Source organism: Oryx dammah, unplaced genomic scaffold, assembly GCF_014754425.2.
Source record: "Oryx dammah isolate SB20612 unplaced genomic scaffold, SCBI_Odam_1.1 HiC_scaffold_17, whole genome shotgun sequence".
NCBI lineage: Eukaryota > Metazoa > Chordata > Mammalia > Artiodactyla > Bovidae > Oryx > Oryx dammah.
In genome coordinates this window covers 62016634-62160812 of record NW_024070201.1, presented here as the reverse complement: position 1 = coordinate 62160812, position 144179 = coordinate 62016634, and the positions used below count along the sequence as shown (strand labels likewise).

At 43.4% G+C, this 144179-nt stretch overlaps 3 protein-coding genes across 4 annotated transcripts; all 3 read left to right on the top strand.

The window, feature by feature from the left end:
• The first annotated feature begins 54159 nt into the window (after positions 1-54159).
• FBXO3 (F-box protein 3) lies at positions 54160-87760 on the top strand. The gene is made up of 11 exons (XM_040258984.1): positions 54160-54307; positions 58523-58612; positions 60867-61030; positions 71366-71480; positions 72964-73168; positions 74309-74354; positions 77529-77613; positions 78426-78548; positions 80018-80133; positions 81361-81551; positions 86568-87760. Exons 1-11 carry the CDS (start codon positions 54204-54206, stop codon positions 86736-86738), a joined length of 1410 nt encoding a protein of 469 aa, XP_040114918.1. The 5' UTR covers positions 54160-54203; the 3' UTR covers positions 86739-87760.
• Positions 87761-92913: 5153 nt separating this feature from the next.
• CD59 (CD59 molecule (CD59 blood group)) lies at positions 92914-121387 on the top strand. Its single transcript, XM_040258988.1, has 4 exons — positions 92914-93021; positions 106932-107016; positions 110500-110598; positions 119857-121387. The coding sequence occupies exons 2-4, from the start codon at positions 106950-106952 to the stop codon at positions 120057-120059; spliced, it is 369 nt and encodes a 122-aa protein (XP_040114922.1). The 5' UTR covers positions 92914-93021; positions 106932-106949; the 3' UTR covers positions 120060-121387.
• A 13062-nt stretch (positions 121388-134449) lies between these two features.
• CUNH11orf91 (chromosome unknown C11orf91 homolog) lies at positions 134450-136873 on the top strand. 2 transcript variants are annotated; one of them, XR_005724227.1, is made up of 2 exons: positions 134450-134624; positions 136622-136873. XR_005724227.1 is itself a non-coding variant. In XM_040258987.1 (2 exons), exons 1-2 carry the CDS (start codon positions 134886-134888, stop codon positions 136705-136707), a joined length of 582 nt encoding a protein of 193 aa, XP_040114921.1. In that variant the 3' UTR covers positions 136708-136835. The 2 variants fall into 2 exon arrangements, 1 of the variants encoding a protein (XP_040114921.1); XM_040258987.1 differs by lacking the exon at positions 134450-134624 and adding an exon at positions 134886-135381 and having other exon boundaries at positions 136622-136835.
• Positions 136874-144179: the final 7306 nt, after the last annotated feature.

Here is a 144179-nt window from a genome sequence, read left to right as displayed (position 1 = left end):
ATTCATTCCAGAGGGGCATGAAAGAACTTAGGCCTGACACAAGATTCAATCGGCAGCTCAGGGACACTTTCTAAGCCTCTAGTCTGACTCATTCAATAGCCTTCACAACAGCCTTCTGTTCTGGTTTGGCTTCCCTGGTAGTTTTCCGACAGGGAGAGTTAGTCCTAGATAATTTAATTTGGGAATGTTATAACTGCATTCTCGGTTACAGTTTAATCTTGTGTGAGTTGCGTTCTCATCTGCCACCACCTCTGGGATACTGATGATATCACGTATCTAGATCTGAGAGGCTGAGGGCCTGCTTCCCTGGTGTGAAGGAAGCAGGCCCAAATGAGTGGCCTCCCCTGGCACCATTTCTGGGCCATCATGCTCCAGCAGTAACTCAAGATGGTGGCCATAGATGCCAGAGGGAAGCTCACCTGTCCCGAGACTTCCAGTCTTTAGAAATATTTTTGGATACAAGTAGTATAGTTTACTGTGCTGAAGAGAGAGGTTGGGGTGGGTTGGGTGGGAGGGGCCGGTGGGGGGGTGGGGGGGCGGGCCACTAATGAAATACGACTTCATTTTCACGGAATACGCATTATTTTGTGTGACTATTCTGGTTTACACACGATATTCTCTTCTTTTGTTCCACAAGGAATTCCTGACTTTCAATTGAAATGGACATTTTGGTGAAATTCTCTTTCCCAGTAAGAGCAAGCAAAAAAAAAAAAAGAAAAATTTTCTTCTAATGCTTCCTAATATTTCCATATCTTGGCACATATAGAATAGAGTACTGCAGTAATGGAAGGAAGCTGCTTGTGGCCAACAGAGTGTTGATAATGTAGACCCAACTGTAAGCCTTCTCGGTTCCCCAGTACATCAGTAGCTCTGATCCTGGAGCCACGGCTGCAGATGAAGTGCCTGTGAACTAGGAAGGAATAATGGTCTAAACGCTGGCCAGCTGCAAGACTAATTCCATAGCAAGAGACCTGTAGATCAATCATAACTCCTCAGGGCACACCCGTGACCACATTCCTAGACAGTTTTCATGAAGGTGAACTGATATCACTGCTGAATTTATCTTTGTTCCTTGGATATTGGCTTCATGTTTTAAGGTTTGATCCTAAATTCATAAATCCAGCAGAAGGCTGAATCTGCTTGCTTCCCTGGTGGCTCAGATGGTAAAGAATCTGCCTGCAATGTGGGAGACTCAGATCTTCCCTGGGTCAGGAAGATCCCCTGGAGAAGGGAATGGCAGCCCAGTCCAGTATTCTTGCCTGGAGAATTCCATGGACGGAGGGGCCTGGCCGGCTATAGTCCATGTGGTCACAGAGAGTCCGACACAGACTAAGTGACTAACACAGTCACAGTTGGGGGACATATTATAGATAAATTTTCATCCATTCATTACCTCTTCTTGACTGTCTGTCCAAAGTACTTCTGTAGCAGAAACCAGATATGGCAAATTACTTCTTACAATTTTAAAGCTGGAATAATAATTCCTACCTACCTACTTCATGGGATTGTGAAAACAGAGCGTTAAACCAGTACTGGTCACAGAGTAAATGGTCTTTAAATGGTTCCAATTATTATGTACATGTTCACATTCTCGGAACTAATCAATAGGTTAATAAAGAGTAAAAATGTTAATTTTCCCAATTCATATTAAATAAATATATATATATTTTGCTGCACTGCAAAACTTGTGGGATTTTAGTTCCCTGATCAGGGATCAAATCTGTGTCCCTTGTCGTGGAAGCACAGTCTTAACCACTGGACCACCATCAGGATTGTCTAGAAATGTGACTTTTGTAGGAAATATGGAGTCAAGGTACCTGGGAATTTTGTCAATGCTACTACTAGCAATAAATTGTCAAATGAGTTAATAGAATCAGGGAATTGGGGACGTGGGGGAAAAGGCCAACACTTTCCATTTTTATTTTTATTTATTTATTTTTTTAAATTTATTTATTTATTTATTTTTAATTTTTACTTTACAATTCTGTATTGGTTTTGGCATAGATTGACATGAATCCACCACAGGTGTACATGCGTTCCCAAATATGAACCCCCCTCCCACCCCCCTCCCCACAACATCTCTCTGGGTCATCCCCGCGCGTCAGCCCCAAGCGTGTCATATCCTTCATCAGACATAGACTGGCATTTCGATTCTTACATGATATTATACATGTTTCAATGCCATTCTCCCAAATCATCACACCCTCTCCCTCTCCCTCTGAGTCCAAAAGTCTGCTATACACATCTGTGTCTTTTTTGCTGTCCTGCATACATTTTTAGATGGAGAAAAGGAGATATACAGAAAGTCACAGTGGCAAGCCTGTGACCAACAGCTCACAGCCCACGGTTCTTCTCCAGAGTGCTACACCATGGATAAAAAGCCTTCTTAAAAGAAGTGCTTCAGAAAAGCTAAACACTCTACAAATAAGAGGGAGCATGAGCAATATATTTGGGCAAATAAAATCTGGATCTGATTATCGGCTCCCCTAATAGAAGCAACAACCAGCACAAGCAAAATCCCTGTGATTCGAGAGATAACAAGCTCACCAGATCTCCTGTTATTACTGACAGAACCCTCCCAGCTATTACACCTTGGAAAAATATTAACGTGTTCAGTCAACAAAGACAAATTTAAAAGAAGAAGCAAGTGATGTTACACGTTGCAATGCTACCTGATATTCAAATGCACTCTTCTGAACTGTGTCTAATGTCAGTATCATTTTTTTAAAGAGACATATCAGTTTCAGTCAAGGCTTTTATTTCACCTTCCCCATTCTTCACTGCCTGGACTAGAGGAAAAAATAAAGAATTACCAGTGATGTTACTTTTTAATTTAATGCCCTTGAATAAGGGCAACTGGAAGGAGACAGGATAGAAATTTCGGAAGGACAGCGGATGGAGAACAGTTGTTAGTGCCACGTCTTCCATGAATATTGGTTGTAGCAGCTGTCTCTGCCATCATTCTCTCAAGGTAATGCCTTGCTTCCCATTGTCATGGTATCTCAGAATCAAATTATTTGAATTCCAGACACATCGACAACACACTGAAGGGCCCCTGCCAATTTCTGCAGCTCGCTTGGAAAAGAGCATCATGAAGCATTACTCATTTATACGACTCCCAGGTTCCTGTTGTAAATTCAGCATGCAGGACGGCCTCCAGGTGCAGCCCTTCAGCTTAGCTCTCTAATCCTGTAACCCTTTACCACCAACTTCTTTCCAGAAATATGTGCAGAAAATCCCCAGGCCAGGTCTTCCACCTCTTTGAGCTTCCACGGGTACAGATGGAGGTTGAGCTGCCAAAGCTGATCTGGAGGCACAAGTCAGAGATATTTTGCCTCAGTCTGGCCTAGAGATGAAAGCCCCAAAGCATGACACACTGAATTGTCCCCACAGCCACCCCTCCAACATTTTCATACAGATTAAGTCCGCTTAAAAATTAACATCTGTTCTGCAATAGTGAAGCAGCTGATAATGGCCCATCTCTTGAAGTATAAGGGAACCGTTAGCAAGGGTGTCTTGGAAGACTTTTTTTAATGACCTAGGAAAAACTCTCACAATATAAATGAAAAAAAAAGTGTAATCTCAAATTTTATAAAGGTTTTATATATGCATGTAGGTATACTTACATATGGGCTTCCCAGGTGGTGCCGTAGTAAAGAACCCCCCTGAGAATGCAGGAGACTTAAGAGATGCGGATTCCGTACTGAGTCCAGGACATCCCTTGGAGTAGGAAATGGCAACCCACTCCAGTATTCTTGCCTGGGGAACCCCATGGACAGAGGAGCCTGGCAAGGTACAGTCCATAGAGTCGCACAGAGTCAGACTTAGCACATATGCACACACTTACATATACATATCTAACTAGAAAAAAATACATCATAATTAAGTGATTGTTTTATTTTTTCTTTATCTTTTATTATATTTTCTAAAATAGGTGTGCATCACTATTATATTCAGGGAAATAGATCCCCTCTATAAAAAAATTTTTTTTCCATCAAGGTATTTTTAAAACAACAGGACTGTTTTCAAAAGGTTCACTACACAGGCAGCCCACATATCCCCATTCTGAAAGCAAGGGGTTCCTATGCACTGGCCTCTGCTTAGAAGGACTGCCACGTTGGGGTCCTCTTAGCACCCCCTTAGCAAGGGGGTTCTAGTTAAGGAGTTTTGTCCAGCAGGACTGAAAGTGACTGCGTTAGTCCAATCAGATTCTCTCTCTTGAATTGACCCACATAGAGACAGTAGCAAAGGCAGAAGGGAACAAGGAAGGAGGCGGGGCAAGAATGAGTCACGCTTGTGTGGCTGGAGTGTGGACTGCTGAGGACAGAAGAAAGGGACTTTTTAGCTTGAGCTGCCTTACACCCTGGACTAGTTTCTGATTCCAGGATTCTGTGCCATGCAGGACCACAGTGCCTTTTTCCCGAGAGGTCTTGGTGGTTGGTGTTTTTTGGTATCTGGCAGATGGACCTAGAGTCAAGAATGCTATTCTCCTTAGTGCCATGAATATCCTTCTAACAATCTATTTGGAGGCCAGATTATACTGTGTGACTCTTTTAATCACATGACAGGAATTTCAAGGTACCAAAACCCTGAGACCAGGTAAATGGATTTCATAGGTCACTTTATTCCTTATTATGTACACTTCCCCAAACCTTATTTATTTCTTATTATGTACATTACAGGGCTTCCCTGGTGGCTTAGAGGGTAAAGCGTTCGCCTGCAGTACAGGAGACCTGGGTTCAATCCCTGAGTCGGGAAGATCCCCTGGAGAAGGGCATGGCACCCCACTCCAGTATTCTTGCCTGGAGAATCCCATGGACAGAGCAGCCTGGTGGGCTACAGTCCCTGGGGTCACAAAGAGTCAGTCACGACTTAGTGACTGACACCACTGCTACTATTGCTACCCCGACCAGGGCTACCACCAGACCATGTGGCGTTTTATACAAATTTGAAAAAGCCACCCCTTCCTCAAATTAAAAAGTTAATTATTTCTCAATAACAGTTGCTAAAGAAAAACAGTAATTTTATATGAGTTGCACAGCTAAGTGATCTAACATAAAATGAGAGAAAATTCAAATGTTTAGTGATATTAGAAATTTAATATGGATCTAATAATTTGTTATAAAATTGATAGATATCATGCCCAGGAAGAAATAATTCTTTTTGATGGTAAGCACAAAAAAGTAAGTTTTTGTGCTTACTTTTTAATATAGTTCATATTTTATAGAAATGTTCACCAGATTGGCAGTCTTTCTTATGACACTGTAGACTTAACATTGTTTTTAGCGTATTTAATTTTGAGATGACACATTCTTCACTGATACTGATATTGACAAAATTAGTCATAACTTGAAAGTTTCAAAATTATTTGGAAATGAAGCTGGTAAATTATTGTCATAAAAACATAATATTTTGGTGGGAGAATATTTGATTATAAAAAGACAAATTTGGATTTTTAGTTCTTTGTACATTGATGAATGATGCATAAAACTCAATATGCTCATCAGTCAATTTCAGTCGTACATTTCCACCCAGTTTGGTACTTCACATTGATAGTAGTTCTTCAAATAACACAAGATATCTAGAACTCACCTACTTCAATTGCGCAGAATCAGGGCATCACCAGGAGCTTGTTAGAAATATAGAATCTCAGGTACCATCCCAGAATTACCAAATCAGAATTTGCATTTTCATAAGATCCCAGGCAGGGATAGTTGGATAGCATCACTGACTCTATGGAATGAACTTGGGCGAACTCCAGAAGATAGTGAGGGACAAGGAGGCCTGGCATGTTGCGGTCCATTGGGTAGCAAATAGTTGGACATTACGTAGTGACTGAACAAAGATCCCAGGCATTCTGTATACACATGAAAATTTGAGAAGTAGTGATCTAGGCTACTGTAAAGGCTATTATATTATTTCAGCAATATAAACTTTAAAAAATTTTTATTTTTAATTGAAGGATAATTGCTTTAGAGAATTTTGTTGTTTTCTATAATTGCTTTACAGAATTTTGCTGTCTTCTGTCAATCCTCAACATGAATCAACCATAGGTATACATACGTGACCCCCCCTTTCGAACCTCCTTCCCATCTCCATCCTCATCCCTCCTTTCTAGGTTGATACAACGCCCCTGGTTCGAGTTCCCTGAGACAGACAGCAAATTCCCATTGGCATCTATTTTACATATGTAAACCTTTTTTTAAAAAGAAATATTGTTACCATTACAGAAAAAACAGAAATCAGTTTGAATCAGAGGTAGATATTGATTGTGGAAATAATATTTGAAATGAATCTCCCCCCCCCCCCCGATGTTTCTATATTAAATAAGTTGGAGTCAATGTCAAGAAGTTGCAACTTGTTCTGTTCTGTTCGGTTCAGTTGCTCAGTCGTGTCCGACTCTTTGCAACCCCATGAATCTCAGCACACCAGGCCTCCCTGTCCATTGCCAACTCCCAGAGTTCACTCAGACTCACGTCCATTGAGTCAGTGATGCCATCCAGCCATCTCATCCTCTGTCGTCCCCTTCTCCTCCTGCCCCCAATCCCTCCCAGCATCAGAGTCTTTTCCAATGAGTCAACTCTTCGCATGAGGTGGCCAAAGTACTGGAGTTTTGCAACTTGTTAAACAGCATTATTTTGTAATTATCATAAATTCATTTTTCTTGAAAGATTTTCTTAGCCCATTATATGCTTTTGAGGGCATAATAGATGTTGACTTTCAGTTCCCATCTAATTTTGTTTACAACATTAATTTTTCCTTCATTTCAGTTAATACTGAGCAATGCTTTTTAAAGAGAATGTTTTCAAAAGTGTACTTTGACTTGTATTTGAGAATCTGTTTTTATCTGAAACATCAATAAGCACTGCATACCCCCTCTAATTAAGTTTTAGTAGCAAGATGGCATTTACTCAATTTTCCCATCTCCTATTCAACAATGATTTAAAATTTTATGTCCCACAAACGCATGTTCAATATACTTCAACATTTGATTGAAGCAAAAAGAGCAGTTATACAATTTCTTGGATGATATAAAAAATTCAGTTCTGTCAGAATATCTTTTTGCCACATCATTCAATGCCAAATATAAAGAATATGCAAAACAAAAAATACAGAATGCCCTAGGGTTTTTTTTGTTGTTGTTGTTGTTTGAGAATCTTCTGTAGCAATTCATTACATTCTCTACACATACTTGTGGCATTGCTGAATCCAATATTTCTTTAGATTCAGTTTTTGTAAGTTGCCTTGGAAAAATGTATATGCTTTCTTTTGTCTTGTCATCTACTGGTCAACCTCCTCTGTTAGACATTCACAAATGAAATGCTTGCTGGTTGGAAATCCACAAATCTAACATGACATGTTCTAAAAGGTTTATACCAGAGGTTGTTTCCAAAACAATCCAATAATAATTTCATTTCTTACCTTTTTCAAAATTCATTAATTCATTGCATCTGCTATAATTTTAACCACTGGACTGCCAGGGAAGTCCCCTACATCTACTACAATTTTAATTATCTGGTTTGATATTTTTTGTCTTTAAAAATGTATAACATTATTTATTAATCAATGTGCCATTATGTTATGGAATTTTTAGTTCCTGCCAAAGAAAGGCCATTTTCATCTCTGTACTTGAGGCCTCCTGGGTAATCTCCGTAGATGCGGCCTGGCCAAAAGTTGAATTAGGCTATGTGCTCCCAGTTTTGTTTCTCATTTTCAAGGTCTCTGTGTCTGCATCTCTCTCAATTCGTAGTATTCAAATACATATTTCAACTTTAAGTTCTTAACACTGTCATAGCATTTATCAGCTTGTTAGTAGTGTGTGATGCATACTGCCAGTCCTTCCTTATGTTTTCTCATTTCAGTTGATAATTTTCCTCTATCCCCAAAGAATTTTTAATATAATAAAGCACAGAAATCCTAGAGGTAGCATACTGTGGGGTTTTGGTCATTAGTAAGAATTTATGAATATACAACTTCTGAAAACTTCTCACCTGCCCTGATGATAGTTAAATTTGATAAACTTTGATGAAAATAAACTTAATAAAAAGTTACATAATTTCTTATGTAAGATAGACAAATTTCAGCTGGAGTGTTGTTAATATTCAAATTGTTAAATATTCAGATTACATAGCTGGATACCTAGATAGGCAGAATATACATATACCTATATGTGGATAGATAGATCTCCAGTTCAATGTTTTCTCTTCTATATCCTTCCTAATCCAGTAGACTGACCCCTCATTCCATTTTCTCCAAAATGTATTTAATGATCTAAAATTTTCTTTTTCATTTTCTCTGTTTTCTGATTCTGAAATCAATTTTTAAAATGCTTTCATAGAATCTGATTAAAAATCAATTCGTATTTTATCTTAGAATCCTACATGCATGTACCATACAAAATATATACTCAACAAGATGATAAATATTGTCAAGTGTTAATACTCTCACTAACAGAATATCCATAACAAGTAATTGCTATTATGGAATTTCTAGGTCATTAAATGGTGATCTCTAATTTATGTGCATATAATTTATTTTATAGACCATTTGAGCATATGTAGTTTGATGGTGACTCAGAGAATAATGAAACTTCTTGTAGATTTATGTTGGGAAGTCAGCAATACCTTTTGAATACAGCAAATAAACAGGAGATGATGTGATACAACATGAAACATTAAATTAGCTGTACACTAACAATGATGACTTCTTTTAATTTTTGAAATACTCACCTATCAGTATATCAATAGAGAAACAGTTTTTTGTTCAGAAGCAAAAATATTTTAGATGACGTTAGACCAGTTATTGGTTTTGATCATTGACTCATTTTTCCTTTGTGCGTGGAAGCAGAACAAAATATACTAAACCTCTTAAAACAAGACACTTTACTGCCATCTGCCAGGAAGTCATAATAAATATACAAACCACATATCTTTGTGATAAACAATAATAATAAACACACAAACATTTTCAGGATAATAAAGGTGTCTATGAAGTTAAGGGTGCCCTTTTAGATGAGGAGTAGCATGCAGTGCTTAACTGAAAAAACCCTAAGTGGCAGCTCCAATCCCAACTGCATCTAAATTTTATATTGTTGCTTTCAATCTTCTGCCAAAGGAGAAAAATTCCCATTGTAAAGACATTCTTGGGGTCCAGTCTGATGTTCATTTCTATTTTGGGTAGAAAAACAGGGGAGTGGGGTACAACTGACAATTTAGCTTCCAAAGAAAGGTTACTCTAGCAGAGAAGGTTGGTTGTTCAGGACTTTCATCACCAGGCCCAGGACATTGGGCTGAGCTGTCCTGTCTCCTCTGGGATAAAGCCATTGACCCTGCAGGAAGTGGGAGCTGAGGAGGCAGATGGTCCAGGCTAAATCATCAAAGGAAAAACACATCTGCCTAAAACTATAGGTGAGCCAGCAGGATCCCTGAACAAAAGAACTTTGAGTGGGAGTGAGAGGGGGTAGGGAGATGCAAACTCACAAGTATCTTACTAGAAAGGGATAACATAACCTTTGGCATACTCGGCTTAGAAACTATTGTCATAAATCCAATACTATTTTCTATTCTCAGAAGAAGACAAATTGTTAGACGGCAAGGTAATAAGAAATTCCCATTAGTATGAGTCCAGTTTTGTAAAACAAAAATAAATCCTGTAAAATATTTTAAAAAAAGAAATTCCAATGACTTAATACTGGTGTATTTGAGGTAAAATATTGAGCTAGTCTGTTCCTTGCATTCAAATCGCAAAAGTTAGTATTAACAACACCTGGACTTCCCTGGTGGTCCAGTGGTTAAGAGTTCACCTGCCAATGCAGGGGACATGGGTTCAATCCCCAGTCTAGGAAGATCCCACATGCCATGGAACAACGAAGCTCATGCACCACAGCGACTAAGCCTGTGCTCTAGAACACGAAAGCTGAAACAAGAGAAACCACTGCCAGAAGCCTGTGCACCTCAAAGAAGAGTGATTCCTACTCGCCACAACTAGAGAAAGCCTTTGCACAGCAACGCAGACCCAGTGCAGCCAAAATAAATACAAGTATTACCAATAACTAATACAGGGCAGAAAGTACCACATTCCTGACCCATCGCAAGTGTTGAATGAATGAGAAGAGTTCTATTCCAGAGCAACCCCGAAAGTACCAATTGAGCATAGAGAACATAGAATTGGGAGAACTAGGAAGGCCTCCAGGAGGTGGTGTTCTTTGAGTTCAGTGCCATAAAGCAGAGCCTTGATAGGCAGAGATGGAGAGAAAAGGAATCCCAGGAAGAGTCAATGGTAGCAACAAGACCTGAGAAATTGGAGGAGAAGGTGGAGCATCAGTCAGTCAATCTGGGACAAAAAAGCAGGCCAGGAGAGCTTAGTGACAGCGTCTAGTGAGGAAGAAGGGTCTAGCAAGGGTCACTGTGGCTGGTGACCTTTGAAGGTGGGTGTGGCAGCCAGATTGCTGGGAAGGATAATGATTGAGTGAGAGAGGAAGGAAGGGGGAGTAGAAAAGAGAGTTAGGCTGCTCTCTTTTTTGGTGAACTTTTTAATGAAGTAGCATATGATCATATGTTCGGGCTTCTCAGGTGGTGCAGTGGTAAAGAATCTGCCTGCCAAGGCAGGAGACTCAAGAGAGGCAGTTTGATCCCTAGGTAGGGAAGGTCCCCTTGAGGAGGAAATGGCAACCCACTCTGGTATTCTTGCCTGGAGACTCCCATGGACAGAGAAGCCTGGGAGGCTAAAGTACATGGGGTCACAAAGAGTTGGATGCGATTGAGCACACACGCATGTTTATTATTAAACATTATTAAAATAGAATTTACATATATTCATTGAATTAATATATAAAACACATACTCAAATTACGTTCTTTTATGCATATATGTATTTATATTAAAACATTTTCCTGATACATATATAGCATGTGTATTCATATATAGCAAAATGTACATAGTCCACAGCTCAACAAATAATTTTCCTGACTCCTAACAGCATAGATTAGTTTTTAGAGCTACTTTTTGTTTTTTAAAGAAGTAAAAGGAGATGGTAAAAAGAGAGAAATAGGATGGTAGCTTGAGTGGCGGGATCAATGGAAAGGGATTTTCAGACCAAAAAACCTTTTTATGCCAAGGGGAGCCAATTAAGAGGGAGAGATTGGATACGTAAGAGGAAGCGGGAACAACTGATGGCAGGACTAATGGACACAAAGGGAACAGACTCAGGGTAATGGCTGTGGTTGATATTGAAAATAGGAAACGTCGCCGTTGGGCAGCCAAGCAGAGAGATCAGTGTCGGGCAGGGGACCTAACGGTCCTGGCCCCACCTCAGCTCTGCCACCCACGTGGACCATTAGCAGCTACTCCGCCCCTTTTCTAAACATGAATCATCATGATGACAAAGGCAACAGCAACAAAAAAAGCAAGGGCTTCTACTGGAGTCCAGTAGCCCTGAGATCACCTTGAAATGGGACCTGCTTTTAAGTTGGACTCATCTAAGCCCACAAGACTTCTATCCTGACCCTATCCGTGCCCTGTAACCTTGCCAGAGGAGAGCCCACTTCAGGTTAGCCCTAAGTGCCACAGGAAGCATTGTGCCAGCCTCCGAAATTCCAAAAGATATTTCAAGCCAAATCAGTCTGATGGTCCGGGGGTGGAAGTTGGAAAGCCCAACATTTGGGGGGACTCTGGCCTCCAGAGCCTCCCTGCCACTTATGATCTCTAGTGGGTGGTGCTGAGGGGAGATGATGGCAGAACTCAGCTGTCCAAGGACAGACCCTCTTCCTCTTGCAGAGACAGCCAGAGCAGAGCAGGACCAGCCAACACATTGTCAAACTTCCTTTCTGAGGCTTATTCTCAGGGTCCATGTCTCCCACGCAGGAAGGGTTGAGTAAGAACCTCTTTGAGTTCAGCAAATAGGCCCTGATCTCGCCTGAGAACCTGTCTCCCTGAAGGAACTGTTGATCTGGGGCTACAACAGACTCACCGGTGAGGCTCCAGTCCTCAAGAAGTTGGCAAGTGCTGGATAGGAAGTAATGACAAAGAGCCCTCTTCTGAAATGAAATTGACACGAGACTCTGCGGTGGGAACTGAAGGACAAGCATGCAGAGGGAAGGCCAGAGCTGGTGGCCTCCCACTCGACTGTTCTTCGGGCGACCCTGCTTTTCCTGCCACCAACTTTCTGGCTGCACAGGGACATGCTCACCCTTGCTACTCTCTTCATTCCTTGTAAGTTGTCTGAGACAAGACTAGAAAGTTCAAATGGGACTTTAGCAAATGCTGAAGTGAAATACAAACTCAAAGCAACATGGGTTATAAATAGGCCCACGGAGCTATAGAGATCATGGGATCCAGAGAAGTGAAACTTGCTCCAAGATTATGTGTAGAACTCTGTATGACGTTTCCGCTGCCTCAGTCAAGCCCCAAAATGGAAAAGAAACCCAGCAGAGGAGCAGCAGGTTGTCGCGGTTAAGGGGCCAAACCCAGGAGTCAGATGACCTGGGTTTATGTCCCAGTTCTAAATAGTTCCATAGTCTCTGGCAAAGATTTAGTCTCTAGCAGCCTTGGTTTCCCCATCTTAAAAACAAGGGTGAAACTAGGGCCTGCAGCATAGGTTCTTATAGGAATTAAGTCAGTTAACATGTATAAAGCACTCACAGCAGTCTTTGGCTCACAGATGTTAAGTAAACTTGGAATTTTATCATTATTAAGGACATGCTCAATGGGACTAAAGGGAGAGAAGAGATGGAGGCCACCTGGGAGATAGGCAAGGAGGCAGGAATGAGATAGACAGGAATGGGTCCCCCAAAATGGAGGCCACTGAGAAGGATGGAGGAATGAAAAAAAAATAACATCTAGGGACTAGGGTAGGGCAGAGGAGACACCCAGGTAAGTGAGACAGATGGGAAGAGGCACTGCCACCTTTAAATCAGAGCAAGAGGTCCACTGATGCTGAAGCGCCAATACTTTGGCCACCTGATGCAGAGAGTTGACTCATTGGAAAAAGACCCTGATGCTGGGAAAGATTGAGGGCAGGAGAAGAAGGGGGTGACAGAGGATGAGATGGTTGGATGGCATCACTGACTCAATGGACATGAGTTTGAGCAAACTCCAGGAGATAATGAAGGATAGGGAAGCCTGGTGCCATGCAGTCTGAGGGGTTGCAAAGAGTAGAGTCGGATACCACTTAGCAAGTGAGCAACCGCAAAAGACCCACACGTCAGAGAGCCTGGCTGTGTTATGGTTCTTCTCTAGACTCGCCACTCTCCCAACCAGGTAAGAAATCCTGGGGGCTATGGGATGTGTCTCCTTGGCAACCCCCTTTTGGCAGCTGAGGACTCTGAAATTCCCTGCACCCAGGAATTCCTACCCCCAGGAACCCCAGGTGCTGTCCTCCCCTGGTCATGATGTCTGGAGGCTACAGATGGGCACTGGGAGCACACCCCTGGGGTCAGAGGGGGCCAAGGGACCACAATTTGCAAGCATATGGACAGACTGGGGGCTGAAGTGTCCCTGTGTGCACTTTGGGGCCCCCTCCAGGTGCAGGATGGAACTGGGGGTGAAGGTGGGGTGTCCCTGTAAAAGGGGTAGGTGTTCCCAGTGGGGGGAGGACGGTTCCTAGCTTTCCCTTGAGGTCTTTCCAATAACCTTCACCCTGACCACGAGGTAGTGTCCTTCCCTGTCAACATTCCTATAGGACCCAAGTCCTGAATCTCCCCCAGTTAACCCAGTGGCGCTGCTGGAAAGGCCTGGCGTCTCTTGGTGGACCTCTGGGAAACGATGCCAAAATGAAAGGAGGAGAAAACCAGGTGATCTTCCATGGGCGCAGTTCCCTCAATGGGGCTGGGTTTCCACCCAGGTGTCCGAGGGGCCGGGTGTTGGGGTCACCCCGGGTGGGAGGGCCATGGACCTCGCTCCAGGACCAAGCAGGCAAGGCTGCCCTCCCCCACCCTGTAGACGCCTTGTTTCTGGGTTTCCCTCTGAGCCACCCCCCATTCAGAGACAAGATGGAAGATAACCTCACCAGCATTTTAAGTGCAGGGTCCCCAGGTGCGCAGCGTGGGAAGGGGAGCCCACGGGTTACCAACACCCACCAACAGTGGCGACGCTGGGCAGGCAGAACCAGGCCGAGATGATGCCCAGGTCTCCGAGCGTGGCCAGCTCCATCTTTGGGATGTCACTGGTCACTTTTTCCTGGGGAAGGGGAGGAATGAGACAGGGACGGGAAGGCTCAGGGGTGGCAGCGGTAAGGAAGTGGATCGGGAAGAGGGATGGTGATTTAGATGATGCTGGGGAGTGGCACCCAAACCTAGGCACGACTCCCCCTCCCACCTCTCCCTCCTGCCCAGATGTCTCTCCAGCACCTCAGTGGGTCCCAAGGGTCAGTTTTTGCCCTGTGACTACTCTGGGATCCTTCAACTCAAAGGGGACAGTGTAGGATCCAGCGAGCCCCTGAAGTGTGTGTTAGTCATTCAGTCGTGTCCAACCGTTTGTGGACCTCATGGACTCTAGCCTGCCCACTTATCTGTCCATGGGCTTCTCCAGGCAAGATTACTGGAGTGGGTAGCCATTCCCTTCTCCAGGGGATCTTCCCAACCCAGGGATCGAATCTACAGTCTCCTGCATTAGCAGATGGATTCTTTACACTCTGAGCCACCAGGGAAGCCCTTTCCGCAATGCTTCCGGGAAGTTGTATTTCCAGGTGGAACTTAGAGGGACTTGTTCTCTGCAAGATGCAGCATGAGGACGCGGCAACCTGACGCTAGCCCTGGAGGATTTGGAGAAAGGCTTTCGGGGCTCTGGGGGCTGCAGCGTGCCCAGGAGCCTTGGAGTGTAGGCTCCAAGTAGGGGCGCACTCCCTGCTCTGTGCGGTAGTTCACACCCTTACCCTGCAGGATTCAGGCTTCAGCCTTGAGGTTGAGGGCCCTGTATTGTCCTGCTCTGTGCCCCCAAGGTGGGAAGAGAAGGCCCTGTCCTGCCAGCTAACTGGATTTTGCCCTTGTTATCCAGCTACCAATCCATCTTTTGAGAAAAGAGCTTTACTAGGGGGAGATCCACCCACAAGGGAACAGGAGGCAAAGCTCTCAAACCTGTCTCCTTAATCCAGGCTTCAGGGCAAAATTTAAGGGGTTAGGGGAATTTCAAACTTGGAAGCTGATTGGCTGCTCTTGGAGGACTCCCTATAAGCTACTCCTGTTGCTAGAAGCCAGATTTTCCTTACTGAAGAACGTCTTGCTTTTTAAAGGGCTCTGGTGGCATCCCATCTATTCTTTGAGCACTGTAGACTGAAGATGCTTGGTTCCAGGGTCATCCTGAAGACAGGCGTCCCATCTTGCCTTGGGCACAGTGCTGTTTCTTTAAAACAGAATCAAGGTTTCATTAATCAATCAACCTATTTAAGGAGGCAAAACCAGTTTCAGCTGATGATTTTTCCGTGCTGTTTCACCCTGATGCATCCATCAGTGACTGTAACCATCAGGGGGGTCTGATGGGCTAGTTCTCCCAGCTGATCTTCCTCTCCATCCCCAGATGGTGACACTGACCTGGCATTGGGACGAAGAGTGTCTGAGCCAGAGCACAGCAAGAGTCAGGGACCATCCTGCCCTGGGGGACCAGCAGAGCCCACCCCCCAATGGGCAGAAGTGGACCAACCTGCTACAGGGAACCTCTATGGCTTCCTGTGATGTTCTGTGAGGAAGCAGGGGTATCCTGAAGTGGGCTCTCCCCTGGTAGGATTAGGGGCAGGGAGGGTCTCAGAATAGGAGTCTGTGGGTTCAGGTGGAATTAGCACAACGTCAAGTCCCATTTCAGAGTGACCCTAAGAGCAATACTGTCAGTGTTGCTGCAAATGTTGCTGCTGGTTTGCCTGATGATTTGAGTTGAGATGATCAAAAGACAAATGCAGAAGGTACAGGTGGGGAGCAGACCAGCCTGGGAGACTTTAAAGAGACCTGATATTTTTAGCCCCTTACTTGGACTAAAGAGTGCCAAACAGTCTTTGAAACAATAAGAACAAAGTTAGTCTCAGCCCCGGCTTTGGGACTACCAGGTTTAAAGAAACTTTTCAGATTATACGTCCATGAGAGACAAAGCATAAGTCTACAAGCATTAATTCAAACTCTGGGGAATATCCCTCCACCTGTTGCCTACTTCACAGAACAACTTGAACAGACTGTTAAGGGATGGTCATCTTGCCTTCGAGCTGTAGTAGCTACTTGTGACAGACTTCAGGAAGCTAAGAAGTGTACCCTGGGCCAACCTACCACTGTGTTTTTCCCTTATTGTGTCCTTTCTTTTTTTTTTTTTTTTTAAAAAAAGACTTATTTTTAACTGAAGGATAATTGCTTTACAATATTGCTTTGATTTCTGCCATACACCAACATGAATTAGCCATAGGTTATATATATGTCCCTTCCCTCTTACTTCCCACCCTTTCCCACCCCTCTAGGTTGTAACAGAACCCCAGTTTGAGTTCCCCGAGTCATACAGAAAATTGGTATGGATTCTCCAGGCAAGAGTACTGGAGTGGGGTGCCATTGCCTTCTCCATATACTACCATACAGCATATGGTAATATATATGCTTCCGTGCTGCTGCTGCTAAGTCGCTTCAGTCATGTCCGACTCTGTGCGACCCCATAGACGGCAGCCCACCAGGCTCCTCTGTCCCTGGCATTCTCCAGGCAAGAATACTGGAGTGGGTTGCCATTTCCTTCTCCAGTGCATGAAAGTGAAAAGTGAAAGTGAAGTCACTCAGTCGTGTCTGACTCTTCGCAACCCCATGGACTGCAGCCTACCAGGCTCCTCCATCCATGGGATTTTCCAGGCAAGAGTACTGGAGTGGGGTGCCATTGCCTTCTCCAATGCTTCCGTGCTACTCTCTCCATTTTTCTCACTCTCTCCTTTCTCCCCACTACCTGTGTCTGTAAGTCTGTTCTCTATGTCTTCATCTCCATTTTAGTGAGGTTAATGAACTATGTCCTTTCTTTACCAGAACAAAACAGAGACCGTTTACTGACTTCTGGGAGAATGGGAAAGTACTAAGCCATCCTCTTATACCCTCCCAATGTAAGATTTCAGGTCTGCTGCTGCTAAGTCGCTTCAGTCATGTCTGACTCTGCAATCCCATAGACAGAAGTCTACCAGGCTCCCCCCGTCCCTGGGATTCTTCAGGCTAGAATACTGGAGTGGGTTGCCATTTCCTTCTCCAGTGCATGCTAAGTTGCTTCAGTCATCTCTGTGCGACCCTATGGACAGCAGTCCACCAGGCTCCTCTGTCCACGGGATTCTCTAGTCAAGAATACTGGAGTGGGTTGCCATTTCCTTCTCCCAGATTTCAGATCACTTAGCCCTAAATCCAGCCATATTGTTCCCAGTTGATTCAGTACCATCCCCAGAGCACTGCTGACTACACGTCATGGAGCTGGTGTACTCTAGCAGACTGGACTTAACTGGCCAACACGTGACTGAGCCAGGTATGGAACTGTTTACCAATGGAAACAGCTTCATGGGCCAAGGTAGGTAGGTAATGCATTGGATATACTGTGGTAACTCTTAAAAGGATTGTTGAAGCCCTGCCCCCAGGGAGCTCAGCCCAGAGGGCAGAAATCATTGCTCTGACAAGAGCCCTACTACTCACTGAAGGGAAGGGAGTAAATATATATACTAATTCTCGCTATGCGGTCTCTATGCTGCATGCTCACAGGAAAATCTGGAAAGAAAGGGAACACCTCATTTGCAACAATACAGACATAAAACACGCTTCTGAAATCCCATCTCTATTAGAAGCAGTCCATAAGTCCTCACAGGTGGCCACAGTGCACTACCCAGCCCACTAGAAGACCAAAACTCTTAATAATAAAGGGCAACCAGTTGGCCGACCAAGCTGCAAAGAAGGCAGCAAAGGAAGGAGATTGTTGAGCCAGTCAACTCCCACAGACTGACCTGTTGAAACATCAGCTGGGGATTCACTCTTAACCACACCTCACCTGGCTGGAAATGTCATGCACAAGCAATTGTTTTGATTCCTGAGACCTTCCTGGACACTGTGCTGCAGACAATTCATAATAGTATCCATTATGGGAGAGAGGCCATCTTACAAAGGATTTAAAAATATATAATGGGATGTAACCTACAAAGGACCATCTTCAGCAAGTCACTGAAAATTATGTGATTTATGCTAAAAATAACCCAAAGACTGCTGTCAGACCTCCCCAGATGGTGACCCAATACAGAGGAACCTGCTCCCACCCCCAACAACTGGCAAATAGACTTGCCTCAAGCGCCTCAGGACACAGGAAATTTCAGATACCTTCTACTCTGTGAGGACGCTCTTTCACGATGGGTGGAGGCATATACCACCTGAACAGAAAAAGCCTCCAAAGTGGTTAAAAGTCCTTAAAGATATTATCCCCCAATTTGGACTGCCCACCTCTCTTCAAAGTGATAATGGGCCTACTTTTGTCTCTAGTATAATCCAACAGGAGTCCAAAGCACTGTGAATTAATTGGAAGCTACATACATCCTAGAGACCACAGTCAGCAGGAAAAACCAAGTAAATGAATGTAACATTAAAAAGGAGCATTGCTAAAATATGTCCATTTAACTTGGAATAAGGCCCTAATACAGATCAGAGAGGCTCCCAGAAGCAGGCTTAAATTAAGCCCCTTTGAAGGCCTTTCCTGGTGTTTGCCTGGGTGGGCGAATCTATAAATGCTCTGAAAGACCCATCAGTCACCAATTATGTTTAAACTGTGTGTGCCATGTTAACCTCTGTTCATGAGTTTACCTCCAGCAGGTGTGCATATCCAACAACTGAAGTAGCCTTACGTCCTTTCTGACCTGGGGCTTGAGTCCTCCTTAAAACCTGGAGAGAGCAAGGGCCTGAGCACCAGACAGCTACATGATGGACAGGACCACACGTGCTATTACCTACCACATGGTCATCTGTTAAGTGAGCTTCAGGAAAGCCATGGATTCATCCCACTTGAGTTAAGGGAGCCCCACTGTCATTAGAACATGACCCAACTCCTGAGAGGCCTAGAGAGCCATGGGTTTGTGAACCCTCAGAAGATTTAAGGTTGCTCTTCAAAAAAGATAAGCATTGAGATTAAAATCTCATTGTAGAAGAGATTTCAATAGGTTCAAATAGTTGTAGACAAAGAATTGTATTACTTACTAAAAATTTTAAAGAATATTCTTGGCCCAAGGCTGATCGATTCCATTCCATGATCACCCTCTTGTGGCCTCTGTTCAGCTGAAAGTGGCCACAGTGATCATCACCTCCTTTTTCCACAAGACTGTGGAATGGACATTGACAGTGTGGAAGTGTATTAAGGGTGAGGCAGCCATTGGCTGTCCTTCTCCACCAATGGGCAGCCTCGCAGTGGTCCCCGCAGTCACCAAGGTTACGATAACCAGTCACACCCTGTACCCGCTCCTGCTTCTTGTATAAAAGAAGCCCAAATTTGGGCTGGGGGGAAGTTGGCTCTTTTTTTGAGACACTAATCTGCCATCTTCTCAGTCTGATGGCTTTCTGAATAAAGTCATTATTCCTTGCCCCAACAGCTTATCTCCTGATTTGTTCATGTGTCGTGCAGAACAAGCTTGGACTTGGTATCAGAGACAGTTAGGAGGTTAGTCTAGCAATTCATGCCTGATGGGAGGTAGTCTGTGCTGGGAATGAGCAATGAAATGGTAAGAAGTGGGTGGATGCTCAGCCATTCATACCTGCTGTTCCCTTTGCCTTGAGTGCTCTTCCCTATGTATCTGCTTGCTCATCTTCTTCAGGTCTCTGCTGAAATAGCACTTTAATTAGGGAGGATTCTGTTGAACAATTGGTATAAAATAGCAACATCATGCCTATATGTGCCCTACATTTCATCCTCATACTAATTTTTCTCCGCAGCACTTAGCACCATCTGACATCGCTCTTTCCTTTAGGGCTTCCCCGATGGCGCAGTTGGTAAAGAATCTGCCTGCAATGCAGGAGACCTGGGTTTGATCCCTGGGTTGTGAAGATCCCCTAGAGAAGGGAAAGGCTACTGACTCCAGTATTTTGGCCTGGAGAATTCCATGGACTGAATTCCATAGACAGTCCAAGGGGTGGCAAAGAGTGGGACACGACTGAGCAACTTTCACTTTCTTTCCTTTAATTATGTCACTCCCCTGACTAGAGTAAAAACTCTGATAGTAAAGATTTTGGCTAATTTTTTTTTTTCACTGCTATACACCCAGTACCCAGGATAGTTGACCCATAGTAGCAGATCAAAAGTGCCAGGGTCCAGCCCTGGTGGATCCAGGGAGTTCGAAGTGGGGACAGAGTCGGCGAGGAAAAACTTATTTATTTAGAAATATAAAGAGAGATTAGGAAAGAATAGTGTAGTAGGAAAATTAGTGGAGAAAAGATGCTGAATAACTTGGTTTACGTGGAAAACCAATAAAGTTCCAAGACAAGGAACTTGCACCGTCCACGTAGGCCACCGGTGCCCTCTTGAATAGCGGAGGGTGCCCTGCCTTGGGCTCCCTCTCGCGTGGGTCTTAGAAGCCAGGGCAAGTAAGTAGATAAGGTGATCCTCCATGTTCCAAGGGATCAGCCTGAAAAGGAGAGGGAGGGAGAGGGAGAAAGAGAGAGAGAGAGTCAACACCGGGGAGGCCAAGCTTGTGCAAAAACCCCATAAATTTATTTTTAAAAGGTGTTTATATACCCTAAGTTTTACATAATGGAAGATACAGAGTCATGCAGGGGCAGCAGTCCTGACCCTTTCTGTGCATCTTTTTGTATACAAAAGGTCTCAGGTGATTTATATTATCTTCTGGCCAAGAGGCCTGTTAACACTTTATGGCTCTTTTCCTTAATGAATGTTAATCTCATTTCCCCTGAAGTGTTTTTCTTTAATCTGCATCACCCTCAAAGCACTAAAGTTACATCCCTATATAATAAAGGTGCAGTGGGTTATAACAAAGAAGGTACTTAACTCAAAGATTTATGTTGCTACTTGTTTTTTTTCTATATACCAACTATATCAACAAGTAAAATATATGAAATTTGACAGCAAGTATTGGCTCAACAATGAAGCCCTTAATCAGTCCTATTCTAATGATTTTTACTCCTCGGGAGCCCCTACATTCCTAGGATGTTTTGAGCTTCCTGTGCCTCTCGAGGTCAGGAGGCCGCAAACAATCACATGCGCAGCTGTAAGAGTCCTGCAGGCAGGCTAGAAAGCCATCAGAGGGGTTTTTGGATTGAAACACTCTTATTATGCCCAGGAGACTTATTATCTAAAAGCTCTAAATTAACTTTTTCCAGAAAAAGGTGGTGGGGGGACAGCCCCCTGTTAATGTCAGAAGAGTAGGCGAGAAGCACAATGCAGTAAGGCAGGCAGACTCTGGTTTGGGGGCAGATGCACGAGCAGATTCAGCGAGGCTCCCTTAAGGCCGGACTCGCCTTTGCCTGTCGGACCCCTTAACCTCATGACCTTTGCCACGAGCGGGACTCCTCGTGCTGGCTCCTGGCACAAAAGAAATGTATGAAATGATGACGTGAACGAGTGGATCCCATTCTCTGTGGCTTATCTATTGTGCAACATGCGTGCATGCTCAGTCCCTGCAGTCGTGCTCTGACTCTTTGCAACCCCGTGGACTGTAGCCCCCCAGGCTCCTCAGTCCATGGGATTCTCCAGCAAGAATACTGGAGTGGGTTGCCATGCCCTCCTCCAGGGGATCTCCCCAACCCAGGGAGTGAACCCAAGTCTCCTGAATCTCCTGCACTGCAGGTGGCTTCTTTACTACTGAGCCACTGAAGACGCGCCCTATTGTGTAACACATTACCCCCCAATTTAGTAGCTTGAAGTAACAGATATTCATTATCTCACATAGTTTCTATGCACAAGAATCTGAGGGCAGCCTTCTAGCTCAGAGTCTCTCGTGAGGTCCAGTCAAGCTGTCAGTCAGGGCTGCAGTCATCGGAAGGCTTGAGGGGGCTGAGGATCTGCTTCTAAGGCAGCTCACTCATGTGACGTGGCTTTTGGTAGAAGGCCCGGGATCCTTGCCTCATGGGCTGCCTCGAGTGTCCTGCATCCCTCAGAGCAAGCTAACACACAGAGAGATAGAGAGCTGTCCCAAGGACTTGTATAACCTCACCTCAAAGATGACGTGCCATCACCTCTGCCATATTCTCCAATCATACAGCCCAACCTTGAGACAAAGTGGAAGGAAGCTACACAAGGGCACAAAACCCGGAAAGCAGTGATCCTGGACTGGGGACCATTCTGGAGCCTGAGGTCTTGATAAAAGCTCTTTCATCAAGGCCTTTCTCCTTACGCAGGGGTGGGGAATGGCATTCCCTGGCAGTCCAGTGGTTAGGACTCCAAGCTCTCACTGCCAAGGGCATGGTTTCAGTCCCCGGTCAGGGAACTAAGATCCTACAAACCACAACACAGCCAAAACAAAACAAAACAAAACAAAACAAAACAAAAAAGACCTTTCTCCTCCCAGCTCCAGCTATTCACCTGTAAATCACAGGCAGTAAACTGTTGACCCACAGCTATATTCAGGGTAACTGGTTTTTTTTTCTTTAACATTACCATGTTTTAGGTTATTAGACTCAACATTTATACATAAGGGGAAGGGCCGGGAAGCCATTGGGATGGCCAGGTGTTGAGGGTCTGGTGGGATGACAGTTGGGCAGTTGGAATGAGGCAGCCGTGAGGAATCTGAGAGACTGTTGGAAGGCAGCCCTGACCTGGGTGGTGGGATGTGGGTGACAGAGGCAAGGGGTGAGGCAGGAGCAACATTTCAGAAGCAGGAAGAAAGGATAAGTAACAGATCCCTGAGCAGAAAGAGGGAAATTGGGAGTGGATCTGATCTGAGAGTTGAATCAGCCTCTGGGGTATGTGAGGCAGAGAGAGGCCTTCAGGGGACCGAGTTCGGCTTTTCAGCAGCTCACAACCCGTACAAGAGACAGGCAAGCTCGCTGGAAGCTAGTCTGCAAGGCTGAATGAAAGAAAATCACTGGTCTGCTGCAAGATCACATTGTTCAATGCCAGAGAAAGGGATCTGAAGTAAGTATGGGGTTCTCTGATCCTGAGATGACCGCAGGCCACCAGGAGGAGGTGTCCGGCAAGCCCAGAGGAGGGAGGTGGCCTGGGAACTGAGATGTGAGAATAAATACACAAAGCTCTGAGGGCAAATGAAGCAGGGAAAGGGAGAGTTGCTTTGAGGAGGAGCGAGGAGTCCCAGCCCCAGCCCGGAGCACTCAGAACCGCAGCAGAATGGACTCCTGCTGAAAAGCAAGGAGCTTATAGCCAGACAGGTGGCCTGGAGATGAGCACTGGTCCTGCCCCCGTTGGCTGTATTTTCTTGGGTCGTTATTAACTTCTCTGTGCCTTAATACCTCCATCTGTTAAATGGGTTCTATTGTAGTATCTACATGAAGGCTACACATACTGAGAAAGTGAGATGTGGGGAACATGGCTTGGAACACAAGATTCAATTGATACTAGCCAGCTTCATGTGCATTAGGAGGGAAAAGGAGTATCAGGCTGAAAGCAGAACTAAGGGCTGAAATATCACTGGAGTTCTGGGGAGGAGGCGGTTTTGAGGAGAATGGGGTCAGGATGACAAGAGGGAACAAAAGTTGAGCTTGTGAGTGAGTTATTTCATTAAGAGCTGTGATCAGCTCAAGTTTACAGATTAGGAAACTGAGGCTCACAGGTAGGAATTGAGTGGCACCAGGTTGCACAGCTGAACAGATGTGTGGAGATGGAATTTTGATCCATGTCTATCCAGTCCTATGGCCCAGGTGCCCATACTGCCCTGGAGGAGCCTCCCGAGAAGGCAGGGGTGCTCCAGAGTGGGAGGGGAAGGAGCGGGGCGTCCAGTGCAGCGTGAGGCTGCAGCCGGGTGTCTGGATCAGAGCTGGAGAGAGGAGACAGAGATGGTGGATGTAGGTCCCTCATTGGAGAACTTTGGCCAAGAATGAAGTGAGGAAGGAGGCAACAGCTGGAGGGTGGAGAGGGTCCCTTGAGAGTTTATTCAGAGCAGGGACACAGGACTGGTTATCAAGTCAAGAGGAAATGAAGATGGAGGTGCTGGAGAGGCTGGAGGTGTCCTTGAAGGAGAAAGGCCCTTTGGGTGTGGGAAAGACTGGAATCGGGGCCACTGCTGCGGGAGCTTAGTTTTGAACAAGGAAGAAAAGGGAGGTACTACTCTACCAAAAGAGTCAAAGTGGCACCTCTGTTGGCTCTGCGTGGGGACAAGCTGAACTCCACCTTGAGACAGAGACACAGGCGTGGGAGGCCGGTAAGGACACACCTGGCTGGAAACCTCAGCATTGAAGTGAGGGCTTAGGCATGGAGTGGGCTTAGGAGACAGAGAGCCAACTGGGTCCCGGCTGGGGGCCAGACCAACCTGCACTCTGTCCATCCATACCCCCATCCCGCCAGGCTCTCCACGAACTGTTGAGCACCGGAGATTTAACAAATTAGAGGTTCTATCTTCATAGGCTTAGTCCCTGAGGGTAGACCGCTGTGATTGGTGAAGCGCGTGATGCTGGGGTCACCCAAGAGGTCACGGCACAGAAATGAGGTCTAAGTCAAGAGTGGGAGGGAGGGGTCAGGAAGGAAGAGTTTGTGGGCAGCTTCCACCTGTGGCAGGAGAAGAGAGAAACGGGGCAGGGAAACCTGGGGAGGCTTAGCCAAGCAGTGCAGTGGGCTGGGAGATGGTCACTCCGGGCGGGCAGAAGAACATAATCTTTGACTGTTTTTGTCCACAGGACTCGCAGCTCGGGTGCAGGGGAGGAAATTGACAGGAGGCTGAGGCTTGGCCGAGCACAGATAAAGGAAAGGCTGTGGCAAGCACCCTGTGTTTCAAGGGCGTGAGCTGAGGTATACGGGAGAGATGGCGGGACAGCCCAGACAGGCGTCTTGCCCACTTGGTTTGAGCTGTCCTTTCGTGGGAGTGTAAGGAGCTGCTGGGGAGAGACGTCCACCCGAGGGGCCTCGAGTCCAGTTCTGATCACAGCCCTAGAGATGAGAAAGGTAGGGGAGTGCCTGGAGCGTCCCACAGGCTAGCAGCCAGGTTCAGTAAGAGACGGCCTGTTTATGGGAGCCTCTGACACATTCACGGGAGCCCCAAGGGAAGAGCGGGTGTCTGCCCGTGGCTCTGCAGGAGGAGATGGGCTGGGGGAAGCAGGGTGACCACCGGTGCTTGGCTCAGCTTCACACTGGCAGGTGCTTCCCGGGGACGCTCGGTCCACATTTGTGCACATAGACCATCTGTAATGCAACGCTTGCACCCACTGTGTCCAGGGCCCCTGATCGGCCAGAATGTGTGTCCCCCAAAGTCATCCTTCAGTGCTCACAGCCTCATGGAAACGGGCCCTTGGATGCCCATTTTGTAAAAGAGGAAAGAGCAGGTGGAGAGGTTAAGTGATTTTTTCCCCTAAGGTCACACAGCTTGGGTGTGGTTAAATCCAGTCTCGGTTCATCCTCATCTCCTTTCCTCTCCAGCTGACATGTTGCAGTTGTTACAAGCAGCCTCGGGCACACGCCACAGCTCCCCTCCTTGAGCTCCCCCAGCAAGAGGCAACCCCTGGTCAAGATCAGCTCTTAGCCTGCTGCCCTCTCCAGGAGCATAGCTGGAGGTGGCTGGAGAAACCACTCCTCCACTCCCCATGACCAAATTCATGACCTTTAGCCTCAGGCAGGCCCAGGGGGTCTGGTCCGTACACTTTCCCACTCTCCCACTCTCTAGTTCATACCCCCTGCTTTTCAAGCCGCAATCTCCGGGGAGCACTGAGTCCCGGCATGCTCTGTGGTTTATGGTGGGAAAGACCCATCTCTGACCAAAAGGAGACAGAGGTCTGGACAGAGGTCGGAACCGATGACTGGGCTGGGCTCCAGACTGTGACTCCCCCATCCTGCGTGATGGAGGGCCGGGCCTGATACCTGTGCTGACCGCTGCCCTGCCCAGGCCGTAGGGGTCGACTCTGCAGCTCCCCTGACACTAATTCACAGATCTAATACTCTCTGTGGGAGTGAAAGTATTTTGAGAAGAGGTTCCGCTGAAGCCGAGTCTTTCTCTGAACGTGGGGGTGGCTGGAGAAACCTGGCACTAAGGAGAAGAATGATGTCATTAGAGCCAGATTAGCCCTCAGGTATCAGTGCCCGGCTCTGCCCAGGGTCACAGAGCAGAGAAGTAGGATTAGGCTCCAGTCTCTCCCGACCCCAGGGCCACCGTCCTCTGCTTACAAAGATATTAGCCAAAATCATTTAAGAGCATTCAATTTCTAATAGCAGTCTAGCTCCATAACGATTCCTAACTCAGCAGCTGCTGGAAACAGGCACTTCCTCCCTAGGCTCCAAGTCCAGGTGACCTTCCTTAGTGGTCAAGGTCATTTTTTAAAACCACAAATTTCAGAGTTGACTCCTGTAGGTTGAGTGTCCACACATAGGCATGCACGTGATGTGCCTCCTGCCTCTTCAGGGTTAGACACAACAGGAATCAAGGTGAAGAAGTGACAGATGTTCACAATGTCCCCTCCGTGGAGGAGCCGGTCCAGATGGACAGGGCTGGAGTTGGTGTCCTTCTGGCAGGGAGACCAGGCTGGGTACTTTGCTGGGAGTGGCACCGTCGGATTCCCCGGCTGCCTGCACGCTCGGCAGCCCTGGGAAAACCCAAGTCTGCAGACCAAGATCTTTCTGTTAAGTCTCGGGTCTCTGGCAGCTTGCTGTTCTGTCTGTCCCTGTGCCTGCCGGGCCAGTTCCCCACCCTTAGCCCTTAGTCATTGTTGCAATACCTCCCCCATCGCCACCCTCCTCACTCCACAGCTGGATGCCTTTTCTGTGAGCTTCCCAAGCACCCTGCTCCCCGAAAGCCCCACTGTATCCCCAAGACCCCAGAGCCCTGGAAGTCGCAGGGGCCTGGGAAGCAAAGCAGAAGTCTTCGGAGGATGGCGGCCCAGCTGAGTGCCCTCAGGCCACGGGGCCTGGAGTTTCCATAATGATGGTAACAAGCCTAAGATTCTAAACTGAACTGGCAGCCTCTTCAAACTGCTCAAATGAGACAGTGATGGGGAGAAGAGGAATCTGGGGGAAAGGAGCTCCGAGGTGAGGTGAACGGGGTGGGGTGGAGTTGGGGAGGGCGCAGATCTGAGGTCCATTTTTTGTCTCCCACTCTCTGAAATGACTTTCACACCTTCCCAGCACACCCTCCAAAACTCCCAGACCCTCTCTCCTCTCTCAGCTGCTATGTTGCTGCCTGTTGAACCAAGAAAAAAATAAACGGTCCCTATTTTATCCACAGCCTGTAGACCCCACCCCACTTCCTAGTCAAGGACATCTCTCCTGCAATTGACCTCTATCCACCTGCATCACGAGGTGTTTCCCTCCCTAGGGGGCCGTTGTTGAGCAAATAAAATAACGCCGGGAGAGTGAGTTTTTAAAAATCTGATGGGTTATGATGTGGATGTAAAAGGCACCCACCCATTGTAAGTATAAAGTTAAGAATTTTGGCAATGGTATAACCCCATGGAATCGCCGCCACCACTGTCAACTCAGCGAATATTTCGCGAACTTTTCCCTTCAACCCCACGAGGCTTCCCACTGCTGAGAAGTGTTCCCTTGCACGGACGCAGCACAGTGTGTTCATGTCTCGCCTGTTGATTTACAACTGGGCTATTTCTACTTATGGGCTATTATGAATTTAAAAAGTGCAGTGACTATGCATGCATAAGTATCTGTATCTGATAAGTAATCATTTCTCTTGAGTAAATATCTACGAGTGAAACAGCTGGGCCATATGATAATCTGTTTAGTTTTATTAGAAAGTCCCAAACTTGTGCTCCAAAGTGCTTATATGATTTTACGTTTCCATGGTGGTCCTTGAACGTTCCTCTGGTCTGGCATGTGGCCCTCACCATCCATGGTGGGCACTGCAATCCAGTCCTCTCCTCCTGCCTCGCCTCCAGGAAGCCTTCCTTGGCTGCATCCACCCTCTCTCCCTCTCCTCTGCCTCTGGTTTCCTAGAGCAGGTGGGCTCTGAACCTCAGCACTCATGTGGTGATTTCTGTAGATCAGTCCTGAATTTTTCAATCAGGAGGAGCCTCTTGAGCCAGGGACCACACAGCCCTGAGGTCAGAGGGGAGGGAAGAGCGGCTCTCTGCTGGCCCCTGGTGCCCAGGCTGGTGTAAACATGGGGAGAGCCTATGCCACGGAGGATGGATTGCAGGCTGAGCATCAGGGTCCTGGGCCCTTTTCTGCCAGTGATCCTTGGGCCTATTGTTTCTATCTCTGAGCCTCAGGTCCTGAAGCTGCGAAATGGGAACAGATGAGCTGGGCTAGGTGATTCCTAAAAGCCCTCTCCAGTTTTCAGGATTCAGTCTGCTCCATTAAGTGTTTCTTAACCCTTTGCAGATAGAATCACCAAAGAAACTTAAAAGGCTAGCAACGCCTGCGCCCCATTCCCATGGATTTAAGATGCAATTGGCTTGTGATGGAGCCCTGGTGTTCGTGATTTTATAAAAGTTCATGGAATCAGCAAGGCAGGGTTCGGAACCTGACATCCTCACGTTTGGTGGGGAAGCCGCTCATTGGAAGGGCCTGGGTAATGTTCAGGCAGAGCCGTGGCCTCATGCTGCCCTCTGGTGGTCAGATTGTTCACTACAGGCAGATTTCCACATCCAAGTGTTTCACCCTGGGTGGGGGGGTGGAAAATGTGTAATAATTGAGCAGACGGGGAAAAGGAATTGAGGAAGAGGAAGGAGGAGAAAGAGAAGGCCTGGCTTCTCCATGACCCATGGGTACACAGGCATTTCCCTTCCCACTTCTCTCCTACAACAAATAATGTGCCCCCAGGACAAGCTCTCTGGGTCCCCGCTCCCCACTCCGTGGATGTAAGGGGAATTTAGAAGGACAGAAGTTTAGATGAATTGCTTTAGGTCAGTATTCCCCCAGCGGAGGGAAACTTTGATGCAGGGATTCCAGAACCCAGCACAGGACCTGGCCCATCAGAGAGGCTCAATACATTGTTGAGCAAATGAATCCCACCAGGAAAATACTCTCTTTCCTCATTGTACCATATTTATTTGTCATCCCCAATTTTTTACTACCATTAAGTAGCTCATTTCAATTCGGTTGGCACAGCTCCTTTTTAACTATGTAAAAAAGAAATCATTGACTTTTTAGACTAAATTGAGAACAGATTATCCACACATTAGGAATGGCAACAACATTAAGATCTTAGCATATTAATCTTCACCTTCTTTCAAAAACACTTTATCCTAACATCCTTCCCCTTGCTGCCCACGTGCCTGATGGCCTCTCAGCTTTGTTTCTAAGTGCACACACCCCACCACTTGAATTGTAACGCACTCGCTGTACTGGCCAAGGGTCATCTTTAGCTCCATAAAATTCTGGGCCTGGCCAGAAGCTCATGAGTAAGAACTATTCTCATTTCCCTTCCACAAGCTGGGGTAACTCTAGCAGGATGGTGCTACTCAAATACGGTTCAGAGACAACACAGGCATCACCTTGGAGCTTGTTGGAAATGCAGAATCTCAGTCCTCACCCCAACCAAAGAATCGGAATATGTGTCTTAATAAGCTACACTGGTGATACACACGCACACAAAAATTCAAGAACGGCTCTTCTGGGTTGTGCGATCACCAAGCTGTTTGAAGCTCAGGGAATCAATGCAGAAAGTTGAATACTTATTGATCTGGGTCTGGAAAACTTTCTCCAACAACTTTTCATGAAACTAAACCTTAACTAAATCTGCAAGGGCTAAAAAAATGTTGGTCAAAAATTTTCCAAGTCATTTTGATTAATACCATTTTCAAAATCTGTGTTGGCCTCCTCTCTCTGGTGAATGCTCCACACTCCCCTCTCTCTTATCTACTTCATGTTTACACATTGGTTTGGCAAGGGGGTGTTGGGTCGGTCAATATCAATGAGCTCTGGCCATGTTTAGAGGCTCACTCTTAGAAAAATCAATCAACTTTCAATTAACAATTAACTTTCACAGCAAAAAGTATTTTTAAACCTAGACCTGTCTGGCTCACACATCACATGAGGCCATGGAAAATCAGATAAAGAGTAAGGATAGTTAAGCACTAATGGACTCTACAGATGTAGGGTTTGTGAAAATGAAAGATGACTCAGCTCTTTGAGGTGGACCAGCTCACAAGAGCTTTTCATGCGACAGCTGGCAGCTGGAATCAGCCTACTTTTGAAGCTCTGATTCCTCACTAGGCAACAAATCATGCACATGTTGTGGTTGTTGTCAATGGTTTTCCTTCCTTGAAAAAAAAGATAAACAGCTAAAGTGGGTTTCTTATCATTATCAAAATCATATGAGTTTAGGTATCCAAACGATGTTTCCGATAATCTGACAAAGAAGATGAAAAAAGACTTTGTAGACCAAATTTGGCAGCTTAGACTTTACAAGCAAAACATAAAAGCTACCCTTTCGTAACCAGTCAACCTAATCGTAATTCCAACATTGGATAGTACAACTCTAAACGAAATAAAGACCTGTTACAGTTAGTAGAGCTCTTAAAGATGTAAAAACCCAGTTTAATCATCTTATTGGTTCAGGTGATACTAAGACATTAAATGACTAGCCCATGATCACACTGCTTGTTTCTATCGAAGCAAAAGCTAGCATCCGGGTCCTCTGATATGGAATTAGGTGTTATTATCATCTATATTAGGCTTCCCTGGTGGCTCAGACAGTAAAGTGTCTGTCTGCAATGCAGGAGACCTGGGTTTGATCCCTAGGTTGGGAAGATCCCCTGGAGAAGGAAATGGCAACCCACTCCAGTATTCTTGCCTGGAAAATTCCATGGACGGAGGAGGCTGGTAGGCTACAGTCCATGGGGTCGCAAAGAGCTGGACGTGACTGAGCCACTTCACTCACTTATTATCTATAACACTGTGCATGTGAAACATAATGCCCCTCCTTGCGAAGAATAACAAGAACGACAAAACAGAATAAAGCACAGAAGGGTAGAGACCACATCTGTTTATCGCTTTATCTGGTATAGCCTAAAATCACAGGCACAGCACTCAACACATATTTGCTGAATAGACTTGCAACAGATCACAATTCAAGAAATGTTTGCTGAGTGTTTCTGAGTTTCTAAAACCATTGGTTAGGCAGTATATGAGGCATATTTACATCACTACCTTCATTTTATACAACTCTATTCCCACCACCATTATTGTGATTATCAGAGTTGCACACAGTTACTACATAAGGTATAGATAGAGGTCATCATTTCCTCTGATTTAGGAGAGAAGAAAAGAAAGACCGACAGGAAAGGGTAGATAGGATATCTTGGAACTTACAGACAGGCTCACCTTAGACATAATTTGAAATTTTCTGCAATTTATAAGCAATTGTCTTTTTTCATGAAGTATATTTTCAGAGTATAAACGGTGATCCTTAAATTTTGCCCAGCTGATGCAATCCCCAGAGGACTGTCACTCTTAAAGGTAAGAAGGGAAGGGAGATGGTCCATGGGTATTTCAATGGTTATAGGTTTTCAGACTTCCCTACAAATTGGTGCTTATCAGATCCTTTTCCTCTCTCTGTTTGCACGAAATAATCTAGAGGTATGTTAACAAAAGAAAAATGACTTAGAACACATAAAGGCAGTTAAGCCTAAGACTCTGCCAAAGCTGTTTGAGCAGATCCTTCAAAAATAGCCTCTCCAGGGGAGCACAGTCTTTCACTGTGGCTCGGGGAAGAAACGCAGGCAAAACTCCATCGTACAGCTCTGTTGGGTTAGCACTCTTTTATTTTTACTCTTGAAGCCTTCTATCTACTAAAACCTTAAATGAAAGAGAATACACGATAGATCAAGACAGAACTCAGTTACAACTCAAACCCTGCTCCTGACTGCTGCTTAGAGTGGACCCTGGTGCACAGTGACTGCTGGATAAATGCTAGCAATGGCCATCACCTCCATATTGCCATCGTGGTGGCTGCTCCAAGCCTCCTGCTCCAGCGCTGGCGATCTTCCCTCAATCCGCATGGATCCCTATGGATCTACAACTCCATTGCTTCACCCGAGGAGACAAGTCATTTCTGGACTTCTGCACTTCAGCACGGAATGCCTTATCTAGATTAAAAAGTACCAGCTCCTGTCTAGTCAAATTACCAAGAACCATTTTTAGGTTTTTCTTCTAAGATGAAGGTAAATTTTTTTTTTAATCTACAATATGTGACACCTATTACTAATAAATCTACTATTAACAACATAGTACTAATAAATCAACATTTATGTCAGAAGTAAGGGCAAGAGACAGACATAGACAGAATGAATACAGCTGTGTAGGACACCAAATAAAGTTCCATTGGTCCTGACCCCAGTAGGAACCTAAAAAATAAACTCAAAATGGATTAAAGACATAAATGTGAGACTGGACACCATAAAATCTTAGAGGAAAACATAGGCAGAACACTCTCTGACATATATCACAGCAGTGTCTTTTTTGATCTCTCTCAGATTAATGGAAACAAAAACAAAAGCAAATGGAACCTAATTAAACTCAAAACCTTTAGCATAGCAAAGGAAATCACAAACAAGATGAAAAGACAACCCACAGAATGAGAGAAAATATTTGCAAATGATGACAAGGGATTATTCACCAAAATTTACAAACAGCTCATGTCGCTCAGTATCATCAAAACAAACAATCCAATCAAAAAATGGGCAGAAAACCTAAACAGACATTTCACATGTTCCAACAGACAAATGAAAAGATGTTCACCATTGCTAAGTATTAGAGATATGCAAATCAAAATCACAATATCACCTCACACCAGTCAGAATGGCTATCATATAAAAAAAAAATCCACAAACAAATGCTGGAGAGGGTGTGGAGAGAAGGGGACCCTCCTACACTGTTGATGGGAATGTAAATTGGTGCAGCCACTACGGAGAGCAGTACGGAGGTTCCTTTAAAAAACTAAAAATAGAGCTACCGTACGACCCTGCAATCCCATTCCTGGGCATATACCTGGAGTAGAAAGGATACATGCACCCCAATGTTCATAGAAGGGCCATTTACAATAGCCAAGACATGGAAGCAACCTAAATGCCCATGGATAGAAGAATATATAAAAAGGTGGTATATATATACAATGGAATAGTTACAAGAATGAAATAATGCCATTTGCAATAATGGATGCACCTAGAGATTGTCACCATGAGTGAAGGAAGTAGACAGAGAAAGACAAATATTACACGATATCACTTACTTGCGGAATCTAAAAAGAAACGAACAAGTGAACTTATTTACAAAACAGAAACAGACTTTTTCTCTTGGGAACTGGCACATTTAAAATGGATAGCTAACAAGGACCTACTTGGCATAGCACATGAAACTCTGCTCAATATTCTGTAACAACCTAACTGGGAAAAGAATTTGAAAAAGAAAAATTATATATATATGAAATAAGAACAGCAAAGTCATCCTTTAGTGAGGAATATTCCCTCAGTTACTGAGTCTAAGCCTTTCAACCATTTTAAGGTCATCTTTGAAAGTTATCGACCCTCTCTACGGAGAAACATTGACACACACACTAAATATTGAATAAATATTACTGGCTGATTCTTGAGAGTTACTTGATTCCCTGAAGCCCATTTTAAGAAAAGCTTGGCTAAGATTAGCCCCGTACCTTTAAAAATGAGACAAAAGTCAACATTCAGCCTCAAAGGAGAGAAGAGAAAGACAGGGGATTCCTGGGCTACCAAGGACAACTCAAACTCTGCCCTGAGGTAGGGACAGGTGGAATGGAAGCCCCATTGCCCCAGGGAAGTTATACTGCCACTAAGAGAACACAGAGCCGCCAAGCGCTGCAGAACCTCCCTAATGCAGGATTCCTACAAATAGAGAGGGTTCTTTTTTTTTTCCTTTTCTTGGCAAGAGGGGAAAATTTGATGATTCTATCTAGTGGGGTTTTAGGAGTACAGGTCATTCTTGGCAGTGCCCTTGGCCCACTGTTTATAGAAGTCACCAACAGGGGTCGCTATGAATGTATCTACTCTACCTTCAAGGCCCCAAGGCCGTGCAAAACAATTTTGTCTTGACAAACAAAAGAACGGTCTACTACTACCCCACCGTGCGAGCTCTGGTTTCTTGCAGATTCAGGAAATATGGAGCCTTGTCTTGCGAGAGAGGGAGGGGTTAGGGACCGAGTCCCAGCCCTCGTCCTGGTTCCCACCGGTCCACTGTCTGTAATTGTCCTGGAGCATTCCTGGTTTTCCCATTGGGCCCTAAACCTCATAGGGGTTTTGCCCTCCAGGAGTTGGCAAATCTGCGCCGGGTTTTCCTATGCGCTCACCTGCCTGGCTGCGAGTCTGGCAGCGGCTGCAGCCTGTCTTCGGTACCTACTCCCGCCTCTCCATCCCCTTTGCTTCGGCCACCCGCCTCTCTTTGGCAGCCTCGCTACCAGGTTTTTCCTTTTGCAGCGAACGTACCTCTTTTTTTTTTCAAACGGCGCCTTCGCTGTGGGGCTCCAGGGCCTGGCAGAGCCCTTGCTACCCCTTTGCTCCCCTCCCAGATCTCAGAGCCCACCCCCAGCAGCTGAGTTCCGGAACTCAAGAGGCCGCCTCCTGGGCTAGTTGACGCCTGAGACCCTCACCCAGGCTCCAGCGCTTCCTGAGACCGGACAGGACCCTTAAGAAGAAACGTTGCCATCGACTCTTTGCGACCCCATGGACTGTAGCCCTCCAGGCATGAATGCTGGCGGGGGTTGCCATTTCCTTCTCCAGGGGATCTTCCCCATCCAGGGATCAAACCTGGGTCTCCTGCATTGCAGGCAGATTCTTTACCATCTGAGCCACCAGGGAGGCTTCAAATGACCACCTCCAAAAACTGGAGACAAGGTGGATGTGTGCCTTTGTGGTGGCAACGCTCACGTGGGAAAATAAGGGTCCGCACCCCTGAGGTGGCACCCAGGTACAGACAGAGTTCGTGGGACACCTAGGAGCAGGGGAGGGAGAGCCTCCTTGCCACCCTCAGCTCCGTACACACGTGTGGCTGCTCCGGCAGAGCTGGCCTGGGCACTGCAGTAAGGTCTTGGCCAAGTGATGCTCTTACTCCAAGGGGGAAGGGACACGGGTGTCTACAAAACAGCGTGTCTTCCTGATTGACGACATGGCTTTGCTGGAAAGCAGGTGCCTCTGCAGTCCAGCCTGCCTTTCTTCTGCACTCACTCAGACCTGCTGAACTAACACCGTGAGAACAACCAAAAGGCAGGGCCAACCTGCCTGGGTCCCTCCTTAATCAAGTACTGCCTTTCTTCCCCGCTAAGGAATACCAGACCACCTGACCTGCCTCTTGAGAAATCTATATGCAGGTCAGGAAGCAACAGTTAGAACTGGACATGGAACAACAGACTGGTTCCAAATAGGAAAAGGAGTACGTCAAGGCTGTATGTTGTCACCCTGCTTATTTAACTTCTATGCAGAGTACATCATGAGAAACGCTGGGCTGGAAGAATCACCAGCTGAAATCAAGATTGCCAGGAGAAATATCAATAACCTCAGATATGCAGATGACACCACCCTTATGGCAGAAAGTGAAGAGGAACTAAAAAGCCTCTTGATGAAAGTGAAAGAGGAGAGTGAAAAAGTTGGCTTAAAGCTCCACATTCAGAAAACAAAGATCATGGCATCTGGTCCCATCACTTCATGGGAAATAGATGGGGAAACAGTGGAAACAGTGTCAGACTTTATTTTTGGGGGCTTGAAAATCAGTGCAGATGGCAACTGCAGCCATGAAATTAAAAGAGGCTTACTCCTTGGAAGGAAAGTTATGACCAACCTAGACAGCATGTTGAAAAGCAGAGACATTACTTTGCCAACAAAGGTCTGTCTAGTCAAGGCTATGGTTTTTCCAGTGGTCATGTATGGATATGAAAGTTGGACTGTGAAGAAAGCTGAGTGTCGAAGAATTGATGCTTCTGAACTGTGGTGTTGGAGAGGACTCTTGAGAGTCCCTTGGACTGCAAGGAGATCCAAGCAGTCCATTCTGAAGGAGATCAGCCCTGGGATTTCTTTGGAAGGAATGATGCTGAAGCTGAAACTCCAGTACTTTGGCCACCTCATGCAAAGAGTTGACTCATTGGAAAAGACTCTGATGTTGGGAGGGATTGGGGGCAGGAGGAGAAGGGGACGACAGAGGATGGCATCACTGACTTGATGGCCATGAGTCTGAGTGAACTCCGAGAGTTGGTGATGGACAGGGAGGCCTGGCGTGCTGCGATTCATGGGGTCGCAAAGAGTCAGACACGACTGAGCGACTGAACTGAACTGAACTGAGGGTCTTAAGAGCACAAACAACATCACATTCATCTCTGTAACCCCCCTCAATATTGAGGAAGGGAAAACCAGCCCTGCCATTCATCAGGTTGAGATAACAGACACAGATTTTTAAAAAGACAGCTGCAAAGTTATCAGTAAACAGTATTTCTTCCAAGGAAATGCTGAAAAGTACCATGTGATCCCTCTTTGGAATGACTACTGCTGTCTTACTCACCTGAAAACCTGTCCCTTAAAGACAGACTATCAGAAACTTGGCTGTTTGAAATTATTTCAGTAAGAATGAAACCCCTTCAGTCTTGTCTGGAGTAACTAAGACACTCTGACACAGAAAAGCTAACTTGATTTTAAGCCCAGGTGCAGACATTCAAATAAAGGTGTCTGGACACAGGAGTACACATTTAACCTAACTTAGTGGTTTCCAAGGAAATATGACCCTGGGTCCATTTTGGTTTAGACCTGTTGTGACCCTTTTTTGCATTGCTTTAAATGCATTAAAACACTATTTCATCTGAATGTTATCCAGATTCTATCCTTCCACCAAATTCTACAATAACTCTACTTTTCCCTTTGTTGAGAAGCTCCATAATGCCTCTACTGCGTGGTTCTCCTTCTTGCAATGAGACAATAAACCTGACTTTGTCAAACTGCAGGTTTGTCCCTAGTGATCTTAGGCTGATTGGGCTCTAACAGTAACAGGCACAGAGACTCACTTGTAATGGAAGGGAATTCTGGTGGGTTTGTTGAACAGTCAACATGGACCATGAAACAGATGAAGATACGGCATAAGTAGAAGTGAGTAGTTTTCATTTCACTAAGTGAGTAGAATCATTTCCTCAGCACTATCCAACTGTTTTCCCAAGAACAGGTAGAAATGAGAAAATGATCAACCTGTTTGTAAAGTGTACAGTTCAGTGGTTTTTCAATACAGTCACAGAATTATGCATTCATACCCACTGTCTAAATTCATATATTTTTATCATCCCCAAAGAAACTATCTCTGTACCAACCACTCCCCAACCCCTCTGCACATCCTCTGGCAACCACTAATCTACCTTCTGTCTCCTTGGATTTGCCTATTACTGGACATTTCCATGAATGTAATCATACAATATGTGGTCTTTTGTGATTGCATAGTCCTCCATTTTGTTTCATTTCTCTCTTGTTTTTTTACCTAATAATATTTTATTGTGTGGATTCTCCATATTTCATTTATCTGTTCAGTTGATGGACATAAGGGTTATTTCCATGTTGGGGCCACTATGAATAATACTATGAATATTCATGTATATGTTTTTATGGGAACAAATTCTTTTAGTTCTTTTGGGTTTATACTTAAGAGTGAGATTGCCAGACTATAAGATAACTCCATATTTAACTTTTGAGAAACTGCCAAACTGAGAGGTCTTACGCTAGCACTAGGACCCATTTTTTAAGGAACTCTTACTGTTATATATAAGCCAGTCATTATCTGCTTGGTCCTTAATACAATTTTAATTTGGACAGATTTATACTAGTCATGTCATAAGTATCAACATGTAAACTTATTTTGAATTTATCAAAAAATGTGACTGAACAATTTTACATTCCCACCAGCAATATGTGGGGTTTCCAATTTCTGCACACCCTCATCAACACTTGTTATTGTCTGTCTCTTTTATTATAGCTGTCGTGGTGTGTGTTTTTGATTTGCATTTTGCTGATGACTAACGATGTTGAATATCTTTCCATATGCTTATTCGCCATTTATCTATCTTCTTTGGAGAAATGTCTTTTCAAATACTTTACCCAGTTTTTAATTGGGTTATTTGTCTTTTTATTGTTGAGTTTAGGATATCCTTTACATATATTGTATATAAATAGTATGCAATATAAATATATATAGTATTACAAGTCCCTTATCAGATATATATACTTGCAAACATTTTCTTCTTGTCTTCTCATGTTCTTGATAGGGTCTATTATAAGACAAAAGTTTTCAGTTTTGATGAAGTTCAGTTTCTCTCTTTCTTTTCTTTTGTTCATGTTTTGGTGTGATATCTAAGAATCCACTGCCAAGGTCATTAAGATTTACTTGCATGCTATCTTATAAGAGTGTTATAGTTTTAGGTCTAATTTAGGTCATTGACCCATTTGGAGTTAATTTTTGTATAAGGATTCAATCTCATTCTTTTTTTGTGACTATCCAGTTGTTCCAGCCCTTGTCTATTGAAAATATGATTCTCTCTTCACTGTTGTCTTAATATCCTCATTGAAAGTCAATTGACAAATGTACAGGTTTGTTTTTAGACTCAATTTTATTCTATTGATCTATATGATTCTCCTTATTCTATATTCTCATGATTGCTGTAGCTTTCCAGTAAGTTTTGAAATCAGGATATTTGAGTCCTCCAAACTTATTTTCTTTCTCAAGATTATATTGGTATTCTGAGTTGCTTGCATTTTCATATGAATTTTACGATCAGCTTATCAATGTCTCCAAAGAAACCATCTAGGATTTTGATAGAGATTGAACTGACCCTACAGATCAATTTGGAAAAAATTGCCATCTTAACAATAAGTTTCCACTTATTAAGGTCTTCTCTAATATCTTTTGATGTTTTAGAATTTTTAGTATGCAAGTCTTGTACTTTTGTTAAATTTATTCCTATGTATTTTATTATTTTTGATGCTCTTATAAATTAGATTGTTTTATCTTTCATTTTGGATTGTCCATTGCTAATACCTAGGGATGCAGTGAATTTTTGTGTATTGACCATGTATCCTGCCACTTTGTTGAAACTGTTTATTAGCTACAGCATTTGTCTGTGTGTCTATTCCTTAGGATTTTCTACAAACAAAATCACATCAAATGCAAATACAGTTTTACTTCTTTCTTTCCAACCTAGATGCCTTTTATTCCTATTCTTGTTTAATTGCCCTGACTGGAATCCTCAGTAAATATTAAATAGAAGTGATGAGAGCAGACATTTTGTCTTATTCCTGATACTACAGGTAAAAGCTTTCAGTCTTTCCCTGTTAAATGTGACACTGCTGCTGCTGCTGCTAAGTCGCTTCAGTCGTGTCTGACTCTGTGCGACCCCATAGATGGCAGCCCACCAGACTTCCCCACCGCTGGGATTCTCCAGGCAAGAGCACTGGAGTGGGTTGCCATTTCCTTCTCCAATGCATGAAAGTGAAAAGTGAAAGTGAAGTCGCTCAGTTGTGCCTGACTCTTAGCGACCCCATGGACTGCAGCCCACCAGGCTCCTCTGTCCATGGATTTTCCAGGCAAGAGTACTGGAGTGGGGTGCCATTGCCTTTAGCTGTGGGGATTTCATAGATGTCTCAGTCTACTAATTCAGATGCTAATCTCATCCAGAAATACCCTCACAGACACATCAAGAATAATGTTGGACCAAATGTCTGGGCACTTGCATTGTATTAATAACAAGACAATACAAATGTATAAAACAAAATAAAATAATAATCTCCCTTCATTCCCTCTCATTTTCCTTACTCACACCATCCTTGTATCTATCTCCAGGAAAGCAGTATTAACAGTCACTTAATTTATCATGTCTGAGTTTTGAAAATACTCATAACAACAAGGACAATAAAAAGTATATCTTCCTGGGAAAAGAAGTTTTACATAGCTTATTTTTCCTGTTGCATACTTAGCGTACAAAATACTAGAACTTAGTCATGGGATACCCTGGAGTAAATGCCTAAAAATTTTAAATTAATGAAAAGATTTCCATATGATTTAACAGACACTCTATTCCCTGACCACACTTAAATCCTTGAAATATATCCTTTTCATCAAGTAAAGTAGGTTTTGAATATAGCTCTGCATGCTAACATCATCAGCTAAGTACAGATAAGAAGTAAAGACATTTAATCTCTATGAAGTTCATTTTCTGCCATAATTACTAGTAATATAAAGGAGACTCTAAAAATAGATTACCTGAATCAAAAGAATCACAGCTTTAAAAGAAAGCATATCATTAAAAATGATAAGGCTGCATAGTTAGTAATTCCATGAATGTCTCAGACTGATTAGGTAGGCATGGAAAAATTTCAGGCACCTTGAAAACATTTTCACACCCTGGCTCCATTTTCCCTCTGCAAGCATTTTACTTGGCAAAATCCGACCCATCCCACGATGTTCAGCTCAGCTGTCACATTCTGGGGGACACTTTTCTTCACTGACCTGCCCACCACTAGAGTAGTCACTTCCACATCTGTGCCTTCATGATGTTCTGCTGACACTGCCATCATCCCAGTTAATCCCACTGCAAGTGTCAGCTAGGGCGAGGTTTCTCTTATCTTCTGAACTGTCAGCAAAATGTGGTAAAGTTTTATGGTGTCCTTGCTCCTCTGAGCACATGTGAATACACACACACACAGAAATGCACCAACAGACTCTCCGACATACATCACAGCAGGATCCTCTATGACCCACCTCCCAGATTATTGGAAATAAAAGCAAAAATAAACAAATGGGACCTAGTTAAACTTAAAAGCTTCTGCACAACAAAGGAAACTATAAGCAAGGTGAAAAGACAGCCTTCAGAATGGGAGAAAGTAATAGCAAATGAAGCAACTGACAAACAACTAATCTCAAAAATATACAAGCAACTCCTGCAGCTCAATTCCAGAAAAATAAACGACCCAATAAAAAAATGGGCCAAAGAACTAAATAGACATTTCTCCAAAGAAGACATACAGATGGCTAACAAACACATGAAAAGATGCTCAACATCACTCATTATCAGATGAGTACCATTTCACCACAATGAGGTACCATTTCATGCCAGTCAGAATGGCTGAGATCCAAAATTCTACAAGCAATAAATGCTGGAGAAGGTGTGGAGAAAAGGGAACCCTCTTACACTGTTGGTGGGAATGCAAACTAGTACAGCCACTATGGAGAACAGTGTGGAGGTTCCTTAAAAAACTGGAAATAGAACTGCCTTATGACCCAGCAATCCCACTGCTGGGCATACACACTGAGGAAACCAGAATTGAAAGAGACACGTGTACCTCAATGTTCATCACAGCACTGTTTATAATAGCCAGGACATGGAAGCAACCTAGATGTCCATCAGGAGATGACTGGATAAGAAAGCTGTGGTACATATACACAATGGAGTATTACTCAGCCATTAAAAAGAATACATTTGAATCAGTTCTAATGAGGTGGATGAAACTGGAGCCTATTATACAGAGTGAAGTAAGCCAGAAAGAAAAACACCAATATAGTATACTAACGCATATATACGGAGAAGGCAATGGCACCCCACTCCAGTGTTCTTGCCTGGAGAATCCCAGGGACAGGGAAGCCTGGTGGGCTGCCGTCTATGGGGTTGCACAGAGTCGGACAAGACTGAAGTGACTTAGCAGCAGCAGCAGCAGCAGCAGCAATGCATATATATGGAATTTAGAAAGATGGTAATGATAACCCTGTATGCGAGACAGCAAAAGAGACACAGATGTATAGAACACTCTTTTGGACTCTGCGGGAGAGGCGAGACTGGGATGATTTGGGAGAATGGCATTGAAATATGTATAATATCATATATGAAATGAATCGCCAGTCCAGGTTCAATGCATGATACTGGATGCTTGGGGCTGGTGCACTGGGACAACCCAGAGGGATGGTATGTGGAGGGAGGGGGGAGGGGGGTTCAGGATGGGGAACACGTGTATACCTGTGGCGGATTCATGTTGATGTATGGCAAAACCAATACAATATTGTAAAGTAATTAACCTCCAATTAAAATAAATAAATTTAAATTATTAAAAAAAAAGAAATGCACCAACAGTTACATACACATAGAGTGAGATATGGAACCTAAATGTCAATTCCACTATTTTCTGTTCCTAAGAACTGTGGTGTTGGAGAAGACTCATGAGAGTCCCTTGGACTGCAAGGAGATCCAACCAGTCCATCCTAAAGGAAATCAGTCCTGAATATTCATTGGAAGGACTGATGCTGAAGCTGAAACTCCAATACTTTGGCCACCTCATGAGAAGAGCTGACTCATTTGAAAGGACCCTGATGATGGGAAAGATTGAGGGCAGGAGGAGAAGGGGACGACAGAGGATGAGATGGCTGGATGGCATCATTGACTCAATGGACATGGGTTTGGGTGAACTCCAGGAGTTGGTGATGGACAGGGAGGCCTGGTGTGCTGCGGTTCACGGGGTCGCAAAGAGTCAGACACGACTGAGTGACTGAACTGAACTGAACTGAACTGAATTCCTTCCATTAGACTTTTCCTTAGTTTATACATATCTGGCTTCCCTAAATGTATTTGTTCTTCTACAACTTGAGTGGAATGATTTGTATATCTATTTTCCTTCCTTGTCTAGTACAGAAAATATTTAAGGTTTTTAGTTTGCTTCTAGGTAAGGTTTTGGCAGAAAATTTTTTTTTAATTATTATATGCCCTTCTGGTGGTCATTATCATCAAATAATTCCATAACGTCTGCTTTAATTTCTTTGACTGATAAGGTTTTTAAAGGATGTTTTTATTTATTTGCTTTTTGAGGCCAACTAGTGGGGCTTTGAGAATATAATTTATTATTCATTTCTGATTTTACTATATTTGGGTCAGAGAATATGGGTCTGTACTGCTTCTATATCTAGAACTCAAGGTTTTGTCTGTAACCTATTTTGAGAGCCCTTTAGAAATATATGACAAACTATTAAAAAGTTTGCAAATTTGACCCAGCAATTCCAAACCTAAGATTTATGCTATGAGCATAATTGAAACAATTCACAAAAATGAATATACAATAATATTTATCAAAATGCCATTTATTATAACAAATGTTGGAGATTTTCTAAATTTCTCATAATAGGAGACTAAAGTAAAATATGATACATTCATATTTTATTATATTTGTATTTTCATTTCTATTGTCTTTCCTATTTTATTTTTTCAGCTTTTTGAGGTATGAGTGACAAAACTGTAGTTATTTTAAGTGTACGACACAAAGATTTGATACACTCATACACTGTGGAAGGAGTCCCACAATCAAGTTAATTAACTTTGTTTTTTTCCCACTGAACATTCACAAGATAATTTGTGTTCTTCAAATCAACCAATCGGTGACAGCCTTGCTGCAACACCCCGCACTTCAGAAAGTCAGCAAATCACAGAGCACCTCTAAGCTGCTGAAACTGAGCCAATTGGTGACAGCCAGTACGTGTCAGCACACCAGCTCACAAAGTAATTGTCGAGTGCGTTTTGTCAGTAGTGGATGTTCAGTGGACAAAAGAGCAAACTAAGCTGGATGTGACCCCTGTAGAAACCATCTTACAGTGTAAATGAAACACAGATTCATTGTAAATGAAAGGAAACACAGAACTTAACACAAGTGAAACACAATGTAAATGAAACAGAGGACTTACACGAGCAACTAACAAATGGCCCAAGACAGCTGAACTGGTCAGGCTTGCAGAGACCACCAGCCATCACTGGACAGACAGGCAGAGTGGGCAAAGAACACAAGGTTTTTTTCAGTAGCAGTAGCTTCTATTTTTGTCAAAAGAATTTCCAGTTGGGTATCCCCATCCTTTTGGTGGTTTCATTAGTGTCATGGGTTAGAGCATACACTCAGTGAGCTGATATAGATAGACATGAGGCCCATATATGCTTCATCAGTCTTTTTAAGTAGGTTATTTCCCTCTACATTTTGTTGCTCTTCCACAGAGGATGCCTGTGGACAGTGTGCTTGACAGCCAAAAATGGCGCGTGAAGTTTAACCCACTGTTTAGCATGCCTAGTGCTATGGGCCTCTGTGATTTATGGCTGTGGCATTCCATGGGATTTGCCCATCTCAGAAGCAAGCTATTTCATCAGTGAACCATGCTTTTCCATTATATGCTAGTCTTATCAAAAAGACGCCAGTGAGCTAACTGCTTAGGCTGAACAGTAAGTTGGTCTCTCTGAGTATAATGGGTGGGCAGCCGCCTGTTTCTGAATTTGGCTAAGGCATCAGGAACCAGGCCTGGGCCCTGGTTAGAGGGACCATCTTCATATCATTGCAGAACTTGCTGGATATTCTAGTTCAGATGGTTCAGGACCCAGTGCAAGGTAAGAATGTCAGGTGGCAGAGTCATTTTCCTTTCAGTGACCATCCCGTTTTTCCAGAATGGGCTAGTTTCAGGCTGGACAACAGAAGGAAGTCCTTGTAGACTTGGCTGATGAGAAAGTAGAGCCCCATTTCCACAGTCTCCAACCTGCTGTGAGATTGAACCATGACACCTGTGAGTCCATGGGTCTGAAGGAGGTAGGAGGAGGCCTCCAGCACAAGATTTGCTTCCCTGATGCCCGGATCACTTTCCAGGGCTTCTTGCCCCAGGTCCCCTCCCCAAGTGTTGTTGCTTATCTGGTATATAAGGCTGTAGTGAAATTCCTATGTGTAGAGAGCGTTGTTTCCAAAATAGGCCAATCAGAAGTTGGGCCTCCATTCCTATGGCTGCTAGCCACACAGGAAGCCCCCGGGAAGGTCTCATGCCCATTTCTTCTTTTCTTTTTTCCCCTCTTATATAGCTCTATTGATGTTTAGTTGATATATACCAAAAGTTTCACATATTTACTATATACATTTTGATGAGTTTGGGCATATACAGAAAAACACAATTATAGTCGAAACTCCAGCTGAGGGAGACTAAATATCCTAGTTCCTCCTTTCTCCCCCTTTCCCCAGTTGCTGACCAGAAGCCAGATGACAGGGGAACCCAAATGAAGGAGTCCATAGAGGTCAGCCTCTCAGGGCACAGAGATGAGCAGAGATCAGAGGCTGAATTTTCCCTTCTTCCTGGAGAGTATCCCCTACCCCCTAAAAAAAAAGTATCGGACCATCCAAGCCTGCATACCAAGCATCCCACTGGTTCAGCCACTCTTATGATATCTTTCAGGCACTACAGGAAAACAGCCCACAAGCTGACCTGCATAAGCCTCAAAAGGACACAGAAGGACTCCAAACACCATGTCTCCCTCAGCCTACAGACTACTGAGTTGGTGGATGGCGTTATCTGGCACCCTGAACTGTGTAACATCTTGTATGAGGACACTGCATTTTCTCTGACCCTGGGAGAAGTCATTGTTTCCAAGATGCAATCTTGGGAAACTCTAGGATTACAGACCATCCACCCTTAGTATTCACTGTTTTAGAAGCCACCAGTAGGGGACACCACTTCAAATGTGTTCAATAGGCAGGTCCATTCACTGTGCATCCAGAAAGTTCACACTAATTACAAAGGCTGCAAGAAAATGAGAAGTGTGTTCCAGACAAAACAACACACATATGCTTTAGCAAATTCAGGAATATTGAAAGTCTTGCCCATGAGAGGAGCAGGGGACCAAATCCCAGAACCTCATTCATATGACTGCTGGAACCGTACGTTTAAATCCAGGTTTATTAGCCATGGGTTTTCCTGTGTTTGTACCACAGAAACAGATAAATCCATTCCAGATTTTTGCATCAGCTCATCAGGCTGGATGCCTTTCTGAGCAGCAGTGGCAGCCCCTAATCTCCCTACCATCCTGTAATTATATTCCTTTCCCTGTTTCAGCCATGAAGCATGAGCGTGCTCTTGAATTTTCCTGAGCTCCACAGAGGCAGGCCTCCTTTTCACCAGTCACCGGCAGCCTTTCACCCGACTTTGTTTGTTTTTTGTTTTTTCTGGATGACGCACTTGTTTGGGGGAGCTGGTGAGTGGTAGTTCCATCCTGGTCTTCCCACCCCCTCATCTCCTGGGCTCCCAATGCCAGGCCTGCCTCACCACCGCTAGAAGAGCTGACAACAAGGCTTGCACGGTTCAGTCCCAAGCCTTCCCTACAACCTGACGGGACCCCTGAGAGCATCTCTGAGAGGCCCAATTGGTCAGGGCCATTTCCACAAACACTTAGCATGAGACGAAGCAGTGTGTGACCTCCAGGTTACCTCTAGCAGCTACTGTTCATAGGCCCAGGACACACACCACCCAGGCCATGCAGTATAAATACAGAAAGTTGGTATGGGTCTACAAGCAGAGAAAAGGAGGAAAATACACAAAAACACCCTACTTCCAGGCCCACTCCCATCTTCCTCCCCATCTCAGTTCACAGCTTTCACTGTCCCACTGGGAGGTGCATCTAGGCTGGGCAGAAGACGGGACACATCCCAGAGAGTGGTCAGTACAGAGGGACCCTAAACTATCACGCTTTACATATGGTGGGTGGGGGGCAGGGCGTGGGGCATGCGAGGCCACCATTTACAGCATTTAGCAAGAGCCTCTAAAACTCAGTATCTGGCGACTGCCTGTTCTGCCTTCCAGCAAACTCAGATCTGCTGATGCAGCTAGTTGCTAAACCCTGAAAATGAGGGAGAAAATGAGACTCCAGGGCCATGTGGATTTGTTTCTCCCCAAGGAAACAGGAAGTATATCTCTCACCTTCTAAAGAGTGATTGCATCCAAGTAGGAACAGCACCCTGTCTTGATCACTGCAGTCCTGAGCCTAGGTCCTGGCAAGTAATAAGGAATGAATGAATGTCTGGAGGACTTACTGAAACAGCCGATGGGAACCTTGAAGCCAGTGAAGCTAGTAAAAGAAAGTATTAGTTGTTCAGTTGTGTCAGACTCTTTGCAAACCTATAGACTGTAGCCTGTCAGGCTCCTCTGTCCATTGAATTCTCCCGGCAAGAATCCTAGAGTGGGTAGCCATTCCCTTCTCCAGGGTATCCTCCCAACCCAGGGACTGAACCCATGTTTCCCATATTACAGGCAGTTTCTTTACTGTCTGAGCCACCAGGGAGTGTGAAACTAAAGTGTAACTATGTGTAAGGAGGTAGGGTGTTGGGCACTAAGGACTACTTGCCGCTAACCAAGGTGACACTGGGCTTTTAAAGAGAACATGTGAGTGTATTTATTTCTCAAGCATTATCTTATCTATCTCTGTTTCTGAGAGAATAAACAAATCTCTTCTTTTTTAATGCCATGTATGCACTCTTCTTTCAGAATCTTGTGCATTCTGATGTACCACAAGAATGTTAACAGCAAATAGGGACTTCCCTGCTGGTCTTCCCAGTGGTTAACACTTCGCCTTCCAATGCAGAGGGTGCAGGTTTGATCCCTGGTCGGGGAGCTAAGATCCCATATGCCCTATGGCCAAGAAACCAGGACATAAACAACATAAGCAATATTGTAACAAATTCAATAAAGACTTAATTTTTAAAAAAGAATATTAATGGCAAACAAATGATATTTTGGTGAAATCCTTCCATGCCCTTTAGAGACTAGCTTCCAAAAGCATTAGCAGACTTGGACTGTCTCTCCCACCCAGGCACAAAGGTTATGGAGCCCTCACCCTTGACCTTAATCCAGGGGACCCAGATAGCCAAGTCCCAGCTCCTTCTTCCTACATCTTTCCAGCCAAGACTGGGGGTATCGGGGAGGCGGTGGGTGACAGGAAGCCACAGCCCAGAAAAGGGCTCTCCTGGGGACTGCTCACCTGCATTGCTCCCCACAACCTCCTCTACCTGCTTCCTACCATGTTGGGGAGAAAAATGGAGTCTGGGCTGAGGTCACTTCCTGGGGAGATATGGTCTATCATAGAAGGGGCCAGCAACCTGATGGTACCCTCCCAACCCAAGAATGGCAGGAGCTCTGAGCCTTGCTACATAGGGGAAGCAAGTCCTCTACCTGAACACTCCCTTCTGGCCTTCTAGGAAAAAACAATAACTATTTGAAAAGTCATAAAAACATATATTTAAGAGCACATTTGTTTTTTTCCCTTTTGGCTTAGGGTCCAATATGGCTTGCACAGCATTGTGGGATACCATTTTTGTCTAAGATTTTGTTATTTTTTTCATCATCGGGGTTTTGCATTAAAAAAAATTGCATTAAAATATTCTTCATCTTGATTACTGAGGGTTGTTTTTTTTTTTTCACACTCCCTTGAATTTTGTGTCCCAGGTGAGTACGTCTCTTACCTCACCTTAATCCTAGCTATGACAGAGTAACTTCACACTTTTGGTCTTCTCTTTAGGTCATAACTGGACCAAGTCCAAACAGGAGGGAAATGCAATAGGATAGCAGAAGAAAATACAGTCTACTTGAAACTCCAACTAGGCTTCCCGGGAGGCTCAGTGGTAAAGAATCTGCCTGCCAATGCAGGAGACATAGGTTCCATCCCTGGGTCGGAAGGATCCCCTGGAGGAAGAAATTGCAACCTCCTCCAGTATTCTTCCCCAGAAAATCCCGTGGACAGAGGAGCCTGGTAGGCTATAGTCCATAGGGTTGTGAACAGTCGGACATGACTGAAGTGGCTGGGCATGCATGAAACACCTACCAGCTTTTAGATTTAAAACAAGTAGCCCATTTGAGGGAGAACTAGAGACAAACATGAATTAGGATCAAATGCCTTTATGAACTTTACCTGTATCAACAGGTACGGTTCTCTTGTAAATAGAAATGAGAATTGTCTTTATCCATTCAACCTGAATTTAAACTTTCTACTTATTGAATGTCATACTAGACCCTGTGTAATAAGGATGTAAAAGACAGAGTTTACAGCCTGGTATGTAGCAACTGACTCTAGCATTCTTGCCTGGAGAATGTCCAAGGACAGAAGAGCCTGGCAGGCTACAGTTCATGGGGTCACAAAGAGTCAGACACGACTGAGCGATTAAGAATGAGAGAGACAGACGGGATAATTGACCTGAATCCAATTCAGTAAATGCTCTAAATATGTGCACAAATAGTTTGGAAGTATAGACATGTAAGCACAAGGGTTTTTCTTGTTTGTCTGTTTGCTTCAGTTTTGGTTTTTGCTGGGTGGGTCTGTCATTCGTACAGTGGGATTTCAGTTTATGGAGGTGACTGAGTGACACCATGACAAGGTCAATGCCATGGAAAGAAGTTTTTCTTTTTTTTAAATTACATTTTCCTAGAGAAAGGGGCACACCATGCCATGAAGGGTCCCCATGGAAGCATCAGGTTTGGGTCAGGAGGCAGAAGCAGGAGCAAGAGGCAAATTTAGGCCAGAGACTTTATCTGAGTTTGCATTGGGCAGGGCAGAGTAAACAGCTTGAAAGGTAAAGTGAAACTGTTAGTTGCTCAGTCACGTCTGACTCTTTGTGACTCCATGGACTATAGCCTGCCAGGCTCCTTTGTCCGTGGAATTTTCCAGGCGAGAATACTGGAGAGTAGCCATTTCCTTCTCCAGGGGATCTTCCTGGCCCAGGACAAACAGCTTGGGACTGGCTGATCCGAAAAATAAATGGGGGTCTTCGGACTATTGGGGTGTTCTCTCATTGCCTGGTACCTGACCCTGAGATGACACAGGGCAGGGGAAGTAGTGGCTCTGTGTGTGAGACTTAGATAAAGGGGGTGGTTGGCTTGCATATGAGAGGTGTGTCCAAGCTGTTTGTTATCTTTAGAAACTAGCTAGCCCTGGGAGGTCAGTCTGTCTCTAGTCAGCAAGATTTTTAGGATGTCAAAACATCATAAGATATAGAAAATAAAAAACACAATTAATACAGTGGGAGTAGGGGAGGAAAGGGGTTATAAATATTAGACAAAACCATAATTATAAGGCATTAATGGTATGGTTGCCAACATTCATTGGATCATAGACAAAGCAAGAGAATTCCAGAAAAACATCTATTTCTACGTCATTGATTACGCTAAAGCCTTTGACTGTGTGGATCACAACAAACTGTGGAAAATTCTTAGAGGTGGGAATACCAGACCACCTGACCTGCCTCCTGCAAAACCTGTGTGCAGGTAAAGAAGTAACAGTTAGAACTGGACATGGAACAATGGGCTGGTTCCAAATTGGGAAAGGAGTACGTCGAGGCTGTATATTGTCACCCTGCTTATTTAACTTATATGCAGAATACATCATGCGAAATGCAGGCTGGATGAAGCACAAGCTGGAATCAAGATTGCCATGAGAAATATCCATAACCTCAGATATGCAGATGACACCACCCTTATGGCAAAAAGCAAAGAACTAAAGAGCCTCCTGATGAAGGTGAAAGAGGAGAGGGAGAAAGCTGGTTTAAAACTCAACATTCAAAAAATGAAGACCATGGCATCCTGTCCATCACTTCATGGCAAACAGATAGGAAAACAATGGAAATAGTGAGAGATTTGATTTACTTGGGCTCCAAAATCACTGCAGATGGTGACAGCAGTCATGAAATTAAAAGACACTTGCTCCTTGGAAGAAAAGCTATGACAAACCTAGACAGCATATTAAAAAGTAGAGACATTACTTTGCCAACAAAGGTCTGTATAGAGAAAAAGGCTATGATTTTTCCAGTAGTCATGTATTGATGTGAATGTCAGACAATACAGAAAACTGAGCGCTGAAGAATTGATGCTTTTGAACTGTGGTGCTGGAGAAGACTCTTGAGAGTCCCTTGGACTGCAAGGAGATCCAACCAGTCCATCCTAAAAGAAATCAACCCTGAATATTCATTGGAAGGACTGATGCTGAAGCTGAAGCTCCAATACTTTGGCCACCTGATGCAAAGAACTGACTCATTAGAAAAGGTCTTGATGCGGGGAAAGAGAGAAGGCAGGAGAAGGGGACGACAGAGGATGAGATGGCTAGATGGCCTCACTGACTTGATGGACATGAGTTTGAGCAAGCTCCGGGAGTTGGTGATAGGGAAGCCTGGCATGCTGCATAGCATGGGGTTGCAAAGAGGTGGACATGACTGAGGAACTGAAATGACTGAATGGTATGGTGAATTGAGGAAATGGAGTATTTTGTTGTTGGAGGTGGGTGGGATGGGAAGGGTAGAATCATTTCCTCTTTTCCAAACAGTAGGAAACTTTCTCCAGAATGTGGCAAAGTTTGTAAAACTTGGTGATGGATGTATGTACAGGCTTGTACAGGTTGTTAAAAAATTAACATTTTTTAAATATCTAGCCAGTCATTTACACAAATCTTTATGGGCATCCATAAACCACTTTAGTGGACAGATGGTTTTAGAGCTGAGTAAACAGTTACATGGGCTTTCCTAGTGACTCGGCGGTAAAGAATCTGCCTGCAGGAGATGCAAGAGAGCTGGGTTTGATCCCTGGTCAGGAAGATTCCCCCCATGGCAATCCGCTCAATTATTCTTGCCTGGAGAATCCCATGGGCAGAGGAGTGAGGCTGGCTGCAGTCCATAGGGTCGCAAAAAGTTGGACACGACTGAAGCCACTGAGCATGCATGCATGAAAACAGGATCATAGAATTTAGGCTTAATTAACTAGCTCACCATTCCACTTCTAGTAAACAACAGATGTATGAAGTCCAGGTCTGACTGGACTCCCTCAAGCACACAGAAGAACTGTACAAAAAAGATCTTCACGACCCAGATAATCACGATGGTGTGATCACTCACCTAGAGCCAGACATCCTGGAATGTGAAGTCAGTGGGCCTTAGAAAGCATCACTATGAACAAAGCTAGAGGAGGTGATGGAATTCCAGTTGAGCTATTTCAAATCCTGAAAGATGACGCTGTGAAAGTGCTGCACTCAATATGCCAGCAAATTTGGAAAACTCAGCAGTGGCCACAGGACTGGAAAAGGTCAGTTTTCATTCCAGTTCCAAAGAAAGGCAATGCCAAACAATGCTCTAACTATCGCACAATTGCACTCATCTCACACGATAGTAAAGTAATGCTCAAAATTCTCCAAGCCAGGCTTCAGCAATACATGAACCGTCAACTTCCAGATGTTCAAGCTGAATTTAGAAAAGGCAAAGGAACCAGAGATCAAATTGCCAACATCTGTTGGATCATCGAAAAAGCAAGAGAGTTCCAGAAAAATATCTATTTCTGCTTTATTGTCTATGCCAAAGCCTTTGACCGTGTGGATCACAATAAATTGTGGAAAATTATGAAAGAGATGGGAATATCAGACCACCTGACCTGCCTCTTGAGAAACCTACATACAGGTCAGGAAGCAATAATTAGAACTGGACATGGAACAACAGACTGGTTCCAAATAGGAAAAGGAGTATGTCAAGGCTGTATACTATCACCCTGCTTATTTAACTTATATGCAGAGTACATCATGAAAAACGCTGGGCTGAATGAAGCACAAGCTGGAATCAAGATTGCCATGAGAAATATCCATAACCTCAGATATGCAGATGACACCACCCTTATGGCAGAAAGTGAAGAAGAACTAAAGAGCCTCTTGATGAAAGTGAAAGAGGACAGTAGAAAAGTCGGCTTAAAGCTCAACATTCAGAAAACTAAGATCATGGAATCCAACCCATCACTTCATGGCAAATAAATCGGGACATAGTGGAAACAGTGGCTGACTTTATTTTTCTGGGCTCCAAAATCACTGCAGATGGTGATTGCAGCCATGAAATTAAGACGCTTACTCCTTGGAAGGAAAGTTATGACTAACCTAGACAGCATATTAAAAAGCAAAGACATTATTTTGCCAACAAAGGTCTGTCTAGTCAAGGCTATCGTTTTTCCTGTGGTCATGTATGGATGTGAGAGCTGGACTATAAAGAAAGCTGAGCACCGAAGAATTGATGCTTTTGAACTGTGGTGTTGGAGAAGACTCTTGAGAGTCCCTTGGACTGCAAAGAGATCCAACCAGTGCATCCTAAAGGAGATCAGTCCTGGGTGTTCATTGGTAGGACTGATGCTGAAGCTGAAACTCCAATACTTTGGCCACCTGATGCGAAGAGCTGACTCATTTGAAAAGACCCTGATGCTGGGAAAGGTTGAAGGCAGGAGGAGAGGGGGATGACAGAGGATGAGATGGTTGGATGGCATCACCGACTCAATGGACATGAGTTTGGGTGGATTCCAGGAGTTGGTGATGGACAGGGAGGCCTGGCGAGCTGCGATTCATGGGGTCGCAAAGAGTCGGACACAACTGAGCGACTGAACCGAACTGATGAAGTCCAGGTCTCACTTGACTCCCTCAAGCTCTTTACAACACATTGCATTGGAAAAGAAATAGAAAAGAAATCTGCTAAGTGATCTATTCCTTAGCTCACAGTCCAGGACATGTCTCCCATCTCGACTTTAATACCTTCTTGTCTAAGCTAAAGAGTGACCATCAGTGCCTCAATCAAGCCCATTGAGGCCTCAACCCCCCTTCACATCTGAAGTACTTAACCCTCTGAAAGTAAATCTTGGCAAAAAAAAAAAAATTTATTATACACTTGCATTGCCCTAAAATGATGAAAAACAACCGTGACGACCAAATTGAGAGCACCAAATAGATTCAGACCCTATGCACCTTTTACTTGGGAAGGGGTTAAAATTATGCCCTCGATAACCATCTCCTTAGTTTGGAAGAAGAGCCTTCCACCAGCGCCTCTAGTTGATTCCCAACTCTGCCCCCTACAGAGTGGACAAGGATCCTGCTGTGTGTAAGCGACACGCCGGGCCAGGGAGGCTAAAAAGAGAAACGAGGGATTTCTAGGTCGGAAAACGAAAACAATGGGTTTGGGGGCCAAAGGCAGAGAGAGAACTTGAAGCCACACTTCAAGGATAGCGGATGTAAAATTTCTCGTGAGGGGCGAGAGTGACCCAATCAAATTTAGTAATAAACTCTCAAAGAGGTCCGGACTGGGCAAGGGATCGGAATGGGAGGAGGGAGCCCGGGGGAATCTAAGGGAGAGCACAGGGGGACTCAGCAGAGCTAGAGTAGCTTGGGTGAGCCAGATCCCGAGGCACGCGCGCTCGGCCTGCAAGGCAGAAGGCGGAGCCTTCCGGGGAACCGCCTATCGGGCCGCTCTGTGGGCGGGGCTATCCTGCTCTCCTGTCGATTACATAACAAACCTGTGCCGGTGGCGGGGGAGCGGCGCGGGCTCTGGCGGCGGGGGCGTGGCCGGGGCGTGGCCGGGGCGTGGCCAGGCCTGCACCGGGCCAGGCAAGATGGCGGCCGTGGATACGGAGTCGGCGCCCCTGACCCTAGAATCGCTGCCCACCGACCCCCTGCTCCTCATCTTATCCTTCTTGGACTACCGGGACCTAATCAAGTAATGGGACGAGGCACATGGCAGGGGTGGGGTTCGCGGGTAAGGGAGGAGGTGTAAGGCAGGAAGGACGGAGGCCCGGCTCGCCGACCGAACCTGGACTCGAGTGTCAGCTAGAAGGTGACGCCAGGGCCACCCTGATCCTGCAGCGTCCTTCGGGGGTCCGGGGTGAGACCGCGGCGGAAGGGGCCCCGCCTTGAGGTCTTCCTCGCGTCCGGGGCCCAGGCCTGAGGAGCGACAAGAGCCCTCTCTCCCGGGCCTCAGCGAGGCCCAGTTGGAAGCGGGGAGATTATACTCCCCACTGCCGGCCCGCGGACCCCCGCGGCCCGCACCTCCGGACCCCCGGCGTCTCTGCCCGATCCCGGAAGCCTTGGCCGCTTTGAAAAAGTCTCCGTCCCGGCGGCAGAGCACTCTTCTCTCTCTGCCTGGGCCGGAGGCCTTCGGAGTCGGGCGCCAAAGTGGGCCGGTGGGACGCGGGAGAGGAGCCGGGCGACCCCCTCACCTCTGGGTGCGACTTCTGTGGCAACGTTATATCTGGCAGGCTCACTTTCAATCTTCTCTGCTGGATAATTGTTTGGTTTTCAGCCTTCCTCCTCACGGTTGCATGTTGGATATTGTTTTGGTACTGACTTCCGGTGTTGCGATACAGGTGACCATCTTCCCTCCTGTATGCTTTGGGTTTCCCAAGTTGCCCGCATCTGTTCCAAAAATAAACACCGGTTGCTGGTAGGAGTGGTTAAATGCCAGGTTCCTTCAGCGCTTGGGACTGCCTGGAGTGGTGGAAGAAATGGCGCTGTTTACACCCTTGACAGCTGGTGGCATGCCTCTTTCTTGGGCCACCATATATATTTGCAGAGGAGGCAAAGTCGCCCTCTTAAGGATAGGTAGGAGAGATTAGTTTTGTTTTGTTTGATTAACCATTGGATTCTAGCAGTTTGGTGACTGTACCGTGTTGTCAGGGATCCTTGTAGACATGCAGCTCTCTTGAAGTTGGTGGCAGCTGTTGGTTGTCTAAGTGGTGACAGAGAGATAGCAGTTTCTGGATGCTATCTATACTAATACCTGTAACATTTTTATTTTTCTAGAAAACAAATTTTTCTCTACTCACACTTGTAATACAGTTTGTCTTTTCTTTGGAAAAGTCTGTTCCAGCTGCAAACTCTCATCTGAAATATTGTGTTGGTAGGGCCTTTTAGGGGCTTCCCTTGTAGCTCAGTCGGTAAAGAATCTGCTTGCAGTGCAGGAGACCCGGTTCGATCCCTGGGCTGGGAAGATCCCCTGGAGAAGGAAATGGTGACCCACTCCAGTATCCCTGCCTGAAAAAATCTCATGGACAGAGGAGCCTGGTGGCTGCAGTCCATGGGGTCGCAAAGAGTCGGGCACGACTGAGCAACTAACACTTACTTATAGCCTTTTAGAAATCTAACAGTACACTCACTCTTGATCTAATGGGCTACCTTGCTCTGAGAATGATCTTTCTAAGACAGATCCTAAAAATCCTGTAATGCTACTCGTTATTTACAGATTATAACCTAAACTTCAGGGAGGATTTAAGGCCCTTATTATTTGACATAGTCCACTCTATCCAAATTGACCTCAGCCAGCATACCACACTTGTGCTGTTTTTGTTCTGTGGCTTGAACTCTTGACCTTGCCTGGAATGCCGTGCTCCCCTCTTCTCATCCTAGCAAGATGAATTCCTTTAAGACCCCCTGTCCTGAGTCCGATCTCTACCTTTCTTCCTCCCTCTGCAGAGTTCATTTACCATACCAGATAGATTGTGCATTTCTTAAATATAAAGACTGTGTTGTTTGGCTTTGTAGTCACTGTTTATTCAACAGGGTTGTTTTTTTTTTTTTTTTTGAGTGTTTCTGTGTGCCAGCCTATTAAATGCTGGGGAAACAATAGTGAACAAGACACATAAGGACCCTCTTATAAGCTCTTACAGTCTAATGGGCAAGATGGAGAACAAGTGCATAATTACAAGAGCTGCTGTGTGCTATGAAGGAAATGAATCAGTGACTCTGTTAAGGAGCTGATTCAGACTGGAAGGAGCTGCCGTATATGATAGACAGCATAGAGCAGTCCTGGCAGAAGGACCCGTGTTTTCAGGAGCTGATTGGAGGATAGCAGAGCCTGTTGGAAGAGCTAGAAGACTGGTGTTGTAGGAAGTAGGGAGTGACTCACAGGCAGAGAGGCTGAGCAGAGACTGGTGAGATCATGAAGGACCTTGTGAGGAGTTCAAATTTATTATAAATGCTTTAGGTCATAATCAAAAGTTTTAAACAAAAGTGACATGATCCCTCTATAAATGTTTGTAGAAGTAAACTGAGTTGAATACTGTATTAGTCAGGGTTCTTGAAAGAAGCAGAACCAATATGTGTGTGTATGTGTGGCTTATTTTAAGGTATTTGCTCATGAATTGTGGAGGCTCTTTCCTGTAGTCTGCCATGTGCAAGCTGGAGCCCCAAGAAACCTGGTGGTATAGTTTGAAGGGTAGGGAGCTGGAGAAGTGATTCCAGTCTGGCTCTAAAAGCCTGAGAACCAGGAGTGCCAAAGGCAGGATAAGATCAGTGTCCCAAATTAGTGGTCAGGCAGAGAGCAAATTCAACCTTCCTCTGCCTTTTCGTTCTATTCAGACCCTCAATGGATTGGATGATGCCCACCCGTATTGGGGAGGGCCGTTTGGCTAACTTAGTCCGCCAGTTCGAAGGCTCATTTTTTCCAGCAACATCTGACAGACACATCAGGAAATAGTGTTTAACCAGCTATCTGGGCATCCCTTAGCCCAAACAAGTTGATGCAAATGCCATCGAATTTTATCCACAGAAAAGTTTCCAATGTACTGTGACTTTCCTGTAGTATGTAGCTCAGATTTTTCAAGTGTCTCTCCCATTGCTAACCTTCTGAAGGTTTTGGTACATATTTGCTGAACTGATTTCGATTGGATTGATTAGTCTATTGGTATCATTGTGTAATGTAAACTGCACAGTTTGAGTCTCACTGCATATCAGAATTATATGTGGCACTTTAAAAATATACATATCATGCCCGAGATACAGACTTCACCCCATGCCAACTGAGTCAGAATCTCTAGGACAGTAGTTTTCATCCTTAATGTCCATCAAAAATCACTTCTGGTACACATTCCAGAGATTCTTTTCTGTTGTTTAACTCTTGGGATATTGAGAGAGAAGGACCTAAAAAAGAGATAGGGGACTTTTGAGTTCACAAAATTGGAGGGATTCCTAGTTTTGCAAATGTTAGTTTGGGCGTCTCCTGAGAGAGGCTGAAAAGGATGAGAATGATGTTTGTGTAAAATCTGAAAAGTGAACAAAGCCTATTCTGTTTAGCATCAGTTGTTTTTTAACATGCCCCACTCATGGCCTTGACAAATCCTATGTTATTTAAGATTCCCTTAATTGATCAGTTATTGCCCAAGTAAAATCTTTTAATACCTACCTACTTTCTCTAACTTGTGATTTCTCTTCTGAAAGGATAGAAATCCATTTTTTAAAATCTCAAGTTCATTCTTTTTTGAATTAATTACATAGGGAAGGATTTACAGGAATCAAGCACTATTGTGTTAGAAATCTCTATATAATAAGAAAATTATTTCTAATATTTCATATTTTTGAGCAGTTGACCCTAAGTTGAATTGCTTCAGTTGGATACTGAATCAGAACTGTTGTGAATCTAACATCTTTTATAAGTGGGTTTTCCAATAGTTCCTATAATTGAAAAGTGTTTTTGGCTACATATTCCTGTTAAGAAAAAAAAATTAGAACAGAAGGCCTATGTATTTAATATCAAATGTCTCACAGATCTTAAAAAGAAAAAACACTTTGTTTACCTCTGCATAACATTTCTATTTGTAGAAATGATTACTGCCCAATAATGAGTATAGGAAGACTCTTTGATTTGAAATAACTCCAATGGTTTATATGTTTCATAGACTTTTGTATGAAAATTAAAATTGTAGACATTTTGCAGTGTGTTTGTGAACTCAAATAGTTAAGATTTCACTACTCACAAGGTAATTATACTAGCTAACACATTAAACAGGTTTTAGAAAATACTGTTGTATGGTTAGAAGGGAAGGTAGTGGAAGAAAAGCAAAAGGAACAAAACAGAACTTAACATTGAATATTTTCATCTTCATTTCTAAATTGCTTTCTTGTTTTCTTTTATACTAACCATGAATCTGGTTACTGCCAGCTGTTGCTATGTCAGTCGAAGACTCAGCCAGCTATCAAGTCATGATCCGCTGTGGAGAAGACATTGCAAAAAATACTGGCTGATATCCGAGTGAGTATTTGGGAAACATGTATTCTTGAAATTGGGCCCTTGGCTTTCATTAGTGCTAGTCTATCCTGATTTTCCTCTCTGAGCCTTGTCTCTTTAAGACCTTTGATGGCTCTTCTTGTGCCTGCCAGTAAACTCAGGTGTTCTCCAACCTTCTGTCCATGGCTGACTGCTCTTCTCCCTCTGTGAAGTCTCCCGCGTGCGCTGCTGCAATTTGTAGAGATGACTTGTATACTTCTAATTCCCAAACCTGAGTGTCCACCCCAGACTTTGCCATTGAACCCCAGATTTGTTTGCATAAACTGTCTGCTGGACCTTTCCCCTGGATGATCCACAGGGTTCACTGAATTCAGTAATTTTAATTAATCTGATAGAATAAAAGTGTAGATGACAGAAGGTGGGAGTTGGAAAAGGTGAAAGAACGGGTAGGATTGCTAATATCTTTTTCTTAGGTTGAGGGGAGTCAGGTGGTAACTGAAGTTGGTAAAGCAAGAAACAGATTTAAAGATATTATTTAAAGCTAAGCTATTGAGTAGAACTAAAAATAACAGAGCCTCTAAACATTGGAAGGAGAAAGAATGAGGAAGAAGGAATTTTACATTTTGCTTCATCCTGACCTTTTATTGATTCTTTGGGGTATCAGTAGATAGATAAAAAATTGATAAATCAAGAACTAGAGGAATAGGGACTTCCCTGGTGGTCCAGTGGTTAAGAATCTGCCAGCCAGCATAGGGGACGTGGGTTCAATCCCTGGTCCAAGAAGATCCCACATGCTGTGGAGCAGCTAAGCCCATGTGCCACAACTTCCGAGCCTGTGTGCTGCAACTCCTCAGGCCACTTGCCACGACTGCTGAAGCCCACGTGCTCGAGAGCCTGTGCCCTGCAGCAAGAGAAGGCACTGCAATGGGAAGTTGGCACACCACAGCTAGAGAGTAGCCCCAGCTCACCTCAACCGTAGAAAGCCCAGACGCAGCAGCAAAGACTTAGTGCAGCCACAAATTTAAAAAATTAAAAAATATAGCTGGAGGAACAAGCATTTAGAATTATAGAGATACCTTCCAGAAGTAACTAAAGTTTCCTTTGAAGAGTTGGACGAAGAACAGGAGACTGCCTAGCTTTTCATTATAAGTTCTTTGGTACTTTTTGGTTTTAATAATATGTGTATTACTTCGATGAATAAAAGGTTACTTCCTTCCTTCCACTCCCCTCACCCCAAAATACACACACACACGTACATACGACACCCTGAATTGTTCTCCCCATCCCTAAACCAGGTCCTCCTGTATTCCTGCCGTCATAGCGGTACCATCCATCCTGGCATCCAAGCGAGAGAGGGGAAGCATCCCAAGACTCTTCTGTCCTTCTCTCCCTATCTCATTCAGTGACCAAGCCTTTCTGAGTTTAGCCCCTGTATGTTTCTTGAATCTTTCTTCTCATTTCATTTAGCCACCACAGCTTTAGTTCAGTTCATCGGCCCTTACCAACTGCTGCAGAACCTTTCCAACCGGTCTCTCTGACTCTAGTATACACCCCTCCCAAACCACAACCACAGGTCCGCTCTTTTCACTCCCCTGTTACAACTCTTCAGTGACTCTATTTCCTAGAGGATAAGGTCCAAGCTACTAGTGTGTTATTCTGGCTGCCTTATCCTGTACCGCTTCTGACTCTTAAATTTATATTTCATTCTTTCTCCCTGATTAGATTACATTCTTTGAAGGCAAAAAATGTACCTTAGTTTCAGTGTCCTCAGTGGCTAAATAGACAGTAAATGTTTGTGGAATTGTACCAGACAGAAATGTTGAATTTTGACTTCTTTGCTGTGCTGTATTGATTCTCTGGTTAATCCTGTGTAGATAGATTAATATAGCCTGTCAGTCATTAGTTTCGAAATGTTCTCTAAAATGGAAAAGCTAAATATATATTTTAAAATTTTATAATTGGTATGTTTTTAGGAGTAAGTTGAAATTCATATCCCATATGTTATTCATATTATATCTTATTAAGGATTAGAAAACTTACAAAAATAATAAATAGAAAGTAAAAAAATAAGTGACTCATAATCCCACTATTCCAGGAATAACTTGTTAAATTTTTTGATGTATGTGTTACTGTTTATTATCTAGTCTTCATTTATAGCTAAAATAAAAGGAAGACAAAAGTAGCCACAAACTCCCAATAAAGTATGTTGGTAAGTGTCTAAAATATATGCTAACTTCATTGTAAAAGATTTTTAATTTTATTTTTTAAATCTATTTAGGGAAGAGAAAACACAGAAGAACCAGTGTTGGAAATCCCTCTTCATTGATACTTACTCTGATGTAGGAAGATATATTGACCATTATGCTGCTATTAAAAAGGCCTGGGATGATCTCAAGAAATACTTGGAACCCAGATGTCCTCGGATGGTTTTATCTCTGAAAGGTACTGGGAATACAGGGTGTCCCTTCTTCATTTTAGTGACTCTAGTATAAATAGGTTAAATAACTTTAGGTTTCTATCTCCTACGCTGATCTGTGCTAATCCAACATTGTCTGTAATGCATCATTCACTTTTGGTCAGGGAAATGGGAAGCCTCGTTTGCTAAGGGGATACTGGCCCTGGTTTGCCCACCTCCGCACTCGTGTTATTCTTTATTGGAAGGGAAGGCTGAACTCATCTGATCTTTACATTTGTTTTACATAAAGAAACTAGTAATGCTAGAATTGCTTGAGGATACCTATTGTAATTTCTTTTAAACGACTTTTTTTTTTTTTAATTGAAGAATTGCCTGCTGTATCAACCTCTTCCCTGTTTTCAGTACAAATAAGTGTTTATTTGACAGCCTGGTATTAGGAAAGACCAAATATTGACAGAGACCGGGTTTTTACGCATCTGAGAAGAGCAGCATAATAGAACAGGGAAAACTGTCATCCCTACTTTGACATTTACAGAATAATGAAACTAGGATTTGAAGTGAGGTTTATTTGACCCCAGAATCTGTACTCTGTCTACCATACTACTATTGTCCAATTTTGGCAAAAAATATTAAGCTATTTTCTATTACTTTGATTTTTAAATTTATGCCCAAGAAATACATAAATGGATTGGAGATGCTACTTATCTGCTTTAGCCTCCAATTTTTTTCAGGTTTCTCCACTAAAAGGAATTTTATATGTGTTTTGGTTTTGCTAAGCTGAAATTGGAATTAGTTCTTCTCAAATGTATTCCTTTTGAACTGAGGTCTCTTTTGAAAAGGCATTCCTTTTACATTTCATATTTCTGCTGTACTTTTCCATGCAAATATGAATTTCATACAATCATGATTGCATGACCAGTTACTTAAAACTGAATTGCAAGGAAGTAGAAGAAAGAATAATTTGGTAGAGAGAGTAGAGCTTTGAAGGAAAGGACCCTTGATTAATATTTTTATTATTTTTTTTTCTTGAAAGAAAAGAAAAATATCATCTATTTCATATGTGGGGTTGAAAAATTTCAAGAGGAAAATAATTCCGAAAATAGGTAATTTGGTGGTGATATGTAAAATATGTAAGGGTTAGTGGGCTTCCTGGGTGGCGCTAGTGGTAAAGAACTTGCCTGCTAATGCAGGAAATGTAAGAGATGCAGGTTCGATCCCTGAGTTGGGAAGATCCCCTGGAGGAGGAAATGGCAACCCACTCCAGTGTTCTTGCCTAGAGAATCCCATGGACAGAGGAGCTTGGCAGGCTACAGTCCATAGGGTCTCAAAGAGTCCTACACGACTGAAGTGATTTAGCATGAAGCAAGCATGCAGTAGCCAATGTTTGTTAAACACAAAGCTAGGCGCTAAGCTAAGTACTATGTATTATTCCATTTAAATTGCCAAAATCCAATGATGCAGGCAATTACTGTTCTCATCTTATAGGTGAGCTACCTGAGGCAAAAAAATCTAAGGAAGTTGTTTGCCATCACAAAGCAAAGGCTGAGCCAGGATTTGAATACAGGACTGATTCCAGAGCTGCGGTCTTAACAGCTGTTGAAGGAAGAGAGGACCTGTTCTGCTTAGGTTATCTTAGGACTCTTAGAGAGCTAGTCTAATATTAGGATATTTGGAATATGAGAATATATTCATTGTTCTCCTTTGAGGCAGGGAGCTACCAGGAAAGGAAGAAACTAAGGGTACATAGCAGCCTCTTCCTTTTTTCTTTTATAGTTTTTTAGGGAGCACTCAGTTGGTATTCCCAGGCTCCCTGCTCACAGTTGTGTACCTCGTGGTTGGAGGTGCGTGCGGTTGTCAGAGGATTCCTTCACAGCCCCTGTTTCACTGCTAGGTGCCAGTTCTCTGGGGTCTTTGCTCTGAGTTGGAATAGGACAGATGCTCTGAAATCTAGAAAATCGGGGGTTCTATTCATGTAGTCCTGTGAGTTTTAGGGCTGAGTCAGGAACTTAGCTATTCATCTCAGGGGCCATAATCCCTTACTCAATTTCAAGAGTATGGAGATTACAGATAGGACACTTGGAAAGCAGATAGGCATTGGGCTTGGGAAAATTTTTATTAACTATCTTGAAATTACAGTGTACTGGCCTGTTGTCGTTCAGTCAGTCAGTCATGTCCGACTCTTTGTGACCCCGTGACTGCAGCATACCAGGCTTCCCTGTCCTTCACCATCTCCCAGAGTTTGCTCAAACTCATGTCCATTGAGTCAATGATGCCATCCAACCGTCTCATCCTCTGTCATCCCCTTCTCCTCCTGCCCTCAATCTTTCCCAGCAACAGGGTCTTTTCCAGTGAGTCGGCTCTTCACATCAGGTGGCCAAAGTATTGGAGTTTCAGCTTCAGCATCAGTCCTTCCAATGAATATTCAGGGTTGATTCCTTTTAGGATTGACTGGTTGGATCTCCTTGCAGTCCAAGGGACTCAAGAGTCTTCTCCAGCACCACAGTTCCAAGGCGTCATTTCTTCCCCACTTGGCCATTTTTATTGTCCAGCTCTCACATCTATACATGGCCACTGGAAAAACCATAGCTTTGACTAGATGGACCTTTGTAGGCAAAGTTATGTCTCTACTTTTTAATATGCTCTCTAGGTTTGTCATAGCTTTTCTTCCAAGGAGTAAGCATCTTTTAATTTCATGGCTGCAGTCACCATCTAAAGTGATTTTGGAGCCCTAGAAAATAAAGTCTGTCACTGGTTCCATTGTTTCCCCATCTATTTGCCATGAAGTGATAACCAGATGTCGTGGTGTTTGTTTTTTGAATGTTGAGTTTTAAAGCAGCTTTCTCACTCTCCTCTTTGACCTTCAAGAGGCTCTTTAGTTCCTCTTTGCTTACTGCCATAAGGGTGGTGTCATCTGCATATCTGAGGTGATTGATATTTCTCCTGGCAATCTTGATTCCAGCTTCTGCTTCATCCAGCCTGCATTTTGCATGATGTACTCTGCATATAAGTTAAATAAGCAGGATGACAACATACAGCCTTGTTGTACTCCTTTCCCAATTTGAAACCAGTCGGTTCTTCCATGTCCAGTTCTAACTGTTGCTTCTTGACTTGCACACAGGTTTCGCAGGAGGCAGGTCAGGTGGTCTGGTATTCCCATCTCTTGAAGAATTTTCCACAGTTTGTTGTGATTCACACAGTCAAAGGCTTTAGCGTAGTCAATGAAGCAGAAGTAGATGTTTTTCTGGATTTCTCTTTGCTTTTTCAATGATCAAAAGATGTTGGCAATTTGATCTCTGGTTCCTCTGCCTTTTCTAAATCCAACTTGCACATCTGGAAGTTCCAGGTTGTAATCTGTCTAATGGTATATATCACATGTCTTTGAAGTTCATATTAACCTTAAGTGTTAGCTTAACATTTTTAGAGTCAAGGGACTTTTTAGAGGTCATTTTGACCAAGGATTAGCAAACTTTTTCTTTAAATGACCAGCTAGTAAGTATTTTAGGCTTTGATAGGCAGATTGTGACAGCTGTTCAGCTCTGCTGTTGTGGGAGAGCAGCCGTAGACAATTCAACAACAAATGGGTGTGGCAGTGTTCCAAGAAAACTTCGTTTAGGGAAGTAGGTGGCATTTGGCCTGCGGGCTGTAGTTTGTGGATCCCTGATTTATAACAGCCCTTTTCTTTTCAAAGGTGAAGGAACAGTCTCAGAGAGTTTAGGTGACTTATGCAGGGTCCTGTAGCTGGTGAGGAACAGAGATGAACTCTAGAACTCTAGGCCTCTTGGCTCCTAGTGATCTTTTCAGCTCTTCCTCATACAAATAGGCTGGGGGCCAGGAAAGCACTTTATTAAGCACATGAAAGGTGCTTAATCCTCTCTGTAATTCTCTGTAGGTGGTTACCATCATCTATTTTGCAGAGGAGGAAACTGGATTAAAGAGGTGAAATAACTTGCCAGAGATCACAGTCAGTCTAGTCATACCTTGGTATCCACAACAGATTGGTTCCAGGGCTCACTGAGGATATCAAAATCCAAAGATGCGCAAGTCCCATTGTTGACCCTTTATATCCTTGTGTTCCACAACCGTGGATACAGAGGGCCAGCTGTAATTGGTGGAGCTGAGATTTGACCCTGGTCTGTCTGGCTTCCAAATTCTGTTAGAGTAGGATGCCCCTCTAAAACATATTTCCTTGTATTTGTCTTTCACCATGTTTCCTTGTTGTCATTTAACTTTTTTTTTTTCTGTCTTGCTATCTGTTTTCAAGAAATGCTTGGTTTCTTAATGTTACATGTTAAATGTCCAACATGTAGCACTAACCATATAAATAGTAATTTTTTTCTCACTCAACTTCTGGTTCAGATAGCTATTCAGCTTGTTTACTTTCATACTGAACTTTTTAAAAAATAAACTTTTTTTTTTATTTTAGTAATTTACATTACAAGACAGTTGCAAAGATGGCACAGAGGGTTCCTGTGTACCCCTCAGCCAGCTTCAGTTTCCCCTAACATACCACCCCATGGGACATTTGTCAAACTAAAGTCTTCCCTGGCACATTACTGCTCACTGAACTCTGGACTTTATTTGTGATCCCCCAGATTTTCCATCAGTGAGATCCTTTTTCATTTCCTGCACGCAGTCAAGAATACCCCATGGCATTTAGTTGCCATGTGTCTCCTCACTGTCCTCTGTCCACTGTCCTCTGGAAATTTTCCAGCCTTTCCTTATCTTTCACAGCCTTGACAGTTTGAAGCAGTACTGGTCAGGTGTTTTGCAGGATGTCCCTCAGACTGACTTTGTCTAAAGTATTACTCCCGATTAGACTGGACTATGGGGTTTTCAGGTTACTACCGAGGTGAAATGTTTCTGGAGGTATGTGATATCCACAGGCTATCACTAGTGATGTTAACCAACCTAGAGAAATGTGCACAGATCAAAAATAAAAAATAAAGAAATGTGCACAGATCATAAGTATACAACTCAGTAAACTGTTGCAATGTGAACTTGCCCATTGTAACACCCTCCAGGACATAAAGTAGAATAATTATGTGTACCTCGAACCCTCTGTCTTTCTCAGGGGTAACCACTATCCTGATTGCTAATGCCATGGAGTAGTTTTCTCTCTTTTTGAACTTTATATAATTTGCATGATTAACTTGTGTATTTTATGTAAAGTATTTGTTTCATTTGTGAGATTCAGTTGTGTGTAACAGTATTTTGTTCATTTTTTGTTATGGTATAAACATTCCATTATATGATTAGATCACAGTTTATATTTATTCTACTGTTGATGGATAGTTTATTTCTAGTCTTTGACTATTACAAATAATATTGTAAATCATTTTTAAAGTAATTTTTATTAGGGCATAGTTGATTTAAAATGTTGTGTTAGTTTCTGCTGTATGGCAAAGTGAGTCAGTTGTACATATACATATATCCACTCTTTTTCAGATTCTTTTCCCATGTACATCATTACAAGTGTTGAATGGAGTTCCCTGTTCCATGAGTAGGTCCTTATTAGTTATCTATTTTATGTACAGTAGTGTTGTATATGTCAAACCCAGTCTCCCAATTTATCCCTCCCCCCCAATCCTAAGTCTGTTTTCTATGTCTGTGACTCTATTTCTATTTGTAAATCATTTTTGATGTATATATGAGCATATTTCTATCAGGCAAATATCTGGGATTGCATTTGTTGGGTGGTATAGTATGCTTACATTAAACTTCAAAAAATAGTTAATTTTCCAAAATGGTTTTACCACTTTACATTCCTACTAGCACTTTAATGTTGTCATTGTTTTTATTTTAGCCTTTCTAATGGGTGTGTATGGTGATTTTAATTTGCATATCCTTGAAGAGGTAGAATGACAGTTTTATTTCTAGCTTTCCAATCCCTATATGTCATTTCTTTGTTTTTCTTGCTTTATTGAACTGGCTGGGGCCTTCAGTACAGTATTGGGTAGAAATGATAATAGTGAGTATCCTTATCTTTCCGACTGCAGAGGGAGAGCTTTCAACAAGATGATGTTTGCTGTAGGTTTTTAGTAAATACTCTTTAGCTTATCGAAGGAAGTCCCTTAAGATCCTAGTTTGGGGAAAGGGTTTTTTGGTTTTGTGTTTTAAATGAAGAATTGAATTTTATCAAATCCCTTTCTACTTCATTCTGTTAATGTTCTGAATTATATTGATTGATTTTTCTGAATGTTAAACCAGTTTTGCATTCTTGGAGTAAACTTACTTTGGTTAGAATGTATTATCCTTTTCTTTTTAATATGTTGTTGGATTTGATTTGCTAGTATTTGGGGTTTTACATCTATGCTCATGAGAGAGTTTGGCCTGTAATTTTCCTTTCTTGCAATGTTCTTGTCAGGTTTTGGTATCAAGATGATGCTGGCCTTGTAAAACGAGTCGGGAAGTGTTGCCTCTTTTTCTGTTCCCTGGAAGAGTTTATGTAAGCTTGGTCTTATTTCTTGTTTAAATGATTAGTAGAATATTACCAGTGAAGCTATTCAATCTTGGAGTTTTCACTGTGGGAAGGTTTTAAATTAAGTTTCAATTTCTTTATCAGATTTAGGACTACTCAGATTTTCTACTTAGTCTCATGTCAGTTTTGGTAAGTTGTGTTTTTCTAGGAAATTGTGCACTTCATGTACATTTTCCAATTTATTGCTATATAATTTTTCATAATATCCTCTTATCTTTGTAATGCTCGTTGGATCGGTAGTGATTTCACCTTTCCATTTCTGATATTATTTGATATTATTATTTCTCTCTGTTATTCTTGATCAGTTTTGCTAGGTAGGGACTAATCAATTTTATTAATGTTTTCAAAGAACTGACTTTTGTCTTTGTCAATCCTCTGTATATTAATATCTTATTTCTTATTTCATTAATTTTGCTGACTTTGTCTCTTTGAGTTTATATTGTCACTTTTTCCTGACTTGAGGTGATTACTTAGACAATAAATTTTTCAGCCTTTCTTATTTTCTTAAAATCCCTTTAGGTGTATAAATTTCCTGTTAAACATAGCTTTAAGTTCATCCAACAAGTTTGAATATGTTGTGTTTTCATTAACATGCAGTTCAAAATATTTTGTGATTTCTTCTTTGACCCATGGATTGTATAGAAATGTATTCCTTCATTTCCAAACATTGGGGACTTTTTAGTAATCTTTTTAATGTAATTTATATTTTAATTCCACTATGATCAGAGAATATACTTTATACGAGTTCAGTCATTTGAACTTCATTGTGATTTGTTGTGGGTCCAGCATATAATTTATCTTGGGAAATATTCCATGTATACTTTAAAAGAATATGTATCTCTCCTATATATTTTTTGCCATTGTTGCCATTTAGTACTATATATATAATTAGGCAAAAACTGTTAATCTTATTCAAATCATCTATACTCTTATGAAGTTTTTGGTCTCCTTATTTTGTTAGTTACTGAGAGAGATATGTTAAAATTCCTTACTGTGGTAGGCAGAGTTCTGAGAAAGTTTCCAAGATTCCCATCCTTGTGGTATATGCCTGATAAAATGATAGCCTCCCCTTAAATATGAGTGGTACTATGGATATAGTTTGGAGAAGGCAATGGCACCCTACTCCAGTACTCTTGCCTTTTAGTCCTGTGATAGGTCATATCATACGACAAAGGGTGAAGGGGTTTTACAAATGTAATGAAAGTCAAAAATTAGTTGTTTTTGAATTAATTATTAATCAAAAGGGAAATTATCCTGAGCAGGCCTGACCCAGAAAGAACTTAAAAGGAACTGGGCCCTTCCAGAAGTCAGAGAGATTCAAAGCATGAGTATCTCTCCTATTGGCCATGAGCAAGCAAATTGGCATGTTGTGGAGAGGGCCAGCGCATAGGGAATGGCAGATGGCTTCTCAGAGAAGAGAGCTTCAGTCCTACAACTGCAAAGAACTGTGTTCTGCCAACAACCAGTGAGTTTGGAATAGAACCCCAAGCAAAGGATGTATAAAATGAGCTAGCAGCCCCAGTTAACACCATGACTTTAGCCTTGTGGGACCTGAGTGGGAGATCCAATTAAGTCATGCCCAGAATTCTGACCTGCAGAAACTGTAAAATAGTAAATGAGTGTTGTTTGACATTTCTAATATTGTGGCAGTAGAAAACTAATATTCCCATTATAATTATAGACAATGTTTTTTTCCATTTTAATTCTGTCATTTAAAAAATATATTTTGAAGCTGTGTTATTAGATGTACAAAACTAAAGTTATAATGCCTGTGTAGTGAATTGAACCTTTTTTCCTTTACGGAAAGTCCTCCATTACCTCAAACAATGCTATGTGCCTTCAAGTCTGTTTTGTATGATTTTAGTAGAGCTATTTTAGTTTTCTGTTTACATCTTTAAGATGTGCCTCTTGTATATAATTGTGTTTTGTTTTTCATCTGGCCTGTCAGTCTGTTTTTTAATTAGATTATTTAGTCTGTTTATATTTAATATAATTACTAATACATTTGAATGTAAATATACCATGTTGCTGGGAAGCCCAGGTGGTTCCGTGGTAAAGAATCCGCCTACCAGTGCAGGAGACGCAGTTTGATCCCCCGGTCAGGGAGGTCCCCTGGAGGAGGAAATGGCAACCCACTCCAGTACTCTTGCCTGGAGAATCCCATGGAACAGAGCAGCCTGGTGGGCTGCAGTCCATGGGGCTGCAAAGAGTTGGACAGGACTGAGCGGCTGAGCAGGCATGTGTGCATACCTTGTTTCTACTTTTTATTGGTGCTGCCTCAGCAGCTGCTCCTTTTTTTGCATTCTTCTTAATTATCTTTTATTCCATACCCCCTTGCCTTTCTTAGTTAACGTCTTCTTTTAGTGATTAGTCTAGAAATTCAAATACGTATGTCTGACATAGTGAAAGTCTATTGTAAAATTAGTATTTTTACCACTTCCTGAACAATGAGAGATCCTTAAAATACTTTAATTTCAATTACCTCCCTCTAATCTTTTGTATTGTAGTTTTATGATTTTAGTTTTCAATATATTTTATACTTTGAAAACATTATTTCTATTTTATATGTTCAATATTATTTTAGATTTACCTCCATATTTACCTCTTCTATTGCACTTTATTTCTTCCTGTATCTTCATGCTTCCATCTGGGGTAATTGTTCTTCTGCCTGCAGAATTCCTATTAGTATTTTTTTTTTTTAAATGAGGGACTGCAACTGCTGAATTATTTTCAGATTTTTTTTTTGGTTGAAAAATGTATTTATTTCATCTTCACTTTTGAAGTATAAATTCACTGAGTATAGAATTCTAGTCAGCAGTTGTTTTTTTTTCCCCAGCACTTGGAGATACTGTTCTAGCTTCTGTGGTTCTGTTGGTAATTTAGCTATCAGTCTTACTGTCATTCCTCTGAAAGTGACTGTGGCTTTTTCCCCTTCTCTGGTTGCTTTTAAGATTTCTCTTTGTCTTTGATTTTCAGCAGTTTTCCAGTAATGTGTCTAGGTAACGATTTTCTTTGTAATTATAGTGCTTCTTGAATCGTTTTCATCAATTTTGGAGAACTCTCAACCCTATGATAATGCTGAAAGCTTTGCTCAGTTTCTCAACTTTGTGTTTGCTTTCAGAATTGGTAGTTGCCTCAAAGACAAGGTAGCTCCAGTGGCTAAACTCTCAGTTTCCCTGTTCTGGACCAACCTCCCCCGGCCCAGACCGTGCTGGTTCTCACCACCTTTGAGGTTCTCCAGAAACGTTGAAACCAATATTCTGTTCAGTTTTTCTACTTCTAATTAGAAGGTTTGGCCCAGCAGCCTGGTGTGCCATTGCTGGGAGTGACTCTCTTCCTTGCTATTTGTAATGATACTTTTTGAAGCTAGTTTATATGGCAGGCTTACAAACATGAAAATCAAATGCTAGGTAATATCCTCCTAGAATGAACCTACACCTAAGTCCTGTATTCCCCATTGAGAAGCTTGGTTAAGACTCTTGAACAACATCTGTTTAGAGGACTTCTGGAGAGTTTTTTTAAATAGAGAAGTTTATTAGATTAAGAAAAATGAGCTATGCTGTTAAGTTTGCAGTGTAATGTGAAAAATTATTGTGGATTTCACTGGTGCCTGCCATTCCATATTTTACTTAATGCCAGTGCTTTCCGCCTGGAGAGGAAACTGGGGAATTTGCTTGCTCAGGTGCTTCAAATGTCACAGCCAATCTAAAGTGATGTAATGGTTCTCTGAATATTCAGTTCATTTCCCTATATTTCAGCAAGTACCTTTTAGGCAGAATTCAGTTGGTCTAAAATTGTTTCATTGGCTAGCAGATACATTGGAATTCCTTCTTAGATTTAAGGCTATCATTGTTTCATAATTTGCTTTTTTGTGTCTCTGTAGAGGGTGCTCGAGAGGAAGACCTAGATGCTGTAGAAGCTCAGATCGGCTGCAAGCTTCCTGATGATTATCGGTGTTCCTATCGTATCCACAATGGGCAGAAGTTAGTTGTTCCTGGGTAAGACGTTCACTGTTTGGGTTATTTTTTATGATACAAAGTATTTTCTAGAATGTAAACAAATTGTATTTGTAGTTATTCTTAACAGATTAAAGGAGTATGAGAATTTCCTCGTTTGTTGTAGCAATCCATAAGACGAAATATAAAGCTTGAATTTGATTTTGCCAAAATAGATTATGTCTCAAAAGCATCATTTCTGTTAATACATCTTTATAGTTTAAATGAAGTCTGGTTGGAGGTGGGGGTATGGGACATGAGATAGGGGTGTGTGTGTATATATATATATATAATTTAACTAGAACTGTTCTGAATCCTTGAAATGTTTACCCTGTTACAGGCCAGGTAAATCGTTTGGGAGAACTTGTTGTAAATTCTGTGTATCATACATCTAAAAAGTAATTTGCTCAGAGCTATATATACTTAACCAAAGAAAATATAGTTTTGTCCTATTCAAGGATAGCCTATTTTAAACTTACTTCCAAAAGATATGAAGTATTTGGTAAAAGCAGAGCATACAGTAGCTGTCAAATTCACTCCTAGTTTTAAAAGGTCTATTCTTTGAATGATTCTACTCCTTTTGTTCCTTTATGAAATTAAGCTAATTCAGAGACTTTGCATTTGTGACATGCTAATAGGAATTTAGGGAGAATTTTGCATTGTTCTTGTTAGAATTTGATATCTCTATGTGTGTGAAAAATCATATGAGGCTCTTTTACCATTTTAGATCAGAGTTGAGTGAGGACAGGGAATCTAGAAGGTGATCGATCATATTGAGGTTACTGAGGTTCAGATATCAAATACTGGGCAGTTAGAACTAGATCAGCCTAAATCACTGATTTTTTTTTTTTTTTCTACTCTTGTTTTCCTGTCACGCTGCAACTTGTCAAAAAGGAAAAATTGTCATATTTCAAGAACAAACAGGAGAGAACTTTACTAAAGGAGTTGCTCAGACTTGACATGACAAACAGGTCATGAGTTCAACCCAGGGATTTTTATCTGTCCACAGCTCAGTGAGACAGGATGAGACTCTTGCAAAGACTGAAACCTGTGTTGTTCTCATTTGTCTACCATGAGATGAGTTTAGACACCAGACATGCCAAGTTTTTGAAAATTTGAACAAGGTTTAAGCTGATCTCCATTTATTCTGCCTGGTAGGATAGAGTAAGCTAAATGTTGTATCAAGATAAAACTATCAGAGAGAATATACTCCTTTAAACATAAAATTAGTCATACATACATACATATATAGCAAAATGCTGGCAAATTATGGCAAGATAGGTTTACATTTAGATCTTTAGGCTTTTAATTTAAATCAGAATCTTTCCACTCAGGAGTTTGAATTTAAGATATATAGAAATTGTAGTGTTTCATGTATTCCTGCTTTAGAATTGACATGGTAATCAGTTTTCATAAGGTTGTCAATGTGAAATTAGTACTCATCAAAAGGTTGCAGCTGACTAAATTTTTGAGTCTGTGTTCTCAGGTTGTTGGGAAGCATGGCACTGTCTAATCACTACCGTTCTGAGGATTTGTTAGATGTCGACACGGCTGCTGGAGGCTTCCAGCAGAGACAGGGACTGAAATACTGTCTCCCTTTAACTTTTTGCATACACACTGGTTTGAGTCAGTACATAGCAGTGGAAGCTGCGGAGGGCCGAAACAAAAATGAAGTCTTCTACCAATGTCCAGTAAGTAGGAAGTGTGTTGAAAGGTGGCTTTCAGATATGTTCTGATAAAATGCACATTAGGAATTTTCAAGATTGTGGAATGAGTATAGAGCGTTATGTAATTTGATTATAGACCTATGTAACTAGAGGGCTAATATTCTGATTTAATGACAAAGTACTAAAAGAAAATTTCACCAATGGACCAACAATGCAAACAATTGTACGTACAGAGGGGAAGCTGTGATTTTTAAGGCATTTTAAGCTTGAGAAAAACTAATGAGCTTCTTTCTGAGGTGATTAATTGTAATATCAGTTTCTAACTTTAAAAATCTAACATTTGCACATCATTTGATTCAAGTTCTGAGTGCAGTGGAAACTTTCTAAACTCTTTCTTCAGCATGTATTTGGGTTATTGAAAAATATAGATTCTTTTCAGGAGGTTTTTGTTAAGATTTTCATGTACGCACAGAATATCATGTTATTTGGTCTCATTCTTATTTCCTCAGTTCTCAGTCATTCCTCAGTTACAGACCTGCTGCTTTTGTTTTTGTCTGGATGTGAACTTTTAACTTAAAAGAGGAATTTAAAATAGAAAATATTTTTCTTAGTTATCTGAGACATGTGACCCTATATAACATTTATATTATTTAAAGAACTTTCATTGCTTTAAATTTTTTTCAAAGCATTTGCATTTCTTTATCTCATTTTTGACTTGATAGTTCTGTAAGGTTGTAGGACAGTGACTTGGCCTCTCATTTCCTGAGAGAAACGATTAATCTAGAATTGTTCAGGTCCATTGACTGAATCCAAAGCCCTGTCTTTCAGGTCCATAGGTCATATATCATCTCATGGTTTTAAAGTCCTAATTGTTCTCTTAAAGGATCATATTTTTTAGTTCATTTGAACACTGAGAGCAGTGTATAAGCATTTTAACTGTTTTTGAGAGCTGCTTGACGTTCTTCCAAGGGCTTGATAGGAAGAGCCTAAATACAGAAATCATAAAAACAGAAACTGAACAGTATGTGGAATGTCTAAGTATTGTTTAGAGCACTTCAGTTATTGCTGTCTGTTTTGCCTTGTCCCCAGGGAAGGATACAGGGAATAACAAGAAATTAAGTAAAATGTACCATGTTCAATTATAATATTCTTTTTCTCACCTAGGACCAAATGGCTCGGAATCCAGCTGCTATTGACATGTTTATCATAGGTAAAACAAGAGTCTTCTTTTCTCCCTTTTTCCTTCTGGCCCAGACACATTAAGTTAGTAAAAACTTGTCTGTTACTTGATCAGCTAGCAATTTTATATTTGTATTTCTTAGAGCATGTTGGTTCATAAAGTACTATAACTATTTTCTTTAGAATAGCCCTTATACTTCATTTGACTTGGGTTTCTACTTGGAAAAAAGCCATGCCCGATACAACCTTGTTCTCTCAGGATTCTTCTGTAGAACAGTGAAATATATGGAATAGCTAGAAATGTGTATATAGTTCCCTTATACACACATGCATTTTCGGTCGATCATATTAATGCATAATTAGATACATGAAATAATGATACTTGTTCTCTTCTAGTGCCAGTGCTGTAGGAAAATACTGATAAGTCACACCAGAGACCTCAAACCAGCAGCCTTCAGAGACCAGTATAAACAGGGCCTTATAAACTGCTTGGCACACCTGATTTTTCTTGGTCTTAAAAGGGTATTTCTCATAGGATTTTTTAAAAACTTTTTATTAAAACCAATTAACAATGTTATGATAGTTACAGGTGAACAGTGAAGGGACTCAGCAATACATACACATCTCACAGGATTTTGAGAACAATTCAGTCTGTGTACAAGAGCATCTCAACCCTTTGTTGTTCATTCATTCTTGTTTTGCTTAGATTTTGCTCAAGTAAGACAAGTGTCCTAACTATATGTTCTGCTTTTTAGAGGTATTTCTGGCACATATTAAACATCCTCATGTATTAATAGTGAAGGGGCCTTCCAGACTAAGTCATCTATAATTGTATCTCCTAATGGAATCTTGAACAGAGTATACGTTTCTGTGAGTTCAGAAACTTATGGCATATTCTAGGTTTGTATGTTCAAGTTATTGCATATTCTAGATTTAATAAATAAACTGGTACAGCCACTATGGAGAACAGTGTGGAGATGCCTTAAAAAACTGGGAATTGAACTGCCATACCACCCAGTAATCCCAGTGCTGGGCATACACCCCAAGGAAACCAGAATTGAAAGAGACGTGTACTCCAGTGTTCATTGCAGGACTATTTACGATAGCTAGGACATGGAAGCAACCTAGATGTCCATCAGCAGATGAATGGGTAAGGAAGTTGTGGTACATAAACACAATGGAATATTGCTCAGCAATATTCCTTTTCCCCCTGCCCATAGGGGAGGGTAAGGAAGGCAGGGGTTGGGTGCGGCCTCTGGCCCTGACCTTCGGTCTCCTGTCCCCCGCCTCAGGGTGTCATTGGGGGCCGTTGGTCTTCTGAGCAATATTCCATTGCTCAGAAGGAATGGATTTGAGTCAATTCTGATGAGGTGGATGAACCTGGAGCCTATTATAGAAAGTGAAGTAAGTCAGAAAGAGAAAGACAAGTACGGTATATTAATGCATATATATGGAGTTTAGAAAGTCAGTACCAACAATCCTATATGCAGGGCAGCAAAGGAGACACAGATGTAAAGAACAGACTTTTGGACTCAATGCGAGAGGGCAAGGGTAGATGATTTGAGAGAATAGCACTGAAACATGTACATTACCATGTGTAAAATAGATGACCAGTGCAAGTTTGATGCATGAAGCAGGGCGCCCAAAGCTGGTGCTCTGGGACAACCCAGAGGGATGAGGTGGGGAGGGAGGTGGGAGAGAGGTTCAGGATCGGGGGGACACACGTATGCCTGTGGCCAATTCGTGTTGATGTATGACAAAAGCCATCACAATACTGTAAAATAATTATTCTCCAATTAAAATAAATTAATTTTTTTTAGCAAAAGAGAAACAAAGGGCCAGAGCGAGCCATTAATAGACATTTAGAAAAGAGAAAACTGGGTTGGATGGCATCACTGAGTCAGTGGACATGAGTTTGAGCAAACTCTGGGAGATGGTGAAGGACAGGGAAGCCTGGCGTGCTGCAGTCCATGGGGTCGCAGAGTTGTACACGACTTAGGGACTGAACAACAACAATTGCAGTTTACCTGCTCTCAACTGATACCTTTAAATTTTTAAAGCTGTATACTATCAGACTCAGCTTAAATTGTATCTTCAGTCATTCCCTAAATAGAATTGTAAGTAAATACAGACTGTAAATTCAGCATTGGACTTTCAGTGTGGAAGAGTGCAGAAACTAGGTTAATAGAAACCATATTATGAAGAAATTCACTGAACACTATTGATTAAGGGACTAATTAATATATTCTAGGCACTGAGATGTATTAAGAGTAAATGGTAGGGGTCTGAGATTATGTTGTATTACCTAGATGAGGCAACATAATTCACACAAATACTTGCTATTGATCTAATCACTAGGTCACAGATATATGGTCTGGACTAGATTATCCCAGTCCTGAGTCTCTGCTTCGAGTTGGTCACTGAGAGTATGGAGGACATTCGAATCTATAGTAGCACAGCTGGGCTGTGTATGTTAGTCGCTCAGTCGTGTCTGACTCTTTGTGACCCCATGGACTGTAGCCCACCAGGCTCCTCTGTCCATGGAATTTTGCAGGCAAGAATACTGGAGTGGGTGGCCATTCCCTTCTCCAGCGGATCTTACCAACCCAGGGATCGAATCCAGGTCTCCTACGTTGCAGGCGGATTCTTTACCGTCTGAGCCACCAGAGAAACTGCTTTGGGGTTATCCTGATGCCCAGAACTCCACAGTGCTATACCCCTATTAAATGTCCAGACTGAGCCTGGCCTCTACCAGAATTTTGTGCTTGAATCAGAATTTGCCTAGTAGACCAGGGATATACCTTATTCATCTGAGGATAGCTGCTGATATCTTTTTCTGTAGTTCTTCCTACATGTGGCTATATCTCCTTTGTTCTGTATATTCTAGGAATTATAGACAGAAGGCTTTTCATTCTTGTACCAGAACCAATTAAAATTTAAAAGTTAATTGTTTTAAGTGTGAAAAAGTAGTTTGAAGGAAGTTGGAGGATTCTCTAGCAAGGTAGTTAGGGAATACAATTGCTAGAATCGAGGATAGAAATTTACCTAGGATTTGTAGATGATATCTATAAATATTTCCAGTTTTGATATCACTGGATACCACTATTAAGCATAGAGAAATTACAATTTTTTTCCTTGTTTCCTGTGTAGATTTTTAAAACCTATTTGTCCTTTTCTCTTTTCTTCCTCCCTTCCTTGTTTATAGGTGCTACTTTTACTGACTGGTTTACTTCTTATGTCAACAGTGTTGTATCAGGTGGCTTCCCTATCATCAGAGACCAAATTTTCAGGTATTTCACTCAGACCTTCTTGGTTTGGAATGATTATAAATCAGAAAAAAACATTAGTTACACATCATGAGATGAAGTTTCCCAGGAATGTTAATAACAGAACCTCTCATCTTGAATCTTACTGTTTTATTCTCATTTTAAAGCCAAAACATCCAAACAGTTGAATGACCAGTATTTTTTTCATCTTGAAGAATCAAGAGAAAAATTGATTTTGCTTTAGGAGCTATGGCTTTATAGTAGTTATATAATTGGGGGGTGGGGTGAGCAGGGGAGCTATTACCAAGTAATGAATATATTGTGACTAGCAAGGCAGTAACTGTTTACTCCTGGAAAATGTTATTTATTATCTCTGAAACATTCACGTATTATAGATGGTATTAGAGGTAATCTTGGTTCACAGTGGGCTGGTTGGCAGAAATGATAGATTAATTATACATTAGAGGCCTCTAGAATAACATACTAACACACTTTTATTGTCAGAGTCACCATTTAAAGGGCATAGCTGGGTTTTCAGATGTTCCAAGTTTCCTTAGCTCTGAAAACTGAAATAAGGTGTTTTTAGTTTCCAGGTTAGTTACTAATCCATTATTTGAACCACTGATCATTGAATTTGACTGCTGTCATTATTGATGCAGAGTCTTCAAAATTTTCTAATGTGTTTGTTTTTTAAGTTTAATAAGGTCCCAAATATGATTTAAATTTTTTATCCTAAGGTAAAATATAAACTATTTTGCACTGTATCTTTAAAACTTATATCTTGCAGAATTGAGGTTTGTTGATTTAAAAATGTTTAATTTTTTAAAATTACCTAGATATGTTCATGATCCAGAGTGTGTAGCAACGACTGGGGATATTACAGTTTCAGTTTCCACATCATTTCTGCCAGAACTTAGCTCTGTACATCCACCCCATTATTTCTTCACATACCGAATCAGGTGAGAATTTTAAATGGGGGTGTTTTTTTAAATTGTGGGATATAGCTCATGGATGTGTTATCGCCCTATTTGATATGATATAAAAAACACATTTTGAAAAGCAGCTTCCTGCTAAAGTGTGGGGGTAAGTGGATAGCAAAAAAATTTTCTACAATGTAGTGTTTATAAAGTACCTCAAGTTTATATCAACCTAACTTTAAGTTGTTTCTTCAGTATAAGTATTGTGCCCGGTACTTTGAGAGGTGGACCACTAAGTTGGAATCACCATGAAAGTTCAGTATTAGAGTTAGGATGCATTCTAAAAGCTATGAATAACTTCCCTGGTGGTCCAGTGATTAAGACTCTGTGCTCTCAAAGCAATGGGTACAGGTTTGATCCCTGGTCGGGGAACTAAGATCCCACGTGCTGCACAGTGTGGCCAAAAAAAAAGCTATGAAATTGCTCAAGATAAAACTATGCATTTAAGTTTTAACTTGCTTGTCTATATTTAGTTAAAAGTGTAATAAGTATTATTTGAATACAGCCTCTATAATTAGACATAGTGCTGAGCAAGCCCTGGATTTGTTTGAATAAAAAGCATATTAAATTAATTTCACTTTAATTAGTACTCTGTACTATGAGGTAAAGATAACATTTACCTTAAGATATTAAGATGTATTTTTTTAGATGTATTTTAAAATACTTTATGATGTATAGATTTTTACAATGCCTATATATACACATATGTATACATACTGGAAATAATGGTAACGTATACTTAACCAGGAAGCATTCTAGGATTTTGGTATTGTATCCAGCTTTGATGTCTAGTTACATATATTCAGATGAATTTGTTTTAATTGTTTAATTTACATCCTGCCTAGGATTGAGATATGCTTAAAATAATAACACCTGTACATGCTTATAGGGTATTCTAAATGAAAATGAGTCAGCAGATTCTCAGAAAAAGGAGGGAAATAATAGTGTTGGAAAACAGAGTCAAGGGACGATCCTGGTAACTGAACAGTAAATGCCTGAAATAGTGACATTTTGCTCTGAGCTTTCTAGAAGCTAATGGAGAAAAGGGAAATGGGCTGCATAGCCTTGTAGTGAAAAAAAGACTCCATTTTTTTTTACAGCAGTTTTTCATAGCACTATATTCTAGAATGTGTTTCCCACATTGGTCATTTGAACATAAGATTGTTGGCACCACTGTGTGTGTAAGTTTTTGTATTGCCCTTTCTATTGTTAATGCTGACTGACAGTCAAGTGTATAAACGGAATGAAACAAGTGTGTAAACTGAATGAAAGCATTTCTGTGGGTGGAGTCCAGCCAGTATCTCTGAGAGCTTATAGGAGTAGATGATTTACACAGACTTTGGGTTGGGTTTCTTAATTTACTTTGGAAATCCCTTTCACCATCTTAGCTCAAATACTATAGCTCTTAAACAGAAGAAACCAATGTGTCTCTACCACCCCTTTTTCTCCAGGATTGAAATGTCAAAAGATGCCCTTCCTGAAAAGGCTTGTCAGTTAGACAGTCGTTACTGGAGAATAACAAATGCTAAAGGAGATGTGGAAGAAGTTCAGGGACCTGGAGTAGTTGGTATGTAACCCAAGACTTGAGTTTAAACATCAGTTGCTTCTGAGACATTTTGGAGAGTATATGTGTGATACATATACTTGCTTGGTAAATACATGATGTGCTAGTGGATAAGATGGCATCTTCTTAATAGCTGTGTTTCAGTGTGAAAGATACCATAGATTCTGGATTCTTCTCCTAACTATAATACAATGAGTATAATGTATAAAGGTCATTATTTTATCAGTTTAGTACCTTAAACATGACCTTTTCTAAAAGGATAGCAAAGTCAGTTAGTCAGGGGTTGAATTTCCATTCTGTGCGTCACATGGGTTTCTTGCTTTGCCTTCTTAACTTCTGATTTGTTTTAGCTGGAAAATTATTCATTGTCATATTCTATAGGGTTACAAGGTATAGGACCGAAAAACAAAATAAATTTCATACTGGTCATCTTTTTGAATTTCAGGGGAAATGTTAAAATTAATAGCACAGGTTTTATTGTCAATCATCTCTAGCCTCTGATTACAACTGACATTTGGCTTTTTAAAAAATTATGAGTATCATAAGTTTCTGAGCCCTCAGATTCTTCAGTCTTTTGTTGCATTCAGGAAAATATTATTACTTAAGCAATGCAGTTCAGTTACTGGTCCTAAGCATATGTAGGATTCAGTTTAAATTTGTTTTAATTAATTGCCACAAGTAGAGTCACAGTCTACATCTCTTTTTAAGGAATTATTGAGGGTCTGGTGCTAAAGAACTTTACTAAAGTTGTAATTCTTTTTCAGTCATTTTGTCTGTTGGGGTAAGACCTCTCTTCCTTGTGACTGCACTCTGGGCTAAATGCTGAAGACACATCTTCAGAGTTTATGTTTTAGTCTCTTGCTACTTTTGAACATTTAAATTATCCTTATCTCTGTTTGAAATAGAGTCTGTGATAGTTTTTATTACCCATGTCTTAAAGAGTGTATCTTCAATGACTCTCCTTTTTTGGTTTTTATTCTGATACTAGATATTATTACCCACCGCCCCACCCCCACCCCCCATGCATATACACTGTAAGGAATTCAGAGAGTACAAAAAAATGCCAAAATCCTCACAATCCCATCACTGTTACCATTTTGTTACATTTCCTTTAAAAATTGTTTCTAATTATGCATTTACTTTAGTACAATTTAAAGAGGACATGTTTTATTTGCTATAATGAAGAATTAAATTTTATACTTTGATTTATTGTTGCTATTTTCTCTGCAGGTGAATTTCCAATCATCAGCCCAGGCCGGGTATATGAATATACAAGTTGTACCACATTCTCTACAACATCAGGCTATATGGAAGGATATTATACCTTCCATTTTCTTTACTTTAAAGACAAGATCTTTAATGTCGCCATTCCCCGATTCCATATGGCATGTCCGACATTCAGGGTGTCTATAGCTCGATTGGTAGGTTAAAATTTCCTCTGGTGCTGATTTACATGATTTTGTAGAATGAACTCCACAGAAGGTCTTACGAATAGTTTGTAAATGGTATTTCAGAGAACCTTAGTGATTTTGAGGGAGATATCTTTGAGGGACTGGGGAGATATGTGAATACATTGGGTGGGAGTGGACAGTAAGTAAACTAGGCTCCATATTCTTTAATCAGAGTAACTCTGTTATCTTTTTGTTGTTTTTGTTTGTTTTAAAGAAGCTATTTTTAGAGTAGTTTCAGATTCACAGCAAAACTGAGCAGAGGGTACAGAGATTTCCCATGCTTCAGCACATGCATAGACACGCCCATTATCAATATCTTCTGCCAGAATGGTACCTTTGTTACAACTGACGAACCTACCTTGACACACCATGATCACCCAAAGTACATAGTTTACATGAGGGTTCACTCTTGGTGTTGCATATTCTGTGAGTTTGAATGAATGACCTGTATCCTCCATATAAAATAGTTATTGGTTTTAAAGTTTCAATGTCTTTTCCAGTTTCCAAAAACAGTTTTGTTGCCTAATGAGAATCACTACACTGGACCAGTTATAGTTGCCTTTATTTCATGAAGAGTAGGGAAACAATTTCTTACTATGTTTTTGCTAAAATTCCCAATTTTAAAAAATAATACAAATATCCTATAAAATTACAAATAAGATTTAATGGGTAGACTTGTACTTTTAGTAGTCTCTCTTTGGGATAATTTCCTAACTCAACTAGTCCTATTTTTAAAATCTCATTTCTAGGGTTATGACAGGTATAGTAGTAACCCCAGTCTTACCAGCTATAAAATGATTAAAGAAATTTATCATGCTCCAGTAATATAATAGGAATACCATATGAATTGCATATCCAGAATGTAATCAAATCATAGATGTCAGGTATTAAAAAAAACCTCTCTAGCTCCTGGGGTGACCCTGATGGGTGGGTCCAAAATAAGTCTGGGAAGATAGACATGATGTTAACATGACTTAGATACATTCCCAACTCCAGTTTGGAAAGAAAAGGATGGTGATGAGACTCCGCCACTAATACTTGTGGTATTTCTGGTGAAAAGAATCTATAGTCTTAGCTTTGGAAGTGAAGTTTAGCTTCCCTCCCAATGTGTGTTTCCAACACTGTGAATTTGCTACTTCCTGTAACAGTCTTCCGTTTTTGAGTAGCTCCATTTCTGTATGAGATTGATATCATCCTTAAATGTTTGATACAGTTTATCACTGAAGTCATCTAGGGCTAGAGTTCTCTTTGTGGGAACATTTTGAAATATGAATTTTATTTCTTTAATCATATTTTCTGTTCCTTATTTCACTTTTGGTAATTTGTGTCTTTCAAGGAATTTGTCCATTTGGTCTAAATACTGAATTTATTTCTATAAAGTTATTTGCAATATTCCCTTGATATCCTAAAGAGCTACAGTTATACATAGTGTTCTGTTCTTGGTATTGGTAATCTTCTCTTTTGTTCATCACCTTAGCTAGGGGGTTATCACTTTTATTGATGATTTAAAGGAACAGTTTTTGGTTTCACTGTTTTTCTCTAATTGCTCATTTTCTATTTCATTGATTTTTGGAGTTATCTTTATTTCTCTCCCACTTTAGGGTTTAATTTGCCTTTTTTTTTTTTAAATTTCTTAAAGTAGAAGTTTAGATGATTGATTTTAGACCTTCTACGCACTGTTTTAGCTGCATTTCACAAATTTTGATGTTTTTTTTCATTAACATTTAATTCAAAATATTTTCAGATTTCCTTTGTAATTTAATTTTGATCTCTGTATTTTCCTAGAAATGTATTGATTTCCAAACATTTGGAGCTTTTCTAGTTACCTTTTGGTTATTGATTTCTAGTTTTGTTATGGTTAGAAAACTTGCTGTGTATAATTTCAATTTTTTAAAATGTTTTGTGGCCTAGCATTATGATCTGTCTTGGTAAATGATCCTTGTGTATTTGAAAAGAATGTGTATTCTGATATTTGGGAAATATTATTCTATAAATGGCAAGACAAATTGATTGTTTTCAAGTCTTCTTTATATTTACTGATCTTTTTTGTGTATGTGTTTGTTCTCTGAGAGATGATTGTTGTAATCTCCAACTGTAATTACAGTTTTGTCTATTTTTTTAATTCTGAATTTTTATTCTTTTAAATTTGTTTCATGTATTTTAATTATATGCACATATGTGTAGGATTGTTATGTGTTTTTAATGAAGTGCTTTTTTTTATTGTTATAAAACCTCTATCTGTGACAATATTCCTTGCCCTAAATTTGCTATATATTCCTGACCTAAAGTGTAAAGAGTGTTGACGTTTGCTTGTGCAGGCAGTTTGCGCAGTTAAGTTACTATTGAGTCAGTTGATCCTGGTGAGGCTTGTTTTTGTGTTTGTTAGGGTGGGGATAGAGTAGTCTTTACCTAAGTACAGTAGTTCTCAGACTTTCCAGTCTCATGATCCCCCTAAGCTCTTCTTACAAGTTATTGAGGACTCCAAAGAACTCTTGCTTACCTGGGTTATACAACATTTACCATGTTAGAAATTAAAACTGAGAAATTTTATAATATTTACTTACTCCTTTTTTACAGTTTAAAATTTCTTAATTTATAATTTCCAATTACGGTAATAAACTCATAACATGTTCAACCTTCTCTTAACTATGTTCTTACTTATTTAGAGTTTTAGTTTCCTCCCGAGCACAAAGAAACATGTAAAATCTTGATCTCCCTTGCGGAAAATGTTTTCTCTTTCTCCAGGATGAGAACTCAATAAAATTAAATGAGAATTCTGCACTTATTTCTAATCAACATGAAAGAGGCAGTGGAGATTGTATTTCTATTGTGTTGTATTTGTATTGTACTTTTCCTATTTAAAAATTAGTTTTCTTAATATAGAAGTTGAGTTGTCCTCATTTGTCCCCTAACCGTGTATTATCATTCTTAATACTGCTTTTTGTTCTATACTTTAATACTGCTTTAAAGATTTTTTTGGTTGGTCTTAAGTCTCTTCTTGGTCTAGGCAGTTTGCTTTTGGACACTTTAGAGGCCTCTAAAGACATTCTTGTCTGTGTGTTCCCTTTTCCATCTACTGTTTTTGTATATACACTTTTGTCTGAGATTATCAGCAATCTTCTTCTTTAGCTGCATTATTTTTTAAAAATAGTTTTTCTGTTCTTTTCTTAAGATAATTAATAATCATACTACCTGGATTTAATGTTTCAGAATTTCCTAAGTTTTAATCTTCTCCCCCTTTTGGAGCTTCTGCTGAATTTTAAAGTCTTTATTTCCCAGAATAAGAAAAATCAAAAGATAAAAGTAATGAAATATGTTATATTTATGTGTATTTTCTCTGATTGTTGTTGTTAGTGTTATAATAAATCCTGAGTGACAATTACTTTGACAAATTCTAAAGGACATTTCCTTTCTCCCACATTCATTACCTTGCTTGCTCAACAGATACTTATTGAGTACCTACTAGGTGCTGGGGAAAATGCAGTGAACAACACAATGAAAATCTCTGCCTTTAGGGGTGTAATGTACAGCATGATGATTATGGTTAATAATACTGTATTGCATATTTTGGAAGTTGCTAAGAGAGTAAATTTTAGAAGTTCTCATCACACGAAAAAAGCTCTGTAACTATGTATGGTGATGGATGTTAACTAGATTTATTGTGGTGATCACTTTGTAATGTATACAGATACTGAATCGTTATGTTGTACATCTGAAACTAATATAATGTTGTTTGTCAATTATGCTTCAATAAAAATAAAAAATAAAAAAGAAGTAAGATGAGGAGATTAAAAAGAAATCTCTGGCTTGGAATTTACATTGTAGTTGGAAGAGACAAAGTGTAGTAAATATACATTCCTCACTTATGTCAATAAGTAGTCATAGTGCGCTGGAGAAAAATCAGAGTAAGGATGCTAAGAAGTATACTGTTGGGTTGTTCTGATACAAAGATGTGTGATGGAAGGCCTTGGTGACAGTTGAGTTCATGCTTAAAAGAAGTAGAGGGAAATGGGTGGATGTGTAGCCTAAGGGTGTTCCAAGCAGAACAGCAAGTACAGAGGTGCTGAAGCACTCCTGTGCTTGGTGTGTCTGAAGACGTGCACGGAGGCCAGTGTGGCTGGAGGACAGTGGATAGGGGAGAGTGGTTGGAGACGCCACATGGGGCTGTGGGGTGCTGCATTTGCCATGCCATAAAGGCCATGGGGGAAGGACTTTTACTGCCATCCCAGCCCAAGTTTCCCAGTACTTCCCACAGTAACAACTGGGTCCTCCTTGCTGTTCAGAATTCTGTCCAATTACAGTAGCTCCTCTCTTGAGTCTTCAAAAATGTATGAGACAGAAAACCAACAGCAGAGTAAGTCAAGACTCGACTAGAGACGTTGCTTAAAAGGAATGGAAGTGTCTAAGAGACGTTCAGATACTGGGTGTTCAACGTCACTGCTGCCTTATTCTGATAAGTCTTCAACAAGTTAATTTAAAAGTAGAGGCTACTGAAGGTGGTTGTCTTACTAGACCTCTTGTTGGCAGTACATAAAAGTTACCAGCAGAGGTCGTAACTTAGTTATATTTTTATATCCTTGTTTCTGTAAGCATGCAGGTTAATAAAGAATTGTTCCACAGTACATTAATAAATTCAGTAAAATTTTATCTTGGGTTGTTAGAAGTGGTCTGTTTGCTACCTTCTGTGAATTACTAACCACCATGTAAAAAATAACTATTGATGAAGTATATTTACTGTGCAAACCACATTGAGCATTATCTTGTCATAGCATATATACTCTAGAATCTTAACGTTAGCATGTGTATCATGAACATGTATAAGTCTGTAAGATTCTATAAAAAAGTATAAAATTCAATGAGAAGTCTATAGAAATTCATACTTGGCGTGCCCCAGTTGTTTAGATTCTAGGTAAATGAGAATTTGTATTAAATTAAAAAAAAAAAACTGATGGAAGTTCTTATCAAAAGATTGTCTTTTCTTTCAAGGAAATGGGTCCTGATGAATATGAAGAAATGGAAGAGGAAGAAGAGGAGGAGGAGGAAGACGACGACGACGATTCGGCAGACATGGATGAATCTGATGATGATGAGGAAGAGAGACAGAGGAGAGTCTTTGATGTTCCCATTCGAAGACGCCGCTGCTCTCGCCTGTTTTAGCAAGCCTCTGCTGAGGAAGCCCTGGGACGAATCTAGCCTTTTAAATAGGTGTCTCAGTAATGTCAGTAACTAAACTGTTCTCAGCTTATATTAATAGCAGGAAGACTAGCATGAAATACTGTGCCAGGCCCTGGGTTCCGTGAGATGCTACTTTAGGAATTGGATTGTTTGGGTTTGCTTTGTGTTTTTGAGGTAGAGGAAGAAATGGGACTCTTTTTTTTTCTCTTCTAGGAGTTAATGGGAGAATAGTTACCTGGCTAAGGAACAGACATTTCTTTATTTAAAAATATTTTATACTTATAAAAATATGGAAGTGGAAAGGAATTGGTTTGAAAGGGGATTTAAAATGAATCAGAAATACCTACACAAGGATAGAGAGAAACTATGTGACTGAATGGTTCTGTGAAAAGACTTATAAGTTATTTAGAAATGAACAGAATTTGTAATTAGGCTAATCCATTTAGTGATTCCTATATATTTTGTACGAACAGGGAACTAACTGACTAAATAGCTTGACTGCCAGTTGTTTGTCCTTTCTTAGACAATCTATCCTTGAATTTAGAGTTTTCGTCACAACCTTGAATTTAAAGCTATTGGTATGGCCTTGACCATCAATCTAGTCTTCAGCTCTATCAACTTTGAATTTAATTTAAGGTTTTCAACACTATGACCTTTACCACACTGTTCACGGATGCTTCATTTTTGAAATGTAGTGTGTAAAAGTATGTATTGTGTTTATTAACAAGGTTCTTCACAGTGTCTCATATAGTCTAAATTTGTAAATACTGCTTCTGTTTTGTTACTTGACTGTCTTAACTTTGTGATAAGTAACATGAATTTTATCTTAAGATCAAGTATGTTTTCCTGAAACATAGATTTTTTTTTTTGTAATTATATATAATTGAGAGTTTGGAAATGAAATCCTCCAAATGTCAAAACCTCACATTTTGAAAACAAATTTTGGTTCCAATCCTGTATTTGGTGTAATTGACTATTTCCCATAAATATATATATTAATAAGCCTTTGCTCTTAAAATGAAGATGAAATCAAAACTCTTTGGCCTATTGCCAGAGGCCCATTCAAAGTCATTTTCTGGCTCTAACTAAACTCTTGTCATGTAATCTACCTTGCCTTTCCCCCAGAAACAGTTCTTTTGTAGGGAAAACTGTAGAAAGAGGGAAGTATATACAGGATTAAGAAGTTGCCATCAAGAAACTTAAAGGCAAATTTAGCCTTTCATATTGGCTAACATGAAACATGTCAGAATGTTCTGAAGTGGAGTAAATAGTTTTTCCTGCCCCCCCCCCCTTTTTTTAATAGAGTATTATCAGGGTGCCAAATCCTTCTATTATGCCTATCCTTAAAAAAAAACACAACCCATTGGTTTTTTGAAAAATAAACTTTCCCAATAGAGTAGTAACTAAAAGTAGTTAATATTGGAAGTTAAAGCTGGTTCCAGGATCCCTCACCATTCTTTGCCTCTTTCACTTTTCAGAATTGGCCTCTCCTTTCTGTCAGTTCCCAGAGAACTCATGATGCCCCACGTCTCCCTGTCACCCCGTCCAACCCTTGTTCCTCAGAATGCTTCAGGCTCACTTATCCTTGGTTAGAATTCACATTCTTTTAGTGTGTTGACTGAGTTCTTCCTAAGTTGTGATTAATTAGTTGATAACCTCAACTTTTATTTCATTGGCAGAATGTGTATTCACACACAAAAAGGGATCTAACAGTTGGTCTGACTGGACTTTTGGTGTAGTGAACCCCATTTCTGGCTCTGAGGTCCCTTCAGAACATCACTTATTTATCTGAAGCTTGATGTATCAGAATGAGGCAGATAGGTAAACAGTAACCAAATAGCTCAGAGTTTTTTCCTCTTGTGAAAAGTCAGAGGTAACTAGCTGATGCCTGATAAGGTGGCCCAATCTTTTCAACATTCCAGGTTGCTTCCATCTTCCTGTTCTGCCATTTGTAGCAGACTTTAAGGTCACTCATGGCTTCAGTGTCGCAACTGCAGTCATACTGTATTCCAGGAAGGGTGATGAGAAAAGGGGGAGATTAAATGGAAAGTAAAAAGTTAAACAAGCTTGGAGAAGTAAACCAGCCAGGTCTCTTCAGGAAGGTAAGTAGAGATGGGGCAAGAGATGCAGGTGTTAACATGGGCAGCATGGAACCCTAGTATGAAGAAATTGTAATGGCCCAAGTAAGACATTCTAAATCTAGATGTACAAGCTGGATTTAGAAAAGGCAGAGGAACCAGAGATCAAGTTGCCAAGCATCCTTTGGATCGTAGAAAAAGCAAGAGAATTCCAGAAAAACATCTGCTTCATTGACTATGCTAAAGCCTTGGACTGTGTGGATCACAACAAACTAGAAAATTCTTCAAGAGATGGGAATACCAGACCACCCGACCTGCCTCCTATGAAATTTATATGCAGGTCAAGAAGCAACAGTTAGAACCGACATGGAACAACAAACTGGTTCCAAACTGGGAAAGGAGTATGAAAAGGCTGTATATTATCACCCTGTTTATTTAACTGATATGCAGAGGACATCATACGAAATGCCAGGCTGGATGAAACACAAGCTGGAATCAAGATTGCCGGGAGAAATATCAATAACCTCATTTGCAGATGACACTACCCTATGGCAGAAAGCAAAGAAGAACTAAAGAGCCTTTTGATGAAGGTCAAAGAAGAGAGTGAAAAAGCTGGCTTAAAACTCAACATTCAAAAAACTAATCATGGCATCCGGTCCCATCACTTCATGGCAAATAGAAGGGGAAACAATGGAAACAGTGACAGATTTTTATTTTCTTGGGCTCCAAAATCACTGTAGACAGTGACTGCAGCTATGAAATTAAAAGGTGCTTGCTCCTTGGAAGAAAAGCTATGACCAACCTAGATAGCATATTAAAAAGCAGAGAAATTACTTTGTTGACAAAGGTCCGTCTAGTCAAAGCTATGATTTTTCCAGTGTGTGGATGTGAGAACTGGACAATAAAAAAGGCTGAATGCCAAAGAAGTGATGCTTTTGAACTGTGGTGCTGGAGAAGACTCTTGAGTGTCCCTTGGACAGCAAGGAGATCAAACCAACCAATCTTAAAGGAAATCAACCTTGAATATTCATTGGAAGGACTGATACTACTTTGACCACCTGATGCAAAGAGCAGACTCATTGGAAAAGACTCTGATGCTGGGAAAGATTGAAGGCAAGAGGAGAAGGGGATGACAGAGGATGAGATGGCTGGATGGCATCACCGACTCAATGGACATGAGTTTGAGCAAACTCTGGGAGATGGTTAAGGACAGGGAAGCCTGACATGCTGTAGTCCATGGGGTCGCAAAGAGTCAGACACAACGACTGAACAAAATAAGATATTCTACAGGCTTGAATCAGGGCAGTGGGAGTGGAGTGGAGAGGATGAAATTGAAGTATCTAAATGATAAAATACGCAGGAGTTGGTGACTGCATGTGTGGGAGTAGAAGAAACTGAAGTTGTTTCCAGGTATAGGACTTCATGAAAAAAAAAATTACAGGAAAAGCAGTGGAACATTGGAGAGGAGTTAAGATTTGAACACATTTTGGGTTCAGATGTCTGTGGGACATATAGATGGAGATGTCCAGTAATTAGATATGAAGATTCAAGGAGTGATAGAGAAAAAAGATTTGCAAGTTGACTTGTAAACATATATACAGTCAGCCCTCGGTATCTGCAAGAGATTGGTTCCAGAACCTCCACAGATACCAAAATCAGTGGATGCTCAGTTCAGTTCAGTCGCTCAGTCATGTCCGACTCTGCGACCCCATGAATCACAGCACGCCAGGCCTCCCTGTCCATCACCAACTCCCGGAGTTCACTCAGACTCACGGCCATCAAGTCAGTGATGCCATCCAGCCATCTCATCCTCTGTCGTCCCCTTCTCCTCCTGCCCCCAATCCGCTTTACCATCTGAGCCACCGGGTAAATCTCCCCAGCATCAGTCTTTTCCAATGAGTCAACTCTTTGCATGAGGTGGCCAAAGTACTGGAGTTTCAGCTTTAGTATTCCTTCCAAAGAAATCCCAGGGTTGATCTTCAGAATGGATTGGTTGGATCTCCTTGCAGTCCAAGGGACTCTCAAGAGTCCTCTCCAACACCACAGTTCAAAAGCATCAATTCTTCGGCACTCAGCTTTCTTCACAGTCCAACTCTCACATCCATACATGACCACAGGAAAAACCATAGCCTTGACTAGACGGACCTTAGTCAGCAAAGTAATGTCTCTGCTTTTGAATATGCTATCTAGTTTGGTCATAACTTTTCTTCCAAGGAGTAAGCGTCTTAATTTCATGGCTGCAATCACCATCTGCAGTGATTTTGGAGCACCCCCAAATAAAGGCTGATACTGTTTGCAGTTTCCCCTTCCCCATCTGTTTTCCATGAAGTGATGGGTCGGATGCCATGACCTTAGTTTTCTGAATGTTGAGCTTTAAGCCAACTTTTTCACTCTCCACTTTCACTTTCATCAAGAGGGTTTTTAGTTCTCTTCACTTTCTGCCATAAGGGTGGTGTCATCTGCATATCTGAGGTTCTTGATGTTTCTCCTGGCAATCTTGATTCCAGCTTGTGCTTCTTCCAGCCCAGCGTTTCTCACGATGTACTCTACATATAGTGGATGCTCAAGTCCCTTATAAAAAGTGAAAGTGAAGTCGCTCAGTTTTGTCCAACTCTTCGACCCCTTCCTTAGCCTACCAGGGTCCTCCGTCCATGGGATTTTCCAGGAAAGAGTACTGGAGTGGGTTGCCATTTCCTTCTCTCCCTTACAAAAAACGATGTATTTATAATACAGTCATCCCTTGACAACTGCAGTTTTGGTAGCTGAATCCACTGATGCCAAAACTATGGATATGCAGGGCCAATTGTATTCTCAAGTTAAAACAGAGGGTGCACTCTAGTCTCCCAGGGAACATACAGCCATGGTTCTTAGGCCAACACTGGCCACACCACATTATGAGCAGGTAATGGGAGAGAGCTTATAGGATGCACAGAAAATGCATGTGGAAGAGCTCTGTGAACAATCATAGGAAATACACATATTAGCTGATTTCAGCGCACCGTAATATCAGGGCTTCCCTGGTAGCTAAGTCGGTAAAGAATCTGCCTGCAGTGCAGAAACCCAGGTTTGATCCCTGGGTCAGGAAGATCCCCTGGAGAAGGAAATGGCAACCCACTCCAGTGTTCTTGCCTGGAGAATCCCCATGGACAGAGGAATCTAGTGGGGTCGCAGTCCATGGGGTCGCGAGAGTCAGACACGACTTAGCGGCTACACCACCACCACCACCGTAATATCAAAGCAAATCCTGATTTGAGACTCCAGTTTGTATAGAGAAAAACCAAGATTAAGGCACCACCATATGAAATTCATTCCATGACACCCCAAAGCCATCAGAGGATCATGGTAGAAGGTACATGTCATGATGAGTTATCATACAATTTCCCCTCCTTGAACTTCATCTCAGCAGAGGTCAATCTCTTGGAAAAATGTACTTCTGGCCTGCTTTCCCAGCTCTCCTTTGCAGGGCTCTCATTAAGCCGGTTCCGGAGCAGATGCTGACAAAGTGATAAATGGAAACTTCAGATTATTATCTTCACATAAAAATAACATTCTAAATGGTGATACTGGCCCCAGACTGGCTAATATACGCTTTTAAGATCACAAAAGGGAATCCCCCTGCGAGCCAGTGGTTAGGACTCCATGCTCTCACTGCCAGGAGTCCAGTTCCAGCTCGCTTCCAAACAAGACACAAGGCACCAGATGTGGCTATGGCTGAAGGGTCTTTGTGGGCCACCAGAGCCCGAGAGTCGAGAGAAGCCTGGCCAATGGGAGTTTGGCATGGGCACGCAACCATTTTGAAAAACATTTTTATATTTTTTCGTAAACAAAAGAAAATTCCTAAGTCCTGGAATTTTTTTTTTTAATAACAAATCCAAAGGAGGAAGGGCATCATAAACTTTATGTTTTCAGCTTTTTAACATAGAGAACTTCACCTAATCCTGGTCACGAGTCTTTTTCTGCACCGTGGCCTGAACCGCTTGCTTGCCCACAGCCGTGTGACCTTGGACTGGCCACTGCGGCGCGCAGAGCTCGGCGGCGGGCGGAGCTCGGAGGGGAGGGGAGGGGAGGGGGCGGGGCGGGCGGGCGGGCGGGGCGGGGCTCGCCTCCCTCCCAGCCCAGGCGATAAAGAGGGGCTGGGCTGTTGTCGCAGGTTCTGCGGCGCTGAAGCGGAGGCGTGTGGCCTTTAGGTAAGGTTGGAGGGTCGGGAGGCTAGTGGAGCCGCGCTCCGAGCCCGGCGCTGAGACACTTGACCCGCTGCTCTAGCAGCTGGGCCGCGGGACTGAGGGGTTTGGAGGGTCCGAGCTGGCGCGCTTACCCCGCGCCGGCCTCCGCGCTGGGGGACGGCGAGCTCCGGCGCCCTTCCCTCCGCCCGCGTCCCGCAGCATCCCGGCGCCGGACCTCCCGGCGCGCCTTTAAGCTTCCCGGCTTCTTTTGTATACAGCGAGAAGGGAGCTGACTCATTCCGCGTTCCGCGCGCCCCCGCCACCCACCCACCCACCCTGTATTCCGCCGCTCCACCCGCACTCCTCCCCCGACCCCGTCCCCCGTCCCCGGGAATACCTTCCGAACCTCGATTCTGAAAAGAAGCTCTTGCAATTTAGGGAAAACAGATCGCACCTTGAAAGGTTATAACCCCATCCCTGAGTGTCGACATTCTCTTCCCCTGAAAGTCTAAATTTTGAAATTTTAAAAAGCAAGGTGGGGTCGTAACTTAGACATTTCAAGTACGATGTTGGTTTTCTTGGGCCGGCCTGGGCCGCACCCTTCTTGGAGTCTGACGGCTGACTTTTAAGAAGACGTTAAGTAGTGATTTTCTCCATGGATCCTGGAAGGGTACCAAGAAACGTTCTATTTCTCCTCTGACGCTTGTGAGTTCTCCCCTTTAGCCCGCTTCCCACACGAAAGAGAGATGGGGTTGGTGACTCACCCTGGCAGTAGTTGGGTGACTTCTTTGAAACTGCAGTGTGGCCCGTTGCCACCTTGTGAAGACTGTGGCGCAGGAGGCCACCTCCCGTTTTGCTTTTGACCAGTGCTTTCCTTTTCTTCCTTCCTGTAATGCCTTATGTCCACTTTGAAAGTGCCTCTTGCTGTGGCCAGCTGATTCTTTTAAAAATCCTCTTCTTGGCCAACTTTTAAAAGATACCAGAGGGCCCCAGCGGAGACCTGCCTACCACTCTCAACTGCAATAACTCTGCTGTGTTGTTTAGTTCCTCAGTCATGTCCGACTCTTTGCGACCCCATGGACTGCAGCCCTCCAGGCTCCTCTGTCCATGGGGATTCTCCAAGCAAGAATACTGGAGTGGGTTGCTATGCCCTCCTCCAGGGGATCTTCCCAACCCAGGGATCGAACCCAGGTCACACGCATTGCCGGGGGATTCTTTATGGACTGAAAGGGACGTTCTTTATGGACCACCAGGGAAGCCTGCTTTAACTCTGTTTCATTCTAAACAGATCAGCCCATAAATTTTACAAAGCTAAAGATGTAGCCCACACCATATCAAAGTAGCTTGTGATTGACAGACATTTCTCAAAAAGGAGGAGACCTCAAATACAGGTGAGATAATCCAAAGATTACTTTGTTTAATTGTGAGAATCACAGATCAGAGAAACAGCTCTTGCCTACCTCTTTGCTCTACCTTATCTAGTTTCATCTGTGGGCGGTGGTGGCTTTGGAATCCACCTAGAATACCTAGAATTTGACACTTGGTTTGCTTGCAGAGAAATGATGGAGTTCATGTGTCATGGCATAGTGATCAAGGGCCTGGACATGGCCACAGACCAGGGTTTGAATCTCGACTCTGCTTTTTTGCTGGCTTGGTAATGGTGAGCATGCTATTTAACCTCATTTTCTTATGGGTAAAATGAGTGTATTCTCCAGGCAAGAATACAGGAGTGGGTTGCCATTTCCTACTCCAGGGGATCTTCTGACCCAAGGATCGACCCCGAGTCTCTTAGGTCTCCTGCATTGGCAGGTGGATTCTTTACCAGTAGCGCCACCAGGGTGTTGTAAGAACTAAATGAGATAATTTGTGGCACCTGATAAGTGGAAAACAAATGTGGTTGTTAATAGTTCATATCCCCATGTTCCTTGCTGAGGGTAGCTTATTCCCAGTTCTCCAGGGAAGGCACACACAGTTCAGAATGTTGATCAAAGGAATTGCCTGACTATGGACCAAATGTATGAAACTGTGACTTCTGTATTTTCAAACAGGGAACTGTAAGGAAAACACCCCACTATGCTGAATAGCTTGTAAGATAAAATTCCAAATAAAAATGGATATTAGAGTGAGGCAGGCAGGTGTCTAGTGGAATTCAGCTTTGAGAGCTGCAGGTACAAGTTCTTGAAAAGAAATGCGTTAAACATTCTTGGCCAACCAGACTGCCGTAAACAAAACCTAGCCCAGAGGTGCTTGAGGCTTTCCAAAACAGGATGTGTTATTACTTATATCCCATATTTTTTGTGAAATATGTTCATAGCTGGCTCTTACATGTACTACCTCAAAGGGCAGGGCTGTGAGGCGGCCTCTTTAAATGAGAGCCCTCTTGGAAGAACTAGAGACTAGAGTTCCTGGAAGAAATCGCAGGACTGGCCCTTCCTTTTGAGGAAGCAGCAAATTTGTGGGTTTAGAGAGTTCTGGGATGATTTTCTCTGGCACTGGGAGCTCAAGAGTAGCTGGGAGGGGCTGTTCATTATGATGGTGGCTTTCTGTCTGTCTCTGCTTGCTGATGTAATTACTTTTCTGAGCTGAGTGATCTCTGTGTAGGTCACTCAACTTGCCTGGCTGTACGTGTCCAAGGTGATAAAGAGGCAAAGCCCCGAGTCCCCAACACTGCGAGCCTCCAGGTAGTGTTACTTTGAGCTACTTGTGAGCTGCTGTGCTCTGTTCAGTTGTGTCCGACTCTTGACTTCCTCACAGACTTCAAACCACCAGGCTCCTCTGTCCATGGACTTTTCCAGCCCCAGAGCCCTGGAGCGGGTTGTCATTTTCTGCTTCAGGGGATCTTCCCACCCCAGGGATTGAACCCACATCTTTTGAGTCACCCACATTAGCCATGTGGATTCTTTACCACTACGTCACCACTGGCCCCTGGTAAACAGAAGCAAGATCCACCCAGTGTGGCTTTGCAGCTAACCTGTTGGCCTTGGGACAGGTACTTTCATCTCCCAGGGACTCCATTAGTTTCTGTAAAATAGGAACATTGGGTTTGGTTTTTGAAAATACCTTTAGCCTTAAAGATCATCAGCCTCTAAGGCTCCAGGCTCCTAGGAACACTAAGTGTGCCCCTGGATGTCTGTGAATCTTGTGGCAACACTGCCCATGTGTAGTCTCTTCTCTGGTGGCCTCTGTGCAACCAATTTATTTCAGAAGCTGAATTCACGGGAAGTTTCTCCACCAGAGAGTTTAACTATGGGTAAGAAGTCCGGCCTGGGTTTAAACACTGTTCTGCCACGTACCAGTTCTGAGGTTGGTGTATTCATTTTCTATTACTGTGGAAACAAACTGCCACAAAGTTAGTGGCTTAACACAACACAAATGTATTAGTCTTACAGTTCCATCCATCAGAAGTCTGACCTGGGCCTCCCTGGGTTCAAATCAAGGTGTCAGCAGGGCTGGGTTCCTTTCTGAGGGCACTGTGTGAGAGAACCTGTCCCCTTGATCATTCAAGCTGTTAGCGTGGCACAGTCCTTGTGCTTGGAGGACTGAGGTGCCATTTCCTGGCTGAGAGTCGCCTGAGGACCATTCTTCACTTCTGGAGGGCACCTGTATGCCTCAGCTGTGACCTTTGTCCTCAAAATCCCCATGGGTAGGCAAAGTCCTTCTTACTCTTTGAATCTTCAGTTGTCTGTGTAGTCTCTGATTAAAAATGCTAATTCCTGGGCACCCCCCAAGACCTGCAGAATCAGAACTTCTAGGGGCAGGGCCCAGAAATCTGTGTTTTAACAGCCCTCCAGATGAGTCTGACACCAACTGAAGCTAGAGAGGACTGGTACCCTATTTTATTTTCTACCTGGTCTCTAGCATTAGTTTGTATCCACCTCCACTAGACTGTAAGGTTCTTGAGAGTGGGGCTTTACATGGTTTAGCAATCACTGTACCCCAGTGTCTAGCTGCTCAGCTTACATGGGCTCATAAATGGTCACTGTAAATGACTGGGGGTAAGTGTCAGGACCGAACTTACTTTGTAGAGTAAATATACCCACAGTGAATTCCTTAAGTTTGTTGGGTCATTGGCATGTCAAATGTTTTATGTTCAAATTTATTTGGATTGTTTAAATAGGTAGATAAATATTTGAGGGTGCTGGCTGGGGTTTTTGGATGGACAGCAAGTGTGTCTTTGTTTTCCCCTGTAAAATAATGGAATATAGGCTTGCACTGTCCATAAACTGGCTACCCAAAACATCTTCAGGAACTTGGTTAGGGATGCCTGTATTTGTAAATCGCCTTGCTGCTGTTAGCTTCCCTTGACATCTCAGGTGGATGGAAATGAATAAATCATGATTGGGTTGGTTTTTATTGTAGAATGAGAATCTCTAGTTTTAACCCTTTGCTGCTTTCTGCTGCCATCTTTTCAGCAACATCTCCGATCAGTGTTCTTTTCATGTGAACATTTCTAACTGACAGGGAGTTTTTCATATTTCACCAAAGAAATTGATTTCCATCTGTGCTGACACTTTGTTGAGTGCCTGGCACATGGCAGGGAGGGAGGAGGAAGTGGGGTGATAGCAAGCAGTTTCTTAGGAAGCCCAGAATGCCTCCCTAATTGATCCTAACGCTGTCTTTGGAAATTACATGGAATAACCTGCCCCTCTCTTCCTTGGTGGCCCTTACCATATTTGAAGATAGTTACTGTCTCTGACCATACTTTTCCAAACAGAACAGCCTGGATTTCTCCCACCCATTTCTCCTGGCTTTTACAGCTGTTTATTTTGATGTCCTGATAAACTGGAAGAAATTCAGAAATCTGGCACCTAATCATAAAAATATTATTTCCAGGTTAGGTCTGAGCCCAGGACAGACCCCAGGATTGTGTGTGCATTTATTTGTTTGTTCCTTTAAGTGCCATATAACATTTTAGCCCATATTGAGCTTTAAAACCCTCAAGTCTTAGATTTCATTATTCTATAAAAGCATTATTATCACTTTACGAATTAGAAACTGAAGTAAAGGAGTTTACTGCTTTAAGGTTATATAAATTGACAGCAAAGTGGAATTAGAATATGGGTCTCTCTTTCAGGACTACTAGGAAATCCTGAAAGCCTCATTTTTCCCCCCACCAAATATAGGGTGTGACTAAAATGACTATTTTTAGACCTTCCGTTCAGTTCAGTCACTCAGTCGTGTCTGACTCTGCGACCCCATGAATCACAGCACGCCAGGCCTACCTGTCCATCACCAACTCCTGGAGTTCACTCAGACTCATGTCCATTGAGTCCGTGATGCCATCCAGCCATCTCATCCTTTGTCGTCCCCTTCTCCTCCTGCCCCCAATCCCTCCCAGCATCAGAGTCTTTTCCAATGAGTCAACTCTTTGCATGAGGTGGCCAAAGTACTGGAGTTTCAGCTTTAGCATCATTCCTTCCAAAGAAATCCCAGGGCTGATCTCCCTTTTAGACCTAGGAGACCATATATACAGGAAATACTTTTTACCTCAATGTAGCAAATTTGGAAAGCTGTTATATATTTTTAATAATCAGGTAGAGTGTTAGAAAAATAAAAATTTAAGCTGCAAGTTCCAAATGACACAGAAGTACATTAAAATATTCTCTCTGTTGAGAGCTCTTTCTGAAAAATATTCATTGTTAAGAAAACATATTTAAGTATAAATAAGCTGCTCATAATTCTGCCATGCTGTTCATCACGTGCCCCAAAATGTTTGGAAAAGTTGATGTCCCAAGCTTTTTTTTTTTTAAAGGTGTGTGTATGTATATGTGTGTATTTTAAAGAAAAAGTAATAAAATTATAGCTAAACTGGCTTTTTTATCTTATAGCCTTTCATGGCTGTATAGTTCCTCACCATGGAACTGGACCATAATTTACTCATCATCTTGTTGGACATGTGTGTTACCAAATTCTTACTGTTTGAAACAGTGCTTGTATATCCTTGACTGTTACTTATTCTTCTAGTGAGAAGCCTGCTTGACTTGTCCCTGAAGCAATTCCCTTTTAGAGGCAACTTCAGAGCCACCCAGAAAAATCCCCACATTTCCTAAGATCGGCACCAAGCGTGTTCTACCGCTGCAAAATGGTGTCTTCCAGGAAGCTCACCCATCATATCCTGTAGACCCTTTTCAGAATGACTTTAGGCTGTTTCTAATAATTAAATCCATTGCTTAAATGAATCCTAAAATGTTGAGGAAAGCCTGATGGGGTCTTCTGCATGCTTCTTGCATCTAAGTGTTTGGTGGGTGGGTTGGAAAAGTCATGGTAGCTCCATTGGTTCACCTACCATGTGATCCACCCTTGTGGGCATCATTTTTAAATTGAAAATGGAGGATGTTTTATACTAGGGGGAAGAGTTGTAAGCCTTGAGGTTCAGTTTTCTTTCTTAATGCTGAAACAGATTTGCTAAAAGATAGGTGATTAGAAACAATGTCAGACTTTATTTTTGGGGGCTCCAAAATCACTGCAGATGGTGACTGCAGCCATGAAATTAAAAGACACTTACTCCTTGGAAGAAAAGTTATGACCAACCTAGATAGTATATTCAAAAGCAGAGACATTACTTTGCCGACTAAGGTCTGTCTAGTCAAGGCTATGGTTTTTCCTGTGGTCATGTATGGATGTGAGAGTTGGACTGTGAAGAAGGCTGAATGCCGAAGAATTGATGCTTTTGAACTGTGGTGTTGGAGAAGACTCTTGAGAGTCCCTTGGACTGCAAGGAGATCAGCCCTGGGATTTCTTTGGAAGGAATGATGCTAAAGCTGAAGCTCTAGTACTTCGGACACCTCATAAGAAGAGTTGACTCATTGGAAGAGACTCTGATGCTGGGAGGATTGGGGGCAGGAGGAGAAGGGGACGACCGAGGATGAGATGGCTGGATGGCATCACGGACTCGATGGACGTGAGTCTGAGCGAACTCCGGGAGATGGTGATGAACAGGGAGGCCTGGTGTGCTGCGATTCATGGGGTCACAAAGAGTTGGACACGACTGAGCGACTGAACTGAACTGAACTGAACTGAGGTGATTGATGACTACTAAAAGGGAAATTTTTGTAATGTGTGGATTTTCCTATTTTTTATTATAAAACCAGTGCTTGTCTCTTTATAGAATATTTGGGAAAGTATGGCAAAGAGTAAAGGGTCAGGAAGAGAAATAAGAAATCATAAATAATCCTGCTTAGTGTTAACTACTGTCAGCATTTTAGAGGCATTTATAAAATAGCTTTAAGACAATCAGCTATTTTGTCTTTTCTGGTGGCTCAGTGGTAAAGAATCTACCTGCAGTACAGGAGATGCAGGTTCGATCCCCAGAAGGAAATGGCAACCCACTCCAGTATTCTTGCCTGGGAAATCCCATGGACAGAGATGCCTGGGTCGCAAAAAAGACAGACATGACTTAGCTAATAAACAACAACAATGAAGACCTGGACTTCTGATTCAAATAGTACAACCTTGGCATCTGCACACTGACCACTTCCTTTCTCTGCCATCTTTGCCCTCTTGCAACCAAGTCATGGAAACATCCACTGTGACTCCCAGCCAGTCCTGTGGACTTAAAGCTCAATCTTGACACTCCCCATCCAACCCATATGGCTATGGGCTGCCTTAGGCCTGGGGCATGCGATCTCCTCTGCTCATCCAAGCCCAGAGTGTTTGTCCAGCTTTCTGACCTGATGCTACCTTCTGTATACCCTCTCCACCCTTCTTGGCCCAATGCCCCCTCCCTGCCCAGCTTCTTCTTCTGGGAACCTCATGACTTCCCATGACTCATGGTGGCTGCTGCTTTTTGAGGGCTTCCTTTGGCCAGGCACCGTGCTGTGCAGTGTGTGTGCTTACCCCTGTGTGTCCTGGATGCAGAGGGGAGGCCTAGAGGTTGAGTAACACAGTGGCAAAGCCAGAAATATCCAAGGCTTTGTTCACCGGTCAATGAGAAAGCCTGTCCCTGAACCAGTTCACTGTGCAGTTTCTGCTGCTTTTGTTAAGAGGTAAGCCTTTCTTAGTAACCCTTTCATCAAGGACGGGTTCTCTGCACCACATCCTGTTTGTTTTAATGATGCTGTTCATGCCAAGGACCATTTGGAAGAAAGTCTCCTAGAGGTTGTGACCTCCTCCCTCCTCCTCTGGTGGGGCTGCCTAAGGAAGCAGCTATTTCAGAACTTTTAGGAAGAGTCTGACACTCCCTGTCTCCCTCTTTGGGAACCTCTGATGGATGCCTTTCTCTCCTGTTCTCTTGCAGCACTTGTTCCCAGCCCCGGGCTTGTGTGAGCGTGTTAAGTTATCCTTTCTACCAAAACGCCCTTGCTTGTAAGGAACCAGGCTGGGAGCTGGGGTGTGCTGGGCCTGGGTCACTGACTGGGGTCCAGGGATAGGGGAACACTATCATTTGTTCACTTGACTCATCTGGCTCCAGGCAGAAAGCATTGCAGGGGCGTTGGGTGCCAGCCAGAGGGGCTAGGACCTCTTCCTGATTTGTTAGGGTATAGAGACCCTGATCTGTTAGGGTGGCTCCCATCTCAGTTTCAGGGAACAAGAGGGAAGCTCCCTGGAGAGGCCCATAGTCCGGCCAGGAGGTGTGGACATGCCTGTCTGACTTAGGGCAGGAAGTCTGGGTGTGGTTGTGAATCCATTTACCACAGATTGGGACTTGAACTCATGTGCTGGGACTCAAACCCAGCCAAAACCTTGGTTGGGACTTGAACCCAGCCAAAACCCTGCTTGGGACTTGAACCCATGTGGCTTGGCACTCAAACCCAGCCAAAAGCCATGGTACGTGGTTTCAGGACCTAATTAAGCTCAGGTTCTTGATGTCTCATTGCAGAAAGAATTCAGTGAGAGACAAAGTGATAGGTAAGAAGTAGATTTATTCAGATTCTGAGAGAAGCACACTCCTCAGACACAGAGTGTGGGCCGTCGCAGAGGGCGAGTGTGACCCGAAATTTGGGGTGGTTAGTTTTTATAGGCTGGGTAATTTCATATGCTAATGAGTGGGAGGATTATTCCAACCAATTTGGGAACAGGGCAGATATTTCCAGGATTTGGGCTACCACCTACTCCTTGATCTTTGAACAGCGCCTTGGAAATGTCATGAACCTCCTTCCATAGTTCTTCAGGCACTCTCTGTATCAGATCGAATCCCTTGAATCTATTTCTCACTTCTACTGTATAATTGTAAGGGATTTGATTTAGGTCATACCAGAATCACTGCAGATGGTGATTGCAGCCATGAAATTAAAAGACGCTTATTCCTTGGAAGAAAAGTTATGACCAACCTAGATAGTATATTCAAAAGCAGAGACATTACTTTGCTGACTAAGGTCCGTCTAGTCAAGGCTATGGTTTTTCCTGTGGTCATGTATGGATGTAAGAGTTGGACTGTGAAGAAGGCTGAGTGCCGAAGAATTGATGTGTTTGAGCTGTGGTGTTGGAGAAGACTCTTGAGAGTCCCTTGGACTGCAAGGAGATCCAACCAGTCCATTCTGAAGGAGATCAGCCCTGGGATTTCTTTGGAAGGAATGATACTAAAGCTGAAACTCCAGTACTTTGGCCACCTCATGCAAAGAGTTGACTCATTGGAAAAGACTCTGATGCTGGGAGGGATTGGGGGCAGGAGGAGAAGGGGACGACCGAGCATGAGATGGCTGGATGGCATCACGGACTCGATGGATGTGAGTCTGAGTGAACTCCAGGAGATGGTGTTGAACAGGGAGGCCTGGCGTGCTGCGATTCATGGGGTTGCAAAGAGTCGGACACGACTGAGCGACTAAACTGAACTGAGAATGGTCTGGTGGTTTTCCCTATTTTATTCAATTTAAGTCTGAATTTGGCAATGAGGAGCTCATGATCTGAGCCACAGTCAGCTCCTGGTCTTGTTTATGCTGACTGTATAGAGCTTCTCCATCACTGGCTGCAAAGAATATAATCAATCTGATTTCGGTGTTGACCATCTGGTGATGTCCATGTGTAGAGTCTCCTCTTGTATTGTTGGAAGAGGGTGTTTGCTATGACCAATGCGTTCTCTTGGCAAAACTCTGTTAGCCTTTGACCTGCTTCGTTTTGTACTCCAAGGCCAAATTTGCCTGTTACTCCAGGTATCTCTTGACTTTGTACATTTGCATTCCAGTCCCCTATAATGAAAAGGATATCTTTGGGGGGTGTTAGTTTTAGAAGGTCGTGTAGGTCTTCATAGAACCAGTCTACTTCAGCTTCTTCAGCTTTACTGGTTGGGGCATAGAGTTGGATTACTGTGATCTTGAATGGTTTGCCTTGAAAATAAACAGAGATCATTCTGTCATTTTTGAGACTGCATCCAAGTACTGCATTTTGGACTCTTGTTGACTATGATGGCTATTCCATTTCTTCTAAGGGATTCTTGCCCACAGTAGTAGATAATGATCATCTGAGTTAAATTCACCCATTCCAGGCCATTTTAGTTCCCTGATTCCTAAAATGTCGATGTTCACTCTTGTCATCTCCTGTTTGACCACTTCGAAATTGCCAACATCCCCTGGATCATCGAAAAAGCAAGAGCGTTCCAGAAAAACATCTATTTTTGCGTCATTGACTATGCCAAAGCCTTTGTGTGGATCACAATAAACTGTGGAAAATTCTGAAAGAGACAGGAATACCAGACCACCTGACCTGCCTCTTGAGAAACCTGTATGCAGGTCAGGAAGCAACAGTTAGAACTGGACATAGAACAACAGACTGGTTCCAAATAGGAAAAGGAGTACGTCAAGGCTGTATATTGTCACCCTGCTTATTTAACGTATATGCAGAGCACATCATGAAAAACGCTGGGCTGGTTGAAGCACAAGCTGGAATCAAGACTGCCAGGAGAAATATCCGTAACCTCAGATATGCAGATGACACCACTCTTATGGCAGAAAGTGAATAAGAACCAAAGAGCCTCTTGATGAAAGTGAAAGAGGAGAGTGAAGAAGTTGGCTTAAAGCTCAACATTCAGAAAACAAAGATCATGGCATCGAGTCCCATTACTCCATGACAAATAGATGGGGAAACAGTGTCAGACTTTATTTTTTTGGGCTCCAAAATCACTGCAGATGGTGACTGCAGCCATAAAATTAAAAGATGCTTACTCCTTGGAAGGGAAGTTATGACCAACGTAGATTAAAAAGCAGAGACATTATTTTGCCAACAAAGGTCCGTCTAGTCAAGGCTGTGGTTTTTCCAGTGGTCATGTATGGATGTGAGAGTTGGACTATAAAGAAAGCTGAGCGCCGAAGAGCTGAGCTTTTGAACTGTGGTGTTGGAGAAGACTCCCTTGTGTTAGGGGAAGCACACTGATTGAAACTGCCCACCCTGGCCAGGCACCACAGTAACCATTTGCATGAGTTGTTTTATGATAGGAGATCCTGGTAAGGAACAGGGAACTAATAAACTTCCACCAACCAGAAGAATTTAGGAGACACCACCTGTCTGACCACCTCCCAGAATCCTTCTGGCATCCATCTTGGCTGAACAAGGCGTGCACCACCAGGAAGGACTTTGAGTCAGAATGATTGGCTAAGGACAACCTGGAAACTAATCCCATCACCATAAAACCGGAGACTGCAAGCCATGTGACAGAGCAGTTCTCCTGAGTTCCCTTACCCTCCTGCTTTCCGCCCTTTCCCAATAAAATCTCTTGCTTTGTCAGCACATGGGTCTCCTTGGACAATTCATTTCCGAGTTTTAGACAAGAGCCCAGTTTCGGGCCCTGGAAGGGGTCTCCTTTCCTACAACACTTGGACTGCAAGGAGATCCAACCAGTCCATCCTAAAGGAAATCAGTCCAGAATATTCATTGGAAGAACTGGTGCTGAAGCTGAAAATTCAATACTTTGGCCACCTGATGTGAAGAACTGACTCATTTGAAAAGACCCTGATGCTGGGACATATTGAAGGCGAGAGGAGGAGACGACAGAGGATGAGAGGGTTGGATGGCATCACCGACTTGATGGACATGAGCTTGAGTAAGCTCCGGGAGTTGGTGATGGACAGGGAAGCCTGGTGTGCTGCAGTCCATGGGGTCGCAAAGAGTTGGACACAACTGAGCGACTGAACTGAACTGGCACTGATGTGGCCCCCTGGGTGTGTTATTTCACTTGCTGATTGAGCTCTAGTCTTGTCTGCCATCTTGGTCCCATTTTATTCTAATCAGTTTATGTTGTGTCCTTGGGCTCTGTCATTCTTTCAAAAGTTGTGCCCTGCCCCTTTCTTTCCCATTCCATAGTGGTGGTGGCAGGGGGCGGGTGAGTGTGTGTGTGTGCAGAGTGAGGCAGGAAGTGGCAGTAGCCACCACTTTCCTGTGACTGTATCAAGCACATAGTTATGTTGTTTTATTTTACATCTCCCCACGTGGGGAAGCACCCATGTACAGGTGAGAAAAATGGGGCTCGATAGCTATGAGAGAGCTAGACTTTAGTATGTCCGGGTCTGAGCTTTTGACCACTAGCTTGGGCAGCCTCAGATCCTCACTGCACTGGGGTGTTGGGCAGCTACCCCCCGGGGAGGGTCAGCCTGGTGGGAGTGGGCATATAGGCTATGGTAGGTTTTGAAGACCCCAGAGGGAAATGGGGGTGATTCAGCCTTAAAGAAAGGTCAGGCCCAGTTAGATTTTCTTCCTGCTTCCCCATTCATCAGAATGTGACCTTTCTGTCTCCTGGGTGTGAGCTTCCTTAATATCATCTTCTTTAGGCAACTCCCAGTCCTGCCCTTTTCACTTCCTGGTCCCATCCTCCCCACCACCCACCTCCAACTCAGAGGAGGGCTGGATGGAGTAGGGTGGAGTGGGGTGGGATGGGGCGGGGCCAAGAACCCTCATCTGTTTGCCAGGCAGATGTCCTGGCCTGTGGGGCTCAGGAGAGTAGACTGTGGAGCCACCGTGGTTTGGGGCAGATATCACCTCCCTGTTGCTCATGGTTTGGACTAAGTCTTCCCTGGTGGTTCAGATGATAAAGCGTCTGCCTGCAATGCAGGACACCCGAGTTCGATCCCTGGGTTGGGAAGATCTCCTGGAGAAGGAAACGGCAACCCACTCCAGTACTCTTGCCTGGAGAATCCCACGGACAGAGGAGCCTGGTAGGCTACAGTCCATGGAGTCACAAAGAGTCGGACACGACTGAGGGACTTCACTTTCACTTAAGTTAAAAACCGCCCTGTGGCTCAGCCTCCTTCTCAAGTGAAAGGAGGATTTGAGGCATTTCAGCCCTCCCCTCTTCTCCCTGATGCTCACTGCCACACCTCTAAGCATTAATGGAATAGGGACTAGACAGCAGAGTTACCCGGCACCTGCCCGCCCTTTGCAGAGTGAAGGAGGAGGTGTCCCCATCACACTTACCAAGGTGGGGAGCCAGAGCTTCCGTGCATTAAGCCTTTGCCCCATGTTCTGCCACTGAATGCCTGCTGGCGCCCCCCAGAGTCACCCCTTTGGTGTGATGCACTTAGTGGCATGGCCTGGAAAAGTGATGCTTGCTGGGCTCAGCTCAGCCAGCAGCTGGAGGTGGGGCCTGCAGAGCTCAAATTGCAGGCGCTGCCCTCTGTACTCTGTACAGTTTACCATTCGAGTCAGTGCCCCTGAGGGAGGAGATAGTGCTGTCCCACTGCTCAGTCCTGAACACTGAGGCTCAGAGGGGTGAGTTTCTGCAAAGGTGTATGGCTACTGTGGGTGAGGGCTGGGGTGGGCCCCGGGGTGCCATGTCTCCCTGCAGCCGCCTCTCCCACCAGGCCTGACAGCATTTCCTCAGCAAGCTGAGGTCTTCAACTGCAGAGGGCCCGAGCACTGCCCCCACAAAGAACACCCTGGTTTCACGGCCCCTGGCCCGGAAGTTCCCTGGTTTCTTGGTCTGCTCTCTCCTTCCTGTGTTCCTGAAAGCCCCCAGGCCTTTGGCAAGCACCTGTTGGTTTGTGACAATGCTTTGTGTTCCTGTCTCCTAGACTCTGTAGCTGGTCGCAATGGCAAGCAAAGGAGGGTACATCCTGCTCAGGCTCCTGTTCTTCCTGGCTGTCCTCTGCCAACTCGGTGAGTGGTCCAGAGGGACTTGGATTTGGGTCACGTAGGTTGCTTCCACCCTAACTTTTTTTAGGCTTCAGGATGACCAAGCTGGTGCCACGGACCCAGGCCAGGCTTCGGTTCTTTCGCCATCAGTGTTACAGGTCCAGGGTGATATGAGTGCTCCTTCCTACATTACAGCCCTGCCCTCAGCAAAGCCCCTTCCTGAGTTACAATTCCTCCTGGGTGACAGAGCTGCTTTTGTGGGGGAGAGATTACACACAGCCTCTTAAGTTTCACCCGTCGCACTGCCAGCAGCCGGGGCTGCTGACGCATGCCATCTTCAGAGTGCTGAGCTCAGCAGCCACCCGGGGCACTCCCATGCGGTGCAGCCGTGGCTCAGGGCACTGTGGTTATACAGCAGCAGCAGCTGCCCACAGCATTCATGAGCCAATCACTGTTCTCAGCATCTTAACACTATCTACTTATTTAATCCTCATATCCATCCTATGGAACAGGGGCTGTTTATTGCCACTTTCCAGATGACAAGACTGAGGCCCAAAGAAATGGTTTGTTATTACTAAATTTTTTTTTTTTTTTTGAGGAGCAGGGATGGGAGACAGAAAAGAAAGTAGCTGTGTAGTGAACAGTACAGTCATCTGTGTGTTGGAGCATGTCTTAGAGCTTATAGCCTTAGCAGCATATACCAGACCCTGTCTCATTTAATCCTTAGCCATCCCCTGAGGGCTCAGCGCTGTTAGGCCCATTTTACAGTTGAGGAAATTGAAGCAAAGAAGAAGTTAGCCCAAGGTCACGTTTGAGCAAGTTCTCCCTTTCTGAGATAAGACAGAAGTCGTGACCTCCCCGCCCTCCTCCCCACTGTTGATCTTAGCCAGGGTGGTACGTAATGTAGTGACTGTGTTACGACATACATTATTGTCACAGTTCTACCCAGTGAATTTTCTGTAATAAGAATAGCTTGGGGGACGTCCCTGGTGGTCCAGTGGTTAAGACTTCGCCTTCCAATACAGGGGGTGTAGATTCAATCAGGAGTTAAGATTCCACTTGCCTCATAGCCAAAAAAACCAAAGCATAAAACAGAAGCAGTATTGTAACAAATTCAATAAAGACTTTAAAAATGCTCCACATAAAAAAAAGTCTTAAAAGAATAGCCTGGTCACACCCTCTTTCCAACAGTCTACATTTGTTTATGGAGCTTGGGTTTGGTGCCATTAGTCATTCTGTGACAGGTCTTGGGGGCACTTAGGTCCTTCCCGAGGGAGTTGGAGTGTGAAGAATATCCACTTCACCCTGGTTAAGTGGCTGGAATATCAAACAGCCATCCTCTGACTTATTGCTTGCCCCTGGCCTGGTCTTCTCTGTGATTATGGTTGGTTTCTTCTCTTTTTCACTCAGGATGGTTAGAAGAACATCATGGTAAGCAAACCAAGCATGGGCTTCAGAACTGACCATCTAGGTGTAAGTCCCAGCTTTCCTCTTAAGGGCTGTCTGCCTTTTGACAAGTTAGTTAACATCTTAGTTTAATGGGGATGGCAGTCCTTAAGCCTGCCTCTTAACAGCAGTTCTCTGAAGATTGAAAGTTTAGATATTTGAACACAGTGTTAGCTGTGAATATTTCTGCCTCACAGAAGTTACAAAGGTGAGCTCTCTTTCCTCTGTCCGAAGGTTTGTCAAGAAGCCAAATGAACTCTGGCTGTAGCCAGGAGAAAATGTACTCCCATGGGCAACCTTTCCAAATGGCCCTCTCAGATAGCCAGGCGAGAATATCCTGTCCCTCTTCACTCTTTCCTCTTACCAGGTGGACACACTTCTGGAGCAGGGAAAGATTGTTGAAAATGGGCATCTTTGTCCCTTCTCATGGTGACTCCCCTCTCACGCAGGCATGGCAAGCACTGAGCCTGGCAGAGAAGAGGCAGAGGGGCCAGCGGAGCCCGGCCCCAGACCTAGGGGCTGGCGTCATCTCTGCTGCATGAAGTGCTTCGAGTGTTCTTGATGGAGTCACTCCTCCTCTCCAGACATCTGTCTTACCATCTGCAAACAAAATGGAGGAGGAGGGGGTTTGGAGGGCTGATGTTTCAGAGTTTAACCTGCAACCTTCACAAATCAGAGGGTCTTCTGCTAGTTGGGATTTCACACCTGTGAAGACAGACGTGGTCATTTAAGATGTTTATAGAGAGCTTCACTCCTGACTGTGCTCAGATAGTGAGGAGCCACTTTCTTCTGGCCTTCTGAAACTTCTTCTCCCTGGTGATAAACCCAGGCTATGGCCTTAGGACTAAAAGTCAGCTCTTGGGTGCTAAAACCCACATTTTGGTCTTGGTTTCACCATGCCATTCTTCTATGACACTTTACACATTTCATGTTTGAAAATGTCTTCTCATGCATATGGATGCTACCAAATACTGATTACATGGCAAATGTGGAATATGACTCATCTTTGTCCTGTCACCACTGTTATATAAAACAAAGGGAAAATAATTCAGGGAAACTTGAAGTCTAGCCACCAAAGAGGAATCCTAAGAATGGAATGGGAGTGGTAGTCATTTTTCAAATTGGGGAACCAGAGGCATTTGCTTCTGATAGGAGCCAGCCCTTCTGTTCAGTGTCACTGTGCAATGCCTGCTCACCCATATGGGTTTAAGACACACAGCTGCTGCCTGTCCCTTGGCTGTGTTTGCTTCTGGTGATGGGCCAGTCCCTCAGCAGGGAACAGCCGCACTGAGGATGCCTTATCCCGAAGGCCATCAGCCTTGTTCTGTAGAGGGCCAGATAGTAAATATTTTAGGCTTTGCAGGCCAAGAGACAAAAACCAAGGGTATTTTGTAGGCTTCTGTATAAATAAGAGAGAAAACAAGTTTCTGTAAGTTTTTAATTGACGACTCAAAAATTAATAATTGAGTACAATTATTTATGATATAGCCCTACTAGTAAAAGTGGAATTCTTTCTGGGAGAATAACATTTTGCTTACACAGATTCAAAAATTAGTGTTCCCCATCAATCAAATGAGTTGCAAATGTTCATGTGTTGATACTGATTTGTAATAGATTTAATGTATTTCATCTTGAAACATGTCTTTTCACACAGATAGGTACTACCAGATACCGATGATCAGTCCATGAGAATATGATGGCAGAGCATATTTGTTCCTTGGAAGTTTTTATGGAATTCTGTTTATCCTCTTGATGGGTTCCTTTTAACCTGTTATTAACATTGCAGATTAATCACTTCTGGTTGAAAGTAGGAGAAAGCGTCCCAATTGCACAATTAAATGGGTTTTGAAACCTGGACATTCCCTTTGCACATGCCACAGGGTCCGGAAAACCACTGCTGGAACTGTAGTCTGAACTTCAAAAAATGTGTCTGCTGCAGGTTTGTGTGGGAAGGCACCCCACTGTGAGTTGCTGACCTCTGACCCACACTACTGGAGATGGTGGGCTTGCTTCTGCACTGCTTATCTACCAGGGCCTGACGGTCGTTCTTCCTGATTCTAGGTCACAGTCTGCAATGCTACAGCTGTATTAACCAAGTTAACTGCACTTCAGTCGCCAATTGTACACCTAATCAAGATGCTTGTCTCTACGTTAAGACTGGTAAGAGCCTCCCCCTCCCCTCTCTGCCTGAGTGTAATGGGATGAAGAGAGCCTGGGAAAAAATCCGTGCCACCTTCTTTTTGTTAGACTTGTATTCAACAAGTAATAGCTACCATTTAATAGCACCAGTTGCATATGACACTAAGCACTTTCCATTTGTTTTTGTTTTGTTTTTCCATTTTTTTTTTTTAATTTAATGCTTTCCATCTACCACTTGGGGTAATATTTTATTCCCATTTGGTAAACAAGGAGACTGAGATTCAGATTAAGCTACACAAAGGTCAAGGACACCAGCTAAGGATTTGAACATGGAAACCCATCCAATTCTGACACTTGTTCTCATAACACCTACACTGGCTGCCTCCCAAACTTTTGATTGCCTGCCATGTGCTAGAGCCTGAGCTAGGAGCTCAAGATAAAAAGATAAAGAAAGGAGACAATGAAAATTGAGAGAGGCTTGTGTGGCTGTCACAGATGTCTTTATTTACTTATACTCGTGTATCATTCTGGAGGGAATTTAATATATGCAGAGTCCTAAGGGGACAGTATGAAAAGGCAAAATGATAGGACACTGAAAGAGGAACTCCCCAGGTCAGTAGGTGACCAACACGCTACTGGAGATCAGTGGAGAAATAACTCCAGAAAGAATGAAGGGATGGAGCCAAAGCAAAAACAATACCCAATTGTGGATGTGACTGGTGATAGAAGCAAGGTCCGATGCTGTAAAGAGAAATATTGCATGGGAACCTGGAATGTCAGGTCCATGAATCAAGGCAAATTGGAAGTGGTCAAACAGGAGATGACAAGAGTGAACATTGACATTCTAGGAATCAGCGAACTAAAATGGACTGAAATGGGTGAATTTAACTCAGATGACCATTATGTCTACTACTGCGGGCAGGAATCCCTCAGAAGAAATGGAGTAGCCATCATGGTCAACAGAAGAGTCTGAAATGCAGTACTTGGATGCAATCTCAAAAACGACAAATGATCTCTGTTCATCTCCAAGGCAAACCATTCAATATCACAGTAATCCAAGCCTATGCCCCAACCAGTAACACTGAAGAAGCTGAAGTTGAACGGTTCTATGAAGACCTACAAGACCTTTTAGAACTAACACCCAAAAAAGATATCTTTTCATTATAGGGGACTGGAACGCAAAAGTAGGAAGTCAAGAAACGCCTGGAGTAACAGGCAAATTTGGCCTTGGAATGTGGAATGAAGCAGGGCAAAGACTAATAGAGTTTTGCCAAGAAAATGCACTGGTCATAGCAAACACCCTCTTCCAACAACACAAGAGAAGACTCTACACATGGATATCACCAGATGGTCAACACCAAAATCAGATTGATTATATTCTTTGCAGCCAAAGATGGAGAAGCTCTATACAGTCAACAAAAACAAGACCAGGAGCTGACTGTGGCTCAGATCATGAACTCCTTATTGCCAAATTCAGACTTAAATAGAAGAAAGTAGGGAAAACCACTAGACCTAAATTCAGGTATGACCTAAATCAAATCCTTTATGATTATACAGTGGGAGTGAGAAATAGATTTAAGGGCCTAGATCTGATAGATAGAGTGCCTGATGAACTATGGATGGAGGTTCATGACATTGTACAGGAGACAGGGATCAAGACCATCCCCATGGAAAAGAAATGCAAAAAAGCAAAATGGCTATCTTGAGGAGGCCTTACAAATAGCTGTGAAAAGAAGACAGGTGAAAAGCAAAGGAGAAAAGGAAAGATATAAGCATCTGAATGCAGAGTTCCAAAGAATAGCAAGAAGAGATAAGAAAGCCTTCTTCAGCGATCAATGCAAAGAAACAGAGGCAAACAACAGAATGGGAAAGACTAGAGATCTCTTCAAGAAAATTAGAGATACCAAGGGAACATTTCATGCAAAGATGGGCTCGATAAAGGACAGAAATGGTATGGATCTAACAGAAGCAGAAGATATTAAGAAGAGGTGGCAAGAATACACAGAAGAACTGTACAAAAAAGAGCTTCATGACCAAGATAATCATGATGGTGTGATCACTCACCTAGAGCCAGACATCCTGGAATGTGAAGTCAAGTGGGCCTTAGAAAGCATCACTACGAACAAAGCTAGTGGAGGTGATGGAATTCTGGTGGAGCTATTTCAAATCCTGAAAGATGATGCTGTGAAAGTGCTGCACTCAATATGCCAGCAAATTAGGAAAACTCAGCAGTGGCCACAGGACTGGAAAAGGTCAGTTTTCATTCCAGTTCCAAAGAAAGGCAATGCCAAAGAATGCTCAAACTACCGCACAACTGTACTCATCTCACACGCTAGTAAAGTCATGCTCAAAATTCTCCAAGCCAGGCTTCAGCAATACATGAACCGTGAACTTGCAGATGTTCAAGCTGGTTTTAGAAAAGGCAGAGGAACCAGAGATCAAATTGCCAACATCCTCCGGATCATGGAAAAAGCAAGAGAGTTCCAGAAAAACATCTATTTCTGCTTTATTGTCTATGCCAAAGCCTTTGACTGTGTGGATCACAATAAATTGTGGAAAATTCTGAAAGAGATGGGAATATCAGACCATCTGACCTGCCTCTTGAGAAACCTATATGCAGGTCAGGAAGCAACAGTTAGAACTGGACATAGAACAACGGACTGGTTCCAAATAGGAAAAGGAGTACGTCAAGGCTGTATATTGTCACCCTGCTTATTTAACTTCTATGCAGAGTACATCATGCTAAATGCCAGGCTGGTTGAAGCACAAGCTGGAATCAAGATTTCCGGGAGAAATATCAATAACCTCAGATATGCAGATGACACCTCCCTTATGGCAGAAAGTGAAGAGGAACTAAAAAGCCTCTTGATGAAAGTGAAAGTGGAGAGTGAAAAAGTTGGTTTAAAGCTCAACATTCAGAAAACGAAGATCATGGCATCTGGTGCCATCACTTCATGGGAAATAGATGGGGAAACAGTGGAAACAGTGTCAGACTTTATTTTGGGGGGCTCCAAAATTACTGCAGATGGTGACTGCAGCCATGAAATTAAAAGACGCTTACTCCTTGGAAGGAAAGTTATGACCAACCTAGATAGCATGTTGAAAAGCAGAGACATTACTTTGCCAACAAAGGTCCGTCTAGTCAAGGCTATGGTTTTTCCAGTGGTCATGTATGGATGTGAGAGTTGGACTGTGAAGAAAGCTGAGCGCCGAAGAATTGATGCTTTTGAACTGTGGTGTTGGAGAAGACTCGAGAGTCCCTTGGACCGCAAGGAGATCCAACCAGTCCATTCTGAAGGAGATCAGCCCTGGATTTCTTTGGAAGGAATGATGCTAAAGCTGAAACTCCAGTACTTTGGCCAGCTCATGTGAAGAGCTGACTCATTGGAAAAGACTTTGATGCTGGGAGGGAATAGGGGCAGGAGGAGAAGGAGACGACCGAGGATGAGATGGCTGGATGGCATCACTGACTTGATGGACATGAGTCTGAGTGAACTCCGGGAGTTGGTGATGGACAGGGAGGCCTGGCGTGCTGCGACTCGTGGGGTCGCAAAGAGTTGGACAGGACTGAGCGAGTGAATGAATGAATGAAGGGGACTCAAGCTGGAGCTCAACGGACAAATAGGAAGTAAGAGGACTTCCCCATAAGCCGGGAAGGGTGTTCCAAATAAAGGAAAAGCAGGTACCGAGGTTTGGTGGCCTCAGAGAGCAAGGCACTCATGGGCTTGGGATGTGGAGTGGCCTGCATTGACAAGTTCTGTCAAATCTGCAGTTTCCAAATTGGTTAGACTATGGAATTGCCTCTTCCATAAATCCTAGTAAAGCAGAATTTAGGAAATGGTGGGCAGAAGCAAAAAACCAGCCACATCATGCCCTCTACTCTCACTAGGTGTGGTTCTGGATTGAATTGACATGTAGAAAAGATACTGTGAGGTGAAGAGCGGCTATTTCAGGGTCTGCTTAGTGAGTGTACAAGGTAAACCCCCAACTTCCATCTCTTAAAAGATAAAAATAAAAACACTCTTCAGGTTAGTTCACTCACACTCTGTATGCAGGTTCTTCCCAGCATCCTTCAAAAGAATGCTGAACACATCAGGTAAACTCAGAAAAGTTTTGGGAGACTCACAAGCTCAGAAAAAGCTGATAGTAAGAAGGGGGAGATTCATTCCCCCAGAAAGGAAAAATCCCTCAGTAAGTCAGGATGAATTAGAATTCTCCTGTGTAAATAATAGGAGTATCTCTTGCTTTTGGTACTAGTTCCTGGAATGCAGCTCTAATTCCAAGGCCTGCACGTGAGGTCCTTGTTTCTGTAGGGAGACAGTTCCTTTGCCTCACCTGGAAGACCATGTTGATTCATTGCTAATGTAGAAAGCACAGTGAGGCCCCCAGAGAGAATAGCCATTCACTCCACAAATATTTGAGCACCAGTTATCTACAAACACAGAGACCTACTTCTTAACCGTAATCATCTGTCTCTTGGACCCCCACGACAAAAAGTATAATTTCCCGATGAGATAATAAAGGCAGTATTATGTATAGAGTAAGTATTAGATTAGCAGTTAGAAGCTTTGAGCTCAGATCTCTGTCCTGCCAGCAGTAAGTTCGTCCTGCCTGTGTTTATTTATTGACGAATGGGTATGTTGGAGAGAAGGGATGAGGGAAGTAGAGTGAAATTGAAATCTTTTTTCCAGCTCTCTAATCCTGTTGTTTCCTACCTAAATGGTTAAACTTTCATTTTAATTGTTTTCTAACATTATTGAAGTATAATTGACAAATAAAAGCTGTATATATTTAAAGTGTGAAATGATTACCACAATCTAATTAATACATTCACCCCCTCCCATTATTACCTTTTTGTGTGTGATGAGAACACTTAAGATCTATTTTCTTAAGCAAGTTTTGAATAGACAATCTAGTATTATTAACTCCCCGGTAAAGAATCTGCCTGCAATGCGGGAGACCCCAGTTTGATTCCTGGGTTGGGAAGGTCCCCTGGAGAAGGGATGGGCTGCCCACTTTAGTACTCATGGGCGTCCCTGGTGGCCCATATGGTAAAGAGTCTGCCTGCAATATGGGAGACCTGGGTTCAGTCCCTGGGTTGTGAAGATCCCTTGGAGGAGGGCATGGCAACCCACTCCTGTATTCTTGCCTGGAGAATTCCCATGGGCAGAGGAGCCTGGTGGGCTACAGTCCATGGGTCACAAAGAGTTGGACAAGACTGAGCGACTAAGCACATTATTAACTACAGTCACTATGCTGTACATTAGATCCCCAGAATTTACTCATCTTATAATGAACTTTTATACTTTTAAAAACAGTTACTGTGAACAGTGAGGCACATCTGTCAGAAGGGCCAGGTTGTAAAACACCGACCACACCAGATACCAGTGAGGGTGTGGCGCTCCTAGAGCTCTCATTCACTGCTGGTGGGAATGTAAAGTGGTACAGACTGTTTGGCAGTTCCTTAAAAAACGAAATGTACCCTCGCCATAGATTCAACAATTGCATTCCTTGATTTCATTACCCAAATGAGTTGAAAACTTAGGTCCATACAAAAACCTGCGCATGGATGTTTATAGCAGCTTTATTCATAATTGCCCAAACTTGGTGAATGGATAAGTAAATGGTGGTATGTCCAGAGAATGGACTAAAAAGAAATGAGGTATCAATCCATGAAAAGACATGAAGCAAACTGCGTATTTCTGAGTGAAAGAAGTCACTTTGGGAAGGCTAAGTACAGTTATCATTCCAACGACATATTTCAGAAAAGGCAAACTAAGGAGATAATAAAAAGGACAGTGACTGCCAGGGGTTAAGTGGGGAGGAGAGAGGAATGAATAGGTGGGGCACAGGATTTTTAGGGCAACCAGTATGATACTATAGTGATGGGTACACATCGTATGTTTTGTCAAACCCCATAGAATGTGCCCAGAGTGAACCTAAATGTAAACTATGGACTTTGGGTGATCATGATGACATCAGTTGTAACAAATGGAGGTGCTGGAGATGTTGATAGTGAGGGAGCTTGTTTAGGGTCGTGGCTGGGGGTATCAGGGGGCTATATAGGAACTCTGCTCAATTTTGCCGTGAATCTAAAACTCTAAAATACAATTTTTTTTTTAAGGATGGTGTGAATCTTCAATAATAATTTTCTTCTTCTCGTGAACATATGTCCCAAAACTTCAGCTAGTCCTGTGGTAGCAGCAGTTCTTGAACTATAGATACTCAGACCTTACAGTAAGGCAGATACTAACAGAGCCTCTAAATCCCCCTCCAGCTCGGACATCAGCCTGGGAGATGCAGAGTACACGTTGTCATAAACATGAGTCAGAGGCCAGGCATACACTGGAGAGATTATTTAACCACATTTCACCCTCAGACTGTGAAATGGGACTACTTATCTCCCAAGGTCAGCAGGGCAGTTAGAGGAGAAATGTGTATGATAGTGCTATACAGATGCCATCTAGAAGAGAGACAGGTATTAATTCAGCCACTGTTTTCTGGCGTCCTGGCTAGGTCCTGGAAGTATAAACCATGTACCTGGAGTCTGGCAGAGCCTCTGATGACAGTGTCAAGCAATCATTGCTGAAATGGCCTTTCAAATAAGGGATATATTTAAGGGTCCCTCAGGCAATTGGGGGCTATTGCTTGGTAAAAACAGACTTGAACCAAATCTTCAAAAAGGGTAGAGAGGCTGTGCTCAGAGAGAGAACCTTCAACATTCCAGTGACTGATGTAATCCACTTTTATTCGGGTCATTCTGATAGTGGCTTTGGTGAGAAGCTCACCCTTGTAAGGTTGTTATGCAGATAAGATCATTCAAGTAAAATGCTTGGCTCACTGCAGGACAGGTAGTATGTGATTAATTGGTAGCAGTTATTAATAAATGACTAATAATGAATAATTATGACAAAATTAATCTGCCCTTCTCAAGCTGTTAGGCTTCCCAAATTAACATTCTGGTGGCTTTAATGCCTTCCTAGTTCCAATGTCTGATTATTATTACATAAGGCAGTAACTTGTCCTATTCAACAGTATTTTTAGCACAGTTTTAGAAGCAGCCTCTTAAATGCTTATGATCCAAACAAGCAGAGTCAGTGGAACACTTGTTCTGGCCTCTGCCACTTGACCAAACTTCATTAAAATCCAGGCCATCACCTCATCTCTGAAGGGGAGTACAGACCAGTTATACCTGCAGTTATTAACTTAGGGGTTTTTGCCCTGAGCTGTGAGTGCAGTTGGATAAAAATTAGTTACAAGGCTTACGTTAAAAAATAGGCATCTGTATTTTTTATCTTTCCAACACAGAAGAAAAGAAAATGATACCAGGGCAAGCACCAGCCTTTTATTGATATATCTGTGTGTCCCTAGCATCTAGCACATACTGTAACTTTTGAAGAGGAAAATCTAACATCATAATTCTCTCTCAACACTTTTTTTTCTTCACTTAACATAGCTTATTATATATTTGGCATATATACTTTTGGTCTTTATTTTCCTTTGTTGTGCAAAAATTAGGACCACAACTACATATTCTTTTGGAAAGTTTTTCCTGTGTTACTGAATAGTCTAATGATTTTTAAAGGAAGGTAAAATATTTTGGAAATAAATTCATCCAGTGACTTTATTTTAAATATCAATCCACATATAAATATAATAAATAGGTAAATGAAAGATAGTTGTCTGTGAAGGTAACACTGTTAAATTCCTTGGGAATCCTTCCAGAGAAAATTAATATATTTAGCTCCACACATGTACTTTATACAAGTGGACCACATTCTACATATTGCTCTGCATCTAGGTTTTTTTCTCTTGAGATGTAATTCACATATCTAAGTTCCACAGTTCATTTTAAAGTGTATAATTCAGTGATCTTTAGTATATTCACAGGTCTGTATAACTGTCACCACGGTCTAGTTTCAGAACATTGTTGTGGTCCCAAAAGGAAGCCCCTTACCTATTAGCAGTCACTGTCTAATCCTCCTCCCCACACATCCTGGCAGCTGCTAATCTACTTTCTAGCTCCATGGATTTGCTTGTTCTGGATATTAACTGAAACATAAAATTTTGTGGTCCTCTGCGACTGGCTCCTATCACTGAGCATGAGGTTCTTAAGATTCACCCATGTTATTGGATATATCACAGTACCTTATTCCTTTTTATGGCCAAATAATATTCCACTAGGTGGAAATACCACATTTTGTTTATTCATTCATCAGTTAATGGACATCTGGGTTTGTTTCCACTTTTTAGCTGTTTTGAATAATGCTGCTATGAGCATTGATATATAAGCTTTTGTGTGAACATAATTTTCAGTTCTCTTGGGTGATGTGTGTACCTAGAAGTAGAATTACTAGGTCATATGGAAACTATTTTTAACCTTTTGAGGAAATACTAGGCTTTTCCGAGATATCTGCACCATTTTACCTTTCCACAAGCGATATATGAGGGTTCTAATATTCCATGACACTAATTATTGATTACAGCCACCCTAGTTGATATGAATTGATATTCATTGTGGTTTTGATTTGTATTTTCTTAATGACTAATGATATTGAGCATCTTTTCATGCACTTATTGGTCATTTGTATATCTTTAAAGTGTCTATATCCTTTGCCCATTTTTTAATTGGGTTGTCTTTTTATTGTTCAGTTGTATTGCACTCTTCTTGGATATGTGATTTGTAAACATTTTCTTCCTTTTGTGGGTTTTGTCTTTTTAATTTTTTAAAGTGTTCTTTAACTATTTGAAGCACTAAAGTTTTTAATTTTGATGAAGTCCAGTTTATCTATTTTTTCTGCATTTTTTTTTAAAGAAACTAAAACTCCTCATGTCAACACACAGTCCTATGACATTCCTTATCTGCATGGAGCTTTGTTGTGTGGAGCTGCTACCATAATTTATTCAGATGCTTTTTTTTTTAATTAACAGACTGTCTTTTAGTTTCTTGCTGCTACAGATAGTAGTGCAGTGACCATTCTTGAGCTTGTATCTTAACCCTTTTTCAAGTCATTCAGAGAGTAAATCCTAGAAGTGGGATTGCCAAATCAAAGAGCGCATGCATTTTAAAATCTTAGTAAATCTCGAACATTAATATGATCCCCTGTTGCCTCCTATGCACACATAACTGTACTGGCTCTGCTGAGACTCTGGTTTTATGGAGAAGTTCCATTCAGAGCTGGATCCTGCATCTTTTTAGCTAGATATGAGAATTCAAAGACAAGTATAGAGCTTTACCTGCTTGATTGCTTACCCTTGTATGTGTGTGGTTCCCCACAGTGCTGCTAAAAGTTTACCACCAGTGTTGGAGGTTCGAAGATTGCAATCTTGAGTTCATTGCAAGAACCTTCGGGGAGAAGGAGCTCCACTATGACTGCTGCCAGAAGAACCTGTGTAACAAAAGTGACGGGACGAGCATATCTGAGAAGACACCGCTGCTGCTCACCCTGCTGCTGGTGGCAGTCTGCCGCTTTTATCTCTAAATCTATGCAGGAGGACTTCTCCTGAATGTCCTGTTTCTATCTGTTCCTTCCTTCATGTGATGCTGTGTTCCAAAGGCTTTTTATTTTCCAACTGGATCCTGTTGGGAAAGACTAAAACTAGTTTGAGCAACTTGAATAATAGAGGAACTCAGACAGACTCTGAAGACCAGTCCTCTTGGCAGAGAAGACCTGTTTGAGTTGAAAAAAGAGTGAACCATGTGTAATTTTCTTACTCTGCACTTTGTGAGGCCAGCTTTGCAGGGACAGCTTGAGCTGTTCTGCAGTTCTCAGACGTTTCCCTCTGGTTCCTTGGATGTAATTAGTGTGATCAGTACTTTTTTGGGATAGCTGGGGCAGGGGCTCCTTTTCAACAGTCTCTCTCACAAGGAATGCTTTATGCTCGCGTTTCATGGCCCCTGTATTGCCAGGTAGGCATGACGCATCTTTTGGATGTGGACTGTCAGTCAGGGACAGTGAAATTCTTAAAGGAGAGTAGTGGGAATGACTGTTGTCTTAGCAGCTGCCTGGGAAGGAGGTAAGCTTTCCAGATGGCAGGGCATGGAAGCACAAAGTTTGTCTTTGCAGAGGTACCAGTGGCTCAAATCAGTTTTCCTCTGTCCCTCAATTTTGTATTGGCTTTGCTGTCCTTCCCTAGAAAAATTCAGTAGCATAAATGAACAGTGTGTTAAAACTATCCCTTCCACTCCCCACCTTTTCTGTTGACATGGTAGGTTGTCTTGGCTTTGTCACACACAGTTAAAAACTAAACATTTGAATATTCTATGTTACATGTGACTTGCAGTTATTAAGTATGCTTATTTTAACTGTTACTGGTAGGAACACTTTTATGTGTGCATGTATAATGCGTGAATGGAACAGGAGGGGCCTTTGGGGTTAGGATTTGAAAGTTCCAGATGTCATCATGAACAGTAACAGGTCTGCAGGGATGTGTTTTACCTGCCAACACACAGCCAGTAGGCTCCTAGCTGAGTCAGCACAGATTGTCTAAAATACATTTGTAAGGGCTATTAGCATCATCACAAATGCTGAGGCTTTCAGAAGCATTATCAGTTTGCTAAAAAGTGCCCACCTTTTCAGGAGGACAAAGTTTTGCCTTTTTCTTGTGGGTACTGGTGAATAAGATTCAGTAGACTTAATGACATTTGTATGCTTATAATCTTGGCTGTATGTAACAGCATAGCCTGACTTTTACAGATAAAGGTAAAATTTCTTGATCTTTTTTTTTTTAAATCGCCGTTTTTGTGATGTGCTGGACAGACTGAAATGAATCCTGCCTTTTTTCTGAAAATAAAATCTCATCAAATGCACGAGTGTGGTTATTGGCCCAAAAGGATAGCAACATACGCAACATGTCCAACGGTAGCAACTGAAAGAAGAGATCGTAGCACCTGGTTTCTTCTGTGGCTGCTATTACTTGAACAGATAGAGGCTTCTTCATCCCAACCTAGCGTTACTTTGGTGCTTTGTGTTCCTTGTCGACTCAGTGTTTTTCCTTACATCATCTTTAATATTCTTTTCAAAGACAGAATGCAACTCGGGGTGACTCTTTCCTTAATAGGACTTCTGCCTGAGGAAGTACTGACCATTCCATAGCAAAGCAGCTCATCTCATATAGTGCCTTTTAGTTCTAAAGAACAAGAACAAACTTTGACTGACTTAGGCAAGAAATGAATTTTGGGAAGCTTTGAAGAGGAATTCAACCAGACTAATTGGGGGAATTCCCTGGTGGTCTAGTGGTTAGGATTCAGCACTTTAACTGTCGTGGCCCAAGTTCAGTCCCAGGTTGGGGAACTGAGACTCATGGCCAAAAAAAATTTTTTTTAATTAAGAATAAAGCCAAGAGTTGGGAAGTTGCAGAATTCTGTTTCTAGTTTCAGATGCCAAGGTGAGACTGTCTGCTTGCTTTCCTGGGTCTTGTGCCCACTTTGGGGCCAGAGTGCACTGAGAAAGGGGGTCATTCTCTAAAGCAGAATCTGCTAAAAGGGAGCTAGGGAGAGCACTGCTGGGAGTCAGAATCAGCAGGGGTTGTAGAAATAGTAAAGTTTCGAGGTTTCTTTCTGGAGATAGTTGCTATGACTCATGGCATAGGCTAAGGGTTGGATGTCTGGACCCAAAGGCGAGAGTACAGGGACTTCCTGGTGGTCCAGTGGTTAAGACTCTACACTTTCAATGCAGGTTCCATCGCTATTCATGGAACTGAGTTCCCACGTGCTAGTGCTGCAGCACCCCACCCCTCGCCAACAGGCAATACTACAAAGGCCAGATGAGTTGGAGAGTCTCTAGTCTTGGGTTCATTATTGGGTGGTGATAACCCCATTGGGGGCTTCCCTTGTGGCTCAGATGGTAAAGAATCTGTCTGCAATGCAAGAGACCTGGGATCGATCCCTGGTTCAGGAAGATCCCCTGGAGAAGACTGACTGTGGAGAAGGGAGCTTCCTTTCCATGATCAGCTTCCCTGGGGCTGCTGCTCTTCCTACCCTTGCTATTATGGGCCATATACAAATTAGTCAGCTCCAGCATGCTGACCCTGTATGTGAGCACTGTTGGCTTGTTATGATGCTGTGACCAGAAGTGGAACTCAGCATAATGTATAAACTCTACTAGGGTAGATAAATGGGACCTGGCTCTAAATTTTTGAACAGGGAGCATATTGGGTCACAATTTGAGGGCTTACTGTGTGCCAGGCACTAGTCTAGGCACTGTATGCATATGAGTTCATTTTTCTCAGTAACTATGCATAGTATTGGGGCTTCTCAGGTGGTGCTAGTGGTAAAGAATCTGCCTGCCAGTGCAGGAGATGCAAGACGCAGGTTCTATCCCTGGGTCGGGAAGATCCCCCGGAGGAGGAGAGCATGGCAGCACACTCTAGTATTCCTGCCTGGAGAATCCCATGGACAGAGGAGCCTGGTGAACTACAGTCCATAGGGTCACAAAGAGTCAGACAGGACTGAAGCGACTTAGCACAGTGTGTGCATAGTATTGTCTGTACCCAAACCCATCAGAGTGTTTGCAAACTAGAGTCTGTCCATTTCACCGAGTGGGGCAGTGGGGCCCAGCGCACTCAGCCTGGAGGTGGGCACCCGCCAGCAGTTGATTCAGCTGCTCAGTGATGTCTGGGCTGGGATATTTGTGCTAATTTTGGTCTTTCCCTCCTGATCATAAAATGACTGCAGAAGTTCCAGCTTTGCATCTGGGTTCAAGGCAGGAAGACAAGATGAGGAGAAAGTTTCAGTTGTTTCTGTCCCTCTTATTGGGAAAGTAAAACCCTTCTCAGAAAGCTCTCAGATATGTGTCTGACTGGATCTGTGTCTCATGGCTGTCCCTAGCTTCAAGGGGGCTGGCAGAATTTCCAGTCTTTGTAGGGGATGGCAGCAACGGAAAGGGTTAAAAACAGTCATTGAGAATAGCCAGCCAATAGCATTTATGACCCCAGTTGCCACACTGAACAGGCTGTTGATTTCTTCCCCTTACCTGGACCCCCAAAATTACCCTGGTCTCTGCATCTTCTAAACCTAAATCTTAAGCTTTTAATTCCATGAGCTATCTCATATCCCTCTGTATAAATCCTCAATATCAACCTCTGTTGCTTGTGAACAGAAAACTGACGACCTACCCTACAACTGTAACCATCAGTGTAACATGAAAACACACTAAGTGGACAGCAAGTGTTAGTGACAATTATTTCACCCAAGGTTTCACCACTAGTTCATGCTGGTTGATGGGACTCAGACTTGGGTCTCATCTTCCAAGCCCCTGCATTCTCCATGCCAGCCAATCTACCTCCCAGGGTTTGGTTGATTAAAAACTGTACTAACACTTAGAATGCAGAGCAACATATCCAACCAAGAGAAACAAGAAAAATGGCTAGGCTGCAGTTTTAAGAAACTTTCTTGAAAGAGTGGGTGCTGGGAAGGGAGGTGGGAATGCCTCTGCCCCACCCCCGAGGTTCAGACCAACACAATGGTTAATTCAAATAAGTAATAAAGAAAAGACTGTTCCATGGTTCCCAGAATAGCCGGCCCTTGAACTGTGGTACAAACAACTTCCAATTAGAGCCAGCCCCCTGCCAAGAAGAGGATGGGAAGCCAGAGGCCAGGAAAGTGGCCTTGCCTGAGGGCTGAGGCAACTTCTCGGAAGCTGTCGGAGGGAGTGGCCCTGGAGTCAGCCTGCCTGTGTGGAACACCAGCTCTGATGCCAACCAGCTGCAGGACCTCAGGTAAGTTAACTGAATCTTGTGTGCCTCAGTTTCCACATCTGGAAAATGGGGATAATGACACCTACTTCTAGGGGTTGTTAGATAAAGTGAGTGATGACAAGTACCTGGTACACAGTAGCCTCTATTTATATGTTTACTACCAAAGGGACGACTTCCTTGTAGCTCAAACAGTAAAGAATCTTGCCTGTGAGGCAGGAGACCAGGGTTTGATCCCTGGGTTGGGAAGTTCCTTTGGAGAAGGGAATGGCAATCCATTCCAGTATTCTTGCCTGGAAAATTCCATGGACAGAGAAACCTGGCAGGCTTGGGGGGGTCCGTGGGGTCACAAAGAGTCAGACACTACTGAGCAACTAACACACACACCATAAGGACAGAGTAAAGGGACAAAGCAGATGACTAAATAGTTAACTCCGTGGAAGACTCCAGTAGGTTAATGATCACTCAAGAAAGCAGGCTTGCTTAGCACAGAAAGCACGCAGGCTTTGCCTAGCAGCAAAACCACGCAGACTTGCTTGGCAACAAAACTGTGCCTCAGAAGCATGAGATATGCCCCCAAACAATAAAATGATGATGGAATAAGGCCTGTATCATACCCATCAAAATCAAGTTAATGATTCTTGAGAAGGGGCTTTTTCTGCATGTACTAAGAGCAGAAATAGAGAAGAAAGGTGGGGGCTTCCTTGGTGGTCCGGTGGCTAAGACTGTGCATTCCCAATGCAGGGGGCCTGGGTTCAATCCCTGGTCAGGGAACTAGATCCCACATGCCACAACTAAGAGGTCATATGCTGCAACTAGAGATACTACATGTCACAACTAAGACCCAATGTGGCCAAAATAGGAAAAAAAAAAAAATATATATATATATATATACACACACACACACATATATGGGAGAAAGGTGACATTTTACTGAAATGACATGATCTACCATATTTTAGTATGTTACCACCTGTTTCTCATTTCTGTAGTGCCATTGGGCTTCTCTGGTGGTTCCGTTGGTAAAGAATCCACCAGCAATGCAGGAGACCTGGGTTCAATCCCTGGTTTGGGAAGATTCCCTAGAAAGGCATGACAATTCCTTCCAGTATTCTCCACGCCTGGAGCATCCCATGGACAGAAGAGCCTGGCAGGCTACAGTCCATGGTGTCGCAAAGAGTTGGACACGACTGAGCAACTGAACAACAATGACCACAGTTCCAATTTGACTATGTAGAGATAAGAAAGCTCCCCCGCTCAGTGTAGAGGAGGAGCTGATGGACGCTTAATGTCCACTCAAGAATGAAGAACAATGTGGTCTTCGCCCCCCACCCCTTCCTTTGACTAAAGAACTGTAGCCCACTAAGTTCTCAGGGTGGCACTCCCTTTCCTGCCCACTTGGATTTCTCAGAAGTTTCAGTAACTAAAAGGACTCTTGAGAGTCCCTTAGACTACAAGGAGATCCAACCAGTCTATCCTAAAGGAAATCAGTCCTGAATATTCATTGGAAGGACTGATGTTGAAGCTGAAACTCCAAAACTTTGGCCACCTGATGTGAAGAACTGACTCACTTGAAAAGACCCTGATGCTGGGAAGGATTGAAGGCAGGAGGAGAAGGGGATGACAGAGGATGAGATGGTTGGATGGCATCATTGACTCAATGGACATGAGTTTGAATAAACTCTGGAGTTGATGATGGACAGGGAGGCTTGGTGTGCTGCAGTCCATGGGATGCAAAGAGTTGGACACGACTGAGTGACTGAACTGAACTGAATCTATCACTCTGCCTCTCACTGAATTATTTCTGCATGAAGACGGGAGAACCTTCAGCACTACGTCCTGAAATGCATTCTGTGGTTTCCCTATCAGTGTCTTCAGCAGGACAACAAGGAATCAGCTTCTAGGGTGTAGGGCTTTTCAACCTGGCTGCTGCTGCTGCTTAGTCACTCAGTCCTGTCTGACTCTTTGCAACACCATGGGCTGTAGCCTGCCAGGCTCCTCTGTCCATGGGCTTCTCCAGGCAAGAATACTGGAGTGGGTTGCCATGCCCTCCTCCAGGGGATCTTCTGAACCCAGGGATCGAACCCAGTTCTCCCACATTGCAGGCAGATTCTTTACCATCTAAGCCACCAGGGAAGCCCTCTCAACCTGGAGGGGATCTGATTTTCAAGGAGGGACCCCTCCTGATCCATTTTTCTCATTAATTTACCAGGACCTCATGATGAACAAAGGAATCCACGTGGAAGTGAAAACTAATCAGTCACACCTCATTGAGCAGCAGAGATGTATCCCAGGTACTGCTTATCAAGCAGATACTGTCTTCACTTTACAGGTCAGAAGACGGAGGGTCAGGGAGCTAGCATGATTTTCTCGGAGTCACAAAGAGTCCTGATTCAAGCATTGACTCTTGTCGCAGTCTGTTCAAGCAGCTATATAAAAAATGCCATAGGCTGCGTGGCATAAACAACAAACATTTCTATCTCACAGTTCTGGGGGCTGTGAAGTCCCAGATAACAGCTCCAGTGTACTTGGTATCTGGGGAGACGCCACTTCTTGGTTCACTGGCAGTGGTCTTCTGTGTCCTCACATGGTGGAAGGGCAAGAGAGCTCTTTTATTCTCAGGGCACTCATCCTATGTATGAGAGCTGTGTCTTCAGGACATAACCACTTCCTACTACCCTCCCAATGGGAGTCAGGATTTCATATGAATTTGCTGCTGCTGCTAAGTTGCTTCACTCGCGTCTGACTCTGTGCAGTCCCATAGACGGCAGCCCACCAGGCTCCCCCGTCCCTTGGATTCTCCAGGCAAGGGTACTGGAGTGGGTTGCCATTGCCTTTTCCATCATAAGAATTTGGGTGGACACAAACATTCTCTCCATAACAACTCTGTTATATTCCAAGCCATTATATTTCCCTAAAAGCCATCCAGAGCCAAGGCAAGCATGGAAAATCTTGATGTACTCCTGAAGAGGCAGAGACCCGAGAGAAGGTGTGCTGGCCAGCAGTGTATCTAGACACAGAACTAGAGTGATGGAGGGAAAGCGTACTTCCAGGGGAAGTCTTCTGTACCATCTTCAGCAGTCCCACGACTGAGGGAACCAGGCAGACAGCACCCCAGGACTGCCAGGCTGGAGAGGGATGTGGCAATGGAAATTTTACAAACTCCAGCTGCAACGAGGCAAACTAGGTAAATAGAGTTTAAATCAGTGTTGGGAGGAACTTCCATCTTGATGTCTTATGAAGAGTGACACTCCTGGCCCCTCTCTAGAGTGGAGAAAGGACAGCCCTGCTTAGAGAGTTCAGAGAAAGGATTGGGTTGGTTCTTGGCAGTCTCTTCACTGTGCCTATGAAGGCCCTTTCTCTGCACACAAAGCCTGTGGTTTTCCCACAAGGCCTTGCGCTGGTGGGTGAGGTCAATTGAGAGGTGCAATATCAGTAAGCCTAGCTGGCTGCCAGACCACTAACCACTTCTTCCCACTGAACTTCATTAGCAAAAAAGGCCTCAAGTGTGTCTTGGTTCCAAATGCAAGCAGGGGACAGGGGTGTTAGGAATAGAATCCCTCAAGCCCAATATGATGGCACTAAATGGGGATTTGCGGGGAGAGGCAGATTATACAACAGCTTTGGACTCCACGAGAGAAAGATTCTGTTTAAAATGAATATAAGCCTGCTTTATCTTTTCTTTAGCAACTTGAATTTCCTGGACCTTTGTTTGCAGAAATATTCTGTAAGCATTTTTCTTAACAACCATGGTTTGTTATGGCTCCATTTGGACTTCACCTCCAAACTCAGGTTTATCTCATTGTGGCACCTGAGTTTTCCTGCGGTGTGCTTGTTACAGGAAACAACCTCTTTATAAACCCATTTTCTAACACAATGGTGTTATGATTAAGCCATCCACTGTCAAATCTTTAGGTTATCTTGGAGCTAAGAAAAAACATCTGGAAGCTTTCTCTCTTTGAAAGGAGAAATACACATAAAAACATCTGATTATATTACATCATTTAATAAAACTTAATGCAAAGTCTCTTTCCATTCTAAGGATCTTCAACATGTAACAACAAGAGCTAATATAGGTACTACGCCCAGGTACTTAGATTGTCTCATTTAATCTTGCCAACCCACGCAAGTAGGTACCATTACTATTCCCACTGTATGGATGAAAAACTAAGATTCAGAAAGGTTCACCCACACAGCCAAATACACAGTGGATTCACAGCTTGGACCCACGTCTGAGTCTCAGACCATGGCTCTTACCATTACTTCAGTTCTGTAGAGGTGGGAAAAAACCTCCTCTGCTACTTTAGGTTCAGTAGCTGGGTCATGAGAATCAAAGCAGCAAAAGACAGATTAACAGGAGAAAAGATTTATTATGCATGCACATGTGGGCCTTACACAGTTCAGTTCAGTTGAGTTGCTCAGTCGTGTCCGACTCCTTGCGACCCCCATGAATCGCAGCACGCCAGGCCTCCCTGTCCATCACCATATCCCGGAGTTTACTCAGATTCATGGCCATCGAGTCTATGATGCCATCCAGCCATCTCATCCTCTGTCGTCCCCTTCTCCTCCTGCCCCCAATCCCTCCCAGCATCAGAGTCTTTTCCAATGAGTCAACTCTTCGCATGAGGTGGCCAAAGTACTGGAGTTTCAGCTTTAGCATCATTCCTTCCGAAGAAATCCAGGGCTGATCTCCTTCAGAATGGACTGGTTGGATCTCCTTGCAGTCCAAGGGACTCTCAAGAGTCTTCTCCAATACCACAGTTCAAAAGCATCAATTCTTCGGCGCTCGGCCTTCTTCACAGTCCAACTCTCACATCCATACATGACCACAGGAAAAACCATAGCCTTGACTAGACACATCTTAATCGGCAAAGTAATGTCTCTGCTTTTGGATATGCTATCTAGGTTGGTCATAACTTTTCTTCCAAGGAGTAAGCGTCTTTTAATTTCATGGCTGCAGTCACCATCTGCAGTGATTTTGGAGCCCCCCAAAATAAACTCTGACACTGTTTCCACTGTTTCCCCATCTATTTCCCATGAAGTGATGGCACCAGATGCCATGATCTTCGTTTTCTGAATGTTGAGCTTTAAGCCAACTTTTTCACTCTCCTCTTTCACTTTCATCAAGAGGCTTTTTAGTTCTCTTCACTTTCTGCCATAAGGGTGGTGTCATCTGCATATCTGAGGTTATTGATATTTCTCCTGGCAATCTTGATTCCAGCTTGTGCTTCAACCAGCCCAGCGTTTCTCATGATGTACTCTGCATAGAAGTTAAATAAGCAGGGTGACAATATACAGCCTTGATGTACTCCTTTTCCTCTTTGGAACCAGTCTGTTGGTCCATGTCCAGTTCTAACTGTTGCTTCCTGATCTCCATACACATTTCTCAAAAGGCAGGTCAGGTGGTCTGGTATTCCCATCTCTTTCAGAATTTTCCACAGTTTATTGTGATCCACACAGTCAAAGGCTTTGGCATAGTCAATAAAGCAGAAATAGATGTTTTTCTGGAACTCTCTTGCTTTTTCCATGATCCAGCGGATGTTGGCAATTTGATCTCTGGTTCCTCGCCCTTTTCTAAAACCAGCTTGAACATCAGGGAGTTCACGGTTCACGTATTGCTGAAGCCTGGCTTGGAGAATTTTGAGCATTACTTTACTAGCATGTGAGATGAGTGCAGTTGTGCGGTAGTTTGCGCATTCTTTGGCATTGCCTTTCTTTGGAACTGGAATGAAAACTGACCTTTTCCAGTCCTGTGGCCACTGCTGAGTTTTCCTAATTTGCTGGCATATTGAGTGCAGCACTTTCACAGCATTATCTTTCAGGATTTGAAACAGCTCAACTGGAATTCCATCACCTCCACTGGCTTTGTTCGTAGTGATGCTTTCTAAGGCCCACTTGACTTCACTTTCCAAGATGTCTGGCTCTAGATTAGTGATCACATCATCATGATTATCTGGGTCGTGAAGATCTTTTTTGTACAGTTCTTCCGTGTATTCTTGCCACCTCTAATATCTTCTGCTTCTGTTAGGTCCATACCATTTTTGTCCTTTAACGAGCCCATCTTTGCATGAAATGTTCCCTTGGTATCTCTAATTTTCTTGAAGAGATCTCTAGTCTTTCCCATTCTGTTGTTTGCCTCTATTTCTTTGCATTGATCGCTGAAGAAGGCTTTCTTATCTCTTCTTGCTATTCTTTGGAACTCTGCATTCAGATGCTTATATCTTTCCTTTTCTCCTTTGCTTTTCGCTTCTCTTCTTTTCACAGCTATTTGTAAGGCCTCCTCAAGACAGCCATTTTGCTTTTTTGCATTTCTTTTCCATGGGGATGGTCTTGATCCCTGTCTCCTGTACAGTGTCACGAACCTCCATCCATAGTTCATCAGGCACTCTATCAGATCTAGGCCCTTAAATCTATTTCTCACTTCCACTGTATAATCATTAGGGATTTGATTTAGGTCATACCTGAATGGTCTAGCGGTTTTCCCTACTTTCTTCTATTTAAGTCTGAATTTGGTAATAAGGAGTTCATGATCTGAGCCACAGTCAGCTCCTGGTCTTGTTTTTGTTGACTGTATAGAGCTTCTCCATCTTTGGCTGCAAAGAATATAATCAATCTGATTTTGGTGTTGACCATCTGGTGATGTCCATGTGTAGAGTCTTCTCTTGTGTTGTTGGAAGAGGGTGTTTGCTATGACCAGTGCATTTTCTTGGCAAAACTCTATTAGTCTTTGCCCTGCTTCATTCCGCATTCTAAGGCCAAATTTGCCTGTTACTCCAGGTGTTTCTTGACTTCCTACTTCTGCGTTCCAGTCCCCTATAATGAAAAGGATATCTTTTTTGGGTGTTCGTTCTAAAATGTCTTGTAGGTCTTCAGAAAACCGTTCAACTTCAGCTTCTTCAGCGTTACTGGTTGGGAGATAGACTTACACAACAGTAGTGATAACCCAAAGAAGTGTTTAGGCTTGAGAGCTCCTAAACCATTTCAACAAAAGGTGATAAACTGTAAACAAGACAAAGGGAAAAAGGGTTTGGGTTTCCAGGAATTTTCATTTCTAGGTAAATTGTGGGAAGGTAAATATTGGATTGGACAAAAAGTTGATTCAAGTTTTTTAGTAAGATCTTACAGAAAAACCCAAATGAACTTTTTGGCCAACCCAATAAATGGGGGAAACTTATGGAAGATAAAGTTTGTTTGGTAAGGCTCTGTTATGCAGACTCAAGTTAGGGCCATTGCCAGTGATGAGTTGTCTCCTTATTCTGGCGTGGGAGAAGGGGTTGGGGACACCTCCACAAAGGGAAATTTATTTTATCTTTACAAAGGAAATTCTCTAACCTTTAAAAGGGGAAATTTATGCCCGGCTTTTAGGCAGAAAAGGAGAGGACAGAGTAACTCCTGTGTCTGCTTTTTCTCAATTAACTTCAACTTAAAATAATTCTTATGCCAAAGTGGTGTATTTTGTGGTGGTATATTCTGATCTCCTTCAGGCCCCACAATACATAACACTGTTTTAAAAGTGCCCAAATATTTATTGAGTCCTATTATATGCCCTGGTGGCTCAGTTGGTAAATAATCTGCCTGTAATGCAGGGGACCTGGGTTTGATCCCTCTGTTGGGTAGATCCCCTGGAGAAGGAGATGGCAACCCACTCTAGTACTCTTGCCTGGAAAATCCCATGGACAGAGGAGCCTGGAGAGCTACAGTCCATGGGGTCACAAGAGTTGGACACAACTTGGGGACAAAACCACTACACCACCACCATTATATGCCCAGCATTATAAGATCCTTGGCCCAGATCCTCGCCCTCAAGAAGCTTACAGGTGAGTATGGACAAAAAGCTTACTAGTTTCAGACAAGCCCCTCAATGGGAACTGCTCTTATATTTGGACAGAATACATACGTTTACAAGTTCTTCACACACACTATTGTCTTCCATCTGATCATCAGAAACAACCCTATGAGGCCACCTGGTTCTTTTATTTTGCAGAAAACCATCTTAGAAGTCAAGCAACTTGCCAGTCCAGGACATTTGACTCTACTTTGCTGTTACACACACATACACGCACACAGTATTTGCTACTGGGCTTGGATCTGACTCAAGATCTTAACTGACCAACAGACTAAACTGGCACCCACCCATCTTTGTTCCTTCACCTCAGTATCATTAGGCCGAGGTTTTTCCGTCTATGACTAATACAGGCTACTATTTAAATGAGCTGGGCATGTCCTTGGGCAGTATATCCAAGTCACCTGAAAAAATAACTGAGCTGTTTGAGGGTTGCTCTGCAGAATTTCCTTTTGGTGGTTTGTTGACTGCCTTTTAGCTCCTGATAAGCAAGGAAGAAAACTAAACTGCACTTCACTAAAGACACCTAGGTCAGATCTATTACAAATCCATAAGAGGCTCTCTCTTTTTTTCCCAGAATTGTCCACAACACTGGGAAATTTGGTGAAAATTTGTGTTGGTTCTGACAGCTATTCCCATCAACCTGCTTCTTCTGTTATAGAGAATGAAAAGTCAGATACCTTGTTTCCCCAGACTTCTCTGCAAGGAGGGGTGATAAGAGAAGTCTGCTGATGCAGGGGGCAAGTTTCTAGGATTTTTTTTTTCCTCCCTATAAGAGGAGAGGGGCTTCCCAGGTGGCACAGTGGGAAAGAATCCACCTGTCAAGGCAAATTCAATCCCTGGGTGGGGAAGATCCCCTGGCTAGGAAATGGCAACCCCCTCCAGTATTCTTGCCTGGAAAATTCCGTGGACAGAGGAGTCTGGTGGGCTACAGTCTATGGGGTCGCAAAGAGTCTGACACGATTGAGCACACCTGCACACACACAGGCACAAACACATGAAAGGAGAGCGAGACTGCAGAAAGTTTCCTCTCGGAGTTCTGACCAGCTCGTGGCTTCCTACTTTTGGATGAGGTTATAGTGGGATGAGAGAGCAGGAGTCAGGAGTGCAATAACATGAGTGAAGCTTGTGAAATTCAGTGGTGGTAGCGGGACTCTTGGGGCGGGACCTGGCCGGGGTGTGGAGGACTGCCAGGAACCAGCGTCAGGAATCCCGCCCGTGGCAAAGGTCATGAGGAAGGAAACCTGACAAAATACAAGGGCATGATCAGGCTTCAGGGGCTCCCCCTGGAATTTCCTGAGCATCCACCCCAAAAACCAGAGTCTGCCTGCTTTACTGTGTTATTCTTTCCACCTACTCTTCTGACATTAACAGGGGGCTGTCCCCTCACCACCTTTTTCTGGAAAAAGTTAATTTAGAGCTTTTAGATAATAAATCTCCTGGGCATAATAAGAGTGTTTCAATCCAAAAACCCCTCTGATGGCTTTCTAGCCTGCCTGCTGGACTCTTACAGCTGCGCATGTGATTGTGGCCTCCTGACCTCGAGAGGCACAGGAGGCTTAAAACATCCTAGGAATGCTGGGGCTTCTGAGGAGTCAAAATCATTAGAATAGGATTGATTAAAGGTTTCATTTGTTGAGCCAATACTTGCTGCCAAATTTTCATATCTTTTATTTGTAGATATAGTTGGTATATAGAAAAAACAGGTAGTAGACCTGGTATTAGCAACATTAGATCTTTAAGTACTTTCTTTGTTATAACCCACTGCACCTTTGTTCTACAGGAATGTAACTTTATTTAGTATTTTGAGGGTGATGCAGAGTAAAGAAAAAACTCTTCTAGGGAAAAAGAGTTTTCTGATTGATAGACATTTAACTAGGAAGAGAGCCATAAAAATGTTAACAGGCCTCTTGGCCAGAAGATAATGTAAACCACCTGAGACCTTTTGTATACGGGAGGTATGCAAAAAGAAAGCCTGGTCTCAATGAGGGTCAGGACTGCTGCTCCTGCATAACTCTGCATATTCCATTATTTCTTTATATACAACTTGGGGTATGTAAGCTGATTTTGAAAATAAAGTTGTGAGTCTTGCACTGATGCTGGGCTCCCCCATGTCGTTCTTTTCTCCCCTTTTCTGACTGAATTCCCATCTGGAGCGCGGAGGCTCACCAAGTCTACTTACTTGCCCTGGCTTCTAAGATCCACGCGAGAGGGAGCCCAAGGCGGGGCACCCTCCGCTATTCAAGTGGGCGCCAGTGGCCTAACGTAGATGGTGCAAACCTCTTGTCTCAAGGTTTTATTAGTTTTCCGTGTACACCAAGTTATTCAGCCTCTTTTCTCCACTAATTTTCCTACTACACTATTCTTTCCTAATCTGTTTATATTTCTAATTAAATAATCCTTTCCCAGACTCCAACTCCGTCCCCGCTTCGAATTCCCTGGATCCACCGGGGCTGGACCCCGGCAGAGGACGTGGAGGTGCTGTCCTGGAGGACGTGGGTGATCGCAGGTAGGGGATGAGCAGCACGACAGAACGGATCCGCCAGATTCCCCAGTTCCCTCTACTAGGGTGGCCTTTCTCACTCCAGGGGGCGTCGGCAGGCCACATTCTGGGGCGTGGCCCGCCGGACTTGAAAACCCCGACTGTTTGGGGGCGGGGCCGCTCCCTCGGGGCGTGGCCTGTGGAACCTCGGAATCCCGGCGACTCGGGCGGGCCGGGGCTCGAGTCTCTGGGCACGGGGTTCCTCCCACGCAGCTTCCCATTCAAACGATGCCGAAGGGGCGGCGCGGCTGCCAGAGCCCTACGATGAGCCAGCGGCCGGCTCCGCCCCTCTACTTCCCGTCTCTCTACGACCGCGGCATCTCCTCGTCCCCGCTCAGCGACTTCAACATCTGGAAAAAGCTCTTCGTGCCCCTGAAGGCTGAAGGGGCGCCGGCGGGAGGGGCGCCGGCAGCGGTGGGCCGGTCACTGCCCCAGGCACCCTCGGCCTCAGCGCCCCCGCCGCCACCCGGCCTGGGTCCCCCTAGTGAGCGCCCTTGTCCCCCTCCCTGGCCCTCCGGCCTGGCTTCCATCCCCTACGAGCCTCTGCGCTTCTTCTACTCTCCACCGCTGGGGCCTGAGGCAGCGGCCTCCCCGCTGGCTCCTGGCCCCACGACCTCCCGGCTAGCCTCTGCCTCCCACCCCGAGGAGTTGTGCGAGCTGGAGATCCGGATTAAGGAGCTGGAGCTGCTCACCATAACTGGGGACGGCTTCGACTCCCAGCGCTGTGCGTGACCTTGGCGCCTCAGCCTGCCTCGGCTCCCTCCTTGGCTACGTGTCCCCTGAGCCCCTCACTCGCAGTGTGGCCTTTAGGCTCAGACTCCAGTTCCCAGGAACCCCGGATCCCAAACCAATACCTCCCCCCACCCCGGAATCCAGACACTTCATTCTGGATTTCAACCAATTTCTTCCTCCACCTTAAATCTGGACCCTTTTGCCCCAAGTTCCAACCTCCCTCTGAACTGAGCCTTTTTGTGACTTTGAACTCTGAGCTCTAAACCTGGAACTCGGTCCATCACAACCCCCAGGTTGAACTTTAAGCCTCCTTCACAGTAGTACAACCACCCTGGGGGTCCACCCCCACAGACAACCCCTGTTTCTAGAGACCTGGCTCAGTGTTTATCTTTTTTTTTTTTTTTTTTTTTCGGTCAACAGATAAAATGTTTATCTTAACTTGGGGTCCTCAGTGGAAGGAGGGGAAGTAGGTGAGGGTCATTTGATCTCTAGGGAGAGGTGCAAGACCTAGAAGGCTGAGGACGATCACCGAGGGGCTTTGGGATCATCCATTTCTCAATGCTGGAAGGTCACCTTCTGTGATGCCCCTGGCTGCCCTCTCACCAGGGTCCTGGCCTCTGCCATCTGATCTTAGGTCTAAAGTCTTAGACAGACCAGGGCAGACCAAGTGTGCTGATGTGGGCAGGATTCCTCTAGTGTGCAAACTGTCTGAGTCCTCCCTGTTCCAGAGTGAAGTTGTTAAATCCAGTTTTACTCCCAGAAGGACCAGATTGCACTGTGGAATATTCAGGAGCCATAGGCTGTTCAATAGACTTTGTCTTTGCCAACACCTGGTCTGGCTAAGGCTAGCACTTGACCACTGGAGGAGGGCAGATGGGTCTAGAAAAACCATCTCCACCACTGTGAAGTAAACTACATGTTTAGGTACATGTGGCTATGGGAACGGTCCCACAACTCATCAGGCACTCTCTGATGTCCCCTTCCCCACTGCCTCAAGAAGAAAACTCCTAGAATACTTGGAGTTTCCAAGTCCTGGATTTCTCAACCGCATAGTTCTCCACTTGTATGTGTTTTGGCTCTAAGGGGTTTCCCCCCTCTCACCCATCTTGGGTCTGAATAGGTTTGGGACTCATGTGGGGAAGCACACGATAGCTTCCCCAAAGCTAGTTTTGGAAGTGTTAGAAAAAAGCCCTTCTCTCTCCTACATCTAAGTTTGTTTTGGTCTTCTGCAGATAAATTCTTGAAGGCGCTGAAAGATGAAAAGTTACAAGGCCTGAAGACCAGGCAGCCTGGAAAAAAGTCGACCTCTCTCTCCTGAGGAGCTGCCCACCAGAGCCTGGCAGCCGCCTCCTTAGGTGTTAGTGCTTAGATAATGTGTCCTGTCTGTTGTCATTTCAAAGATCGTTATTTTCTGTTCTGTATTTACTGCTGTTCTCATTGCTCCCAGCACGTACTCCACATACAGTGCCCACTTGCATGGTAAATCTTGTGGTCTCTCTCCTGTCTGTGCCACTGCTGGGGGGGAGTGCTCTCGAGGGGGCTGGAGGCTGCTGCCCAGCCAGCATTCAGGGGCTTCCAAGACCAGGGGAGGAGGGGGTCCCCAACACTGTCAAGTCAGGGGGACTGGAAAAGGCCAAGGGCAACATATATTTGGTTCTGTTGCCATGTCCCTATTCAGAAAGGCTCTTTGAGGACTGGAACAAGGGGTTAGTGTGCTTTCAAACAGCTTTAGTCCTTAGAAATGTTTTCTAATATTTAAATGCTTTTTGGAGCACAAAACTCTTTGCTAATCTGATGAAAGGCATGGTCCTTCCTAGACACTTAGTCAAGTATTTGAGTCCTTATTATGTGTTAGGCACCTTCCTAGGCTCTTGGGATTGGAGGTGGGGATACAGACAGCAAATATGATTAGTAAATCAGAATATGGTATCAGAGGATGACAGGCGAAGGGGAAAACAAAAGGTAGGGATGAGGATGGTTAGAGAGTGGGAGGAAAGCGGGGTTTCTTGAAGAGAGAGCATGTAAACAGTGTTTGATGGAGATTGAGGGCAATAGCCAGGAGACACTCTAGGCAAGCATTTCAGGGTGAGGGGCAGGTGCAAAGGCTGAAGGTGGGAGCACGCTGGGAGGTTTGCGGGTGAGCAGAGAGTGTAGATGGCTGGAGCCAGGAGTAAGGGGAGGGAAGAAAGGATGAGTGCACAGAGGGTCCATTCGCATGGGGCCTTACAAACATGGTAAAGGAGCCGGGGGTTTACTCTGAGTGGATGGTAAGTAGAGAGTTTTGAGCTGATGAGTAACAGGTTCGGATTTGTGCTATGTTGAGAACAGAGTAAGCAAGGATGAAGAGAAAACAGTTAGGAGGTTGTTGGAATTAATGCAGCTAAGTGAGAAGCAGTGGTACAGTATTCCTCCCCTTTCCCCCTTGCTGCGTCCCCTGCTGCCAGGGGCTGCCTCTATGGCGAGGAGGAGCAAGGACCTAGTGGCACAAGCACACGAAGGAGAACATAGTCGATAGAACAAATCTTTGATCTAGAACAAATCTTCCAGGGACTTCCCTGGTAAGACTCCACGCTCCCAGTGCAGAGGAGACGGGTTTGATCCCTGGTTGGGGAACTAAGATCCTGCATGCCACACAGCGGAGCCTAAAAACAAAACCTAAATCTTCCATTTGGGTGCTTAGCTTCTCGACCCGCTTGTGCCTTCACTATTCCAGCAGCCTAGATCGTAGCTAAAGAATCTGTGAAGTTGGGGCTTCTTTCAGAGGAGAATGGAAAAGAGTAGCTGGTGAGCCAGGCTCCTGTGGTGGCTCAGAGGTAAAGAACCTACCTGCCAATGCAGGGGGCATAGGTTCGATTCCTGGGTTGGGAAGATCCCCTGGAGAAGGAAATGGCAACCCACCCCAGTATTCTCGCCTCGAGAATCCCATGAACAGAGGAGCTTGGCCGGCTATAGTCCATGGGGTCGAAAAAGAGTTGGACGCAACTTATCTACTAAATAACAACAGCTGGTAAGCCAGGTGTCTTCAAAGACATGTGAAGTAGGAGGGAGAAGCGGAGGGAGTCTGACAAATAGCGTTGATGGGTCAAGAGGAGCCTGAGCATTTGCAACATGCTGAGGATTTAGCAGCACGATTTCGTACTGGTGATTTTGCAGTTTTGGTTGAGCAAAAGGGGTTGATGCCTGACTGCAGTTGTTTGAGAATGGGAGGAGAGGAATTAGAGACAGGAAGTAGATGCCTTTATAGGAAGTTCAGCTTCAGATAGAGCTGAGATCCGAGAAGGCAATGACACCCCACTCCAGTACTCTTGCCTGGAAAATCCCACGGACAGAGGAGCCTGGTGGGCTGAAGTCCATGGGGTCATGAAGAGTCAGACACGACTGAGCGACTTCCCTTTCACTTTTCACTTTCATGCATTGGAGAAGGAAATGGCAACCGACTCCAGTGTTCTTGCCTGGAGAATCCCAGGGACGGCAGAGCCTGGTGGGCTGCCATCTATGGGGTCGCACAGAGTCGGACATGACTGAAATGACTTAGCAACGAGAGCTGAGATAGAAACAATTGGCAGGGCAAGCAGGGTCAAGATAAGAGTGTTTTAAGAAAGGAGAAATGACCCCATAGAGGGAGAAAAACTGACAAAGTAAAAGAGGTCTCTGCCTGACACACAGCAAGCCAAATGTTGAGACACCAGTATTTGTAGCAAAAAGAGGCCTTATTTGTGAGACAACTGGAGGAGAGGCTGAAAGAACAAATCATAAGTCTTCTCCCAAAAGGCAAGGGGCTAGGGTATTTATGGGATTACGAATAAAGATGATTCAGGTCAGCTGGAGGTGTGGGGGATGTGGGGATGTGATTGGGAAAAGATTCAGGAATTGTCCTCCTGTGCAGGCATAACTCGCCTATGCACCTCTGCACGGAGGTTTGAGCCCTCTGATGTCAAAAAGTTCCTGAGTGGACCCTGGTGCAGTCCCAGTTAGAAGGTCAGTGGTCCTATCCTATCTTAACCCATTCAGATTGAATTAGCCTCCAAGTTTCTGGGCAATAACTCAGGCTAACATCTTACTGTTTAGGCTTCATGCTGCTGGGAGGACATGCAAGTCTTAAAACAAACTTGATTAGTGAAGACAGGTGAAATGGATTTAACCTATGGCTTCAGAGAGAGGAGGAATTGCTGGAATGGTCCTTGAGTGGCTGAGAGGGGTCAGGTCTAGTTTGTAGTAGAGGGATTGGCTTTGGATGGAAGCAGGGATGGTTTATTCTTAATGTGCTTAGTCGCTCAGTCGTGTCCAACTCTTTGCGACCCCATGGACTGTAGCCCACCAGGCTCCTCTGTCCATGGGGATTCCCCAGGCCAAAGTACTGTAATGAGTTGTCATGCCCTCCTTCAGGGGATCTTCCCAACCCAGGGATTGAACCCAGGTCTCCCATATTGCAGGTGGATTCTTTACCACTGAGCCACCAGGGAAGCGCTGGGTTTTCAATAGATTGGCTTTGGATGGAAGCAGAGATGGTTTATCCTTAATAGCAGGAGGTTATCACCTGATGATGATAGATGGGGTGGTGGAGCCCCAGAGGCTACATACACTTGCCCCAGAGTCTGTGCAGCGACCACCAGCTTGAGGACACAAATGTGCATGTCTGTGAAGCCCAGCTGGAGATCCTGGGCATGGGTACCGGGAGCCAGGCAGAGGCTGGCCAGCCACAGAGCTGCTGCCTGACTGCAGGGGCATTTCAGCCACTGCTGCCCACAGCCAGGAGTGTGGGCCCAATATCAGGCCAAAGCCCCCAGGTTCTAAACCTTAGCAATGAATTTCAGTGTTTCCAAAACCCAGTATAGGGTGAGCAAAGTCTGGACAGTCCCCCAGAATTCACAACTGTGGCAGTTCACAACCCCAGAATTCACAACCCCAGAATTCACAAACCCCTGGGAGTTCTTCCATCCTGGGCATTCCAGGTCCTGTCTCCCCTCACTAGGAGGAAGCTAGATTCCCATTACCCCAGGCTGGTTGATGCAAGAGAAGCTCCCTTGTTCTAGAAAACTTCAGGCTGGCAAGTCCAGTGAGGGGAGCTGGAGACTCTTAATGAGAGTCAGGAAAACTCAGTAGCAAGCTCAAGGAGGGCAGAGCTGCCCCCCGGGGGCCCATTTCCCATTTCTTCCCCAGAGCCTCCATTGCCCCCCACCCCCATCCATCCAAACTCATAAAACTGGCCACCAATTAAGTGCATCCTGGGCACAGAGGGAGGCAGTTAACATGAACAGTCTACTTCTTAGTAGTACTGGGACTCCATGCTTTCACCACACGGGGCACGGGTCCAATCCTTGGTCAGGGAACTGAGGTCCAGAAAGCCCCGTGGCATGGCAAAAAATAATAATTCTTACTAGCACCTTGTGATATAGGAACCATTCTTGGCATGTTTTACAAATGAGGGGACAGAGACTCTGAAAGGTGTAGTGACTTACACCCTCCTCCACTCCTGGGCACAGGGCTAGGGAATGGCAGAGTGAGGATTGGAAGTCAGGTTTGTCAAGGTTCTTCCTGCAGCATACATAGAGAGCACAGACATAGGGGAAGCGCTAGTGAGTTGCCAGAAGGAAACATTAGGTTCAGTACTGGGAGGACATAGTTTGGGAGTGAGCTGAGTTGTCTCCCAGTTTTGAGAATGAGGTGACAGTCGTATGGTATCACAGTCAAGGTCCCAGGACTGCCCACACTCAGCCCCATCTCTTGTCCCTTCATCCCATGGCTTTGGCCACAGGTCCTGTTATCAGGATGGTGAAGGAGGCAGGTCCTGTAATTCTCAGTCCGTCCTGAACGGAATGGAATGGAAGAGGCTGTATACCAAAGAGAAGGATGCTTGGCAATTGAAAACAAGATAAGGGTCCAGGTGAAGCAAACATCATAGGCACGGAATAATAGATAAATGCAGTGGCATGCTGGAGCCAGCTGGAACAGCTCATGAAAGCCAATGGTTAAATTTTGAGGAATTTTGTAAGCCAGTTGTTAAATACAGCCATTGTTAAAAATTATCTTGTATCAACTTGCAATTAAACAATATTTAAAATGAAGGTAATAAATATTCAAAATTCAGCACTCCCTAATTATTTGCTCCATTTTACAATTACCCATGCTCTTAAAGTTATTTATGGCTCTCGGGTCTGTATGGTGGAAATACTATATAGAAGTGTACTAATGTTACATTCCTTCTGAGTAATGTCCGTGTTGATGTTTTGAATCTGGCCACAGTGAGAGTATTTACACTATGGAAATTGGCAAATGTACAAATCCAGATTGTTCTTGTCCTCTCTACCCTTTCCAACCTCCATAAAAAGTTGGTTGTTAAAGATTTACTAACACACCGCCAGATAAACAGGAAAAATCATTGATAGCTGAGCTAGAAGGAAAGCTGCTTTGGAACATTCAGAGTTGGGCTGAAGGTATGACTGAAGCTCCCTGCTGCTTCTGGTTTGTCTCCCCACTTAGTTACCCACATGGAAGAGGTAGGAATGAAGAGCCTAGTGATATCTGCTCATGAAGGCAGGCTTTTTTTTTTTTTTTTTTTTTGCCACTGGACTTCCATCCCGTCCACAGCCGAGCATCGGCACATCCAAGTGCAGCAACCAGAGGCAAAGTGACTAGAGAGGAATCCAGAAAATGCATCCATGACACTTAGTTCCCCTGAACCAGGGATCCAAACTGTGCCCCCTGCCGTGGGAGCATGGAGTCTCAACCACTGATGATGCAAGACCCAGGGAATGTCCTGGACCTCAGCCAATCAGATTAGCAGCTTGTACTCTCAGGGCATCAGCGTAGAGGGCGAACAGAGGAAACAGCCCATGGGTGGGGGACTGACGTTCATCCTCTCCAGCGGTAACTTGTTTGAGCTAGATGGAACAGCAAATCTGAGAGGGTGAAACCAGATATTTGCATCATGACTGCTCCATCAACAGATCGTTAGTCCTGAGAGAAGCAGAGACTTCAAGTGTGATGGAAAACCTCCCACCCCCTCAACCAAATAACCTGTGCCCTACGCTATCGCCAAAGGATTCAGGCAGGATCCAGTGCCTGCAGGGGCCTGCCTTTTGGGCGAGGAGGAGGAAGACAGACGTCATCACTGCGTTAAAGTTTCCCTCTCACTGGAGGTGAAGGCTATACTGGTACCTCGTGCACACCAGCCTTTTCCTTTCAATGACATCTTGAGCCTGTCCCCACCCAGATATGTGACCTTGGGAATGTTACTCAACCTCTCTGAGCCTGTCTCATCATCCGGTAGATGGAGACATGTTCTCATGGGTGGGAGAAAACAATCAAGATGATAGAGGGGAAATTTTTCTCAGATGAGAGTCATAATTACCAGTCACAGTTTTCCATCCTATTTAGGACTCATCTCCCACTGCTGAGCCTTGAATCTGCAGGGCTCTACAAAACTGATGGGCGTGAGTATGGCTGGGGCCAATCTGGGGAAGAGGGTGATTCTTTTCTAGTGAGGGCCAACAATGTCTCTCCCAGGCAGCATCACATCTGCCACTTCAGATGAGGTCAAGGACTCGGCCCCTCCGTAGGTGGTGCCCCAAAGAGAGAGGGCTTCCATCCTGTCCACAGCCTAGCATCATCAGCACATCCAAGTGCAGCGACCAGAGGCAAAGTGACTAGATAGGAATCCAGAAAATGCATCCATGACACCAAGCTGGAAGATCACATGTTCTAGGGGCTCTTCTTGTTGGTGGGGGAAAGAGGCCACTCAAAGCAGCTCACTTAAATAACAAGAGGGGATGATGGTAGGGTTGGTGGTTACAGACAGTAGAAACTAACGCAAGAGAAAGAAACAAAGGGGGCGTCTAGGGCTTTAGGAGGAAAGGAATGTGGTGCTGCCACTGGACACTTGGCTCCAAACACATTTGTTCTCTCCAATCGTATTTGTTCCTTGGAGAGCAAATGTGATTGGCTGGTGTGGGTTGCTTGTCTGTTTCCGTCCCTGTTGGGGTGGGGTGGCCAGAGTCCTGAGATTGCCACCCCACCAGAGGCCCTTGGAACAGAGGAGCGTTTTTAGACACATCATATGTCCCCTCATGGGCCTCAGGCCCATTGGCACCAGGGTCTGGAAGCCACAAGGAGCCCAGGCAGCTGGCCCCCCTCTCTTCCTCTCACTCCACACACCTGCACACCTCCTGCCTTTCTCCCTAGACTGTCAACTCAGTTCAGGTTCCCCCTAGAGAATTACGTCGGGTTCCCTCTCATAGGAACACTTTGCTAGTTCTAGTTCCTAAGGGAAGAATGGGAGTGGCTCACCAGCTGGCTTTGGGCTCACATCACAAGTCAGGGGAGAGGAGAGACAGAGCACCAAAGGCCCTATAATCAGGTGATATTCTACTGGAGCCTGGCGGAGGATTTCTGCAGAAGCAGGACTAAACGTTAGCTGTTCCAGCCCTCTTTCCCCAGCGCCCCCAGGATTGCTCATCTCATCTCTGTGTCTGTCTGAATGCAGTGCCCACATTCTATAACTCTGAAAATGGTGCACATAAACTGAACCTGCACACCTTTACTGGTTTGTTTATTCATTTATCCATTCAATGGTTCTTCCAGTGAAGCAGGTTCTTCACTTCTCTGAGCCCTTTGCCTCATCTGAAAAATGCATGGTACTTCCCCTGCCTGGGGCTGCGAATTAACTGAGAGAATGTGTAAACTGCTCAGCTCACGACCTGACATACAGCTGATGCTCACCTTCCTAGGGTTTGCCAGGCAAATTTGCATTGAAGTTTCTGGTCAACAGCACAAAATCCTTGTTCCTGTCTT

Coding starts and splice junctions, on each gene's coding strand:
- FBXO3 (XM_040258984.1), top strand. CDS start 54,204: ATGGCGGCCGTGGATACGGAGTCGGCGCCCCTGACCCTAGAATCGCTG. Junction 61,031..71,365: donor GATGGTTTTATCTCTGAAAG/GTACTGGGAATA, acceptor GTGTCTCTGTAG/AGGGTGCTCGAGAGGAAGAC. Junction 71,481..72,963: donor CAGAAGTTAGTTGTTCCTGG/GTAAGACGTTCA, acceptor CTGTGTTCTCAG/GTTGTTGGGAAGCATGGCAC.
- CD59 (XM_040258988.1), top strand. CDS start 106,950: ATGGCAAGCAAAGGAGGGTACATCCTGCTCAGGCTCCTGTTCTTCCTG. Junction 107,017..110,499: donor GGCTGTCCTCTGCCAACTCG/GTGAGTGGTCCA, acceptor TCCTGATTCTAG/GTCACAGTCTGCAATGCTAC. Junction 110,599..119,856: donor TTGTCTCTACGTTAAGACTG/GTAAGAGCCTCC, acceptor GGTTCCCCACAG/TGCTGCTAAAAGTTTACCAC.
- CUNH11orf91 (XM_040258987.1), top strand. CDS start 134,886: ATGCCGAAGGGGCGGCGCGGCTGCCAGAGCCCTACGATGAGCCAGCGG. Junction 135,382..136,621: donor CGGCTTCGACTCCCAGCGCT/GTGCGTGACCTT, acceptor GGTCTTCTGCAG/ATAAATTCTTGAAGGCGCTG.